Source organism: Patiria miniata, unplaced genomic scaffold (assembly GCF_015706575.1).
Source record: "Patiria miniata isolate m_02_andy unplaced genomic scaffold, ASM1570657v1 HiC_scaffold_20, whole genome shotgun sequence".
Classification (NCBI taxonomy): domain Eukaryota; kingdom Metazoa; phylum Echinodermata; class Asteroidea; order Valvatida; family Asterinidae; genus Patiria; species Patiria miniata.
Genome location: NW_024037059.1, coordinates 1,238,692 through 1,382,870, shown reverse-complemented (window position 1 = coordinate 1,382,870; position 144,179 = coordinate 1,238,692). Strand labels below are relative to the sequence as shown.

Genomic DNA, 144,179 nt, shown 5'->3' with positions numbered 1-144,179 from the left:
AATCGTGGAATGAATTCATTTTTTAAGAAAAAACAATTCGCAGCTTTCATTGTCACGACTACCGACCTCAAACTTTAAAGACCTTTTTTCTCAGTATTTTACTTTTTTAACGTGTCGATAAATGTGAACTTTAAACAGCCATATTGTTAACAGAAAGTCCAATTGGAGTGCAACAAACGTTGTCGGGAGTATTTTATTCTTTTTCCTAAAGCCTGCAGAGCCTCATTTCGACCTCTGCCTAGTTCCGTCTGATTTTGCCAAAACGCCTTGCTTTTTTTTTTCATGTTATTCCTGGCACTTAAAAAGGTGTGAACTCTTTAAGCCTTGTTCATACTTGGCGCGAAAGCAAACGCTTTTGACGTCGTGGTGAGTATTCGCGCTGGGAATTTGTAAAAGTTGAACATATTTCAATTCGGGGGACGACTTTCGCAGCAAACGTTTTGTGATGCCAAATTTGCTTCGCATTCGCATGAAGTATGAACTGGGCTTAAGATGGTTCATTGTTCAATTTTAATTACAGAATATCTTTGTGGAATACAATTTCAATCCTTTTTTAGCACTAGACATATATATATGATTGATATTTTCTGTGCACGTTTTTTATGTCCATACTTTTCATATTCCATTAAGTCTTTACAACTTGGTAAAAACTAATGTGAAAGCCATCCAGAATGTAAAAAAATTGAATCATGTAAATAAGTCATTCATTCAACAAATACCAGGAAACTTTTCTCCTTAATAGTCTTTATTTCTCATAACCACGGTACCAACACTTACTGCCATTTTCACCCTAAACCATTAACATATCATTACCCTAAACCATTAACATATCACTACCCTACGATATACATGTATAGCCTTAAATCTTTGTACAATTATACTGATGAGCATTAATTACCCAATTTACGTCTAATATTTCAGTGCCTGATATCAGCACCTGAACCTTAACATCTTTTTTTTTGCAAGGAAGCTGCTTAAGGCCTTTGTGCTTTTCAATAAATGCAATTTTTGTTATTCCCTAGCGAAATTTAACTTGTATGTTTCATTTTAATGAAATGACCATGTCTGCTAGTGCAGCCCTCTGAAAATACTAAACTTTATTCTGCTAGTAGACTGGTGTCAGAACCCCACATTATCCATTCTAAAAGGAGACGGAAACCAGTCTACCATGTAACAACTTGATTATGGACCCAATATTCATGAGGAAGCCATTTTTGTCTTGTTCCCGGAATGCATTTTACTGTGAACTGTTGAATGGGATGGTGCCAGACTGTTGTAGCCTCACTTTCATTTCTTTTTAAACTGTGGCTCAAAGTATTAGGGTATGTTTAATCAGAAATTTTAAATTATTCATCAGAGCAGACTGGTATTAACTTGTAACATACTTTATGTCATTGCTTTCATTTCTCTTCGCAAGTTCCAAAAATGAAGATTTAACCTCGCTTGTAATTCAATATGGCCGACTCGTGAATAAAGCCCATTGCCAGTCCTATAATTTGAAATTTTTGAGGTGCTGACTCCGTAACTGAACGGTGGCTGAAAAGTGAAGTTGTGCATTGCTAGGAAAAATAGCGATTCACAAATATAATCTATATTTTGGGGTAAAAGTTGAAAGCAGCACCGACTTGACGTCTTTAACAAGTGTACAAAACATAAAGACTAAGAATATATGGATAATATTACTAACTATAATTATGAGGTGGAAAATGATACTTTAAAATAATGAAGGTCGTCTATTACTGTCGTCAAATAAAGAAATGTAAACATCTTAGCTTTCTTTGCAAATTTGATTTCTGTTTTGCGAATATCCATTTTAACATATACATCCAGTTAACAATTTACATAAAAAGCAATTCATACAAGTGTACAATTATATAGAGTGTAGACTCATCTAATTCTAGATGTTTGAAAGTAAACAGTTTTAGGCTAACAGGAACTTTTAAGTTCATCTAGTTATAATTTTTTTTTAAACCGGGTATTTGTGTATTCACATTACCTCCTACATATATGATGCACCTTTTTAAGAAACTCTAGATTAATAATGCAGCGAAAAGCTAATGTCATTAAAATACCAAGTTTCAATATTTTTAAAAAACTTATCCCACATTTAGGAAAGAACCACTGAATATAATTTTCATATCTTTTTTAATAACATATAAGTAAATACAACAAATGAAGTATGACTATAGGTATATTGCAATGAACCTTTTGTGCACCACTCACCATTTTGCTCACTAACATTTACACGCTTAAACCATTCTGCATTTACAAATCCGCAGAGTTGTTGCAAATGTGACCTGAAACCTCCACCAGCATTTAGTCATTTCGACAGAGTAAAATAATCTGTATGTGATAATATAGCTGATATTTCTGTAATTGAAATATTTCTGATCTTATAATTATCTAAAAGATATGATGAAAGCAACAAAATTGATCAAAATCTGAGTGAACTAAACCTGTTTCAAGTTTCAGCTCAGCAGATGCTGTATTTTTATATATTTATTTTAGAAAACAGAGAAAATTTATATACATTTTTTCCCAGGGTTGATGATATACCTGTTCTATCTTTAATTTGAGCAGGATTTCTGTCTTGAAATTGGTTGGTACTTTTCAACATAATTACAAATGATCCTCTGTTGTGTTAACTCTATCATATCTTTGCTCCAAGTGATTTTATCCTTTTTTTTGTAACCAGTTAACATAGGAGGACAAGTTAACACTTTCTGGCAATGTATATTCACAGGGGCGGGCGACAGGTTAAATCTTCAAACTTTCCCTGATTCTGCAGTGGTGGAAGTCACACACACGTCAGTGGCTCCCTTTGTTTTTGTACACACAGTGTGTGTTGAACTTAGCCGTACAAGGCCTGTCGTCGTAGCAAATATTTTGCCCCAGGGCAGGACCTTGGAGTGTTGGAAAATATGAAGTTACGGTAAAAAAGTATTCCCAAGAGTCAGTATTTGGCCGATATATTTTGTCTTTTTCAACAAGTGATCCATGGATCGCACGTGTCACCTTTTTTTTGCGGTTGATCCCTATATGTTTTGTGTTCTTAAAAAAGAGGTCAAATTCCGTGCATTTTTAAACAATGACCTCAAATGACCCCTAGATGACCTTTGACTCCCGATTTTGGAAGAGTTGCCATGAACCCACACCCAAGGATCACTCAATCCAAGTGACATTGAAAATGCATCAAATTCTCTTGACAAAGGAACAATTGAAGCACATGTGAACAATGACCTCTAATGACCTCTACATGACCTTTGACCTCAGTAATCCGATGAAGAATTGTGTCTTCCCATCCAAGGGTCACTGCATCCAAGTTTCATCAAAATATATGAAAGCATGTAGAAGTAATCCATATTTTTCAAAAACTTAACCTAGCTAAACTGTACGTAACAATACAAACGGCCATCCCAGCAGACTGGAGTTCTGGGGTACTTGCATTGTTGTCCTTTTTATCCCTTTTCTTTAGAATTCACTTCTGGGGTACTATTTTTCAAAGGAAAAATAGTGGGGTACAATTCGGCACCCTTGTTCCCTTTGTGTGCAGTACCCCACAATTTAGCTCTGGTAAGTACGGTCATATGGGGATACAGAACATAGGACTGGTAAGAGGCCCCCAAAACTTTGTTAGGCGACATAAAAATGGTGTTTTACAATCCCGCAGTAAGAATTCCTATTGTTTTTAAACTGTTTTGTTCTTTGTTTGTATGTGTGGAGTAACTGGATATGAGACCCTTGAAATGTACATCAGTGTGCGGATCACAACATCAGAGGAACTACTCCGCCACGAGAGCGATCCAAAAACCCCGAGCAGTAACGCTAACACCACTGAAAAACTTGATCCAAATCTGGTTGCCGGAGGACTTGACGTCCTCTGGCAGAAAGGCATTATTCACGCTTATGATTGTCCCAACGTTAACAGTAGCCCCGTTACCGATGCGCAGATAGTCTGCTGACAAACCTTTGGTAGAGATCTCCAAGTCACGGAAACTGACGTGAATCTTGCTGGCAGTTGTGGTGACAATGTATAGGCAGTCGATGTTAATCACGTAGTGCGCTGGGTAGTATAATGATGTCAGGTGGTACGTGCTGCCTGGACCATCAAGACTAATCGCGAGACTGCCACAATCTGATGACAGACAAAATAAATCAAAATTAATCCAATCGGATTTAAAGGTTGACTATGCAACAAACTCAAGGCAAAATGCGTTTGTGCACTGCATTGTGCGAACCATGTGGGGAGTCCCCACCACGGTTGAAATTCATTGTGACAGTACAATGTATACAAATATTGAGTGGATCAGCATGGAATGGGAGGAATATTATCGCAAGGTAAAATCTTGACTTTTCCATTTCACGAGGCAAAGTCGAGTGAACTGGAAAAAGTCCAGATTTTACCGAGCGATAATATTCCTCCCATTTCACAATTTAAAGTCACTCAATATTTGTTTGATATAATTGACATATAGATCCTTGTCGTTTGATATATTTGAACTTTTATTTCAATACAAAATTGGTGAAAAAAATGTATTTCTCTCTTCCCAACCATCCCTTCACTAGCCCTGTAGCGCTGGCTCTTTGGAACAATACGCGCTACGTGCAACGCTGAACGCGTACACCAGCATGCATTTGCACACAAATACCGCGTCATGGAACAAGACTGATCCTAACTGTTCAATAGTATTTCCCATTCCCCATGGGCGGATAGTACTTTTTGAGCTCCGGGGTGAATGGCAGTAATAACGAATGACACATGATGTGAGTTCCACCAATCAAATGACAAGGATCTGTATGTCGGTTATATAATTATCAATACTAAAGCTGGACAACAAAATAGTGGGCCGGCCATGGCCTGCTAGTTGTGGGGGATGATGAAGAAAAATTCATGAAATAGTCTGGACATTTGAAAGAGGATTGAGACAGAAATTTTTATCCAAATTTGTCCCCCCCCCCCCCCCCCCCAGACAACATTGAAGACTGTGCAACATTGTACCTGCACTCTGGTCACATAAGTGCTCGTCGTTGCCAAATCTTGTACAGTCACGGTTGCCATTACATCTATCACCGCCGGCTACACAGGTGCCAGTGCCACACTGAACTCCATGCAAATCTAACTCGCAAGATGCAGGGAAATCGACCATAGCTGCAAAAAACAAAACAAAAACTAAACCTCTTAACAGACAAACCATCACTTTATGTTTCAAGAGCATGTGTGCTTAGGACATAAATATGTGCCTTGGCAAATTAGATACACTTGCTGGCTTTCCATATGCAAGATCATACAAGTGATTTTGGCGTCTCTTAACGGACTCAATTGACTTGGAAAGATTATCTAATATACCAGCAGAAGATATGTATTTTGGTAAAGTTATGAAGTGGACAGCGTATTCAACTAAACTTACCACTAGCACCGATACCTATGTGTCGCCACACTCGGATCCAAAAGCCACGCCCCACCTCACCCCCGCTTTTGAAAACCACAGCAAAGTTAGAGCCCCCGGTCACGTGCAAGCTGATTGGTGAGTCGATGTCGGGAGTCACCTGGTCCCCCGTATCCCGGTTGATAACGTACAGCCTGTCACCGGTGCCGATTTGAATATCCATGACAACAACGCGAAGGGACTGACGAGGCAAGCAAAATGCATTTTGGAAAGAAAAAAAAATGTACAAAAAGTAACTCACAAGGTCCTGCCTGAGATTCCGAGACAAAAAAATCCCGAAAAACCTGTCAAAGAATTTAAAAATGGCAGGCTGTCTAAACTGTCTGTGATATTCAAGAGAAATTTGACAACAGGATGGTTGTGGTAGCAGCACTTACCGCGACATCAGTAGAATCGATATTCCAGGTTGCATTACACGGCCGGTACTCCCCTGGGTAGTAATTAGAAACGATGTTAATATGGCTGACACCATTCAGCGTGAAGAAGACATCCTCTGATAACATTGAGTTGCAAGCTGGTTTGCATTTCAAGAGGGGAAAAAAAGTAGGAAACAAGTTGAGAGTGTTTCATTGATTTATAGATCAACCACAACCTCATCTGGCTTCACAGGAACTTATGTACTCCTAGGTGGGGGGAAGCAATGAGCGTCAAGTGTAATGTAGTTGTGGGCGGGGACCACACACCTGATGAACGATAGCTATTTCGAAGACCAAAGATGCTGTTAGTCCGAGTGTCACCCGTTATCCACGGAGCCAAGTCCCCTGTATAACATCTGATATGTCCAAGCATTCAGATTTATGCGATCTCGCGCCTCCGCCAATCAGAGTCGACTTTACTCAATCGTGATGTCATTTCATTCCCAAATCAGGACTAAACATTTGATTGGTCAATTCAAATGCAGTGTTTTGTAATACAAAAACAGCCGGGCACGTACGACAGCCTTTGTTGCTGTGTCTTGGGTATTTTTTTTTATCCATGTCTATGACACGACAACGGTGAATGACCGAAGACCCGATATAGAAATGATTGGTCAAAATCTAGAGGTCAAGATGCCGTTGTCTTGCATAATTTATCAGTGAATCTGCTCAAATTATTAATCATCTGTTATATAGACCATGGCTTTCACCATGGTCTATTACATAGACTATGATGCTGTAGGAACAGTAGAAAGTCCCCCATCTCGATCCTAATTTCCCTTATAATAAAATACCTCCCCACAAAGTGGTAACCGCTAACCCAATGTTGAAAGAGTTGTGTATTAAATTTATGAAAAATCCGTGTGCGTTTACGCCATTAAAGAATGATTCAGGCAGCCCAATGACGACTACTTTTACATAATTTGGAATTTCTCAGCAACCCAAAGTGCTATTTTCATGAATTTTTTTTCAGTATTTGAAAGAAAAAGCTCTCAGCTTTAATTTGATACCCAAAACATAAAAATCCACCGATTCCTTTTTTATAAAAGGCAAACATTTTAGGGTTTCCCATCCTACCTTGTGGGCAGTCAGTTTCATCTTCATTGTTGGAGCAATCGTTGTTGTTGCCGTCACATCGCTGGGAGATGTCTATACACGACCCATTCAGACAGGGGAAACCGCCAAAGTCCGCACAGAATGAATAGGAGTCCGGATACAAGTCACCTAGTACAACCAAGCACAGAAACAAACTCAAAGGAAGGATCACAATCACAGTATTTCAAACTGAAGTCACATTCTCAAGGAATACGCTTTTCCCACTAGTTCCCAATCATCGGCTATGTAGTTTTCTGTGCCTTATTGCCTTGAGCGTATCCTTGTTGTTTAAAGGTAGGGTAGATCATGAGTCATTTGTCAAGTGCTCAAAATCGGGTGCTTAACAACTAACCTGATGAGGTTTTAGCAGTGTTGTAGTACTCGTACTCGGTACTCGTACTCGAGTACTACGTTGCATCAACACATGCGCACACCCATTCACGAATTCACCAAATAACAAACCAATTAGTAATGAACATTTCCAAAAATGTGTCACTTGACATATGTTTGGAAATGGCCCTCTTTTATTTTGTTTATTCAAAATGACACCATGTCAGAAAGACTCCACAGGGAGTTTGTTGCCATCCCCATCTATAAACCAAGCAACCTTTTCAACAGTAATTCCGTCCATTACTTTTGGATAGCTGACTACGATCTACTCTATCTTTAAGGGACAGGAATGGACTCAAATTTGTGCCCATGCAATTCCCATAGATTGAGTGTTATGAACATTTTTAGCTTATTAGTTTTCATACACATTAGAAAGAGCACACTCAGTACCTAAATGTACAGTCCATCATTTGCAGCTATCGAAAACGTAACCGAAGTAATTATTGTTGGAAAGCTTACTTGGTTTAAAGATAGCAGTGGGACTAAACTCCCTGTGAAATTATTCTTTCTGGCATGCTGTCATTTTGAAGAAATCAATGAAAGAAGGCCTTTCCAACGATGCGTCTAAAGATGCATCATTGGAAATTTCCGTTAGTAGTTGGTTTTTTTTTATTTGGCGAAGCACGTGCGGTTGCTATAATTTGTCGGTTCAGTGCACGACCGTCGCGTAGCTGCAATCGGCTCAGTGAGAATTCAGGCCCAATTCAAAACATGACTTGATTTGACATCGAGATCCTAGAAAATTGTTTTCTCAGAATAGACAGCATTCACTGACGAGCTGAAACTCCATCAGGTTAGTTGCTTTTTGTTGCTTCACAGGAACATAATGCAGAAAGTAGAAATGATGGATGCTACCTTTAATTTTGATACTATTATCTCAATTCAAAATAATTGATAGATTTTGGCTGTACAAGATTTGTTATAGGCTTGTGACTGAAGCTTTGGTGACTTCAGCCTCATTTAGTTGGGTTGAGTCAAGTACAGTGAAACGCCGCTATAATGAACATATAATGAATGACCACCCAGGGGTGGATCCACAGGAGAGGTTTTGGGAGTCGAACCCCCCCCCCCCATTCACGAAAACCAAAAACAATTATAACAATATTATAGCAATGATAATAATTACCAATATGTATGCCTGTCTGCACCAATCGGACATAAAACAATCTGACGGGCCTGAAATGCCCCCCCCCCCTGCAAACATTCCTGGATCCGCCCTTGCCACAATAAGGAACATTTCTTATTGACCCTGACGTATTTGTTATAGTGGCATTCTACTGTACATGAAACATGCCCAAGTTTTTTGGGTTTTTTTTACTTTTTTGGGGGGGGGGGTTAAATAGGCAATTGTTCTGAGAAAGTGGTCCCCTTTTAATAAATAGAAGGAGGGATAAAGTGGAGTAAAAGAGGGACAATACTACATAGAAGGGTTCGTCAGGTGATGACACTTTCATTTTATCAGCAACAACAAAAAGGCAAAATTAATGTCATGGGCGGGGGGGGGGGGGGGGGGGGAGGGGTGGATGGAAACCAATGGTTTGGTCAGGTTTAGGATTATGCATACGTGGATTGTCGATGAAATCCAATTGCAGTAAAAAGCCAGTCAACATCGAGTCAAAGGTGTCATCCGACTCAAAACGTAGCCAGATGGAGTCTCCATAGACACGATCCTTAATGTGAATCGAGCCATCGTCCAGCCGTGGTATACTTTCACCAGAAAATGAGGCCAGAGTGGTGTTCTCAGCTGTGTCGTCTAGGCCACTCCCAACCGTTAAGATGTCTCTCTCGGATTCGGTCTCAAATGTAGAGAAGCTCATGCGTATGTGGCTGCCAGCTGGGGCCGACACGCGCACGACACAATTGCTCATGGGCGGGTAGGGATCACCCTTGTCGTAGGCGGGGGACATGACATGGTACACAGCTCCTGTTCCTATCAACTCTCCTAAATCCAGATCGACAGATGAGCTGCACATGACATTATACAATCCTGCAATTGAGAAAAACCACCACAAAAAAGTTGCAGACAATTTAATGATCGCATTTATTTCAAAGTCCCAATTTTCTATAGAAGGTGCACAAGCATGGGCATCATGGGGGGGGGGGGCAAGCACAACCAAAAAAAAAAAAGAGGGGGGAAAAAGAAAGAAAAAAAAAGGAGACGAGGTGCAAAGTCATATTGCTGTTAATTCAATGCACATTTTAATAACAACATGGGCGTTCGCAGGGGTGTCAACGGGGTCAGGGTGGGCAAATGTCCCCTGACCACCCTCGAAAAATGATAAATTGAGAATATGCTAGAGAAAGTATAAGGATTTTGAGAAATAATGTGCTCTGCACCCCTCTCGAAAAATAATCCTGGCAAAGCCCATGTGCACAAGCCTATACATTGTTTTTGCACAGGGAATACAATTGAGCGCTTATCCTCTTAATTTCATCACTGTGATGTTTAAGTATACCCGAAGAGAACACGTGCAAACAAAGAAATAAACAAACTTTATTTACCGATGACTCTGACTGGGAAGGAGCATTGTGCGGTGTTATTGTACGTATCCACTGCCGTGTGAGTGACGGTGACGTTCCCGACAAAGAGTGTTCCCGATTCACGAGTTGTGCTGTTTCTCACCAGTGGCAATTTGGAGTTGTCGCTCACGTTGACAGTCCACGTGGCCACCCCTGCAATGACAATGGATGGCGATTCCTTCAGTACGACTTCAACACTTTGAACAAAGTCAGGACATTGCTGATCTTATCAGTGGAATTCGCTCTTTCAGGAAGTAGCGTTCTTTATTTGCCAGCATTATAAAAAAGTAAGTCTGTCACGAGTCAATGTGGCCCATCAGGCCGGCGTTTATCTCCGGTTTCAGTAGCATGAAACGACTGAGAATATTTCTATTCCCCCTGAATGAGGATGCTAGTCCATCACAGGTTACTCCCCAGCTAATGCCGGTACCCATTTATACTCCTGGGTGGAGAGAGGCAAGTGGGGGTGAAGTGGCATGCCCAAGGACACAACATATGACCAGCAGCTGGATTGGAACCCCTGACCCTCTGATCATGGGTCACGAACCCCAACCACTAAGCCACACTCCCCCACCAGCAGTATGCCTGTGTGTTATTGGTTCCCTCCACTGGTTTTTATGCAGCAGTGGTTAAGCTTTCAGATTCAAAAGAACAAAAATAGAGGCTTACCTGAAAATGCCAGCGGTATGGTGAGATTGTTGGAGTACACTATGACTTCGGAGGGGCATTCTAAGACGGGTGGTTCAGTATCTGTGAATTGGTAAGCAAGAAGGAACAATAATGTTGCTGTCAGCGACAGGTCGGTGCTGACATGTTTGTGTGAGATGAATGCACCACTGAGCCAAGTTTCATTGAGTTTTGAGATACCACCTTACCTTTAACAGTGATTGTGAATGTACACGTGTTGTTATTTCCAGCGCCATCTCGCGCCGTCAGAGTGACGACGGATTGCCCTACGTAGAAGGTGTTGTTTGGAGCATCGGATGTCAGGGTGGGCATGTTGCCATCGTTGTCTGTCAGGGTCTGGGGTTCAAATGTCACCGTAGCAAAGGCCTTGCCTGGATCCGTGGCTGTGATGTTTTCTGATGGGCATACAAGTTCTGGTGGTTCCAAATCTGCAAAAAAAAAAAAAAATGCTTTAATCGATAAATATCCTCAGATGCGATGCTTTCTCAAGTCTTGAAGGGTGTAAAAAACAAATTTGTAAACTGTGTCCACATACAACTGGGCCCATACAATGTAATTTGTTTAAGGCAATCCTTGAAAATGCACCTTTGTGTCCCATTTAACCTTATTTTCAATTATCGTTTTGTCACTTTGAAAGTTATTTAGGTGCCTTTTGGGTTTTTATGCTAATGCAAGTTACCATATTCATAAGCAAAAGTACGATGTCATTTCAGGCACTAACTTCAGTGTTACAGCTATTTCAGCACTGAAAGTTGCTAGAAATTTGCATATTTTGCTGTCCTAAAATTTCTTTTCTGCAGGTGATTCTTCAATGTGTCAGTACATGACAGTAGGCTGGTGAGTTAACTTTTCAAACAAGTGTTTTCAATGAGCTAGTTTTTGGTTCACTATTGAACAGAAAAACCCTTCAACTGAAAAGTGTCTTCCTGAAATGACATCACAGCAACAATGCCCTCAGTTGTCCGGAAAAGCATGGAAAATTGTTTAATGTTTGTAAGAAGTACACTTTTTAATAAAATTAACCAAAAAGGGATGTCAAATAGTTTTCATACATTTAAGAGATGTAAAAAGTTGCCCAAGATGTGTTCGTAATTGGAGTGGCAAGGCTGAGCGGTTAAGATCACTCTGGTGTTTCTGATCAGCAGAGTGTGAGTTCAAGTCCCGGTCTTGACACTTGTGTCCTTAAGCAAGACACTTTACCATTATTGCTTCATCCTTCGGATGGGACCTAAAGTCGTAGGTCCCATGCATTGTGTAATGCATGTCAAAGAACCCAGTAACATTTATCGCTAAGAGAAGGAATTTGCCCCGGTTTTTCTGGCAGTGCGATTATCCTCATCGACATGAAGACTGCACTTGCAAGGAAGAAGAATTATTCTTTCATGACCCATTTAAAATAGGTCCCAGATACTTACCTACAACAGTGACGTTAATACCAAACATGACCGAATTTCCGGACGGATCCGTTGCAGTGTACGTGACTTCAGTGGTTCCTATGTCCAGCCTACTGTTATTGGCCGGTGACGTGGTGATAGTAACCTCTTCCCCAGAATTGTCCATCACGTCAGACGGCAATGGAAGGCTGACAATGGCGTAGGCTTTCCCTGGGTCGGTCGGTACAACAAAGTCTGACGGGGGCATCAGTGTTGGATCCTCCATATCTGTTTGTGTCAAAAATGGCGACGAAAAATGCATTTTACCAGCAGAACTAACATGACCTATGATCAAACTTTATGCAAGTTGGGAATTTTCACTGCTTAAGTTTCTGACATTTAGCTAGCCAAATGCTGTCGTAAGTTGGAGTTGTGGAGAGTGTTAGAGGGACATTATCCAAATGCTACTAGCCACTGGGTTTCAATACTGATCTAACACTGCTATCCTGTGTCGGATATATTAATGAGTGTATGTCCACCTTAAGTATAAAATAGCTTTTGCCAATATCATGTTGTAGTCATCGTTTATAATGAACTCATGCAAATGTTATCATATGACAAGCACATGTAACTTGTTCCTCGTGTACTCAGTACTGCAAATGTATTTTTTTTTCTTATTCAATTTCTCCGTTGATGTATACATTGTTGAATTGTAACTGAGAAACAAATGGATTGCTTGTCTTTGCAACTAATGCAATTTTGCAAACACAGTTTTCCTGAAACATGTTTCTTGGCAATTCTCCTGTGTAAATTTAAAACTTCAAGTTTACCAACGATACATTGTCGTGAGTAGACGTCAATCACAGCATGTGGTTGTCACTTGACACATGCGAGTTTCTATCATAAACAGCGCCATCTAGTGTCAGAATGGAGAGTTGGACTGACCTATGATCTCAATGGTCACGTTGCACGTCTCCGTGTTGCCACTAGCATCCGTGGCGGTATAGGTGACAGTGTGACTGCCGATCTCGAGGCTGACGGACCCTGACGGATCAGAGACGGCCGTGACGGGTGTCAAGGAGTTGTCACTGGCCGTGGCAGCGGGGATAAGGACCGTGGCGTTCGGTTGCCCACTGTCGGTGCTCTGATTGAAGTTGGCCGGGCACATGATGAGTGGATCCTCATCATCTGAACAACATGAAAAACAAGAATGTCATCAAATTCGTCTCATTTCAATTTGTCACATTTGTAACAAACAAAGAAAAACAGTGCAGAATTACATGTTGTTAGTTTAGTGCTTAGAGGTTAGTTGTCAATGGGGTAAGGGATGCACTTGTTTTTATCAGGAAAATTGTATCGGGGAGCCCTTAACGGCGGCCACGCCTGCCAGTGGATTGACACAAACTTAAAATAAATCAAACACGAGACTAGAAACTTTGGTCTCAGGAAAATATCAACTATAATTGATTCTCTGGGCAGTCTCAATTTGATTTCACAAGCCCCAAATAAATTCCGCCACAAAATATAGTCGCATTAATGCGACTATTATTTAACCAATGCCAAGGGCCAGCCCATAGTAAAATGCAAAGTCAGCTCGGCCAGGAGCCCAGGTTGCTATTAAATAAATAAATACCAAGAAAAATGCACTTGCATAAAATGTTGATGAACTCAACGCAATTCAAGCATTGAGTACTGACAACAGTCCACAGATCCTTTGATTAGATACAAAACTAAAGGCACTCCAAAACCTGGGTGGGGTAGCAAGGCTGGCCATAGAAGATTAAATAATGAAATGGATTCCACATTATAAATAAGAAAAATACTTAAAATTCGATAAAGTGGCTACTGACAAAAAGAAGAAACCTAGCTAATTTGTTACAATTACTCTCCCCAGTGGAAAGGCACATCCCGTGCCTAATTGTTACATGCAAATGTTATTAATATTGACAAAAGGTAGTTTCCATGCCGCTGTATTCAGAAACGTCACTTGATCAATTTTTCGAAAAGTACAGGGATACAAAATTATATGCGATAATTGACTGTCAGTGATACAGCAGGTGATGAGTTAATATAAGCTATATTCAGCGAAATGCAATTTCTTGAAAGTGTCCACACTGGTCTGCAGCCCAATGGCACAGTCACAGATTGACGTGGCCATCGCCGTTTTTAATGAACACAGTTCAAGGCACACAGTTCCCAGTCCGCATCCAGGCAGGAGCTCTATGCTAAGGACGTGGACGATGTGTCCGGCCGGTCCAATCATCCACGTTGCCCAGTTGTTGCTCCTCTCTGTCAATGTGACAAATCCCTGTAGGTTCACCTTCTCCCTGCACCATGACTTCTGAGTGGAAGAACATTCCACTCCCTTCACTTGGGTCTTGGCCTTCTGGCGTGTAACTCACGTCGGCCTATCATCGTCCTATCAAATGCACCATGTGGAATCCTGTCTCCTCTGGAAAGTCAAAGTGTCCAGATGCAGTTGTTCTGTTGCTGTTGTCCGGTGTGGCTGTCTATCAAAATGAGTCTATCAAAATGAACTACAATTCGATCATTTATTTTTTACATTTTTGATTCTAAACATCCCTAGAAAAGAAAGTCCACACTCATTGGAGGCGTCATGATTTTGAAACTGATTGTCTTGTGATGACGTCACGTTACCTAGGGTGAATTTTGTCAGCTACATTTTGATACCCTGTTTGCTACCAAAGACTGTATATTGTCCAAGATTGACAACGGTTCGTGAAAAATGATGCAGTTTGCAAAGTTGCAAATTTAAAGAGTATGCGAGTCGAGTAGAAATTGCTGCGGGACAATGTGACACTGCCCGATAACACAGCACTTGCACGCATGAAAGCACATGAAATGTAACCCCCGCTGTGTATGGGCGCTGTGCAGTCATTATGGGGACAATTACGGGCACTTATGGTTAAACTGGGAAATTTCTCCTCGCGTATCTCCTAAATTGCAACTTTTTCCCCTAGCTTTAACTCCAGCTGATCCCAAAGTTACCAGTAACCCAATGTTGTCTCTTGGCTGTGACCTGCGATCGAACTGCCAGGGGGCCTAGGCAGAGCTATCTTTCCACGAGATGATCTAAGCCAATGCATCGTCCTTCTGCTGAGCCTCCCGCAGTTCAACCAGGGCCCAATGTCAAAGGACACTCAGGATAAAATCGTTGAAGTGATGATACCTGATGTTACGCGGACGCCCATTGGGCTTATAATTAACACGCGAGCGTCGTGCACCCGTCTCCCTGCATGAGCGTTCATGCTCCTTTGATGAGTGTCGATTATCCCGAATGACCCGTCGGACCCAAATCATTGCGCATGCACAGCTGAAATACCGAACTAGCTTATTTCTTGGCTTGGCTTACCATTAGCAAGAAATCCCTGCTTACTATAGCAGAAAATGCTTACAGTGAGAGTATTTCATGGATTAGTGAAGAATTTTGGCACAATTTTTGACAATTTTGTCAAAACATCACTGATCAGCCGAGACGAGTGTTCCTCAAAGAATCGAGCGGAAAATCAAAATGTCATGAAGGTGTACTAAACAGACGGTACCTGTGATGGTGACGGTGATGTTACACGATGCAGAATTCCCGCTTTGATCGGTGACTGTGTACATGACGCTGTGGCTTCCGATTCCCAAGGTCGGCGAGCCAGAGGGATTCGTCATATTTACCAGAGGGGCCTGCGAGTTGTCTGTTGCCATAGCATCTGGAAGCATGACTGTGGCATCCGCACGTCCCATATCGGTGCTCTGACTGAAGTTGGCAGGGCACGTGATGACGGGATCCTCATTATCTGCAGAGACAGAGTTTATTAACCCATGAATTTCTGTACTACATAGTATTACATTGTATTTGTTGAATCTATAAAATAAAATAAAACCCTAGAGTGCTATGGTAGACTGTGATTGTACAGGGAGTAACAAGCAGAGCCGATTTCACGAAACCTTACGCAATGGCACAACTCCGCACCACAGCTTATTGCGAAAGCTGCGCAACATTTCACTTATGACACCTTTCACGAAAGTCTGATATTGCGTCCAAGACTTGCGCAATGAATTATGGCGTAACTTGCCCAATCATTTTAGGTGGTGTAAGTTGTGGCGTAGCATCTAAAAATGACCTATTTTACCAGCAAATCGTGACCGTCGTGGACCCTGTTATTGCGCAACTTATCAAGGTTCATACAAGACACTCAAAGCTGCTTGCTTGAAGTAAATGAATTTCTATTTTACTCGTGACTGAATTTTTAGAGTTGCCGCTCGACTCTGAAAAAAGTCGGGCAACATAATTTTCAAAATGGCGGGCTGAGGTGATCTAAAGACTGTTTCGTGAACGAACAAATTCGCACACAAACAGCCGTCGTCAATGCTATTATTATCCTCGTCCAAGATGTTGAAATTATTCAAAACGTTGCGCAGCTACACCAAGTTATGTGAAATCGATCGTAAGTTATTGCGCAGCTGCAAAACAAATTTGTTGCGTAAGTCTTACGCATGGCGCAAGCTACGCACTTTTTCGTGAAATCAGCTGCAGGGCAGTTTGGGAATATTTGGGTTTGCTCATATACTCAAGTGCCCTATCCAAATGGCCTCAATGACATCTAATTTCTATCACTGAGTTCTGAACCATCACAACTTTTTTACATGTTGACTGCCGACCATACTGCCCCCCCCCCCTGCCAGTTATGTGATGCACGCATGCGCGCATATTCATTCTCAAACTGCCAGCAGCTACCTGATGAAAGCCTTCAATTTGCTACAAGTATAGTGGCAAAATTTGATACAAAACAATCATTTGATAATCTGAACGTAACAATTCGCTAGACCTCTGTTCTCAAACGGCCAGCTAATTTCTTGCGTTTTCGGCGATGCCGGCACATTCAGTTTACACGACAAAAGCGTTTACTTAACTCATAGTGGCAAAATCCGGTACGCCTGTCACTATGGCAATCTCCTTAGTCAATGTTTAAATACTATACTCACCTATGACTGTGACGTTTAAACTGAACATGGCCCAATTTCCGGACGGATCCGTTGCAGTGTACGTGACTTCAGTGGTTCCTATGTCCAGCCTACTGTTATTGGCCGGTGACGTGGTGATAGTAACCTCTTCCCCGGAATTGTCCATCACGTCGGTTGGCAACGGAAGACTGACTATGGCAAAAGGCTCCCCGGGGTCGGTGGGTACCTCAAAGCTTGATGGAGGGGTCCAAGTTGGAGGCTCCATATCTAGCCAAATCAAAAATGATGAAATTATGAGGGGAAAAAAATCTGGACTTTTGTGCGTTGCTAAGCATATTTTTCATAACTACAATAAACAAAACCATCCATTTTCCAATCACTTTTCTGCTGCAGTTCAATGACGTGCTGGGCAGTGGTATTTCCTCACATTCTTCCTCTGTACCCAGCTTTGAATTCAGCCCAGGTTAAAATATGGATTTTTTTTTTTCAGTGTTGTAGTCGAGTACTTTTTTTCCGAGTACCGAGTACTGCCGAGTACTTAGGTTACCGAGTACACGTACTTGTACTTCCGAGTACAAGAACAGGTCTCCAAGTATGAGTACTCGTACTTCTGAGTACTTCTGAGTACTAGTACTAGTACTAGTACGAGTACTAGTACTCATATTCGGAGTACAAGTATGTGTACTTCTATTTCGGAATACGGTCATACGGCAAATGGTTCATTGTGCGTAATTGGCCCAGGCCCAGTCAGACCGATATACAGACCCACTCACTGCTAGCTGTTAAATGTGTTTGTCAGGACGTGCACTAGGAAACTCAGGAAACTTTGTTTTCTTTGAGGCCTGGTAAGTCAAACCAGACCAAATTTGTTTTGACTCTGTACTGCTATTCAAGTACGAATACTTTGATGATCGAGTGACAATTTTGATATGTCGAGTACGAGTACTTTGCTGCCCGAGTACGAGTACTTTGAAATTCGAGTACAAGTACAAGTACTACAACTCTGGGTTTTTTTTTCAGTCCCTTCCTGAAAAAAAATTGTGCGAGGTTTTCGATGTCTACTGACTGACCTTTGATTGTGATCGTCACGTTGCACGTCCCTGTGTTGCCACTGGCATCCGTGGCGGTATACGTGACAGTGTGACTGCCGATCTCGAGGCTGACGGACCCTGACGGATCAGAGACGGCCGTGACGGGTGTCAAGGAGTTGTCGCTGGTCGTGGCAGCGGGGATAAGGACCGTGGCGTTCGGTTGCCCGTCGTCGGTGCTCTGATTGAAGTTGGCCGGGCACATGATGAGTGGATCCTCAGTGTCTGCATGAAATCATATCCAAATTGTCAAAATGACCTCAGTAAATCTCTGATGCGATCCAAAAAGTTCCGAGTTTGGCGAACATTGTAAATGTCAGCTGGCTTTCTTTATAGTGGTGGTACAAAGGTTCGCTCGTAGTTAGCTCCGTGTTATATGACTTATGGTGCCCTGAAATTCACAGGGCATGCCTAGTGTTATCTTCGTACCGATACAATCAACTGACCCACTGTCACCTGTGAACCGGGCAGTGCAATTGTATAGGATTACCTGTTACACTTATGGATGGGCTGAATCCGGCGCATTGTGTAGACCAGATTCAAGAAAAGATGCAAGTGAATACAAATCAAAAATTCAAATTCAAACTGACTTTATTATCCCTATCAGGAAATTTCGTTGGATACGTTGAACAAATGAATAAAAACATAAAAAAATTATGAAATGCATGATTACACATAGAAACACAATACTTCACCAAAAAGAAAAATATAACAATTATGTCATTAAAATTCATTAATAAATGCCTTAGAGAGTTGATAGCTTCTGATTGGTCGAGACTTGATCAAGTGGGAGTGTATTAATGGTGATTTAAAGACCAGCTTCGAGAACGAGCAATAAAAAATGGCCCCTGTACCAGCTATGGCCAAGTTCGGGCAAGGACCATTAGTCGACTAGTGGTTGATTTGTGACGTACCTTACGCCTGTGCACTGATAGCAACGTGCGAACGTCTCTAGTCAAACGCTGGTCAAAATGTCATCGCAAAACGTCTGGATCCTGGCTCTCTGCTTGCGTTATGAATGCGCGCGGCTATTGGTTAACAGCGAAGCAACCAACCCCAGTAGGCTGGTTCCAAATAGTTGACTAGCGTAGTCAACCACCGTCGACTTGACAGAGTTCGGGCTAACGTTAGTTAACCATTGGTCAACTATAGTCCTTGCGCGAACTTGGCCATTGATCCAGCATCATGTAAGCCAAATGATTGGCCAAATTTACAACAGTCCTACGGTAGCTTGTAACAATACAGCAGTACACATGCGCTCAACCACCATCGTGCTAGATTTACATGTGCATACGCGAGCGAGGCCGGAAATATGAGTGTGCTGCCCGAGGGTGATGGCTTCAACCCGCCTGGCTTGAGGTCGAGTTAAAAGTAATCCTGCGCCTCATTCCATTCTTTTCAAAATAATCCCGGTGTGAACTGGTTAAAAAACAAATACAAAGGCGATGAAAAATTTGTGGGTCTTTCATCAAGTTTGACAAGTCTTCCCCACCTTGAACGGTAATGACAAATGAACACATGTCCTCGTTTTCAGCAACATCTTGCGCCGTCAGAGTGACGACGGTGGATCCTATGTTGAAGGTGTTGCCTGAAGCGTTGGACATCAGGGTGGGTCTGTTGCCGTCGTTATCAGTCAGGGTCCGGGGTGTGATTGTCACCGTAGCAAAGGCCTCTCCTGGATCCGTGGATGTGATATTGTCAGCCGGGCATTCCAGGTCTGGTGGCTCCATATCTGCAAGCAACAGTTGTGTTTAGTACTTACTCATGCATGTTTAAGGTACAGTCCATCATTTGCAGCTATCCAAAAAGGAATTGACATAATTATTGTTGAAAAGCATACTTGGTTTAAACTCCCTGCAACGTAATTCTTTCTGTCAAGTTGTCATTTTGGCAAAGCGCGCAGGCGTTGACACGATGCACACGCGTGTGATTGCTCTATATTATGTCAGTTCAGTGCGCGACATGGCATAGCTGCTATCAGCTCAGACAGAACGTGTCTTGGACGTTAAATTCAGGCCAAATTCACAACATGACTCAAAAACTTTTGATTTGACATCGAGATCCTAGAATATTGTTTTCTTAGAATATACAGCATTCACTGAGCTGAAACTTCATCAGGTTTTAGTTGTTCAGCATCCTTCTTTAAACACTTTTGTTGCTTCAAACGAACATAATGCACAAATTGCAAATGATGGACGCTACCTTTTAAGGGCACATGTAATGCAATTATTTTAATGCAGTCCTTGAAAATGCACTGGGGGGGTGGATTCCAGCCCCCCCCCCCCCAAGATCTCGGCCATCGAGTGACAAACAATTTTGAAACTATGTAATGCATAGAGCAACTCATAATGGACATACCCAAGAAATTTCATGACTATAGGTTAAAGGGTTTTGGAATTATGGCTAATTATTTATTCAACTGTACGAATGGTAATTCTGCCCTATGTACACGAGGTATATGGGAAAATTCAGTTTTCACTGCGCATAGCGCCGGAAAATTATCCGTGGTCAGATTTTTATATTTCTGGTATCAAAAGATGTGCAAGGCTTGAGGCTAAAAAGTCATAACAGCTTGGGTTGCAAAAAAATATTATTTCAAGGCCAATCGCTGAAAAAGTCGGGGGGGGGGGGCGATTCCCCCCCCCCCAGCCCTTTTAGGGTTGAGTAATAGATTTAATCCTAAGGGTTCTCCTTTACTCACCTACTACTGTGACAGTAATCGTTGCCATGAAGACGTTTCCTGATGGGTCTGTTGCGTTGTATGTAACTTGCTTAGGACCTATGGCCAGCATACTGTTATTGGCCGGTGACGTGGTAATAGTCACCTCTCCCCCAGAATTGTCCATCACGTTGGACGGCAACGGAAGGCTGACGGTGGCGTAAGGCTTCCCTGGATCAGTCCGTACTTCAAAATTTGACGGTGGGGTAAAACTTGGAGGTTCCATATCTGATCCAATCAAAAATGAGAATTTCCCGCATGAGACATTTTAAATTCTAAAATTCTTAAAGCTTTACAAAGAGCCCTGTTGTCCACTACTCAAAGTGCTCCAAACTGTCCTTGCTTTTCAAGACCCTTTTTTTGAGACAGAGGGTGTCTTAAAAAAAGAACCTCTGAGCTCCCTCTTTTTCACAGTTTTATAAGAAATACATCACAAATATTGATACATATTTGGAGGGTATAGTTCATTAGCTATTCAACATTGAAAAAATAATTCCAATTGGGTAAATATTCATTGAGTTATGGCCAATTAAAAATAAGTGCCGTTTTTTAAAATCTGTTCACGGTCTCAATTGCCATTTGTAAGGAATGTAATTGATTTGGGGCGAGGGTAGTTTTGTTTTCTTTAATGTTTCAATCTTTCTTTATTTGGTTCTTTTTTAATTCTTATTTTTTTGCCACAATGGTCATTTGTCCTTTTGGAAGTAATGGTAGTCCAGAAAAGGACTGTTTGGTTAATGTCTTACAGGTTTACTGTGCTGCTCTGTCTCTGCCCTCGACTTCCCTTTTCATGAATGCAAGTTTCGGCATTGTTTTTATTGCCACAGTCCAAATATCAGTTGCGGTGGACAAAATGAAAAAACGGCGCTCGTTTTCAACTGCCCATAACTCCATAAATATTAAGTCGAGTTTTTCGTTGTTCAAAAGCTAATGAATTACTCTCTTTACATATGTATAGATATTTGCAATGTATTTTTTTATAAAGCTGTGAAAAAGAGAGGGCTTTAAGGGTTCGGTTTTTTTAGACACCCTGTATAACAGTTTCACACAATAAATCAGGGAAAAGATACAAACATGTCAGTCACAAGAGAGGTCACATGGCAACACAAGAGGCAGGAACAATGACAAAGGAATGTTGACTTGAGAAAAAAAAGACTTGTTTAAAAATGACTTGCGATGCCTTTTCAACTCTTGTAAATTGATCAAATGTTCATATACTGTACCATAAATTGAGACCATGACGACACATGACGCAGCGTTCCCGCTGTCATCGGTGACCGTGTACGTGACCATGTGATTAGTGCCGATACCGAGGGTGGGTGACCCAGATGGATTGGTCGTCACCGTCATAGTCATAGAGTTGTCACTCGTTGTAGCCATGGGCAAAGTGACAGTGGCATTAGGTCGTCCGTGGTCGGTATTTTGACTGAAGTGGTCCGGGCACACAATGGTAGGATCTTCTTCATCTGAAAGACAAAATGTAGAATAATGGCTCTGAATATGAAAGTCTTAACAGGAATATAGGATCAGTTGCATTTGTCGTAATTTTATAAAATGGACCAATTTTAATAAGGGCTACGCATTTATAACAGACATCCCAAAGCAGGCATTTTTGGTCGGTTAAATGTCTTTCCAAAGTCAGATTCCGACCAACTCCGACGTTGTTTTTTTGGTTGCCGCCATGGTTGAGAGTGTTTTTAGAAGTTGAAAACCTGACAAAATCTAAATTCGGTATATGGTCAAATTATGACGTCAGTCTGACCATGATCTGTCCGGTTAAATGGACGTCGACACGACGTCAGATTCTTGGTTGAATTTAGGTCAGTATATGGTTGAAAGTGTAAGTTATTTAGACGTCGAAAAATGACCAAATTATAATGTCTGTTTGAGGTCAAAACTTGACGTCTATCTGACTGGTTGCAATAATGTCCTTTCGATGTTCGGGTTTTATGGTTGAAGTTAGGTCAGTATATTGTGTAAGTTCTGTAGACGTTGAGGTTTTCTAACATTAGTTAATGGTCAAAATAGTGACGTCAGTCTGACAACAAAAAAGTCAAAAAAAGAAAACCCAAATGTCAGGACCACTTTTTTAATGAAGTTCTGCATGTAGCACTATCAAAATCTAGGATATGAAAGCCCAATAAATAAGCTTTCTTTTAGTGCAAGAATCATTCAAATCACTCATGTACTTTGCAAATTACGGAATTTTAAACACAACCACCGTTTTAAAGTTCTGTCCACGGATCACAAAAAAGTAAGTGTTCTTTCAGCAAAATGAACACAATTCACATATGAATTGTTTTCGTTGTGCTGAAAGAACACACACCTTTTTTGTGATCCGTGGACAGAACTTTAAAACGGTGGTTGTGCTTAAAATTATTATAAATTATTGAGTTAAGTTGAGTTTTTCTTAGGCAGAGACTTAACAAATTTTGAACATGGTAACTGACCTAGATACATGTAGCTCTACATATTCTAGTCTAGGGGCTAGACATTGTTATGGTTTGATACGCGATAACCCACCGCCGCGAGAGGGCATTATCACGACCAACCAATATCACCCAAAAACCTGTTGCGCGCACATGTTTGCCCTAATATATGCAGCGCGCATTCAAAACATTTCAATGTAGCTCCGGACCAAACCATTACATTTCTTCCAGTAGTATAAAAGAGGCAGCAAGACTTTTGTGCAACTTCACTGGTCAGCTGTTTTGTGGTGTGTGGTGTGCGTGGGACTGAAAATGAACCGTAATTGCCAGCACAAGAAGCGCATGCGTACTTAAGTTTCCCCCTGTCGTTGTTCCTGACCAGTTGTAGGTCACTTAATTGCTCTTCTTCGAGAACATGACAATGAAGCAAGGTGTCTTCAACAGTGGGCAAAAGCAACAAACATTTTAAGTTTTCATTTCACATTTTAAGTTTTCATTTGGACATTTTGCTAGGAAATTTGGCATACAATAAACTGCCAAGCCTAAAGAAGTTGTGGATTGAATTTCAAGCAGCTGATGGTAAATACGTCGAGTTTATCAGATTTTGATTCACTGATGTTGCAAACATTCGAGGACAATGCCAGGTCACGGTTGGAACTGTTTTGCCAGATATATCCAAGCAAATATGTCACCCCTTACATGCATATTTTGGCAAATCATGTTGCCCACAGTCAGTTGTTTTTAGTCAACAAAGTCTTGAAAATAACTAAAAGATCATATTACTGGTTATTTTTTCCGAGGTACAAATCACAAGAACTTAGTTGCTTAATTTCAGACAGGTAATGGAAAAAACAAAATTGCGTAGAAGACTTGGAGCTGGAATGTAGGCGGAATCTCAAATTCAGTGTAACTTATGTGGTATCCTATTCCTATAGCAAGGGCACAATAGAAGAACATGTTCTAAGTAAAGGTGTACATTCGGGTCCATTGTAAAACCAAACAACTTCAAGTTAATTAATGTACACACAGAGTGCAAACATTAAAGAACAAAACTACCAGAATGAGCAATGAAATGAAATAAAATGAAACAAAACGAAACGAAACGAAACGAAACGAAACGAAACGAAACGAAACGAAACGAAACGAAACGAAACGAAACGAAACGAAACGAAACGAAACGAAACGAAACGAAACGAAACGAAATGAAACAAAATGAAAAAATAATGGTTTTTAACCAGCTATTGTCCCCCGCGGTATGTTGTCCCTGCTTGCGTGAGCTTTAAACCCCCACGCGCAAGTGGTATCACCCACTCACGCCATGCACGTGGGTTTACAGATAGAGATATAGCAAGCAAGAAATGGCTTAAACATTTCCATATGGTGAGCTACCATCCGACTGGCGTAAGGCTCGTGTTGTAGGTATCTATGAGAAGGTCAACAAGGGTGAACCAGCAAATTACCGCCCTGTCTCCTTGACCTGTTTATGCTGTAAAATGTGTTTAATGGCACACTGCGGTATTTTTGTAGGCCCCGTAAAATCAATTTATTGTGGCATGGGTGGCTTGTGCGTAAAGCACTCGCCTCTCACCAAGGTGACCATGGTTCGAATCCTGGCCGCGGATCGCATGTGAGTAGAGTTGTGCGTTGGTTCTCTCCTGTGCCACAACGGTTTTTCTCTGGGCCCTCTGGTTTTCCTCCCTCCGGAAAAATCAAACACTTTCGATCTCAGGCTGTGCTCCGTGATCATATGTGGGTCGATGTGGCCGGCAGCCATAGGCGCCTTTACGTGCCAGCGGCCCGACCACGTTGTAGCCGCGTCCTTCGCAATTCAGCATACCAGCTGCGAGTAAGGATGATTAGCCTCCCAAATTATTATTATTGTTATTATTATTATAATTGCTTGCCAAGGGGTGTCGGCCCCACCAGGCTCCCCCTTTGCGATGGCGCCGCTGCCACCACCATGCCACCTCCACCACCCATGCAGAAACCAACAGCAGACGGCAGGCACAAACTGAGCATATGAAACCCAACCTCTTCAAGATATAGCAGCAATACTTTTAGGAGAGTATCAGATACAAGATGCCATGTAGTAGGGCTTAGGTAGTGTGTTTCTTCTCCATCAGATGAACAAAGCAGAGAGCTGGAAAAGGAAACGAATGAAATTGTCAATTTTCTTAAATACGAACATATTTTTCAAATAATGGGGACTTGTAAACTCGTCAATCAACATAGTGTAGGAAATTTGTCTCATGTTGAGATGTGCGGTAAATTGACAGCATTTGTTTTTTACATTTAGGCCTAAGTAAACCTTGGACAAGATGATGGAAAGCGGGAAGAACATGCAGGACAGCTGATTAGCTTGGATTGTCTACTTCGTCAAATGTTTAATAAAGGGCACTGTTAGTGTAAACTTCGAATTTGAAATAAGAATTGACAATAGCACTTACATTAACAACTTTCTAGAATGAAATTAGGCCTAAAGTATTTTCCAATGAATTTTAATGTTAGAACTGTAGGGAACCTATATTCTACACATATATTTCAAGACTGCCGTCCCTGCCCTCAAAGAAATTGCAAATCCCTCCATGATAACTCAGAAACATCATTTGAAACTTACCATTTTCAGACAGGTACATTGCAAATGCCGATCATAATGTGCGATCTTGATGATAGCGGTTCAATCGAAAACTTGTGCTTGTCCCACACATCTTGATGTCGTATCTTGACTTGAAGTTAAGATCAGGTGGGATCTCCAATGTTAATCGCAGAGCACAATCATGACAACAATTAAGTGGCATTGGCCAACATTACATGATGTAGGACGATAGTATTGTTGAAGGCGCACAAAACTTGCTCATTTTCGATTTCGGCCACCATGTCTTTTCTGTTGCAGCAGTGCAGTTCGCTTGGCATGCAGTGTCACACACAGGGCATAGTATGCTTACGTGGGATACGTTTGGACTACAATTTTTACCATTTGGCGCGCAAGGCAGGAACTTTGGCTTGAGGCCAAGACAATTGGCGCTGCAACTACGTGGGAAAATCATCAAAACGGACGTTAAAATTTGGTTGAAACAATGACCGGACATCAGTATTATAATCCTCAGCTAGCCGACCACAATTCAACTTCTTTTTTTGGATTTGTTCAAGTTGAAAAGACGTCCGATAACGGACAAACTATTTTGGTTAGAAATATATGACATAATTACGACGTTGCACATGCATTTGTCAACGTAAATCAAAAAGTGTGGGATTTTTTTGGGGGGGGGGCTGTTCAAATTCAACGATCATGCACACGTCGCACAATAGTGTGCAAATACCAGTGCTGCGGACAAGCGAACATAAATAAGTAATATTATACTATAATTGTCAATTTTTTTGCTAGTGTTTCAGAGGGGGGGGGGGGGGGGCCTCTGGATCCGCACCTGTACACAATTTCCTCTTCTTCTTTTTTGTTTCGTAACATTATGTACTTACAATCAAGTGGGCTATTTCTTAATATTTTGGCAGGTTTGTTTTTGTGTGTTTGTGTTAATCATCATCGGCACCACGAATTGACACTCACACGCAAGTGGGTGTCAGTTTGTGAAAACCACGTTATCAACAATTTTGGTTTCACGAACTACAATTTTTCTTTAAACCATGTGTAGTAAACATATTAAAGATTACAAATATGAAAAAAAATCTAAAATCAAACAAATATAAATCACTCCCCATTTGTTTTTTTTTCAATTTTCTCTATAGAGTGACTAAATAAAACGAAACCCAAATGTTAGGACCAATTTGTAAATGAAGTTTTACCAATAGCACTTTCAAAATGTAGGATATGAAAGCCCAGTCATTAAGCTATCTTTTAGTACAAGAGTCATTCAAATCACTTATGTACTTTCCAAGTTATGGAATTTTGAACACAAACACTGTTTTAAAGTTCTGTCCAAGGATCATAAAGAAAGGTAAGTGTTCTTTCAGCGAAACGAAAAACAATTCTCATAGAGATGCACGTGAACTGTTTTCGTTTTGCAAAAGAACACTTACTTTTTTGTGATCCGTGGACATAACTTAAAAACGGTGTTCGTGTTCTAAATTCCATAACTTGAAGAGTACATGAGTGATTTGAATGATTCGTGTACTAAACGAAAGCTCATTGATTGGGCTTTCATTTCCTAGATTTTAAAAGTGCCACAGGCAAAACTTCATTCAAAAATTGGTCCTGCCATTTGGGTTTCCTTTTTTTTTACTCACTCTGTGCTACAGCCTGTGCTGAGTTCTGTCTCATTTTGCCAGAATGCCTCACAAATTCGACTGAGCATATCCACGGTCAGAAATAAACAAATGTCTGACCGTAATTCTGCCCAGTGGATGCGAAATCATACCTCGGACTGTGATGGTGAAATTGCAGGTGACGGTGTTGCCTGAGTCGTCCGTTGCAGTGAACGTCACCACCGTCATACCGATGGAGAATGGACTGCCCGTGGGAATGTCTGACGTCGCTGTGATGACGCCCGAGTTATCGATGACCGTTGCTGCGAAGGTAACGCTAGTCGTGGCCATTCCCGAGGGCGTGGTGGTGTTGACATCGGCCGGACAGGCCAAGTCCGGCGTTTCAAAATCTGAGAAATTGAAACAAACAGGTTGGAATACGTGGCAATTTTTATTGACTGCATATTCCACAAAAAAAACCTCATAGTTGATTGACACCTTGAGAAGTATGGTGACGTTCAAAATATCTGACCAATGGTCTTCTGATTCCATGGCTCGATGCTGTAACTGTCCCGGGATAGTTAGCTCATACACATGGGTGGGAAGCAAATTGGGATAAAGTGTCTTGCCCAAGGACACACGTACCACAACCCCACAGGCTAGATTTGGACCAACGCGCAGCTGAATTCTCCACAAGATCTTGAGTTTAATACACAGACCATGAGGCGACAGATCATCTGCAGTTCAGCACTTTTTGGGGGGGGGGGGGGTTAGGGGGTAGGAGGAGAGAGTAGGGGGTAGGGGGAGGGGGTAAGGGGTAGGGGGAGGGGGGAGGGGGTAGGGGAGCACAGGGAAGGGAATGGTGCAACTCACCAACAATGTTGACAGTAAGATTACACATTGCACTGTTCCCTGAAGGATCAGTTGCAGTGTAAAGGACCTGGTGCGTCCCAATCACCAGCCTGGTGTTGCTAGCCGGTGATGTGGTGACATCAACAATTCCCCCGGAATTGTCCGACATTGCGGCGGGCGGCGAGAAACTGATGTTGCCGTAGGACTGCCCTTCCACAGCACGCACCGTGATGAGGGATTGACACGTTATCGAGGGTGGCTCCTTATCTGAAACAATAACATCCAAATCTTTTTATAGAACAATCTGTAAGCAGGCCCGGATTATCCAACAGGCACAGTAGGCACTGTGCCTCAGGCCTTCGAAACATTCGGGGGCCTAGGAAAATACCGCAGTGTGCCATTAAACACATAAACACACACGTATCTTTATTAATACTTGTGGACCCTTAATCCTCATTCCTTTTCGCAGACCACATCACTCTACAAAACGTGAGTAAAGCCATCAAGTAAAAAAAAAAAAAGTGTCTAGGAAAATCTTGAGAACTGAATAATATTGTTTTAGTTGTGAAAACAAACAAACATACCCTCGATAGTGACCGTGATATTACACGACGCAGTATTCCCACCCTCGTCCGTGACTGTATACGTGACCCTGTTATCGCCTATACCGAGGGTTGGTGGATTAGGCGGTTCATGGCTGACCGTCAAGGCCATCATAGAGTTGTCACTCGTTGTAGCGGCTGGTAGGCTGACTCCTGCATCGGCCCTCCCCATATCGGTGTCCTGCCTGAAACTGGCCGGGCACATGATGGTTGGATCTTGGATATCTGAATAGAAACGATACGATGCAGAGAAGGTTATCGAGTATCAACGGTGAATCCAGGGGCCATATATGGGCTAAAATCTTTTTTGGATTCTAGATGCACTGTGGTGCAATCTGAAACCATTTCTGACCACTTTAACTAATTCTTTTTGCAAACAATCATCATTTAGACATCATTTTTGAATTTGGAGTCATTGAACCATCTATTCTGATATAAAGAATCATATGTAGGCTACAACTTTTATTCGGGGATGAAAAAAGTGGGGGGGGGGGACAAATGATATGATATCCCCCACTTTAAAAAGTGGGGGGGGGGGGACTTGCCCCCGTCCCCAACCGATTGATGCCCATGACTGGGGCGGGCCTCAATTAAGGGATCGTTTACTCATAATGAGGAGCGTCAGAGCTGAGAGCATTTTAAAAACAAGACTTCATGCTGATGAGTGCACAAAAGAAGTTAATGTTTTAAAAAATGACTCTGAGGAAACCTCGTGTTTATTGTAACATCCAAAAAAATGTTAACCACCAAAACAAAATTAGTGTGTTTTTTTTACTTACCAACTACTTCTACATCGAACATACACGTGGCAATATTCCCATCTGCGTCAGTGGCTGTGTATGTTACCTAGTTTAGTGAAAAGGAAAAGAACATTTCGATCAAATGTTATTGAATGTTATACTTGTACACATTCCCCCCCCCCCCAAAAAAAAACACCCTAATACCCTCACATATTAATAAGGGAATAAATATGTGCCTGGCCAGTATTAAACACTCTGTTTAAGACCGGTGCGTTTGGTTAAAAAAAAATTGGTATAAAAATCACACTTTTTGGTCCAAAAATCAAAACAAGTCAAAAAATATAAATTTCTAACAATTTTTTTTCAACAATTGTACTTCATGTTTTTCAAAATACCCCTGTAGCTACACACAACCAAAAGTTTCTTTTTGGGTTTTTGTGTATTATAGTAGTTTCCATGTCTTAAACAACCCCTTATTAGGAGATATATGCACACGTCAGGCGTAAGGCGCGATGTCGCGCAGAACGCAGCTGTGCCGATGAAATACTGACTCACTGGTAGTATTGCACAAGCCTTCGTGTACATTGTGAGCATTCAACCAATGAAACGGTAACAAAAAGGCACTGGATTCAAAGAAATCAAAATTGCAAGAGGCACTGGAAAAGTGTTTCAGACCAGCCAGCCATGTCTTTATCAACCGCGACGGGCTCTCGACCAGTAGGAATGGGTTAACTGTCTTAGATATTTTTCAATTATGTATTTGTGTCAATTTTCCAAAGAACATTCATATTGTTTTATTGACCAAAGTTCCAAAAATGAACTTACTCATTGTTTCCTAACAGGCTTGATATGATTAGTGGTGACTTTTGCAGAATCCTGGGTTTTATAAACCCCCCCCCAAGAAAAGAAAGGAACGAATGTTGCATCCTGACCCCACTTTTTTTCATCATATACTATCTCAATGAAGGTCATTGCCAAAAAAAATGTTAAAAAGACATGAATCTGGGAGTGAGAAACATTTCCAACTTTGTTAGAAAATACTTTGAAAATGCACTCAACTCTCCATCGACTTTGTATAGGATACTACATTCTTCAACAAAATTTTCAAAAAAATTCACTCACCCGGTGTGTGCCAATTGGTAAGAATGTATTGGGATTTGTGTCGGTGGTAACTGTAGGTGACATTTGTGAGTTGTCCGTGGCTGTCGGTACGACCCAAGTGACCGTAGCACCATTGGAGTCTACAGTGGCATTCACACTGAAGTCAGCTGGACAATTCATAAAGGTTGGGATCTCCGTATCTGTTCAAGCAAAACAGGGAGCCACTTTTAATGCAGTTCCTGACAAATTTTGTTAGTACAGAAATTGTTTCCCTACAAAAAAAAGAGTTAGCTGTCAAAACTGTAATCATATATTGGAATTTCAACAAATTTACACAATTTTGAAATTCTCTGAACCACTTCGCGCCGGATTTATTTTTGCCCAAAAATTTCAAAAGGCAAAATTTTCCAGCCAACTTCTGATATACAGCCAAACGCCACAAATACTGATTCATGAGAGTGATTTCAACAGTATTTGTACAATATTTCTTGCCGAAACCTCATATCTTTCTATACTCCAGGGTGTGGCGCATGCACTGGAGCGTAAATTGTACAACAGTAGGCCGTGCACAACGGCCCACACAATGCTAAGCACACGGTGCGCCTCCACAGACTACACCTCCAACAGACTGTACTTTACACCGTCCTTAACCTCAAAACTAATTCTATTATCACTTGATATGTAGTCATGTATAAACGACTGCAATTGCCAACAAAAAAAAGTTGGCCTTTTTGTCCACTGCCGGAATCCAATGAACCGTACATCCATTTCTTGTAAGCTGTGCTGCCTCACTAGTTTTATGCGGCTTTTTGCCCATGGTCTGTGAACACGTATGCCATTAACAAGTTTTCACACTGTACAAACTACACATCTGATATTTTATTCAAAGTAGATTTAAGGGGAAAATGATGTATTTCAAAAACAAAAATAATTACTGTTAAAGGTGAAAAATGCTTAACTATTTTTTTGCAAAGTATGCTTTTTGGGTCTTTTAGGGAAGGAAAATGTTACGTAAAGAAGAGGTGACACAAGAGGTGACACAATGACAAAGGAACGGCCCGGTTAATTTGAATAGTTTTTAAAGGGAATTTACAACATTTGCAAACATCAAAAAACAAAACTACCAAATTATCACGAAAAGCCTTACTGGACTGTCAAGTGAATGACAGTCTAAAGCATCTTGTACTATCATGGCACCTGGTGTGCTGACACTTTCAAGAAAAGTGGTATTTTTGTGTCAATTTCCAACGCTGGTCGGCCGACCAGCATTGGAAAAAAATGGCTTTTTTCAAATACTGCTCCCAATTTATCATATTTAGGTAGTCAGCATTTTCTTTGCAATCGATCACACACCTGTGAACGGGTACGAGCCAGCTAGACTGATTCTCTGACCTTACAATTCCCCGACGTCTGTAAATTGCTCTGTTTCATCTTAAGTGGGGTCAGGGAACCAGACTACAAGGACATGATTGTTTTTCTTGGTTTTCCCAGCATCTGCAAACCCAAAACATCAAACAATTTAGTGTAGCTACAAAATACTACCCCCCCCCCCCCCAAACCATCCATTTCTTAAAATTACAGCAAAGGCAAAATGTTGTATATATGCCTTTATTTGACCTGGGACTGGATGCTTTTTTTGTCTAGCAATTATACACTCGTGATGGACTTTTTTTGTGTCTCACCGTTAAAGCGGATTTCCACCTGAAACACGCAGCTTCCCTGGTTCCCGGCATTGTCTGTGGCTGTACAGTTTACACTGCTCATCCCATAGGGGAATGACGATCCGCTCGCCGGCGTGCACGTAACCTGGGGTGTGGCCAAGACATTGTCAATCACTGAGGGATCGGGCCAAGTTGCCGGGGCGCCACCATTGGGGTCGTTGGTATTCGCTCGCAAATTATTGGGGCAAGTGATACGTGGGTCTTCTCTATCTGTTGATACACAAAAAGCAGTGTTGCAAACATTAACATGTATGTCATTATGTGTAATAGTCATCTAATACAATAAAGCATGTCACGATGTACTAATATGTGATGTACACGTGTGCCATGTACCAAAATAAAAACACATAAAAGATATCATTTGCAGCTATCCAAAAAGAAACTAACAAAATTATTGTTGAAAAGCTTAATGGTGTTTAAGATAGTAATGGCTCTAAACTCCCTGTGAAATTATTCTTTCTGGCATTCTGTCATTTTGAAGAAAACAATGAAAGAAGGTCATTTCCAAAGACGCGTCTAAAGACGCGAAGCTGTGAATGATGGGTGCACGCAAGCGTTGACAGGACGCACACACAGCTGCTATTATTCATCAGTTCAGTGCGTGACATCGCGTAGCTGCAATCGACTGAATGAGAACATTGATTCGAGATGCTGATTTCAGGTGCAATTCAAAACATGACTCAACAATTTTTAGAATTGTAATCCAGATCCTTAAATATTGGTTTCTTGGAATATACAGCATTCACTGAGCTAAAAGTTCATCAGGTTAGTTGTTGAGTATCCTTCTTTAGATTTTGAGTACTTTTGCTGCTTCAAATGAAAACTTTATGACAATTACTGCATTTAAAACCGTGGAAGCATTTAAAACCCCAAGTCCAACTACATGGATCTACTTGGCAGAAACCATTGCTCAGAATATTTCTCCTCGCTCAGCAAAAATAATTAGCTAGGAGACAGTGATGCACAAATGTTTCTGGAAACATTGTTGCTGGGTCCTGTTGTTCAGCAAAACTTTACGGAACTATCCCCCAACTTACCTTCCACGGTAATGGTGAAGGAGCACCGGTTCTCGTTGCCCGCCTCATCGGTGACGACAATGGTGACCGTGTGTGTGCCAACGATAAACTGGTCCCCCGGATCATCGGTCATCAGCCGCGTCACAGCACCGTTGGTGTTTTCAGTGACGGTGGCCAGGGGAAAGTTCACACTTGCAGACTGTGACAGCTGGTCCGTGGGTACGGTGATAGGCGCCGGGCACTGGATGGCAGGGGGTTCATCATCTTTAGGGGAAACGAAAGCGATTTTACAATATTTATTTGAATAAATTATTTTTTTTACTTTTGTGACGATGCAGACTTGCTTGATTCACAGCAAATAACCGCTAGCCCTGTCCAGCTGTGCACTGCGTCTCTGGAATTCCTTGCCAGACGAGTTAAGGGACACAAGTGATACGTCATCATTCAAACGCCATCTTAAGACTCATCTTTTCAATCTATCATTTAAACCACAGTGATTTGCTAGTGACTGGCGCCTTTGAATGGTTCGCCAGATACTGTGGGCCTTATAAATTATCTGTTATTATTATTAGCCCTCTTGTCTATTTGCCAATATAGGATCAGGAGTCGAACTGGGATATTCACTACTTTTTGTGGTATAAACAGATACCACAAAAATAATATCTGTTTAAAAACTATTACTATACCTCATACATATTCATGATCGAGAGCCAAATTCTCACTGGTCCATTCACAATCACGTGACAGCCGCTAGTTTTGCTGTTTACCAAACGCGCACGCGAGTATTCATGCACACGTTAAATACGCATGCGTAGTAGACTATGGCACGGGTTACCCGTTTGATGATCCACCACGCATGCGCTTTACAAAGCAATCGTGGAACTCTCGCACGGGTGTAGTACGCACACGCGAACATCGCCCTAGCTACACATGAAAAGATGGCAGCACACGTAAATATTAATCAGCGTTTTTCCTGAGCCTGATGATGCCAAACTTGAGAATATTTTGGACAATAAAAATGCATCCTCTACTAAACAAAAAGTTGTCCACAAAGCGGTAGAAACTCTTCTCTTAGGAGTTAATGTATTGCAAAAGAACTGAACTTTTCTGGGGTTGAGCAATATTCTTCTGGTTTGCTGGACATTTTATGCGACAAATTGTAATGGTAGCTGAATATGAATGAGGTCTAATAAAACAAATGTAACATGGTTTATTTTGGGTGGATAGTCGATATTAGCTCCCCTCAGTATTGGAAGTTTACAAGCTAGTTCCCAAAGCAAATTTTGTCAACTTCCAATACCTCGGGGAGTGAATATCGACTGTCCACCCTCAAAACCATGTTATATTTGTATGATAACTTATGTTGCTATCACGACTTAAGGTGTGATCCCTGGACGCATGGCCTATTGCCCTATGGGTTTATGGCTTCTGACTAGCATCCTAGAACAAAGACGTTGATGAACTGGGGAACCACCCCCTTATAGGGCTGGATAGCTCAGTTGGTAGAGCATTGGTGCAGCATTCCTGAGGACTCAGGTTCAAACCCCGCTCCAGTCAATTTCTGTGTTCAACTCAACCATTATTTGAATTGTACCAAGTCAGTTTCCTGAGGTGGTTAATTTGATGAAGAAATAAAAAAGGTAAAACACATTTGACGTTACCGACAATCGTGATCCAAAAGAAGCAGGTTCCCCTGTTGTTTGCAGCATCAGTCACGACGTAATCAACCTTAAGTCTGCCGATGGCGAAGGCTTGGTTTGGCTGGACAGTTGGCGTCATTGTCACTGGACCCACTGTCTGGCTGAGGACATTCGGTGCATTCCAGTTGACAACAGCAGTGGGCAGTCCCGTGTCCGTGCCCCTCGAGATGTCGTTGGGACATTGCACTAGTAGGGTTCTTACAGGCGGAGCAACTGAATGTAAACGGATGGAACGGGATGAATCAATACAATATCTTGTAAGATAGATTTTTGCATTGCGGACTTGGCATTTTCTCAGCAACCCAATGTGCTGTTTTGATGACTATTTGAAAGAATAAGCTCTAAGCTTCCATCTGATATCCAAAACATACCAATTCACGGATCACATTTTTGAAAAAAGACAAATGTGCTAAATGCAGGAAGATCCTTAAAAATACTACGTACCTGTATTAGGACCGCCCCCTGGTTGTGTTGGCACTACTGGAGGTACTACTGGTGGTACTGTTGATGGAACTGCTGATGGAACATTCAGGAAAAAAGGGGCAAATGAACAAAAAGAATATAGACATTTACAGTAATTCAGAAATCAACTGCAATTAAGTTAAAGCTGGTATATACGTGCTTTTCCGAACGAATCTTAAAAAGTGGTTTTAAATAGTGTGCTCCAGTTCATACCACAGATCCTACGTTCTATCAGATTCTCTGCTGCTTTTGCCTCTTTTCGTCTCAGAGGGTTGCAAAACCCGTGGTGGTTTTTCAAGTCTTGTTTTACGTGGTTGCACTATATACCATATACACATACATGTACATGTTCATATGCACATTATGTACATGTGCAGTTAGTCTGTTGTAAATAAACTTTTAATACATAAAATGACCAAAACTTGAGCATTTATAAATCATTTGCCATTTGTTTTTGTTAAAAGAAATAAATTCATCAGTTACAGGAGGAACCTTTTAAAACATTATTCAATTTTGAAAAAAAAAATGAACGAAGTAATACCTGGAGTTACAGTATCTGTCGTTGCATCTGTAAATCGATCAAGAAAGAAAACACTTATTTCAATAAGGTAGCATGAAAGCAAACATCTAGACAAATGATTTGAAAAAAAAGGAGAAAAGTAATACTACAACATCTTGAATTTTTTTTAAAATTTATATTAACTACTTGAATCTTCTTAAATTAAAACATATTGAAATGTGAAAATTTGTTGAATCAAATTGAACACATTTTGTCTCTATGAAATTAATTACTTGGCAGGACGACTCCAAAAATGACGGCAAGCGGAATGCCGACGACTAGTACGACGACAATGGTAACTGCAGTGATGGCTGCCACGACCAGCGGCCCGGAGGCACCAGCAGGTGCTGCAGCTGCCCCAACGAGAGGGCTGCCGCTGTCATAGAATGGCTTGGGGCGACCATGGAAATTCCTGGGCACAAAAGTAATAACAAAGATGGTGAATATTTACATCAAAATTGTGAGTGATTTGTGAGTGTCATGGTCTTTTAACATGGGTGCAATCAGTGGGGGAGGGGGGGGGGGGGACCAAGTCCCCTCCACTGTTTAAAGTGGGGGGGGGAGAGATATTTTTTGTCCCTGAATAAAAAAAAATGTTGCCTATATAATGATTGTATAGCTCAAAATAGATATCAATGACTCCAAACTTCGAAAATGATGTTTAAAAGATAATTGTTTTACTAAAAAAAAAATTGGTTTAAGTGGTCATGCATAAATTGTCTCAGATCGCACCATACAGTATCTAGAATCCAAAATTTTTCGGGGCCCTTAAATGGGTCCTTGACCCCACGTTGTTAGGGATTAATGCTGATCAAGGTAGGTCCCCCCCCCCCCAACTTTTGAGAAGTGATTGACGCCCTTGGACTTTTACAATCAATTGTAATAACAATTTCGATTTCATATCAAAGAACTTAACAGATTAATGTTGCTCCTGCACTGCTCTTCAACAAGTAGTTTTGAACTCCTGAAATTGTTATTTTCCTTGTTTCTTTCTTAATAAAATTTAAAAAATATTTGCAACCCTTGGAAAAGGATTTTAAATTTGGATTGCTTTTGCGCCTCTAACACGCAAAAAGATCAGCCTAAATTATTGTTGAGCCACAAATAATTTGAAATTGTAAAGTAAGTACATATACTCAACAACTATAAAATACAGCCATTTGGAATATTCCACAACTATAAAATACATTCATTTAGAGTCTTAAACCTTAAGAAAAATCTTAAATTCGTTCTCTCTCTGACAAGCTGGTCTCGGCTTCTAAACGGGAAAGAAGCATCATGAAAAAATTTCAAAATGTACTTGAAAATGAATAAGGCTGTCCTGAATATACTAAATATTAAAATATTCGATCAACAACTGAATATTCCAGTAGCTTTTTGCTGCTTTGAATATTTGAAAACAAAAAAAATCACACACATACATGTACACACACGACTGTTATGAAACTTTATCACTGTGGCGTTTTATTGTCAGGTACCACTTTTGTTGGTAGACAATAACGTTTTTGTCGACGGCGGTTCAATGTTTCTATCCTTTTAGCAGGTTAAAGCCCCTGACAGCTATAAAACATAGGCCCCCTATTCGATCAAACTCAGTTTTGAGTAATCGAATACTAAAATTATTCGAAAAATGGACAGCCCTGAAAATGACACTCTGACAGAAATTAAGGTTGAAATGTAAAATGTTTCGGGTATTTCACACATGTGCGAATTTTAAAAACCTATCTTTTCAAGTTTGGAGGAAATTGTTTGGGAGTCTATAGCTTGGTATGTACATGTAAATAAGATTTAAGGCTTTGCTTGGTGGAGTATCGGTATCATTTCGGTTTGTGGTAACACCATGTTGTAATAACTACTGCCCAAAAAGATTTTGTCCTGTTTATTATCAACTTTTGCTAAGTAGTTTTAGTTCTGATAAGAACAGTCTTGCTTTAAGTTCTAAAAGAACTGGTCTTTGGTTTCAACATTTCAACCAACCAAAACGATACAACACAGGCGAGGTTAGGTCAAAAAATGAACGCTGGGCGTGTTCAACTTCACAGTCACCCGGATGTTCTTCACAATGTGCAAAGTTAGTGTTGTTTACGGGAACCAGTAATGCACCAGTGGTCATGTCCCCTGCAGTTATGCACCATGCACGGTATTTCTATACAGTTTACTACTGTTCAATATTTCAATGGGTAGGATGGAAAAAAAACTTTCATTCTAGAAATTCAAAACAAACTTTTCAATTCTATCGGGGCAAAGGTGGGAGTTGTTATTTTCACACTTCACTTCATGTTTGCTATACGTACATATACAACGACTCCGTGTTTCATTTGGTTGGACTGTACATGTACAAGTTCACTTAAATGAACATAGCCTGGGCCTCAATGCAATTTTTATGATAATGGCAGAGTGACTCTGAATTTGTTGCGCAATGAGGAAATTTGTAATGCAATGACCTCAATGCTTTATGCAGTTTTTTCCTTCAAAGTTGTGGTTTCAGAGTAATTGTCACAAATCAAATCACAAGTTTTGTGTTCTGTTTTGTAAGATAAAGACAGTGAATTTGTCGCTTAATGAAGACAAGCATTAAACGCAATGATCTCTGTAGCTTCATGCGCTTTGCTTCAAAGTTGTTGCTGTTTCAGAGTTGTTAAAACTATTGAACTATATAATTTTGTTGCGGTGCCCGCTGCTGGATCACTAACCAGCCAGCCGATTCGTCATGCTCGGCTGTAGCCGCTTCAATAGGCACATGTGTAATTTCAAGCCGTAGGGCGGTAATTTTGACATGGTCTGAGTGTTCAGTCTCAACACCTTATACAGGGTGAGTAAAAAAACAATGAAACCCAAATGTTGGGACCATTGTTTTAGGGAAGTTCTGCATGTAGCATTTTTAAAATCTAGGATATGAAAGCCCAATTCATAAGCTTTCTTTTAGTACAGGAATCATTCAAATCACTCATGTACTTTTCAAGTTACGGTATTTTAAACACAACCACCGTTTTAAGGTTGTGTCCAAGGATCACATAAAAGTTCAGTGTTCTTTCAGCAAAACGAAAAGAAATCACACAGAGATGTGTGTGAATTGTTTTCGTTTTGCTGAAAGAACGCACACCTTTTTTTGTGATCTGTGGATAGAACCTTAAAACGGTGGCTGTGTTTAAAATTCCTTAACTTGAAAAGTACATGAGTGATTTGACTGATTCTTGTACTAAAAGAAAGCTTATGAATTGGGCTTTTATTTCCTAGATTTTGAAAGTGCTACATGCAGAACTTCAATAAAACAATAGTCCCGATATTTTTTTTACTCACCCTGTACAGTAGGCTTGTGCGGCACTCGATTTCAAGAGTTCACAGTATATACTGCATGAAATATTGTGGCATTTGGTATTATTGATATGAAGTTGTATGCCTTTTTATGTGCAGTACCAATTTGGAAACACTAGAAAAGTAACCCAATGGGAAAAAAGGTCAAAAAAACACATGTACCAATTCAGGCAATTCACAATGCAGTGCGCTACCAAGAGTTTGCCTCAGAATTCTTTTTATTTTCAGTGCATTGTGGGAGATGGTCGACAAATTCGCAGCACCGGACATTTGAAAACTTTTTTGTTCGTTTTTTTTTTCCTGGTCAGTAGTATGGTAAGCTTATGATTTGAGTATCTGTTTGCCCTTTCCTTTTGTTTTTATCAATATGGTGGTTTTTTTTGTAAGGCGGCAGAACGCTATGCCCCAATCTATAACAAATTAGCTCAAGTTGTCTAATGACACTCGTTCAAATGGGTCATGCTTTGTCGACCGTAAACTTAAAAAATGGACTCTCCATGGCAAACTCTCGGTGGCGCACTGCATTGTGAATTAACCAACAATGTTTAAACTAAAACGCAATGCTGAAATATGTAATAGCGCATACCTCACTCCCTCGCGGCCTCCCGGATCCCGATATTGATATATCGAGTCGCCGAAGTTCACATTGAAATCATTCTGATGATCAAATTTATAAAACAAAATACAAAAATACAATTAGATGGTTTGTTAAATTCTCAACATATATTACAGCCCTTTTGTTTGGAGAAATTGTTAAGAAAATGTTCTAATGTCACTGCTGTCAAAGGCTGCATTAAAACATTATGCAAATATAAAAAAAAAATCATTATTATGTCAACTAAACAAGGGAAAATTAAGCATACCAACTGAAAGTTTGAAATGTAGCATTAAAGTTTACAGATTGTTTTACATCCAACAATTCAACTTATTTTAATTTTACAATATATATGAAGAGTTTGTTACCAAAATGCAATAAACGTTATTTTGTTCCCTTAAAATAAAGAATCCTGTCCTCTCCTGGTTTTTGTAATTTTTTAAAATAATTTGTTTATGCAAATCTCCCATCATAAGGCCAAAGGCCACTCGAGGTGTGGGTTACAGGGGAAAGTGTGGAAGAACCAGCCCCTCACACTGAAACAAGACAAGATAATCTAATCTCTTCACAGTATGAATAGGGTTGGGTTGGGTAACTAGTCCACTGCAAGGCATTAATAATGCCTCTACCATATCAGGCATAGAAGTGTCATAGCCCAGTCTGGGCTTGAACCCACAACCTGCAGAATTACCCGCAGACCACGAATTCAACGCCCCAGACCACTAGCCCATACCCAAAAGTCAGTTTCTACAGCTGTTATAGAGTTAGAAACTATTTAAGAATCAAGTAGGTTTAAAGACATTTAGAAACAGCAGTTATTTTAGGTTTTTATCTATTTATTTATTCTTTAAAAGTTGCTAACTTCTTCCAAAAAAAAACTAGTCGAAAGATCAGACCTTCACCTATGCAGAGCCAAGGTGGAACGTTTGATATATCCCAATTAACATTCAAAGTTTGTGCGACCCCGTGTGCAAGCCAATCGAGTCGACTTTAGAAACTGTTACGACATTCATGGGCGTCACCAGGATTTTTTTCTACAGGGGGGCAAGGCACATTATATCCAAAAAGCCTTGTACATTTTCTAGCATTATTTTCAATTTATTATTTTTTTTAGGTTGAGCGGGGGACATTTGCCCACCCTATCCCCACTGACACCCCTGTGGACGCCCATGTTGTTAAATGTGCATTCAATTAACAGCAATATGACTTTTGGGGCGGTTTTTCTGGGGGGGAGGGGGATGGACCCCTTGCCCCATCCTGGCGACGCCCATGAGGTCATTTCTATCAAAAATGTGGACTAAGCTGTTGATTGGCAAATTTGGATGCCATAGGTTTTTGTAATACAACAACGGGTTACGGGAGTCCCGATACAGAAGGTGCCCGCTGTATGGTCCGAATCTCGAGGTCAAGACGCAGTCTTATTTTGCATAATTAATCGCCGAATCTGCTCGCATCGCATATCATAGAACTTGCTATGCAAGGGGATATTCCATAGACTACCAATATACCTGGTTGAGAAACACACCCAGAATGCTGTGCCACTTCAATCTGCGTCATATTTCACACAAACACACACCCTTACTTTCGTTTCGCATCACTGTCACTGAACTGTAGGCATGCAAATTACGTATACGAATGAAAAGGATTTTACATTGACATTTGACCGCAATTTTTATTTCCGCCTGCACTGTGCAGTGTAGGGCCTATACCTTTTATTCTTTTTTTTTATAACAACAGCCAAACAATGCATATGTTTGAAAAGTTTCTGTTCCTTCAAGGCACACGTTAAATATAACATGTAGTTGGTGGATGTAATTGTTAATGGGCCATAGGAAACACACCAAACCATCTATTTCATTTTCCCCTTATTGATTTAGAAATACATTCTGAAGCCTGACGATTTAGGGAGGGTTTCTCGACAAAAGTAGGGTTCAAATTTGAAACTTCTTTTTCTCAAACAAACATTTTAGTACAGCAGAGATTGTGCCTGTGATGATAGAAACGTGGAATTGGGCACACAGTCAGAGTATGTCATGAGAAAGATATTTGGCTATAGGGCCATCGCAGATTGGTCCTTTGAAAACTTTTAGGTAGAAAAAAAAGTAATTTTCAAGATTTTCGAAATGGCTGCCTTTGTTTGTTATTCTACCTGTGTTTTTTCAAAGGACAAATCTGCGATGGCCCTATAGCCAGATATCTTTCTCATGACATACTCTGACTGTGCGCCAAATGCTGTGCTCGTATCATCAAAGGCGCAATTACCTCACATATTTCCCCTATCTGCCCCACTATTAATATATAAACTCGTTCTTTAAAAAATTAAAAAATAATAGAAATTTATTGTGCAATACATTCTGCACCCAATAAAAATACATAGTCATAAAAAAACTGTTCCCACATTGTAAAAAAAATATATTTTCTAAAATGTGAGGCAAAACGTGATGGAACTGCATGGGAACAGGTTGTGGAGAAAAATGCCAAAAAATGAATGAGGTGATTTCTGTTTATTATTTTCAGATTTTTTTGATATTTGTCATCTTTGATATGTCTGCTACACATAATGTTAAAGAAACAGTTTAAAAATCGCAGAATAAAAGTTCTTTAAGGAAAAACAATTAGCATCTTTCATTTTCACGAATGCAAGACTCTAAACTTTAAAGACCTTTTTCTAAGCATTTTACTTCTTTGATATGTTGATGAATACGAACTTTTAACAGCCATAACTTGTCAACGGAATGTCTGATTGAAGTGCAACAAACAGTATTGTAAGGAGAATATTATTCTCTTTCCTAATACCTGCAAACGCTCAATTCGACCTCTGCCCAGTTCTGTCTCATTTTGCCAGAATGCCTCACAAATATCAAATTTCAGAAAATCAATCTTATCAACTTTCCCATTTATGACTAATTGAGAGGGGAAAGACACCGCTTTTGTGAACAAGGTGATTAAAAAAAAAAAAGGAAACCCAAATGTCATGATCATTTTTTTAAGTGAAGTTCTGCATGTAGCACTTGTAAAATCTAGGATATGAAAGCCCAATTAATAAGTTTTTTTTAGTACAAAAATCATTCTAATCACTTATGTACTTTTCAAGTGATGGAATTTTAAACACAAACAATGTTTTAAAGTTCTGTCCACAGATCACAAATAAATGTTAGTGTTCTTTCAGCCAAACGCAAACAATTCACATAGGGATGTATGTGAAATGGTTTCATTTTGCTGAAAGAACACTTACAGTTTTTTGTGATCCGTGGACAGAACTTTAAAACTTGAAAAGTACTTGAGTGATTTGGATGATTCTTGTACTAAAAGAAAGCTTATAAATTTTGAAAAGTGCCGTATGCAGAACTTCATTACAAAATGGTCCTGACATTTGGGTTTCCTTTTTTTGTTACTCACCCTGTAGTCCATTCAACAGGATTCCTCAACAAGGAGAAAGTAAAGTAACTTATAGTTCTGTACCTTAGCCAGTCAACACTAACTCTTCATGTTCTATAAACTCTTCAATTTTGATGAAAAATGAGGAACAGCAGGAAATTGGATGTGTGCTAAGAAATTCTCGCTAAAAATCCTACCAAAAGGCATTTCAAAGATAGGCCCATACTTGTTAACATTGTGACTTATATTTTCCCAATGATTATAACTCAAGTTTTCAACTTCAAACTTTTAAAACATACTTCCGGCTTGATAAATCATCAGAAATAGTGTAAAATGCTACTAACTCCTCAGAAAATATCTTCACACACAGTGCACTTTTAAAAATGTGTAAACAAATATTTGGGGACAAGAAGGCCAGCCCCAAACCTTTTGAAAATAAGACTGCTACCATGCCACCTCCCATTTTTTTACCCCTTGCTACAGAAATGTTACTGTGATCTTCAAAAAACTTTAATTTGTCAGCAGTCCTGCCTGTCCAAATTAACCTTGAAACAATTGAGTTAAAAAGGGCATCCACATTGCTCATGCCAAGTGTAAAGATTTTAATCTTCACATTACTCAATGAAATGTGGTATATAAAATAGTTACCGGGCATCCAAATGATGCCCAAGAGACATACAATTGTGGCCTCACTACTTCTAGAAATATTGCGCCACCATTCCTACGAATCTTGGATTCATATTAAACATGCTTGGCATGTGATTCACAAATGAAAGCAACTTTCTTTGAAACCAGGAACTATTAAACAGAAACAAAAATATGTGTTTCCGTCACTCAAAACCTACAAACTCTTACCCTCGTGCCCATCGTGTCCGTGATGCGAGTCTACGAGACTTTCAAACCGTCTCCACTTTTTTTCTCAGAGAGTTTACAGCAGCTCAAAGAGGTGTGCCACTTTTTTGGCAACAGCACCAAATTCCACAACATACACCCTTAACTCGGCTGTGTCATTGTCATACCGCTCAGAGCTATAGCAATACTGAAAGCTGTGAATTCAGGCCCGCGGGGGCAATAAGAATTTTACATGGGTTGTAAGTCATGCATGAACGTCGTTCTCGCCCAAAAACCTGCTGAGCCAGAACACTAAGGTCTGGTCAGGGCAAACAAGCCCCTGCCCTCAACAATGGGAGAAAAAGTGTGCGCGCTCAAATTCAAGGTGGCCCCTTTGTGTTGCATGAACGTGTACAAGTGTACAGAATTGGGCTGTTGAATAGTGGTAAGATGACAATTCCCCTAAAAAAAACAACTGGGCTTACAATGCATAACACTGTACTGTGGGCCTACTACCATGGAAAAAGCAAACAAAAAAACTTTAAAAAGAAAAAAAAGAGGTGTATTAATCAAAAACCACTAGGTGACAACAAAGACTTCCTTCCAGAAAAAAAAAATGTATACAGACAAAAACTCTTCATACACCAAAAACCTTCCCAGAAATTCAGGACAAACACAAAATCAGAGAAACTTGGGGAAAGTAATGACAAGACTAATGTTCTGAAAAGGCGAGTTTGAGTGAATGACAACATAATTCTTGTGATGGCCACTCTCAGTCTCCTGTTTGTAAAACCTTTATAAAATAAAATAGGCGTACTACAATAAAATAAAGAAAAGAAATTAATGTGATGAGGGATACAAAATTGTTGAAAACTGTCTTGGTGAAAATTGACACTCAAGTAGTAAAATTCACATTCTAGAAATAAGTGTAGAACGTAAAAATTTCTTTGTGAACACTTTTTTTTGTGAACACTTTTTTTTATTAGACACAAAAACTGTTCTCACAAAATAAATGAGCACAATCAATTTTAAGCTGTTACATTGAGTTAATCTACTGGCATTGTGGCATTTATGCATATCTGAACAGACTCCAGCTTGTCCATCCATAGAGTTATATTTTCGCCAACAGAGTTTTTAGTTGGGGACTTTCCGCTTCACTTTCTTTTCAGAAATTCTATCTGACATGGCCCTGAGGTTCAACCCAAAAGCTCATACACTGTGTTCATCCAAGCGGCAAGCGCAATTTTGACAACAATTTGTAACAATCGGATATCGGTACTAGTAGTCAAACAACTTTCAACAAAGCCAATAAAGAGGCTTATATTTTTGAATGAAAGGGGTCAGATTGATAGGGTGGATTTTGGCAATTTAAGGCGGCAAGGGCATAAACCTGGGGGGGGGGGGGGAAGGACCATTCTAATATTTTTGAATGAAAGGGGTCAGATTGACAGGGTGGATTTTGACAATTTAAGGTGGGCAAGGGCATATATCCTGGGGGGGGGGGGAGGGAGGACCATTCTAATATTTGTGAATGAAAGGGGTCAGATTGACAGGGTGGATTTTGGCAATTTAAGGTGAGCAAGGGCGTAAATCCTGGGGGTCGGGGGGGGGGGGGAGGACCATTCTAATATATCTGAATGAAAGGGGTCAGATTGACAGGGTACTGGATTTTGGCAATTTAAGGCGGCAAGGGCGTAAATCCTGGGGGTCGGGGGGGGGGGGGGGAAGGACCATTCTAATATTTTTGAATGAAAGGGGTCAGATTGACAGGGTGGATTTTGGCAATTTAAGGTGGCAAGGGCGTAAATCCTGAGGGGGGGGGAGGACCATTCTAATATTTTTGAAGGAAAGGGGTCAGATTGACAGGGTGGATTTTGGCAATTTAAGGCGGCAAGGGCGTAAATCCTGGGGGTCGAGGGGGGGGGGGGAAGGACCATTCTAATATTTTTGAATGAAAGGGGTCAGATTGACAGGGTGGATTTTGGCAATTTAAGGTGGGCAAGGGTGTAAATCCTGGGGAGGGGGGGCGGACCATTCTAATAATTTAGAATGAAAGAGGACAGGGTGGATTTTGGCAATTTAAGTGTACAGTCCATCATTTGCAGCTATCCAAAGTAACTGACGTAATTATTGTAGGCAAACATACTTGGTTGGAAGATAGTAAGGGAACTAAACTCCCTGTGAAGTTATTCTTTCTGGCATGCTGTCATGAAAAAATCAACAAAAGAAGGCCTTTCCAACGATGCGTCTAAAGACGCATCGTCTAAAGACGCATCGTTGTAAGTTTCCGTTATTAGTTCGTTTTTTTTTATTGGCAAAGCGTTCGAAAGCGATGACACGACGCACATGCGCGCGGTTGCTATAATTCTTCAGATCAGTGCGCGACATTGCGTAGCTGCAATCAGCTCAGTGAGAACGTGTCTCGGACGCTGAATTCAGGCCCAATTCAAAACATGATTCAGCAACTTTTGATTTGAAAGGGAGATCCTAGAATGTTGTTTTTCTCATAATATACAGCTGAACCTGAGCTGATCAGGTAAGTTGTTCAGCACCCTTCTTTCAATTTTGAGCTGTTTGTTGCTTCAAACAAGTGATGGCAAATTTTGTATGTTTTCCTTTGCAAGTTCTTGTTCATTCACGGAGGTGGGAAACCGTCCATGTTTCATTGTATTTAATGAGTATTTATCAGTTCGTAGACCGATAAATGATCAGTGGTGAGCCGAGTCTTGTGATCTTTTCATTGAAATAGACATCACTTGGGAATAGAGCACCGGAGTACAGGGTCTGAGAAGTGATATGAAATATGATGAAGAAAGTGGTGTCATGTCAGGAGGCAACATTATTTCCCTGATGACTGCTAACAACGATTCCAAACATTAAATGGAATGTATCATTAAGTTAACATCGGATCGATAAATTACTGTAATTACTTACTTGTTTGGAAGATTTTTTTAGCAGTGAACGTGTCGAACTGTCCTTCGAGCACGTGTCTTGTGTTTACAAACAAAGCATCACACGTGATGCATCAGCAGACTGGCAATAGCGCCCTCACTTGTCAGCTGACGCTGCACGTGGTGGTCGTAGTCGCTGCTCATTTTAGGCGGTAAATTTTAAAATTGTTTGACAGGAATCACCCGACAAGTTGCAGTCTTAAATGCAATGATGAATGTTCGTCCAAGGACTGGAGCCAGCTGACACAAAGACATGAATGGTTGGTAAGTACGAAATGTTCTTTTCTATGCAAGGACTGTCGAGTGTCGGTCAATTTTTTCTTTTGACGATTGAAGCTGAAGTATTGCTAGCCTTAGTTTGGCGAGTCGTGGTTACGGTCACAGTTCACAGCAAAATTCACTTCTAATTTATTTGACTTAGCAAACTTGTTGGCGACATTAAGAACATGTAGGTATGTCTTAGATAGAGGACAGGGTTTTGTTTTTTTACGGGAAATTGGGGTAAAATGACGATGACGGCGACAAAACGCCATTTTTGAATGATAAAAAGCACCTTTGACTTAATCTGATCGAAAAAGCGGGGCGCGGCACGTGACTGCATGATCTCTCCTAATTTATACAATATAAATACACAGGCGGACATTTCCACCCGTAATGAATGCATTTCACTCCTCATTATTTGATTTACTAATACATGTAAGTTTATTTTGGGGTTAATTTACAATTTCCGAAGGCTTAGTTGATGCCTTTGACGCTTGTAACTTTATCTCTACGTGATTGGCTGGCGCTAGCTTCGATCACTTTGCTTATATACCGCCCTCTTGCGACGTACGTAGTAATAATTATTTAATTATGCAACAACAACTTTTTAACTTAAAAAAGAATGCCGCGTGTAAATGTATGTGTGTGATCGGCTTATAAGGAAGCATATTAGAAAATCGTATCGGCGCATACAAATTAAATTTGTATTTGAAACCTTTCATTTTTAGTGGTCACTGTCTTTAAATTCCCCTTGGCTTGATTAAATCGTAGTCGATTAATCATGATCCAGGACAAGGAACAAAACACGGAAATGCAAACATAAAATGTTGGGTTTTTATTCTTCCGACGACTTCTCTTTTTTGGGGGGGGGGATATTGGGAAGCATGCCAACACAGCATGAGGTATAGTTTCCCGGAAATCCAACTTAATTGCATCATTCTGAAATAAAATGGAGGATATATAACACGTTTTATTACTCTCACGACGATCTTTTTCTGTTTTCGGAAGAAGATTTTTATCAGTTGAGGAAAAGCCTGGCCAACTCTTGGAAACTATTCAAACTAACTCGTCAAAGGTTCCTCCTTTGTGAGAAAAGTTACCATATTGCTTCCGCACCACGTGCAGTTGAGCACTCGTTCGATCTCCCAGCGGTGGCATAACCTGTGGATTGGTATGGTACTAATCGGATCATGCTCACATTTGCCGGAAAAAGCTATAAAATTGAAATCCTTGAACCACTTCCGTAGGAAAATGTCAGTTCACAAATAAATGTACACAAATATAAAACGAATGGAACTTGTCAATTTATTAACCGGCATGGATAAAAAAAATATCTCCGTGTATAGTAATCATCGAGCCAGGTCGACCAGATTTAAAAGTTCTTTGAAATTTAATTTATTCCTGTAGATTTTTTTTAAGGATATTGAGCTTCTTTTTGTTGTTGCTTGACACGTATAGGCACGAAAGCCAGTGGTTCTACCACGGAGCTATAAAAAAAGTCTCCATGTGGTTCTACCAAACTTCCACATAAAAATATGCCAGCCGTGTTTTTCTTGGCTAAAAATCAAGCGGCAAAACCCGCCGTACTTTGGCGAGACTGTCACTGCTCGAGCTCGCAAGGTGCAACCTTTCGAACAAAATAAAATAAGTTCATTAATACCTTCCTCCAAGTACAAGTAGCGGGTCTATGGTTGATTAAAGTGCTCATGCAATGTACATTTCTCACAAATGTTTTCAGTGAACAAAATCATTTTTTGGTTCACAATTTGAAGGGAAAACACAAAAAAATTAACAATGTCTTCCTGGAATGACATCACAGCAACAGCAACTCAGTTGTCCGGAAAAGTATGGAACATTTTCAATGTTTAAGGAAATATTCATTTCATAAACTCCTTTTCACGCAAGTCTCGAGCTTTACCACTGACAGTGAAAGTTATAGGGTAGCCTGAGAATAGGGGCTAGGGTAAATTTGGGACTAGTAGTTGGTGGGCTGTCTGTACGTCTGACCTCATGCGACCTCGTCTCCTTCGATGTGGAACCACCGTACTTGTCACGCCTTGCGACACGTGTGGAAACACACCATGAAGGGGGACATTATGGCACGACAATGGCCGGCCTTGATATGATGCCGGGATAAAAACTCTCGAAAAGTTTACTTTGGGATTATTATAATCGGCTCCAAGCTGCAGACAACAACTTGTCGCCGGCTGAGCCGGGCAACAACTAGAGAGTGCAAGACCAGAAGTTACTCAACAAACGTCTGCGTGGATACCAACGTCAGAGCATTAGGAACATGAGGAGTCAAATTCTGCCCTAAAACTATAAACTTCGCCCGTGGCAGTCAAACATGAGAGGAAGTGTAAGGAAGTAGGCCCGTGGAATGCTTATTGATGTTGGGGATTTAAAAGCAACAGCGCCTTCAAGCGACGACAGGATTGGAATGTTTACGTCCGTGACGAAACCCCCTAGCTGCTAATAAAAAAGTGGTCACCGGTCCAGCTCGTTCACTGTTTTGCAAATTTGACACATTTTCTTCCGTCAATAAACAGTATAAAAACGGCCGAGTTGCCGACGACAAGAACATTTCGAGGAGAAATAAGTTTAATGTGACACTTGTCGGAACTTTTCAGGCGCGTAAACAACTTCTGGTCGTAAGCGACGACAGAGGAGAGTTCAAGCATGAAGGATTTTATGAAGAAGCTAAGGCAGCTTTCCTATACATTGCGCGGCTCGCAGTGTTATCATGCCGACTACCAACTGCGGAACGTCAACCACGTTAACGACGGTGGATTTCCCCTTCGTAGGTAAGCTTTCGCCAACCAATTTTGCCCCTAACTTTCTGCATTACTAGTTTATGTAAAGTGTTGTTTGAATGTGTATGGTGTTGTCAATTATACAGTGTTGTTAGCTTAAAATTATTGTTTAAAAATCGTATTGATGTTGAGTGACATTCGTTCGCCATTTTGTTCATAAGTGTCACTCACATCACAGGTTCACAGTGTCTTCACGTATTATTTTGTTTCCACTACATATATTATTAACTAACCGTATAGTCGGACTCCCTATTATAGCGGCATCCCTATTATCGCGGCATGGGAAATTTCTCTTTTTACAGTGTCAAAACTCCTTCAAGTGGCGATTTTCATCCAGTTCACCAGTCATCAAGGATTTTCTACCGAGTTTTATAAAAAGGACGATTAAAAATGTTGTGTCTTTCGGGACTTTTAACGATTTTAATAAATATTAACGTTTTCCAAAACTTGCAAAATTGTCCCTCACCGTGTCTGCTAAAAGGTACCGTTTATATTTTAACATAAATCTTTGATTGCGCTCTGTCCATGAAAGTTCCATTGTCTGGTTCCCATTCTTCAGCTGCAAATGTAAAATGAAGTCGAACGACGATATTTGCAGCGCGAAATCGTAACAACTTTTACGGGATCAAAATAAGCACCGCGCGTTAGCGAAAATAAAACGGCACACCGTGTAAAGTGAATGGCGCCCTCAATCGCCGTTCAGTAGACTTGCCTCAGGGATTTGTGTTCTCCTTTCGGGGAAGGGCAGGGTCTTAAGAAATCATCCTGCAGACATTTTGTCTTTAATCAACTTGAACGTTACAGGGAAAATATCAGACTTTATTCAGGGGGTGTTTTGGTCAAACATAAACTATGAACAAAAAAGTTGAGATCATTATAAAAACCACTTCCCGCATACCGCGATAATAGGGAGTCCACCTCTGTTCGCACACTCCGAGCATGTCTATTTTCACAGGCATCGTACACGGAATAAACCACACCACTCGTCAGTTTTTTTTATATTAATTTAAAAAGGAAGAGTTATACTACTCATAAGACAGGACAATTCTGGAAGGTTAGTGGGCAATCTCTATTCCGAACGAGAAACGTGATAAGTACCGCGATAATACGGCGTTCCATCCTACTCCCTAGTGATGGTCATTCATTGCAAATATGTGGAGAAAAAGGTGTAATAAAACTAGTTTTATTGAGAAGCAATCCCTATTTTTATTGAAAATCCACACACGTACAAATTAATTTTAATGAAAATAATAAGCTACTCTCTTTTGAGTTACTTCTGCACATGTGCACATCAAGTTTTAACGATTTACTTTTGTGGATAAACAGTTTGCTATACACGTGCAAAATCATAGTGGGGTACCAACGAAATCAAAGAAAAGATCGGTAATCCTTACTTTTAGGACCCCTTTCCTATATTATAAGGTTAAAAGACTCACCAAAACGGCTGACTAAATGACACTCAAAAGTGACATTCTGATATTTATTGACACATTTGAACATTTGGCAATGACACCTCTTGAATATCAGCAGGTTTGATTTTGTAGAAAGAGGGCAGGGTTTTGATTTATGAGGGGTTAAAGACGACGATGAAAAACAGAAAATAAATTTAAAAAGCAAGATGGCCAACTGCAAAAAAAGGTAGGAAAGTCACATTTTCTTTGAAAGTGCTTTCAAAATTATAACTAACATGAGTTTGTCTGAAGAAAAAAGACTTCTTTAGCCTGCAAAAGTCACTTTGGTACTGGACAGTCATCTGCAAAAGTCAGTTTTGAACAGAACTCGTACAAAATAGAGGTGTCCTAAAAGTAAGGATTACCAAAAGATCTTGTTTTGAAGTAAATGTAAACTTTCAAGTTTTGGCACCATGGTTTTAGTTGTTTTGTATGCTCCAACTTTTGTGCGAACAAAAGTTTCCATAGATTTTCTTTTTGATTCGATGAAAATTGCAAAATGTGGATTTGGTTACCACAGTAGTAACTCTGAAGTGGTTTATTATTATTATTAATAATCATACCACCCATTTAGTTTTTGTACACAGAGGCTAGAGAATTATTTTTTTTTTAAATCAAGACAATACAGAGCCATACATCATTACAATATAGCACTAACACGATTTTCATTTTCTGTTGTTGCGGGTTACGGCATTGCAGTGAAACAACATCACAAATTTATATTTATTTTATAGCTGCCCTGGCTATACCAACCAGATTGCTCGATCAGTTAAATGTTTGACTACCATGCCAAAGATCTTTTGCTCCAAAAAAATGTGTTTAGTGGTCAGAAATTGCCACAAAATGCACCACAGAGTGTCTAGAAACCAAAAATGTTTGCGCTTGCATTAGTTCTGATGGAAAGATTTCCATACGAAGTTCACTCAACTTCCCTCAACACCCTGTGTACAAACCCTATAAGATTGGACTGAAAAAATTCTAAGTGTTTTCTAAGAAAATGCTTGTATTTTCTCACTGCTCAAATTGACTTTGATGACATGAAATTGCTATCTGGGGGCTTGTTAGTCAATACAGAGGAAAATTAGTGAACTTCGTATATGGAAATCTTTCCATTCTGATCAAGCTCCTTGCCAAATTCTCACTTTCAAGTTGGCATTGTCCATTGTAGTTCTACATGCATGACATGTTCAAATGTATTGTATACTTTTTTGTAGTTTTTGATAAACTTTATTTTTGGGTAAACAATGGAGTGGTTAGTGTTGTAAATCAACATTATTAGCTCATCAGCCTCATTACACTTCCAAGTGATGTGTTAACCATGCTCCTGAGCTTGGAAGGAAGTGGTAAAGGCTCATCATTTGTGAACCTAAACTAAAGCAGGAAGCGTTAAGAAAATAAAAGCACACACAGGAACATGAGGGTCACATCAGGACAAAATTTAATGAGTAACAGGAAATGGTTATCACCCCTTGCTTGCATCCTAACACCCCCACTGCTTACACCTGATTAGTACTGTTTCCAGTGAAACCCAACACCTTATTTCTCCTGATTGGTGCTAATCAATGAATTCTGTAGTGGGAATTGGAAACCTTTTTTTTTTTAGTCTGGTGTCAATCAATCAGTCCGACGTCAAGCTGTGCGCCTGTGTTTATTTGACTGGGTGAGTCTGGGTCACACACCAGCTGGCGTCTGCTCCTGTTTTGTCAAGTAGCAGGCGACTTGTTGGAATTTGCACAGCTGCGATTCTTAATTCTACCACCATGATCATAACAAATTCACAACAAGTGATTTGGACTGTTTGCTTATTATTAGACTCATTACTGCAAGAATTTCCACCTTGTACATGAATTGTATGCTAAGTGTAAAACACAATGTGCTACTTTTGATCCTAAATTACTCTGTTGTTTACCAGTGGAATTAAACAAAACTTTCACATCATGTAAACAAGGCATGACATATTTTATGGAGTGAGTTGCATCAGCTTTGTGGAAGAGGGTGACATTTAAATGCCATACAAAGAAAATACTCACTTTGAATCAAACATTATTGTTTTCATGTGAAGTGGTTTAATAGGCCTACTTTTCAGAAAATGAGTGAAATCCTTCAATTGTTTGAGTTCCAAACAAGAACTAGACACGAGCATGCCTGATGCATGGTGTGTGAAAAGTATTTGTACTTTTAGTTCAGAATGTGAGTCGCATTTATAAATAAACTCGGTACGTTCATTTGCCGTGAACCAAAAAGTGCATTGCCAGTATCTGCCTTGTAATTTTTCATAATTACTCTTGGAGTCGAGGGTGAAGTTATTTTTGTACAACTACAAGGACGTTGAATCGCAAGTCTCATTGTTATGCAAATGACAGTGCGGGTCATTGAATCTGGGTCGCAAAGCACAGTAACATGCGTCGCATGTGTTCAATTGCCATTTAAAGTATTTTTTTAAAGTATCATTTATTCTGTTTCTATAATAAAAATTGAAAGGAATTCAAGCAGAACAACAGCCATCACCCGTTTCTCTGAATTGTGTGAACGGGAAATATGATACATTTACTCTCTAGTCATGCATGATACATGTACTCTCTAGTGGGCAAATGTCCCCTGCCCACCCCCGAAAAAATGATAAATTGAGAATGTTCCTGAGAAAGTACATGTACCAGGATTTCGAGAGCTTTGCCCCCCTCTAGACAGTCCTGGCGACACCATGCATAGCCTAAACTACTGTACAGGTCATGTGACATCACTTATAAAAATGTACACCATGTCTTAATCCTAGGGAGTAGAAATTATTATGCCAAAAAGAGCAATGTGCCAAAATACGATGATATATTCATCCAAGTTTGGATTCAGAAACAATGTGTAAGTGTGTATGATTGCTTAGTCATCGCTGTAAAAATTAACGAGCCAAATCAGATGGGAGGCCAGTTGCATTAGTTTATGAAAGTGATATCAAGGAACACCGCTTTTTTTTTCTTTCTGTAGTGTTGAAAACAATGGCGTAAATATAAAATACAGATATATAAAGGATAAAAATGTACATGTATGCCTAGTATACGGTACATGTACTGGTACTGCAGGAGTTTCAACTGGACAGTTTAACATTGTCCCCGTAAATTCCTTTTGCATGAAATTATCAAGTCTTTTGCATGAAATTATCAAGATGAATTGTACATGCAAGAAAAGGTAAGTTATCATTTCTGAGCTACCGGTACCGCTATGATTGTTGTGTGATTACTGGTACTATGTAATATGTTGTAGCAGTGTGGAAACAAACTTGATGTTCGGGGTTTATCAGAAATATGATCCCAAATGTGTTTGTTTTGGGGTTTTCTGGCAGGAGATTCTATACATGTCACTTGGTGGTCAGTCGGTCAATCTAGGTGTACCAAGAAAATTGACCAAAACGAAGCTCCCCCGTTCTACCAGTACCACATTTTAATTTTGAAAAAAAAAAAAAAGTAAACAAAATAAATTAAATAGGTCTACTTTATTCTTTAAAGAAATTGTTTGTAACAATTCAGAAAGATGTTTTTGAAATATTTGTAAATGGAGGCAAAATGTATATGGTAGGCCCTATTAATTACAAATTGCTATAAATCTGTCTGTTTTCTTTCTGACTGAAATGTTCTTTGATAGTTGATTGCAAAAAACCTTGTTTCCATACACCATGAGCTTTTAAGGTTTTATGAATTTTCATGTATCCCGGTACATGTGTACTGTACATTGTAACTTTATGTACATGTACCGTACACGTATACTACATGTACAATGTACATGTATGCATACTACATGTACATTGTATGTATACATAACTTTTACCCACTCAATTTGTGCCAAAAAGTTGCTTTCAGACAGGGACAATGATAGCACATTAGGGTGTGTTCCTCACAATGCAAACACCCAAACAATGTACCGATATGCTACGCATACTTCTTTGTGTTCACCCAATGCCAAAAAATGCAAACCCTGCACACATGTACTTTAGAGAATGATCCAGCTTAAAGCATGAGCTCCCACATGATTTCTCATTGCCAGATTACAGAGCGCCCTCATTGGTGTGGTATTAAGAGCCAGTAGCAGTCACTGACTGAGTTTCTTTGACACGTGTACACGTACAAAATTTTGTACATTGTAGCAGTACACATGATTAATTACATAGCTGAAGTCCTAACGGGGGCCATGGCCCCTCCCCCCCCCCCCCCCAAAAAGAACCCCTTGTTTGTTTTTTTTGAGTGATGTCGCGATAAAGGCATGCACTGCGTAGTACACCACCATCGTTTCCTCAAAAAAATATCAAAGTGGTCAGAAATTTCCTCAGATCGCACCACAGAGCATCGAAATCTCAAAATATTTTGGGGCCCTTAGTTAAGCAGGCCCCGTAATTTTTTGGACCCACTTTTTGGGGTCCCACCAAAAAAACTTTGCCCCCCCCCAAAAAGAAAATGTGTTCAGGATCCGCCCTTGTCGTAACCCTGCTCAATCCAACAGGATCCTACTGTTTTTCCGTTGGATCCTGTTGGATTGAGCAGTAAGCACCTTGTGTGTTCAAATCTGTTGAATTCAGCAGGCAACTGAAAACAGTCAGAGTCGAATTCCGTTAAATATGCCAAGTTGGACTCTGTTGGATCCAGCAGGAAACAGAAAAATAAGGCATACATGTAGTTGGATTCTGTTGGATTGAGCATGCCAGTCATTTTAATATTTTCAGGTACCCAACACCTTGGCAAGTTGGGTTGTGTGGGACTGTGTTGGATTGAGCAGGAAACTCATATGAGTAACCGTTGGACTCTGTTGGATTTAGCGAGGTATAGTCCCGGGGCACTAGGTTTGTTAATGAAGTTATAACCCTAATTTAGATCACTTAATAATGAAATGCTGTAATGACGAATCTTGGATAAAATAAAATCCATAATAAAAGCCTCTTTAATATTCAACCCATAGCTTGACACTGGTGTAACCCTGACACTCGGACAGTTGGCACGCAACTCAAAGCAGGAATTTCCTGTGTTAAGTTAGTTTAACGATCATGAAAAGAGTTCAGCCAATGTCTTTTTTTTATGAAATTAATATTTCTTATCTTAGCCTTCCCTTTCAGGAAGGAAGGAAATTTGGTTTAGGACTTTAGTTTCAAAGTAAATTCTATTGTGTCTTTTATTCAGTGGGCTTTGTAGCTTTGTTGTTGTAGTATTATAAAAAGCTTCAATTGACGATTGAAAATTGTTTTCATGAGGGTTCTGTCGATTGGTTAATCACGGCAACTTCTTCATGAGCGGCCAGAATTTGATGATCATCGCAGTGGAATCTGTGGATTAACCTACCCTACGGATACCTTGAGTTATGACTTTGAAGTTCTGTCTTCGCTTTTCATTGGACAGTCTGACTTGAGAGAATGAACACATCACATTTTTTCAAAAGTGTTTTTCTTGCGCTTTCTGTAGTTTTTTTTTCTTGCAACTATTTGAGTGAGTTTGCCAAGTTCTCTGGAATGACTTTCAGCCTAATTCCAGGTTTTTGTGCATGATAAATGCATGGTATATAATTTGGCCTATTTTGCGCAACAACATTTGAGTTTGTGTTGGCAGTGCATTGAGGAAATTGACTTCATACTCCATACATGTAGCCATCAAGGAGTGAATGGAAATGGCAGAGTATCAAATGTGTGGCTAACAAGCCAACTATCATCATCATCCAGTCCTTATCCTATCTGAGAAGTTGTTTTAGCATCTCGCATGTTTCCTTATGGCTTATCCGCTGTTATTTCAAGCTGCAGTTATCAGATGGAATGGTCAACTGCACATAGCTTTGTTAAGACTTCTAGGTCCACAAAAATGACTTGAATGCGGGTGCACTATCTACTTTGTGTATGGTCATGCTCAAGTCAAGGTTTTCTGCAACTTGCCTCAGGTAGTGAGATAATACACCCCTGTTTACATAAGGGGTCCCATAGAGAGGAGCTTTTTTCAGTCAAAGATGCACTTACCCTGGTATCCCATCCAAAATTAATTTGAAAGCCCTGCCCTTGCCCATGGTAAGAGATACTTTAGTTGTGAAATCTACCACTTAGGGTTTTTTAACTTGAGTTTTTTTTTAACTTGAGTTCCGGGGAGGTCCAGAGCAATTTGATATGGGCACTTGCTGCTAGCACTTACAGATAAACTAGAGGTTTCCTCCTGTTAAAACTGGACATCCTGTGTCATGTGTTAAGCCTTTGTGGTCTGTTCGAGTTTATTCAACGGGCCATTTGTGTGGATATGGTGAGGTGTTGAACTTGTGTACTCTGGTAGTTGAATCGTTCATCGTTTTTGATTCGGGATTGGAGATTGAAGAGCCTGCTTCTCGTGAAGAATCCAAAGGCAGCTTTGTATGTGCTCAAGCTTCTTCCAAGTTTCATCAGCAACTGCCTGAAACTCAGTGAAATCCACACCCTCTGGTCAAAAACCTGCAGGCATTCTGCTCATCTCACCGAAGCTCAGTGACAACAAAGCAATCCTGCTGATGTGTACAACTGTGAATGGACTCCAAGCTTTCTCTGTTTATCCTCTGGATTTAGAAGCAGGATTAGGTCCCTCTTGCATGAATATTTATTTTTATCAGATGTCCAGTGGTCAGTGGATGATATCTCCCCTGCCTGCTTGACTGACACTACTGGTATCTCTTCGCTCCAGTGAACATCGCACTACTGTTTACAGATAAACAGTTGGCCACAAAAAGTCAATACACAATGATGTGTGCAGTTCCTCCTCCTTTGATGAGCCATCCGTGGGATTGACAAGAATCAACTGAAGGAGGGTTGAACAAGCAGTGAACCAAAGAGGACCTGGATTCATTGAAGGCATTGCTTGCTCAAACACTCCTGGAATCGGATGATAGCCAGATTAAAACTCCCAAGACCCACACCTAGATGTGTTACACAGAGTGCTCTGCAATCAGTGCATAGTAGGATACTGCAAACTTATGACACCAACAGTTTGACATTGCAAGACGGTTATAAATAAATACAGAAATCTTCCTTCTGCATTTTTTTAAGCTTGAATACCTAATTTTTCTGTCCTGGCTGATTTCCAGCAACCCAAATCAACCCCACCAATTCTTGTCAAACTCACTCTCTGCCAAATGCTGAGATTCTCATGACTGTGGGCAAAAGACTGTCAACTCCAGTTTCTATCCAACTTCTGTCAGCAGTCGCCACCATGCCTGCTGTACGGTGTCGCTCTTCAGGGCGAAGGTAAGTTATTTTTCCTTCGTTTGATATTTTTCCATTTTTGTTTTTAGGCTTGACTAGTTCAGATCTCTCGGGACTTCAGTTTGATATGCAGTTATTTTACGCTGTAAAATACACAGAAAATTGGCAGGGAACAGAAGTAGCATCAGTGTAAGCATTTATCAAAAATGAAAATATCAAGAGGGAAAAGAAAGAATTTATGCGTTCTCATGATGCAGGTTTTCTAGAAATTAATTTAGCAACATATGTCTGTAACATGAAGACTTGGAGAAAAGAATGGTCTACATTTTTATACGGAGGATAGACTTGACCAATATTCCTTCCTCCATGCTTCACCCAGGTAACATTTCTGTGGTCTTATAATCTGCAGAAATCAGACTTTGCATTGCATGGCTCATGGACCATCTCCAAGGAGAAGTTAACTTACTATACGTGTACATGTACAGTGTATGTTTGTATTTAACCATAGCATGAGGGTGGGGGAGGGGAGGTTTTTTTTGGGGGGGGGGTTGTGGATGGGATGGCTGCTCAGTGTTCATGTGTTTACCAAAAAAAATTTCTCAAAACATGCTGTCTCTCAATGTCTGTGGAAAGTATACGATGTGATTAATTCTTAAACCTTCAAATTTCTCTGGGTTGGGACATTTCAAAGAATTTTGGCTATTTTACAAAATTTTTAAGTGCCCTCTCAAAAGCCAGAGGCCAACGAATGTGCCATTGGGAAGATTCCTGAGTACAACATCCCTGGGGAGTATTACAGGCTAATCTCCTAGAATTGATATTCCAATCATGGAGTTCTAATTCTACCTCCATGTTCCAATCAAGAAGGCTTGAAGTTTAAGTCAGCAACTCATCAGATGACTTACTTTTATGATCCTTCATCTCAATAATACTGGTACCTTGTTTGTGGCTGCACACTCTGAATTTGCATCTCCATTATGGGCTCCGTGCATAAATATCTTTTGCTACCTTTTTTGGTCTAGTTTAATTTTCTGCTAAACCATCTTTTGGGGAAGCATGGGGTGGAGGAAGGTTCTCTGTTTTTCTAGCAACTCAGTCAAGATATTATTTTTGATCAGGAACTTACTTGAAAAGTTCATGTGTTATTTAAAAATTTAAAGTTTATTAAACATATATTTTTTAAAAATAATTTTTAAAATAATTTAAGCACCCTTTCCCCTTACATAAATGCAACACTCTTGATAGCTGGTCATTAAACCGGTTGAACAAGAACAAAAAAATTGCTGAACTTTTATTTTTGTACAGTTCAACTTTCGTCCCACTTTTTAAAACTGCCTGTATCGGGTTGGACTTCACATAAATGAGGGCAAGGACATGTACGTGGAGGTATGGAGTAATGGACCCTTAACTTTGTTGATTTTCCTTTTTTTTGGTGCATTTTTTGTGGGGGGTGGGGTTTACAGTCACTGGGAAATTGATCCAAACTGTTTCCAGACACCCATGGGTACCGGCGTACATGTGCACATGGTCCCTTGGGACGGTCAGGATGAAATTATGTGGGACCTCATTAAGTACGGTTCAACTCCAGTGATAAGTAGAATCAAATTGACTTGTTTTATTCGTGTCTGTGTCTCAGCGTTTGCTGACGTATTAATTTTTTTTCTGTCTTTTTTTAGGTTTAATTTTGTTGGCCTTGGTTTTTGGCTGACATTTTTATGAGCAGTGTCTGCCTTTTGAGGTACCGCCAGAAGTTGAAGCTCAATCCAGGTTATCAAACTCTGAAAATGCCGGCAGAATTTTTGTCTTAGATTTTAAATTATAAAACACAAAGGTTTTGCTAAACTCCCTTTGCTTACTAGAAGTTTAATTCAAATATATGCCCTGGCCAGTCCTGGCATAGAGCTAATAATGAAAACTTTTTAGGGAAACAAAGTGCTTGGGTTTTCTTAGTCAAAATGGCAGTGGCACCGATCAGGTTCTTTGTATAGAGCCGATTGAAATATGCTTTGTCGTCAAAGCATCCTTTGTGGCATTATTATGAACACATTTCTGACTGTCCAGAGATTTCTGACTGTCCAGAGATTTACAGACTCACTTCTCATTTGAAACGAGCTCTATCGGAAATATCTCAGAAGCTGCGGGTCAACAAATTCGTGTTCATGCATGAGTCACTAATTGTGACATGTAATATCTGGAAGGAGTAGTGTTTTGAGTTTCAATCAAAATTTTGACCCCAGTGACCCCATGATGACCTTTGACCCCAGTTTGGTCTTGTGACATGTTGGGGCTGGGCTACTGACACTTTTGACAAAGTTTAGCTGAAGTCGGTCAAACTATGGAGGACCAATAGACAATGTCAATGTTTGTTACTAACTAACTAACTAATGGAGAGATGATGAATTGTTGAGCTGCTATCCCGCAGCTAAAAGTTGAGATAGGAAAGATTGAAGTTAAGGTACTTTCTTACAGCAGCAGCCTCAAAACTGGGGACGTGCAAGTTTTGGATATTAAGTTTGTTCACCCCAGGCCGAACTTGGACTGAAACATTCAAAACCGCATTCCATTATGATCCAGGGTCTTATAAGAGCTGACTGGCACTATACCGCTGCTACCGGTACCATGGCAACCAGCCAACAAAAGTCACGAGTTAGCTCGTGAACTTCTCACCAGCTTGTCAGAATGCATACAGTGCTTATATATGTAGCATTAAACTGTACAAAGCAATTTAATTTCATGCTTAGTAAATGTCTAATAAGCTTAGCGACTTTGTGAAATGGACCCCGGCATATTTTCACACGGTCGCAAGAGACATTTGCGTCCAGCCATCATCCCAAACTTTGAATGGCCCCAATATGGCTAATCCTCAAGAATGTAGGCATTTCCTTACGACCCACCCCATATCAGAAACACACTTGTCCAGTCATTTCATGATTTTAAACCCCACGTCAACATCGAGGTCATGTTTGTAAACATTTAATTTCCGTGAATTTACCCCACAAAACTAAAGTGCTCACACCTTTAACAAGGACCTTTGCGATGCACTTTTGAGTGATGATTCTTTAACAACTTGCCTTTCCCTGTCGAGGTTATTATCGGTTTTATAATCATGTATTTATAACGTACCTGTATGCAAAACAATACAAATTGAAATCATTGATCTGGTTGATTGCATTTTATGCACTTTCACATGTACAGGTACATTGGTACATTATGTATTATATTCTATGCAGAGTTTGAACTTTACTTGGGTGTAAAAATCACGTTCGCAAAAAAGGACAATAAACTTTGCTATCAATTGTAAAATGTAGGATTGTCATCTGTGTAACAGTGTTTGCCATGCAGTGGATATATAAATTTATAAACTTTCAGATTTTTATCAATTTTTGGGGGTTTGGGAAAGGGACATGAGATGATTAATGGGCGTCAACCGGTGGGGGGGGGGGGGGGGGGGGGGGGGTGACCATGTCCCCCCCCCCCACTTTTTAAAGTGGTGGATATCATATCGTTTGTCCCCCCCCCCCACTTTTTTCGTCACCGAATAAATATTGTAGCCTATTATATTTGATTTAAAAGCTCAGAATAGCTGATTCAAACTCGAAAATGATCCATAATGTCGATTGGTTCTCAAAATGGTGTTTAAATAATGATTTTTTGCTCATAAAAAATTGGTTAAAGTGCTCAGGAATTGCCTCAGATCGCATCACAGAGCATCTAGAATCCAACATTTTTTGGGCCCTTAAATTGGGCCCTGGACCCCACATCGTATTGCTTTTCACTTGTCACTCGCATTAGTTCCGATCAAGGTATTGCACCCCCCCCCCCCCACTTTTTAGGACCAATTTACGCCCTTGGATGCATTTGGGCAACACAAACAATCAGAGAATGGAATTTACACAAAAATGTTTGTCAAAAATGAACGATCATGGTCAATTTCAGCTGTCATAGCGGAGTGTCAAGAAAAGAATGCAAGATACAGTGCAAACTGCAAATTTGATTGAGCATACTCTTTTAGTTTGGACGGATATGGTAAACACTTGGTAGAAAGTCTGATGTCTGACCATAAATTCGTCCTCTGTGATGGTTGTGCGGCGGTGTATGTACATGCCAGATGGACAAATGGGATTTCATTAAGCATTTACCTAGCTTTTAACATTGAGAAGCTGGTTTGATGTATGGTGTATTAGAATGAATAAATTGTGTAAAATAGACGACATATGGTCAGCGACACGTTCCATTTGTTCGCTGTTACCTTGCTGCTACCATGCCGTCAACCTTAATTCCTTGATTGGACTAGACGTAAGTGGATCGGTGGAAAATTAATCAGTCGAATCGGTGGTGCCAAAGTGGTAGGCTGAGTGGTAAACAAAATTAAATTTAAAGAAAAAAAATGTAAAAATGTCCGTTGCTTTTATCACACGCAAAGCCAATAAAACCACATTTTCTGAACGCGCTGTTGACTAGTGAAAATCTGTCAGAGTATTTACATTTAACTTACCGTCAATACTTGAAAGAGGACATCAACTACATTATAAAAACACCTTTGTGAAAAAAAGAAAGGAATCCTTTATTCGTAACAAAATATCCCAAATTGCCAACATCCGTAGTTCCACCCATCGTAGCATTTTACAATGATGATGATATTTCAACATGCAGCCAAATGAACAAAGATCTGGTTATGAAATACATAATTTACTACATCAGTGTGTAGTTACTGTGTACACATAATAAATACCGCATGTGTACCAGTACATGTGTAAAGGATATTAAGAAGTCAAAGTGACATCAAAACCAATTATTTGGATGGTAATGCAATTTTCCATATCAATCATCCAAGTCCGAAACCCCATGCAATTAACTATGAAGTTCTTTGTTTATAAATTGTAGGTAGTATTTCGATACAATTGTATACAATTGTATACACATGTGTGGAAGGGGAGGGTGTACTTTTGAACAAGTTGGCAATTTCATTTTCAATATCTCTTTTCTTTCTTGTGTTCATTTGGGGGAGTGGTTAAGAAGGGAATAAAGCCACAAAAACACAAAGCAACAATTAACAGGTAGGGCCTATGCAAAAAAATTTCCAAATTCCTCAAAACTGGTTTTGACTTGCGTGCTGTTAGTAACGAACCCGTGGGCCTCGGGCACTACTTTTCATTGCGCAACAAATCAAACTTTTTTGTCTGCATGTTTATTGATACCTCTCTACAATAGAGATTTCTGTGTCTACATGTACATATGTGTATAGATGTCCCATTGTGTTTTCGCTCGATTTCCGTCCGGCCTAACCCACCGTGAATTTAGAGAAATTGGCATTCAATATTTTTGTGAATTACGCCGCCTCCATTGAAACAGATGTCTTCATCAGGAGAGCACCGAGCCAGGTTTTTGATTGCTGTCCCTGCTAAACAGTACTCTCAGGAAGTCAGAATTAGGATATTTTCCAGCGTACAGCGAGCACACATGTTTAATCTGTTTCCTGCATTTTGGATCCGAGCAGATTGGCGTTACAGATGACATGTACATGCAGCTTCCCTGCTGTTTTTTTTTATAGCGTGTGAAACACTACCCTCTGATGTGTTTGCTTGGTTCGAGTCAGTGATCATCTTGTCGGCGGCACGCATGATTGACTTCAATAATTTTCTCGTGGTTGACGAACAGGCCAGTTCATTGCCGGTACACGAACTAATTTTGCCTTGGACTTTCAGAGACCGTCCATTGTCTGGTCGGCACATCAGTGATTGGGCCAAACTGGCTGTGTGCCGGTCACTCTATCCTGTATCTGTCGGTCACTAGTGGTCACTAGTGGTCAGTCAACTAGCAGATCTGTCAGTTGGAGTCAGTTACTGTGCCCAGTTAAGTGGACTCTTTGTAAACATGTGTGAACAATGATGATGTGATGCTGGTATTGGAGGTATTGGAATTGTGGATGTCGTCAGCACTGAAAAATGAGGTAAAGGCATTTACTTTTGTTGTGTACACGTACATGTACATACAACAAACAGTTGGCGAGGCGGAGATCACGCTTTTGAACTTTTTTACTTTGTCCGGAAGGCCTTCAGATTGCTTGACTTAGTCTAAAGTAACTATACAATATACCGGTACAAGTTGTTTTTAATTGCTAGTCACTAGAGCCATTGGCGTCGATCGGTTCGCTGTCCACGCAAACATGGCGCGCTTTTGGGTGCAACTTTTGACTCGGGGCGCCGCACACAGTTGCAGCTGGTTCGTGTAAACTTGATCGGTGTGTTTCAAATGGTATTGGATAAAAGAGTATAGTATTGGATAGAAGAGTATCATACCATCTTTTACCATGGACATTTAATATTTAAGGATTCATCTACTGAAAACCACTTTTTTTTCTGTTGTGGGGGAGGGGGGGCACTTGGCAAGCCCCGCCCTTCCAGTGGATGGCTGGATAGTATCCTTCTCCCCTGTGGTGCTAGGAGGATGTGGTATCGTTCCATGTGGATACAGGACACTGATACTTTGCTTTTTGAAAGGAAATGACATTATTCATTTCTTTTTATTTCTTTGTAATCCTGCATGACTATGAAAGTACATGTAGGTGACGTGTATGTACAATGTACATACATGTAGCACTTTCGCTATAAAGGAAGTACATGTATCAGCATCAAGCTGGAATGAGATTTTGTTTACATGTTCATTTACACCGTAAACATTCTTTGTGCAAACTTGATCTTTATTTGCGCAGCATACTGTACAGTTTATATTTCACATACATGTACTTAAAAGTATATTTCATATATTTTCGCTTCATAAAATTTGCACTCTTGAAGGCAAATAATGCACTGGTGATTGAAAGGGTCATCCAAGCATATTTGTTTTTTGGGGTCATTTGGTTTTTATTGATACAGGTCGGTTGTTGTACTGTACAGGTATATGTAAGAATACGTTTTTTTTATTGTGGAAAAATACTTGTAACAACAGTTAAGTTTGAAAGTCTAAAGGAAGGGAAAGGTTAAGGTTTGGATTTGTTTTCCTTTGTTGTTGTTGTTTTTGATGTGTACCAAAAGCTGGGGCAGAAATATGCAATCATTGAAAAATTGGAAAGTGTTGTGAGGCTTGAAACTTCCCCGTTCCCTGTTGCATGCATGATAAATTTCAGATAAACTGAATTTTTCATCCCAAACCGTCCTGGTGCATTTAAGCCTACCTATTCATCGTTTCTTTTCAACTTGTTGCATTCCAATCCCAACGGTGCAGATCCGACTCTTTTTGATAACCAGTTAATTCTCTTCTTTTTTGTGTGTGTGGAAATATTCACAGGCCCAACTCAACAATCATCATTGAGATTTCGGGCACAACCACCACGATCAACAACAACGCCCCAGAGAAGTGCGCCGCCGTCACCAAAATGGGGGACAAGATCCCGGAGTTTCAAGAACCCATCACCTCCCTGACCTTTGAGTGTCACACTCACTGGCAGGACTCGTTTCACGTCCTCCGGGATTTGTACGAGCGTCGGGCGCTCTGCGACGTCACGCTGGCCGTGGGTTCGGCCCGGCTGCAGTGCCACCGCTTGGTCCTCGCCTGCTGCAGTCCTTACTTCCAAGCCATGCTGACCTCCGAGATGCGGGAGAGCAGGGAGGACGTCGTCCCGATCCACGACATCGACGAGGCGTCCATGGAAGCCCTCGTCAGCTTCATGTACACCTCCAAGGTGCTGCTGACGGTCGACAACGTCCAGAAACTCTTGCGTGCTTCCTCACTGCTTCAAATTGAGATGGTTGCCAAGGCCTGCTGCGATTTCATGACCTCTCACCTGCACCCGACCAACTGCCTTGGGGTGAGGAGCTTCGCTGAACTCCACGGGCAGAACGAGCTGCTCCGTGCCGCCGATTCATTCACCTGCGACCGTTTCCCGGAGGTCCTGGCTAGCGAGGAGTTCCCCACCATCACAGCGTCCCATTTCTATGACATCATCGCATCCTCGGACATTCGGATTCTGAGCGAGACGCAGGTTTACAACGCTGTCCTTAAGTGGGTGCGGTACGACCTCCCGAAAAGAGAAGCCGATCTGCCCAAGCTGATATCAGCGGTAAGTTAGAAAAAGTCTAATAGCCAAGGTTTAAACCACGGTTAACGCAAAGGAAGATTTTGTGAACGTAGACCTCTCTTTTTTGTAATCAGGGTTTCTTTTTTAACTTTTTGGAAAATTTGTAAAGAGATTCAGAATTTTTTTGGTTTAACTGTTTTAATGCTAGACAACCGTTTTTGGGGTCTTTTCTCAGGAATAGTGTGACGTTAGGTTGGTTTTCTTTTAACCAGTCCTACGGTAGTACAATCTTAAACATAAAAATGTTGGCGATTTCAGTACGACATGCCCCTTTAAAGCAAAAAAGTAAATGATGTCAGAAATAAGTGTAATCTTTTCCCTTTTTAAGACAAAGAAAGCATTGCTTGCTGAGCCATGAAAGACGTGATCAACAATGCGTAGATCCCTCACCATCGCCCGTCTCAAAACCCCTCAAGCGTCTCGAGTCTCATGTCAAGACTTTTCCTTGATTAAATTGACTAATTGGTAGGAGCAGACCGAGTCTAATTCGCCACATATTGTGTGCAGCGTCAGTCTTGCACACACCATCAGGAGTGCATGACGACTAGTATGCTCAGAATGCATTAGATATCTCGTCATGACCGTGAAATTTCATACATGTACACGATCATCAGGAGCCAATTTCCGTCTTGACAATTGTTTGCACATTTTGTGTGCTTAATGAGAATACAAGATGCCTTGCAGGCGAGAAATACATGCTTCAATGCTTCATATACTACTCATGCACTCAACCAAAAAGAAAGTCCCCCGTTAATACTTTTTTGTCTAACTCAAAAACTACTGGGCACATCTTGCTCAAATTACGACTGATCAGTACAGAAATTCCTTAGCAATCCAGCCATACTCTTTGTTTGGCCCAAAACAGTGATAATGTGTACAAAATTATGCAATTTATGACAAATTGTACCGGGAAAAAATGCACTTTTGTACACGTGCAAAGTGAGTGTGAACCACAACTAGCACGTATGAAAAGTGCAACTGTTTTCGGTATCATTTGTCATAAATTGTGTAAATTCGTTTTGGGCCAAATAAAGAGTATGGCTGGATTGCTAAGGATCGAATTTCTGTACTGATTAGTTGTTATTTGAGCGAGAGGTACTCAGTAGTTTTTGAGTTTATAGACAAAAAAAAGTATTGGAATGGGGGGGACTTTCTTTTTTGGTTGAGTGTGTACATTCGTCCATTTGCTTATCATAATATATAGGTTTAGAACAGACAAGGCATGCTCCCTAAAAGGGGGTGGGGCTTGCAGTGGCAAGATGGGGAGTAGCGACAAACCTCCCATATTTGTCATGTGCCATTTGTCAAGCCCCAGTTCCGTCTCCATCAATAACAGGCACAGTGCAGTTTGGGCATGAAGCTGGAGCTAAAGACTTAGTTTGAAAAATGGCCAGATGTAGCACTAGCAGGATGGGAACTAACCTAAGCCTTCACAAGGCTCCAAAATCCTCTTGCAAAATGCAGGATTTTGCAGGATTGAGGCTACATACGGCAAAATTGTGTGGCTGATTTTGGAGGATGCACTGTGTCAAGGTCTTGGGCCGGACCTTGTGTTGTTTCTGCTCAGCCGTGCATAAATTTAGTCATAGATTAAACTTGAAATCAGCCGCACTGCTCCAGGATGTCACTGGCTCTGCCTCAATATTGACAGTGATTGCTGGAGGATCATTGCAGGATTGAGGCAGTGGTCATCCCTCCAAGGACCACATTCAAGGAATGACGGAGGATTTTGGAGGATTGAGGCTTTTGACAGGAGGCAGTTGAAGGATTTTGCAGGATTGAGTTTGCATCGTAGCAAAAATGCAGAGGGAGTTAGGGTTAAAACAAAATAGCTTTTAACTGTTAAAAGTTTTGAAATTGGGGCATGGAACTAGACTTAACATATCGACATATTAACCATAGACGTACGTCCTTTGTCCGCCTGCTTTCAATTTACCAACTCTTAAAATGTATCCCGTGAACAGATGTATTGACTGAACATTGACGTGGCTTTCTCTGAAATTGAGTCTCTTGTTGCCAGGTCTGTTTTCATTTAACTGGCCTCCAAAGAAGATGAAACTATTATTGCATTACTACCGGTACATGTGGTTGGTAGGAAAACCACACAAAAGTGTCACGGCGTGATTCCTTTTATACCTGTTTCATTTATTGCATAATGTGCAGGTTCCATGTATTGATTTGTGAAGTCATATTGGTTATCGTTTAATCATGTTTCTTTTTCACAGAGCTTGGCCAAGTGAGATTAGCTGCTTGACATTTCCTTTTTCTCTGTGTGAGGAAAAGGATGTGGGTTTGGCAGAAATTCAGTTTGCTATTCAACATGTAGTTCACTTGGCCTAGTTTGGTGTGGGTTCAGTGTTTGCATGAAGTTCATGCCCTTTTGGATACACTTGCAGGTGCACCCTCATGGCATTAACGATTGAAAAACAACAATTCTTAACTTTTGAGAATGATAAACATTTAGCATGCACCTTATTCATTTGTCACTGTGTGTGTGTGTGAGGTACATATTTGAGGTTGGCCCTTAGCTACCGGCCGGTAGTATAAACCTTTGATGAGGGTTGAGGCAATTTCACTGTGAGGTTGTTTGAACATGTAATTCAAATGTATCTTTCATATTTTGTGTGCGGAAATCGCACACAGTTGCTACTTTGTAGAGGGGTTGAAATCAACATCTCCAGTGTTTAAAAGGATAGCAATGAGACACATGTTATACAGGTACTTTTTACTCATCAGGAGGTATCCATTATGATTATTGTAATGTATTCATGCCTCATGTTAATGAGTCTAGAGTTGGACATGCGCAGTTCATACCTTGTAATAAAACACCCCTTGATACTGGCAACTATAGCGTGTGACTGCTATGAGTTATTTGTTGGCCGAAACATTACAATTATCATGTGGTTATTCTTTGTATTGTTTGAGGTATGGTGTGACCATGGAGCACGTACACATGCACTGATTTCCAAGAATCATAGTGTGAGGAACAGCTGCCAAAAACTATCCAAATACCGGTATTTACTATGTGTACAATATTTGAAAAAAAAAATGATGTATGTGGTGACCCATCTAAATCAGAAGTCACATTTGACATCATGATCTTTACATTCTGACGGCATACTATGGGATTTAGTCAAAAGTCACAGGATTAACACTAAGCCCAAGAGATTATTATTCTCCAGTTTGGTTCCAAGTTGGCTTGTCAAGAGTTGTGGGAGATGCATTGTGGCAGTTCCAAAACATACATACTGTTGCAGGGCTGTTTGAACTTTATCCTAGCAAAAACACTAGTCCCCCCCCCCAAAAAAGGATAAGGCTACATAACTTCTCAATTAATTGTACGTAGATACATGTAGCATTTAATGTAGCTATATGTTGAGCTCTACATTCACAGCACTCAGTAAAGCCTACAGACAGTTCAGGCGTGACAAATTGACCAAGTTTGAACGACTTTTGGTGCAATTATTCAGTTCCTACCGGTATATGCCTATCAGATATTTGACTCATTATGAAACAGATTAAAGGGTGAAATTCAGTTCAGACAGTCTGGAAAGGAGGGGGGGGGGGTGTAAACTAGGGCAGAGTCACGAACAGGTGTATTATGCACTGCTGTGAAAGGTTTTTGTGAACAATAATGAGCATTGAAAATCAACCCCTGAAAGTATCTTGTTTTGAATTGGAAACCATTTTTAAAGGGGCAATACCTGTATGCATTTGCAAATAACTGGAGTAAATTTAACCAATCAGGTTTTACTGCTTTGTGAGGCCATGATGAGGCCAACTTTGACATGAATGTGTCTTTAACCCTCGCTCCCTAGGCAGTTTTGTTAGGATGCAACCTCAATCCTGCAGAATCCTCCAACTACCTCTATATGTAACAATTGCAGCCTCAATCCTGCACAAGCCTTCATTATGTGGTGAATGTGGTCCTTGGATGGGTGACCATTGCCTCAATCCTGCAAAATTCTCCAGCAATCACTGTCAGTTTGTTGAGGCAGAGCGGCCAGTGACATCCTGGAGCAGTGCGGAGGATTTCAAGTATAATCTAGGCCTAAATTTATGCACGGCTGAGCATTAACAACACAGGGTCCGGCCCAAGACCTTGACACAGTGCATCCTCCAAAATCAGCCACACATTTTCACCATATTAGCCTCAATCCTGCAAAATCCTCCATTTTGGTAAGAAAATTTGGGAGAATTTGGGAAGGTTAGGGTTAAACTTGTGGATGAACTGATTCTCTTTGTTAACCAACAGTATCATCTAGTCTTACAAGTCGTCTTTTTTTCTTCTTCCTTCATTCACCAGGTCCGTCTTCCCTTGGTTCCCCTGGGCTTCCTGATGGAGGTTGTAGAGTCCGAGGAGCTTATTAAGAAGTGCCACAGATGCAGGGACCTGCTGGATGAGGCCAAGAACTACCACCTGTCTGTCAACAAAGTGGCGCCTCTCAGCCCAAAGAGTGTCTCACAGTCCCAGCGCTTTCAGCCCAGGAAGAGCACGGCAGGTAAAGAGAGGGAGTGTAGACAGCGGTGTAGTTTTTTTAGGGAGTGCATTAATTTCTGTGGAATTTGGGTAGAAGTGTTCCCCACTTCCACAGGTTGCCTCCTTATCCCTTCGACCCCCCCCCCCTTCCCATATCTCATCACTGCCCCCCCCCCTATCTCATCAAACCCCCCCCCCCCCCACCCCCACCCCACAGACACATCTTTGTAAACACCGGCAATCGTGGACCCCCTATTGTCCCTAATCCTCATTCCTTTGTTTTTACTCTAACTTTTTAGCAACAGCTCTCATTGGTTTGTACGCGAATTTCAATCGTGGACGTTCGGTCAATCGTGGATGTGTTGTTTTATTACGGCACCCTGCCAGAGCGCAGAGGTGTTTCAATAGTTTTGAGCATGCTCAAAAACTTTGGAGCTCATCGGAGACCATAAAGACCCTCCGGCGCCCATCAGGCGACCTATGTAGTTGTCGCTGCGATCTAGTAGTTGCTGTTGCGCCCCAGCCATTTTTCAAGGACGCAGTGAGAACGCATATATGATCGCAGACAGTGTGACAGGGCCTTTAGTATAAAGGTACAAAGAATGCGCCATCAGAAAATCAAATCCTGACCAGGAGTTGACTTTTGAGGATGACTGGTCATTGCAAAAATATGCCCAGGAGTTAGGGAGCTAAATTTGACCCTCGTGGGCACAGCTTGCACCCACGTGCACGTACACGTGGACCCCAGTGGTTGCCGCAACATTTGCACATGTTTTGAGTCACAAAGGCCCTCAAAAAGTCAAAACTAAAGTGACCATGGGCAAAACACCTCGATCTAAAAGGGCAACGAGGTCAGAAAAAAAAGGACCATAGAAACTGGCTTTTCAGAGTGTGTGATACTGCTGGTAGTTTGGGTACTGCATCTCAAGGACTGCATAATATAAAGACAAGTTTGATAAAAGCTTTATGGCTTGTACGTGTGTGAAATAAGTGAGTGTGTAAAGTTGTCCACTAAGTTGTCTAACGAAGGACACTACCGCAATTTTGGGTTGCAAGGAAGATGATTCGATCATTAGATGCCTTTTTACCTTTTTAGTGCGCCAAATAGGTTGATCACTTAGCTTTCTTTTGTGTTCTCCTTGCACCTCTACTCCATAATGTTTGCTCCCATGGATTTATAGGGATTTAACAACATTTGCTTTTGCTGTAATTGTCACTGGAAATGGATAGATTTTGGGGGTTAGTATTTTATTGTAAATATTGTTACAATGACTTGTTTGAAGAAACCAAGAAAAACGATCATGTTCCTGTAGTCTGATTCCCTGACCCAAGTTAAGATGAAACGGAGCAATTTATAGACGCCGGGAATTGTAAGGTCAGGGAACCAGTCTAGCTGGCTTGTACCCACTCATAGGTGTGTAATCGATGCAAACAAAATGCGGACTAACTAAATATGGTAAATTGGGGGCAGTGTTTGCAGTTTTTTTCCCAATGCTGGTCAGCCGACCAGCATTGGAAATTGATGCAAAAATAACATTTTTCTTGAAAATGACAGCACACCAGGTGCCATGATTTCACAAGATGCTTTAGACTGTCATTCACTTACAGTCCAGTGAGGTGTTTCATAATGATTCGGTAGTTTTGTTTCTGTTGTTTGAAAATGTTGTATATGCCTACAAGTATTCCCTTTAATGGGTACAGGCAAAAATACAGTGACATTTCTGAAGCAAGTGCTGTGAAGGTATTGAAAGCTTCCTCTTGCAGGTTGAATTATTTTGTTGTGTTACAAATTATTATTGGGTTATTTGCAGATTGAGGAGAGCTCATTATCTACTGTATTTCGTGTATATGTGTAATTTAACCCCCCCCCCCAAAAAAAATGGCCTTTTTTCCTCTGAGGTCAGCCCTTCATGCAAGTTTAAAAGCGAGATTTTAACCGACCAGATACTGATTGAATATAAGGGCTCCATCATCAAATAAGGGCACTTTCAACAAAATCCAACAGCGTTTTTGTCCATTTGTCAACTGATATTGTTGCAGTTTGCTTGGTCATAGCATTACAGCCCCTATTTTTCCCCCAAACCAGATTGCAATCGCAAAAGAGTGACCTCTTTTAAAAACTTAGGACTCTTATCAATTTTTTTTTATATAACAATAAATGGGGACAAAAAGAGGCCCATTCTGTGCCAGGGGCTCAGGATAATGGAGTCAGTGATGTAGGGTGAGGGCAAACGAGGGGCAGGAAAAGTTCAAGGGAACTAACGTAATTGAATCTTTTGTGTTTCCTTGAGGCTGCTTCTCCTAAAAATTTGCAGTTTAATCCTTGCTGGTTATTGTGTGCACACTGAAACTTGTCAGCACTATTACTGTCTGTCTGGAGTTAAAATTTTAGGAGATTGTGCATTTAGTATTGGCCCAATCCATCACTTTAATCCATGCATCCAAGTTTTTTTTTTTTAACCCTAGCAAATGTTATGAAACCACTATTCTATTTTTATAGTTTAAAGGTAATATGCATCATCTGCAAACATCAAAAAAAAAAAAAAAAACTACCAAATTATTATGAAATACCTTAGTTGACTGTGAGTGAATAATAGTCTCAAGCATCCTGTGAAATCATGGCACCTGGTGTGCCGTCATTTTCAAGAAAACTTGAATTTTTGTATCAATTTCCAACGATGGTCGGCTGACCATCGTTGGAAAAAAAGTGATTTTTTTTTTCTTCAAATACTGCCCCCAATTTACCAAATTTAGTTATTTCACATTTTGTTTGCAATTGGTCACACATCCGTGAATGGGTGCATGCCGGTTAGTCTGGTTTCCTGACCTGACATTAGTGACAATTTCTTGACATAAATTCCTCCTTTTCGTCTGAAGTAGGGTCAGGGAACCAGACTACAAGAACAACATTTTTATCTTGGTTTTTCCAGCATCTATGAACATAAAACTTCAAAAACAGGTCAGTGTAACAATAGAGCCTGTTTGCTAGAAAATACTAACCCCGAAAAGGCGAAATCCATTCATTTTTCGGGAAAAAAGCAAAAGCAAATGTTGTTTATTACCTTAAATGACAAGTGTAAATCTTACACCTGCTTTTACTGTGCGAATATTGCTTCAGATGAGATTCAACCAGTATTCTTGTTCACAAAGTCTGCAAGTTTCAAATAGTGGATCGAAGGTTTACATGTAACTTGTGTTTAAACTGGTAGGACAGCAGTGCACATCACACATTGCCTAGCCCTAATAACCAACATCTGTGGTGTCCCTACTTGACTCTGACTACATGTAAGGTCATTGAACTGGCACCTCCCAGGGTGACCACTCAACACCTACAGATTGTTTCCCTCCTAAAACCTAACAGCTTGCAGGGCCACTTGAGAGGTTAATGCAAACTGACTGGGGGTACATGTACACTGGCCTGTCCATAGGTAAAGGCAATGGGTTCTCTTCTTTGACTTTCTAATAAGATTGGCAAGATATCACATGTACGGTAATTCCAGTCCAACCACACACACGTGTCTGCTTTAAAAAAACAAAAAACATAATATGTTCAACTTTACACAGTAGTACAGGTATCCGATAAAAGCTATTCTTCACTTTGTGAAAGTTAGCATTTTCTGGGCACTCAAAAAGAAAATAGAATCAATTTTACTGCACAAATTGATTTTTAAAAATGTGATCAACGTTCGGTACAGACATGTCATAGCGAATCAACCTCCAACGTTTTGTCAAAAAGAAGAAGATGATAATCCATGTTTCATTTTGAACTTTGAACACTGTAGAATCGCACATGATCTGTGACAATACTGATGATACAATGTACATAGTTAAATGTATTCATGCAGTTCCCAGTACGATATCGGGGAAGCCTGTTTGAATTTTCCTGGAAACTTGTTACTCCACGTACCATGATGGGACGCGACAAGCTGACCTGTTGACCGAATCACACAGGGAGGCGGTCCTGAAGGATCTGTGGTCTCATCCCCTGCAAGTAGACTAAAATTAACCCAGCCCCCTAGGCGGCGGATTATAAACAGATACATGTACAACCTACAGTGGCTGAGGTTTATTTTAAGTTGGAGTGCCGCAGGAGGTCTGTCGTGTTGAGAGAAGGCTAGCGGGCGGGGGAACAAGTTGGGATTCTCTGAAAGAGGCGGGTATTGACGTTGGCTCTGTGTGAAATGATACAGATTCTGGAATATGGAGGAACATGTTGAAATTTTGATAAGTTTGATGCAAGAATACGATTTCGTGAAAGTTGGAAAATGGATGGAAAGATGTTTTGAGAGGATAGGTTTGGATGTTGTAGTAGACTGGAGTCAAGTCTGAATCTGTTATTGGACCATGTCCATCAGGCCACTGGAAATCGAATCAGACTTGAATTGAATTTGTTCGGACCCTTTTCTCCGTATGTCCTCTGGAATCATGGGCGTCAATTGGTGCCCCCCCCCCCCCCCACTTTTTAAAGTGGGGGGATATCATATTGTTTGTCCCCCCCCCCCCCATTGTAGCCTGTATTTTATTCTGTAGTTCAGAATAGCTGATTCAATGACTCCAAACTTGAAAAATGATGTTTAAATGATGATCTTTTGCTAACAAAAATTGGTAAAAGTGGTCAGAAATTGCCTCAGATCGCACCACAGAGCATCTCACTCTGATCAAAGTATGGTCCCCCCCCCCACTTTTCAGAAGCGATTGACGCCCTTGTCTGGAATGCACCTGTAAAGCACCTGTAAATTCCAGCCCCTTAACTTCCTCAAAATAAGTCCAGAAGGACAAGCATACCACCTTTCAGCACTTACTGCAACCGCAAGGCTGTCTACGGCTTTCCGAGCTAGAAGGTCTTTTAATGTAAACTGAAATTACTGGTTATTGTTTTTACCTACTGATGTTATGTGTTGGTTGACCCCCTATGATCAAAGGCCATCACCAGAATGCCACCCTCCCCTTTTTCCAACTTTCCTTCCTTTGTTTTGGATCCCTGCCATTGATGACAACTTGCAATGCAGAATTCATGTTGACGTAGTCATAAATTGTGAAACTGTTAACTGTCGCAATTTTGTTTTTCCTTTTTGAACATTTACTGACACTGTTAGGAAAACTGACAAAGAAGTGTTATCAAAAAAATAAATATATCACACTCAAAGAAAATAAACTGAAGCAAAACAGTTGTTTAAGGTTAGGCTAATTGGCATGAGCTTGTAAACGGAATCAGATTTTTGTTTTTATATTTCACTTTCTGTTTTCCCCAGAATAAATCTTGATTTTTTTTTTGTAACCATTGTTTGAAAGGCAGAACAAACACTCATTGCAACAAGTGTCAAAAGCAAAAACATGACAAATTTCAGTGACAGAAATACATAATTTTTTATAATAGCCCTGTCAGATTTAAAAAAAAAACCAAACAATTGAACAGCCTAAATTGAAATGTCCCGCCTTGTTTGAAGAATAAAAAAAATGGTTGAAAGAGAATGGAAATGACATCTGGAGATTTAGTTACCACTTCAGGATTTTTGCGACCATTGTTTTTTAAGGTGAGTGCAAAGGCAAACGTCAAAATATACCTGTGAACAAAATCACTGAGGAATTGTTTTCTAAATTTAACCACCAAAGCTGAAAACTTTCCAAGCATTGGGGAGTCGAGTTGCCCTAAGCTGTGAGACCCCTACCTTGAGAACTTGAGGAGAATTGACTTCTGATGTCTTGTAGCCTGGAGCGCCATCCAACCCTTGTCATTGTTTTTAGGGGGGTCGTCAGTTGACCGGTGCATCATAGTCTCCGAGGGACGCAAACTTTCCATCAAACTCATGTTTTTTAGAGTTCTGTGATTTTTTTCTTCTGTCAGGGACAATGCCAAATGTAACCGCCTCAGGCTAAAGGCTCGATAATTTGATTATTTCTTAGTTTAATAGCATTTCTGACCTTTCCTCTAAAACAAAAAGAAGATTAAAAACATTTCACTTGAGGGGGCCCAGAGTGACATTTTTGGCAATTGTTCAAGAGAGACTCAGTTTTTATTAAACCAGGGGAAAGTTTTAAAATGCTATGTACAAGACATTTGTTTGTATGCAAACCAGCTGTCGTTCAAGGGTTGTTTTGTGTTTTAGGGGTTTGGAGTTTTTTTTCGTCAAGATATGGTGTTTCTTGTGAGGCAAAGGAATGCCTTGCCTCGATCTATCCAAAAATATGTCCTCAAGTTGTCGACTGATGTTCATTCAAAATCGGGGCAAGTCGGCCATGTTTTGTCGACCGTAAACTTGAAAAGTGGACTCTCTGTGGCAACTTGTTGGTGGCTAACTGTATAAGGAATCGTCCATCTTAAATGCATTTCTCACTCTATAAAGTACATGTGGGGAGTGTGGCCTAGTGGTTATGGTTCGTGACTCATGATCGGAGGCTCAGGGGTTCGAATCCAGCTGCTGGCCAGATGTTGTGTCCTTGGGCAAGCCACTTCATCCCCATTTGCCCCTCTCTTCCCAGGAGTATAGTAACCTGCGATGGACTAGCATCCCATCCAGGGGGAAAAGAAATAGTCTCTGTTGTTTCATGCCACTGAAACCGGAGATAAACGCCGGCCTGATGGGCCACATTGGCTCGTGACAGACTTTCTTTTTTTTTACTTTATAGAATGTAAAAATTCTTCACTGGCTCTTTCACAAAAATGAAAGACTGAAACATATTTATGACTTTTGGGTGAGGAACACATGTTTTTATTCTGTAACTGCAAAGTCCTATCATCTATACCATACGGCCAGACCCACAGAGAATAACAGACAGACACGCTGCATTGTCAAGTTGTTCAGGACAGCTATATAATGTGTATCACGGTGGGCACACATTTACTCATTTATTGAATTATATGACCAGACACACAAGGGAGGCTGGTCTTGTACAAGATTTGATTTATAACACGTTCATTGAGGCCTTTCAGCTACTGGTGGTATGGACCCAGGAAGTTGAATGTCAAGTGACTCTCTCGTATTCCATACCTGCATGTGTCCTACTAGTAGGAGATAAGGAGTGTTTAGTGAATTTGCGTACTAACATGACCCATACACTAAAAAATCTAGTATTTAATCTTGAGACAATACCATCCACCTCATGGATGAAAAAAAATCAAATTAAGATGGGCAGTTTGCCAGATAGAAAGTTTAAAATGTCTAGCAGATTCTGGGGCTCGAAATTACAAAAATGAAACTACCTATTATTCCTTGCATTGTCTGGATTTTATGAAATACCGGTACTTTGCTATGATTGTATTAATGTTGAAAAAAAATCCCACATTTTGCTAAAAAATATCCATTATTGTTTGACCAAGTTCATTTTCAGACTAACTTCCAGCCCCCCTCCCCCCCCCCCCCTCCAACGTGCTTGTTTCCCCTTTTGCTTTTCAATTTTGTAAGCCTTGGTAGGACCATGGAGGCCTGGACAAGCACTTTTGCAATCCAAGATGAAGTCCTTCTTCATTCACAAAACGTTTGGCCTCCCCCTTGCAAGGTCACACATGTTCTTCTCATTAAGGCTCCAGACATGATGGTCTTAACCATTACTTATTAATTACAGTGAATTAGAAATGTTGTAAAATAATCCCAACTGCCCCATGGGGGTGTCCTGCTAAGGGGAGGTTGTTGGCATTGGGGGAGGTCACAGGTTACCAGCCATGAGGACAAGGGCAGTTCCTAGACTAGGCTATGTTTGAATTACCTATACACATGTACTTGGCTTAAGCAACTACCCCAAGGTGCCTACCGGTACTTGTATAATTGCCAGCGGTAGCTAAGTAATGTGGCCAGAGGCTGGAGACATGACCTTAAAGGCAGTGCCCATGGGCTTTGATTCTTCGGTCCCGGTAGTCTCTAGTGCTTGAGGATGTTGGATGTATAGAAAGTTAAATTACTAGACCAAACATCAAGTGGTCAAATAATTATGTGCTCTCGGACAATCTGCAAGATTGAGGTAGCGACTCCATGTCTACACAATTTGGGGATCGGAGATCTTTGGCTGTTCAGCTGAACTTCTGTTCAAAATTAATACAATCTGTCCAGTACAGTGGAATGCCGCTATTATGAACATCGCAGGATCCACAGAAATTGTTTGTAATAGCGATCAATCGGTATAGCGATTTTAAGCTGCTGGTGCTCCGGTACTCACTTTTTAATACAAAAACGCCCTTCAGAACTTCACCCTGCACACCCTGGTAGTTACTGGAAGTTAATGGGTGGCTTTCCCCTTCTATTCCTTGGGGCAAATAAAAGCCACTTGTCGCTCTTCTGTTGACATTTTTCAACAACAATGTTCAGTGCATTTTGTACACAAAAATCGGGAGCCAAGGACGATGTTTGGTATAACGGTGTTCGGTATAGCATTCCACTGTTTCTGTAAAATCGTGGGGCAAAAATCTTGTATACATGTTGTCTTCTTGCATCCAGGCATGATTTTTTTTTCCAAGTTGGTTTTATAGTTTCATCTGTACCTAGGCACTTAAAAACCAGCTAGGTCAGTGCGTGGGCTGCGGCTGGCTTGACCCCACCATGCACCCCTTGGTTCAAGGTTCTGGGCCACTGCAGCCTCGCCCAAGGGGGAGGCGAATATAACCCCAGTCCTAGCCTTAAGAAGCGTCTAGTTTGATGATGATGATTTAAAGCTATCCTTGAGACTTTATGGGCTACTATATCTGCAAGAAATACAGAGAAGATTGGATTAAACAGAACTAATTGGGAGAAAATTGTCGGTCTCATTTTTTTGAAAGGTTAAAGCCAAATCAGCAGTTTTCTAAAATAAACTGTTTGTTTAGTTTTATTGTTAGATACAATCAATCACGTCCGCTAAGTAGTCTTGGCAAGGGCTTGTAACAATATTTGCTATAAAATACTTACCCCCAAATCCCTTCTCTTCTGAAAATTACAGCAAAAGCAAATGGTGTATATTCCCTTTAAACTTTTTCTTTGTCAGCCTGTGCATTCCATCATTTTTGAGCTTGCCAACCCCCTATGAATTGATAATAATGGCCCATGCCACGCACTTCTGTCATTCTGTAGCTTTCTATTCATGTCAGTTTTGAGGCGTGCTGCTAATGGGGTCAGACAGTTAGTCGGCAGTTTACATAGACTTGTGGCTCTCATGAGTGCCCTTTCGTTCGGTGAATGCAAATCTAACTGGGCAACAGATTTCTTATTCAACTCAGATGTTTGGTGTTTTTCCCCCTAAGTTGAGAGCAACAACAATGGCACCAATTCCCTTTTCAAACTGTGACAGCTAGGAGCTGATCTACATGTCACCTGGTGGTCAGTCGGTCTGTCTGTCTGTCCCCGAAAATTGACCAAAAGTATGGTGTTCCCTATGTGCCGTCGGCGTCGCATTTTTCGGCGTCGCATTTTTCAGCTCTAGCTGGCAGGGATAATTTTGATCGAATTCATGCTCGACTTTCATGCTCGACTTTCATGCAAGACTTCTTGCAACACGACCAGAGCTTGTTGTGCACATGCACTTGTTTTTTAATAATTAGGTAGGCGTTTCTTATTGGCCTAACCCTCACTCTTAAATTATTAATGAAATTTGCAATCAAATGATGAATATATAGATCTGCATTGATAACACTGCCATAAAAAAAATGCAACAAAGAACTAACAATTAAAAGAACAAACACTTTCAACCTTGCCACTTTGACAAGTCACATTATTCATTGTAAACAGAGACACACACACATACTGAAATTTGTATCCTTGTGGAGACATTTCTTTGTTCCCGTGTAGTAAAGTTTTCGAGTTTGAAAGTGTAGTTTCAAGTGCTCTTATTTCAACCAGAATTAATTTCCTTGGCTGAAATTCGGACTTAATATCCCTTTTCTAAAACTCTACCATTTGCGACGGATCAACATACCATGGAAATTGCTGGTTTTTGAGTAAAATCCATATATCTATTTCGTGAAAACCTTGTGGAGACGTATTCATCTATATAGAAATTGCCCTGTGGAGACGTATACAATCTTTTGTTCCCTATTGTGTGCATGTCTCCAGAGGGCACGGTGTATCAGATCATGAAGTCACATTCCCAGAATAACATTATTCCCAATGTTGTCTGCAAGAAAAAAAAGTTTCACCTACATATATAGCCTACTTGTGAACTCAGTGCGGTAGATTTGAACCAGTCCCTCTATCTCTCTCTTTTCTTGTCCTACACCAGGTGTGCTGTTTGTGGTTGGCGGTCGTGGTGCATCGGGGGACCCGTTCAAGTCTATCGAGTGCTACGACCTGCGCAATAATCGCTGGTTCCATGTGGCTGAGCTGAACTACAAGAGAAGGCATGTGGGCGTGCTGTCTGCTGGAGGTAACATTTATAACATTGTTGATGGTTTGTTTGCTTGTTCGTTTGTTTGATTGATTGTTCATTTCCAAAGTTATGTCTTAGAGTTGTGATTGTTCTGCTGCATTGACGGCTCAGTTGACAGAATTGGTGTGTTCAAATGTCAGTGTCCCAAATTCTCACTGAAATTCTAAAAAAAGAACTGGAAATATTGCGAGAAAACATCCACAATCCTCCAAAATCCTCTAAAATGTTGCACCTATGTTCAAATGAAGGATACCCAGCGCCTCAATTCTTCAAAATCGTCAGACAGTCCTGCCTCTCAAAATGCATTCATCCTCAATCCTCCAAAACCACCAGTAGGATTTGGAGGATTGAGGTTAGGGTTTTGAATTTTAAAGACGAGACACATTCACACTGAAGAATAAGAAAGTGGTCTTGATGCACGGACAGAGAATGTAAATTTTTTTATGCAAGATGAAAACTCACTTGTATGGTCCAGACAAAGGGCGCCCTCTCTTGATTACTTTTATTAAGATACATTTTCATATTGTGTGACTGTGTGGGCGTTGTGGAATTTTTCTTCATAGCTTAATTTGTAACCTTTTTTTGCGTACAGGCAAGGTGTATGCTGCAGGGGGACACGACGGCAAAGACCATCTCAACAGCATGGAGGTTTTCGAGCCCAAAACAAATAAATGGACGCTGGTATCACCGATGAAAACAAAAAGGTTACTTGTCTCTTCCATTGCAGATTGATCATCTTTGTATTGTGTGCTTTGCAACATTTACTTGTGCTGTAATTTTCAGAAATGGATGAATTCTGAGGTTTTGTATTTTATAGCGAATATTGTTGCACCGGTATTGTTGCAGCCAACTCCATAGGCGTGTGTAATTTCCAGCCGTAGATAAGTCATTCGGACATAGCCTTCCTCAACATTATAGGTACCACAGTCTAGATACCAGCTGTCATTTTTCATTGGTTTTCCCTTCAGGCGAGGTTTGGCCGTTACCCAGCTCGGCGGCCCACTCTACGCCATCGGGGGTCTAGATGACAACACTTGCTTCAGTGAGGTGGAGCGGTACGACATAGCCAGCGATAGCTGGAGCTATGCTGCCCCCATGATTATGGCTAGGGGGGGCGTGGCAGTGGAGACGCTGAACGACCACATCTATGCAGGTTAGTCAAAATGAGGCGGGGAGAGGACTGTATGGCCCAATGGAGCATTCTAGACCATTCATACTCCTGGATGGAGAGAGGCAATTGTAGTTCAGTGTCTTGCCCAAGGGCACAAATGCCGTGTTCCTGGTATTAGCTCAGCATTCTGAGTTAAGCAGAGATGTGTTTCAAAACATCAAAGCTTCTCAATTCATTTGTTCACCTTTTTATTGACTTTCCATCATTTGACAGCAGATACCTTTGTCAAACCCCCAACACCAACTGTTTGTCAAAGTATCATTTTCTATCAAGTTTACTAACGTGTATTTTCAACTCCTAACACATTTATAAAATCTTGGTCTTCTCAACAGTCGGTGGCAACGATGGCTCCACCACTCTGAACACCTGCGAGCGATACGACCCTCACCTCAACAAGTGGACCATGATTGCCGCAATGCAGACCAGACGAGCAGGAGGGGGTGTGCTGGCCCTCAACGGCTACCTCTATGTCATAGGTCAGTACCTTTGACCTCTCTGGTCAGTGTCTGGGCAGGGTCACAAGCCAGCACAACCTTGGTCCATAACATGATAGCGCAATTATAAACCGTACTCTTGTTCCCTTCCCCAGGTGGGTTTGACGACAGCTCCCCACTGAACTCCGTGGAGCGGTACGACCCTCGGACCAAAGCCTGGACCAGCATCAAGCCAATGTCCATGTGTCGCGGCGGCGTTGGGGTCTCTGTCATCAGCGGGAAGATCTACGCCATAGGAGGCCACAATGGATCCTCATATCTCATGTCCGGAGAGTGCTACGACCCAGTCACAGAAAAGTAGGTGCAACTGTTTGAACTTTAAACTCAGTCACTTTGATGTACCTTATCTCTCTGCTAGAATCATTCCTGAGTCCTCCAAAAGTTGTGCAGGAATTAGTCTTGGCCCGAGACGCTAGTGATCAATAATGGATCGTGCATATCTAACGGCCTGATTAGACCAGCGCGCCTGCTCGCACCAACGTCTCCGGAAATCTGCAGTAGCCTTTTAAGTTGTTCATCATTTTTTCCCTGGGTTTTCCTAAGGAACCAATCAACGATTGTGAAATGGTTTATAGTCAGTCGCGTGCGCTCCCGCGACGGTTGGAAACAAACGCACTACGTGCGGTGATCAAGCATTGCTAATTAGATATGCAACGCAGTGATAGCCCCACAATGCACTGCGAAAAAGGAACTCTCCATTGCAACCTCTTGGTGGCGCACTGTATTGAGATTCGCCCATCATGGATAAAGCTGCTAAGCTCATAAAATGAATTGCTAAACACAAACTCTTAATTTGTTATGTGTTTCCCCGTTCACTCCCAGGTGGACGCCAATCAAGGACATCAGTACGTGCCGGGCCGGGGCCGGGGTAGTGACGTGCCACTGTCCAGTCCAATTGCTCAAAGACGTCGGCAAGACCAGCAGAGTCCATAGCTGCGTATGACGGATAGACAGGAATACCAAGAACACAAAATCAATCCAATTCCCTTCCCAAACATACCTCGATGAAGGCAAGAGAAAAAAAAAACCCGGGCCATCAGTATTTTACATTCTTTGACCAATGCTGCAATTTAGATTGACTAATCATGTGGATTGCACTCAGGAACATTACCTCATCATCACATAAGACTGTGCAGTCAGATATTCACCAAACTGAACCATGTTCCATGGTGATTATGCAGATATTCTTTGTGTTTCACTTCTGCGACATATATTCCATCTTATGTTCATAGTTCATATGACAATGGATGTAGGATTGTTTGCTGTGTAGATTTGTAATGATGGTTACTACAGGTGGTGCAAAAAGAAGGAAACCCACTTTTGACAGCAATTTTCACCTACTTGTTGAGCATATTTCAAAAATTTAACTTAATGGTATTAACATATTGATCTTTTAACATAACTGACAAAAAAATTATTACAAATGCATATATTGTCTCTGAGATATGGTAGTTTAATAATTTTATGTGCCAAACTTGTTTGTCCACGGACGGCTTTATTCCATCCACTTGACTGAGCTCCGGAGCTTGATTTGAAGACAAAAAAACACTACACTAGACTTACACGTGACCAACAGTGATTTAGGTGATGTATTCAAATTAGCATAACAACACTATTCTTGCGATATTTTTACAGATTTTTTTGATCACATTTGGTTGAAGAGCTATACTTCACTACATTATAACAAAATCGTTCAAATATGTTAACTAAGTATGTTAAAATCCTGGTCAAAAGTGGGTTTCCTTCTTTTTGCACCACCCTGTAAAGTAATGTTAGAAAAAAATCAACATTTTTATCACCTTCAGTACACATCTTTCATTAAGTTCTCTGGTTGGAAAAAGTTTTCTCTCTCAGAAAGATTCATTTAAAGGGACATTACGTTCTGGATTAGGCCCAGTTGAAACACATTTGAAACGAAATGATGTTAATTGGAAAGAGCATTTTAAAGGTAGGGTATAAACGTCCACACAACCATCCTTTAAAAACTGGCAGTTTTTGTGCTCAAAAATCGAGCTGTTGGGTGCTTGTCGTGAATCCTGCTGCACATGTTCCACCAGTGCCCCGCATTCTGTGATGTCCCTCTCATTTGTTGCTTCTTTGCCTGTTTTTTTTGGCTCAGAAATAATCCAGTGACAGAGGCAACGTTTTGAAATGCTGCCCTCTAGTGGGGAAATTAGGCCTCCAAACTTGAGAATGATTATTTCACTAGGGGCCTCTCAGACCATACGGCTCCACAAATTCCCTAGCTGTATTAAATAATGCATGGTTGCAATTTTCCACCAAGCTGGGGTATCTTTTATATCCTTGTATGTCTTCCGAAGTAATTTGCCTCAAAAAAAGTCGTTATCACTTTCACAACTTGATATCAAATCGTACAGGGTGGTGCAAAAAGAAGGAAACCCACTTTTGGCAGCACTTTTCACCTACTTGTGGAGCATATTTCAAAAATTCAATTTGTTTGTAGAAAATATTGAGCTTAAACATCAGTGACGAAAAAAACTATCGCCAAAGCATATTTTGTCTCTGAGATATGGTAGTTTAAAAATTACATGTGCCAAACCTGTTTGTCCACGGACGGCTTTATTCCATCCGCTTGACTGAGCTCCAGAGCTTGATTTGAAGACAAAAAAACACTACACTAGACTTACACGTGGACGACAGATATTTTGGTGACCTGTATTCAAATTAGCATAATAACATTATGGCGATTTTTCGAAGATTTTTTCACCATGCATGGTTGAAGAGCACATTATGAAAAAAAAAAACCAGTTCAAATAAGTTAAGTAAGTAGGTTAAAATTCCTGTCAAAATTGGGTTTCCTTCTTTTTGCAAATTATGTTTTCTTGTCTTCAAAAGTGTGATATTTGCTCATAGATGCTTTGCTCATTTCACTTGCTTTTTGTTTTATTTATATTTAGTGATGTGGTCTCTGCATTCCCACGAACATTGAGACTTTATATTGATAGACCTTAGATGAAATGCCTTTACACATTGAGAGCTATATGAAAGCATGATGTGTATTATTAACAAATTTATTATGTCTCAAAGCTACTAAACAATTAAAAAGCCTACATTTGTATTTCTGTATTTTTTTGTAAATACACATTTTGATTGCCCTGCTTGTCCATGTAAAAAGTAAACCTGTACATATTTGTACATGTCTTATAAAAAATTGTATTTAAGCAGATAATGAACAATCTTTGGGGTTTTTTAGCTTTCAAGTTTTCTTGTTCGCCTGTTAAGATTACACATTTTCTGTATGATTATTCCATTAATGTTTTTTGTTTGTTTCGCTTTTTGTAATTGGCTGTTTCTGCATGCTAATTTAGAAGTCAGGTTTTGTGTGTACACGTGTTGCTCTTAACTTATGTGTGTAACCATCATGGGTTTACAAAAGGGATTAGAAAATAAGAACTGTATACAAACTGCTCCTTCAAAAAGAGGCATAAGTCACATCTCATCAGCGAATGAAGACATCAATGGCCTCCCAGGTTCCGATATTTCATTGGCTGCTGTGAGCTATGATTTTTTCTTCCCTTTAGCCTGATTGGATGAACTTAGAAGTGATACCATGATATGAATATTTATAAAATTGTATGACTCCGTGTCAGAGGTCATCATGACAAGAGAGTGGCCTGACCCCTTATCTGTTTTCTGACTCCATTTCCGAAATTGAGTGTCTTATAGTGTTCAGATGAACAAAATCTGTACATGTACTTTTCACATACTGCATAATGGCAAGTGAAGTAGTAAATGTCGTCCTTTATTCAGGGGCGTGGCCTACTCAGCCCCGCCCCTTTCCATCTACAGTGTACAAAAACTGTAAATGTACTTGTCTTGTGCTTATTATGCTTTCATATCGAGTGAAATGCTTAGCCTTCTTAGCCTCTCATAAATTATTCAGATATCCATTAAAAAAAGTCTTCCATTATATTTGTAACAACTCTTTTCTCACTAACAGATGCATTTTTTATACCAAGCAGAATTTTAAACTTTTGATTCAACTTTTTCCAATGAAATTTTATAAACTGTAAAGACCAGTAATTCAGAGACAATGAAATATGCACAGTTATTAAATTTGAAAAGTTACTATTTGTTTGTATGTTGTTCTACTGTATATTGAAAGCAATAATTTTTCGATGAATATTTAATTACTAAATAAAGCAGCTTTTCCAATGCATACAAGAATTGTTTCGTTTTTATATCATTCTATGAATTTGCAAAAATTCTATACAAATGAAAAATTACCCCTCCCCCTCAACCCCCCCCCCCCCCCACAATCAACTGTTACCCGATAGTTCAAATAACTTTTCATAAGAGAAGAGTGATGATTTGTTTTGTAGTCCAACCTTCAATCTTCGCACCTACTCTACAATGTTCCAGCTGTCTTGTCACCGTGGGTTTCCGTCTCTCGACCGGTCACCCGGCAACCAAGCACACCGGTCGTTTCCTCTTCTGGTCCCCGGGAGCCTTCGGCGGGCGGCACTCGCTGGCAGGTGGCCGTAACACCACCGACGCATCTTCAAGTGGAACCGGTGGCTTTGTGTCCTCGGTGCCGTGCATTTTTCTTCACACATGGACATCGGGCACTTAATGTATTTTTCTTTCATTCTCACAAAAGTTGCTAAAGTTGAATGTTACAAGGTGTCTCTACATTGCACGTTAGAGATCCTTGTTAATTTGAATCTGGTTTGAGCCAGTTGAATGTGCATTTTGTTGTTTGGTACAATCAAAAATCAGTTCGATAAAGAAGGAAAAAAGACATAGAAAGTACCTCTGCACAAAATAGACCGATCCATTGGGCCCCGCCCATTGGTGAACGTGCATTGTAGCATTGAAGATGCCCACGTGCTTCACCACGTGGGCAGAGGGCAGGGCTTTAATGATCAGTCTGTTATTTGATTCGTTTAGTGTGACGTCACTTCCGTTTAAACCACGCCCACTGCCATTAAGGAGCGTTGGAACCATTGGAACCGGAAATTAACGTATCTTGAGTGTTTAGCCAATGGGCGCTTGTAAGTTGTAGTCAGTGGTGCCTGCGCGTGTATGACGATGTCATATTACGAACCGGATACGACATAGGATGACATGAAGGTTTCAATTCACCGACTTCATAATTATTTTGGGGTTCTTAAAATTCAATAAACCTTAAAAACGAGAAGCCGGAATGCGATACCACCGCAAATTAACGTTTTGACACCGCTTTTAAACTTTTCACCATACCGTATATCGCGTATACTCGATAACATCAAATTGTCGAACGCAGTGGGTATTACTTTTGGGCCGTGCAAAGAAAAATAATTATACCCATTTACAGATAGTAGTCTTAATTTATTTAAAAGTCTACAACTAAAACTTCGGACTAAAACTTTGGAGGATTCTGCGTTTTGATGATGCAACAAACTTCACAGATTGACGAGCTTTTTTAACGAGAGCAGGTGTTTTAGCAGACTCTGCGATCCACCGTCGGAAACGCGGTCTCTCCCGTGCGCACATCCTCCTTAAGCCACTCCCCTGCCTCCCATTGTTGCTGTCATGGTCGCATCCCGTGGTCTCAATCACAGCCGGGAAAAACCTCTGTCTCTTCAACGATCTCATCATCCGTCATAGTAGGCATAGCCCGCGGTGCCTTCACCGTCAGAATTTTGATAGTTCTCTCATCTGCAAACCAGAATTTATACAATTGTTTCTATATTTTTTTGCCCGGGAGGAGTTCCGACGAGGGGCCGCATTACCGTGGGATGGAGGAAGGGATGAACGGGGCAAAAGCCCCGGGGCATCCCAGCGCTGTCTCCGGTGGTCTCATCGCAGTATGTGAGTACTTTCTCTTGAGCTGATCATTTCATTACATATCTATGGTTGGTAGACACTGAATGTAGTCCTGCTTTTTTCCCCCAGAACAGAGCCTGGAGTTCTAGTTCTCATTCTTGATTTAGAAAATCTCTTCCATGAGAGAAACTTTTTCTATCAGATGTTGAAATTTGGCACTTCATAAATTAATTTTGGACGTGGGTACTGGGAACACGCATCGTAAATTGGATTAACTACAATACGGGAGGCCAATGTTGCCAAATTAGGGCTGTTCAACTTCGCTTCAGAAAATTGTCTCCAAGTGAAATGGATTCCTAGTTAAAAGTAATTAGTTCTGTGTTCCATTGGTTCGTTTCACAGATCAACAAATGGAAAGGCGCAAATGGTCTATCTTATTCTCGCTGTGTCTACTGCTAGCATGCTTCGGGGATAAAGCTGGTAAGTAAACCAATTTATTTGAGACTTTTATTTAATTTGGAAAAAGGTTGATAAATTAATAGCAAACAGAGTAAACAATTTCCTTCTGGAATCAAGACTAAACTTTCCGCTGCCCAACTTTTAATTAGCAGACGGCTATTTGAAGACAGCGTCGAAACTTTCCATCGTATAATCGTAGGCCTACTGGTAGAAAAAAATACAATTTACAAAGTAACCAACACCAAATGGCCGTTACGAAATAACGACAAAGCGATAATATTGACAAAAGTTTCACACCGTTTAGTCCCAACTTGCATAGAAATTATGCCACTGGAACTCATCTTTATGGTGTAGTTTTTCGTGAAGGAAAGGATGAGGTTAGTTCCGTTGTGATAAAGGCGAAGTAGGGGCCATTTTTCTCTTCTTAGAACTTAAATTACACCAAATATGTGCAAATATGAGCAAATTGCATATCGTCAGACCAAGGCTATTTGCTACGCGCTCCTATTTCTGCGCGCTCGCCTTTAACTTTAACTTTAACTTTAAGTTATATTTTGCAAGGCGTGCATCCTAAAAAATGACATACTTTCATTGGGATCATAATACTTTGATGCACGAACTTTAACCAGCAGCGGAAAAAATGTGGAAATTCAAGGCTTTACTGGGAATTCAGGCAAAAAATGAAGGAAAAAAAATCGGCTTTTTACAGTTAATTACTAAGTTACTAACTACAAACATGACAAATGCAGGCAGATGCTTCCGGACCTGCAGAAGTCGAAAATATGACTGAAAAAGGGTGAATTTTCTTGGTCTCCCACTGTCGTCAGTATTATAGTTAAGATGTCATAGATAAGATTTTGCAGTTTCTACAACGGTGTGAAACTTACGGTGCAACCAAAAAGACACATTTCTTATATTATTATTTTGGATTTTCTTTTGTCATACATTTTAAAATCCGACATCTTGAAAACATCTGTTGATTGGGATGATCATAATAATAACATCACAGGGATGTACATTCCATAGGTAAATATGTTTAAAATGCATTTATGTAAATATGTAAATGTAGGCCTTTGTATAAATAACCAAAATTAGGGTAATCCTTACCTTTAGGACCCCAAAATGCCGATGCCCATGACGATCTGTAGGAAGTGACGTCAAAAGAGACCTATAAACACCTCTGGTATAAATTATGATCATTATCATAACTTGCTTTGTGATTAACATTTCCTCTGTCGACAGTCGCTCAGAATACCTGCCCAGGACAAGATGGCCTCCTGACATCCTGGACAAGCTACGTACGCTCGGCCAACTTTGGCAGCGCCAGCTACACCAACAACCAGCGGTGCTTTTGGCACATCAGCGTTGCGCAGGGGAACCGTGTCCAAATCCGGCGGGATGACTTTCAGTTGGAGGGACGGACCACTAAGTGTTGGGACTTTCTCAAGGTAAGTGCAAAAAAAAATAGACCCAAGACTCTTCCCAGCATATTGAACCCCCCCCCCCCCCAAAAAAAATGCAACCTAAAATATTTGCCAAAGTAAAAAAAAAGACTCTCTGAATTTGATGGAAATACCTTTTATTTTGCACCTGAACAGGTATCTTATCTTTTCTAGTCCAATTTTAAACCCTTTCATCATGACAATTATGTCAAAATACTAAATAAATTGCACCTTAATTGCACAGTAGGCCTACAGTGAAATGTTTCACTGTTTGAAGTACTTGTGTACAGGATGAAAAATGACTACTTTTACATAATTGGCATTTTCTCGGCAACCCAATGTGCTGTTTTCATAATTTTTTTTTCTCAGTATTTGAAAGAAAAAGCTCTCAGTTTTAATCTGACAACCAAAGCATAAAAATCCACTGATCCTTTTTGTTAAAGGTAAATATTTTAGGGTTTCATTTGTTCTGGGTCGCCCTGTATATTCTCAGTTTGAACCAGCAGTTGCCCAAATAAGAGATTTTAAGCAATTCTTAAAATGCTGTGTAAACTCAGTGGTTGATGTGAAAGATTCATCCACAGTACGTTCTTCAACTTTTTGTTCCTTTCTTGGCCTGAATAATTTCCAGGTGTATGATGGTTCCGATGCAAACGCTCCCCTGATCGGCGAATACTGTGGCACCGAGTTCCCGGAAGAAATCACCTCCACTGGAAGTTCTGTTTACCTGCATTTCGAAACGGATAGTGTTGAGGGCTTCCGAGGTTTCCAGCTCCACTATACAGGTATGGGCAAGAGTTCAAATCTGGAATTGTAGACTAGTTATGTAAATCACAAGTCCACCTCAAATCCAGTCACAAGTCAATCACAACTCAATCATAAGTGCAGTCATAAGTCAATCACTATTCAATCATAAGTGCAGTCATAAGACAATCATAGGTGCAGTCATAAGTCAATCACAACCCAATCATAAGTGTGGTCATAAGTCAATTATAAGTCATATGCTGTCATTTTGAAGAAAAGAATAAAAGTGACGCATTTGTTTAAATTTCCGTAAGTAGTTGGTTTGTAATTGGGCGAATCCGTGAATGGGTGCGTACAAGCATTGACACGACGCATACGCGTGCGCAGTTGCTTTTTTTTCCCGTCGGTTGAGAGCATGAAATCGCATAGCTGCAATCGTTGAATGAGAATGTAATGCTGATTTCAGGCGCAATTCAAAATATGACTCGCCACTTTTGAATTGAAATCGAGATCCTAGAATTGTGTTTTCTCGGAATACACAGCATTCACAGAGCAAAAACGTCACCAGGTTAGTTGTTCGGCACCCGTCTTGAGATTATGAGTACTTTCGTTGCTTCAAACAAAAAAAGAAAAGAAAAAAAGACAAATGATCTACCTACCTTTAAAAAGCTGGCCAAAATTATTTCAATACAGATTTAGATTAAGAGTTGCCCAACATTTTTCATTGTAAATATCTTGAAGGTGTTTGCAGTGGTATAACCATCGACGTTCCAACTGATGGTACAGGGGCACTGGAGACACCCCTCCATCCCGGCACCTACCCAGCCTCCATTGCCTGTGATTGGACCCTCCAGACCCAGTCAGGCTATCGCATCGACATGGACTTTGAAGTCTTCGACCTCAGCTCTGTCAGCGATTGCACAGCATCCAATGTTCTGGTAAATGAGTTGTTTCCTCAACATATGCCAGTTTGATAGTTGGTACAAATTTCTGGATGTTTAAGGGGTCCATGCCATGTAATTTTTATCCCCTGGTTTTTAAGCCAAGAAAGGGGGATCTTTTGGCTTTTTTGTTGATTTTGGTCAAGTACAAGGTGAGTAAACAAAAACGAAACCCAAATGTCAGGACTATTATTTTAGTGAAGTTCTTCATGTAGCACTTTGAAAATCTAGGATATGAAAGCCCAATTCATAAGCTTTCTTTTAGTACAAGAATCATTCAAATCACACTTGTACTTTTCAAGTTACGGAATTTTAAACACAACCACCGTTTTAAAGTTCTGTCCACGGATCACAAAAAAAGGTGTGCGTTCTTTCAGCAAAACGAAAACAATTCACACACATCCCTATGTGATTTGTTTTCTTCGTTAATACAGTCTGTTCATTCATTGTATTTGTTTAAAAATTCTATTCTTGACCTTTTTGACCATGAAGCCATTAATAGATTGAGGAGAATTATTTGAAAACATTGAAAAGATTTTCTCTGCTTTTGTGGCTGTTGTTAACATCTGTATCAGTGTCGAAGACAATATTTTTGTTGCTTAACATTGTGAAAATTGTAATGAGTGATCAAGAATAATGGTCCCGCCAGTGAAAAAAACAAAGTTGAAGTTTTTCTCCAAGTACAAGGAACGAAACTTTGATTTCCGAAGAGCTTCTCCGCCCTCTTTTTTCATTCCTCGGATCCGCCCCCGGATTCACGACCAAGGCCGGTTGATGACACTGCATACGTGACGGAAAACATTAGGGCGATACATCACACACCTACTCGGGCTAAGCTAGCCTTGCTTTCCAGCTGCTCTATTGTTCATCAAGTGCTAAAACTCATTTCCTTTTCAGTAACAGCGGTTTGTCTTTCGTTTTTGTGAGCAGATCTCCGCTGTGTCTGTTGCACCTGTTGTCTCTTCCCATCAATTAAATCACTCGCTTCTTTTGCATCCTCATATAATAATTAAATCTTTCTTTGAACGAGGTAATTTCAGCCTAAACTTTGGTTTGGTATTTTGATATTTTTACCAAGTATGTTTTTACGTGCTTATTATTTTGAAAATGTAGGGAATTATTTTCTGTTTCTATCTTATTGGGCTTTGTATATTTAGAAGTACATTTTAAAACCATTAATTCTAGTTCAAAAGTACAACTGCCAGTCTAGAGGCATACGCTAAAAAGTCCGAATTTTATATTTGGAGTGATAATGAAATGGAACAGGGGCATTTTATTTGCGTAAGGAGGAGCACTATTATTTTTAAAGGCCAGTTTTCCATGAGAGGGGCACAATTTTAATGTTGTGAGCGGGGCACGAATAAAATTGTGCTTTCAAGGTGCAGTTTTACATCTCGAGAAGTTATCGCGAGGGGAGCACTATTGGTTTTAATGTCCCGATTTTCTACCTCGCGAGGGGCACAATTTTATTATTGCGAGAGGGGTGTTTGTGCTTTCGAGGGGTAGTTTTTCATCTCTAAATTGTGCACAATATTGTTAATTTGAGAGGGGCACTTGTGTTTTTGAGTGGCAGTTTCATAACAAGAGTCGGACTCGAGTCGAGTCATTGACTCGTCATTACTGAGGCACTATTGCTGTTTTATTGACTATTGCTGTTTTATTTTCTCCGTGAAATTTCACTAACCACAGGTCTATGATGGAACAAGTGCTCAGTCCGACAGACTTGCGGCACAGTTTTGCGGGACAGAGGTTCAGCGTGTGTCGCCCCTTCACGATGTCAGCTCCTCCACCAATGAGGCGTTCTTGACCTTCCAAGGTGCCGCAGAGCCTGGGCAGGGATTCCGACTGGTCTACTCCACAGGTAACCACTAGTATCGGGGTTCGACCTTAGCGGTCGCCTGCTAGCCAAATGCGAGTCAAAACAGCGGCGGGCTAGTCAAAATTATTGAGATAAGGTGTACAACTTTTCCACGTAGCCACGTAGAAAAAAGTAAGCTGACACTGACGGGCATTCGGCTGTTTTCATGCCGTTGCCCAGCCGATTATTGCACCGAAATTGCTATCGTATAAATAAATAGAAAATAAAAATAGCAAAGAAATGCAAAACATTCTATTGCAGACTAGTGAAAAGGCCCGCGGGGTAGTTAAAGTCTGGTTTCTAGTTCGGCTGGCTAGTGAAGAAAAATGTTATGGGTGAACCCTGCTAGTATAGATATAAACTGACTTTAAAAAGATGAGAGAAATTACTAGTTGCCATGGCGACTGAAGTCGAAAGGTTTCTTCACTTAGTGAGGACTTTTGTTTACTTGCATTGGTGATAATATAATTTCAATTTTAAATGTTACATTTCCAATTTTTTAATAAAAACTCAATTAGTTTAAATTAAGAAAAAAAAAACAATCCCGACTTTCCTCCCCTGCTGCTAATGAAGAGGTGCTGGGCTGTACCTCCGCTCCTTGCCAGAACAGGGGCAATTGCACCAACGTAGACCTTGATTTTTCTTGCGATTGCACCCCGGGATGGGAGGGCAAGGCGTGCGGCCAGAACATTGACGAGTGCAATCCCTGGCCTTGCGGGGAATTCGGAACCCACTGTCAGGATCTCCATAATGGGTTCGACTGTGCCTGCGCTACGGGTTTTGAAGGACCAACGTGCAACATAGGTACGTTGAGATGGCTTCTGGTAACGTCGGTCGTCACCACGCATGCTCACTGCACCGTCACCGAGTTTGCGACAGGCCATTTGTGACAGCACGAAGCATGCATGCACTTATTACCACAATGTCTTTGCACGTCTAGCCAACAACTTAAATTAACATCACCCAATCCTAGTTGTGCGAGGACTCTGCATACAATGGACCTTGCACAGTTGTCAGTTAACAAACTGCAGACGTCTCCACAATTTCACTTTGCATGTTCCAGCTGCCCCACAGTTGCGGCTACTAACTGGTCAAATGGGATTAAAGGATCAGCCTGTTACACCCTTCCTACCCCACCTATCAATCCCCCCCCCCCCACCAACCTCCCCCCCCACCAATCTTTCCCACCAACCAATCACCCCCCCCCCCCATGTGCTACTTATTGAAAAGTGAGTACTAGAGCGCCAGCAGCTTAAAAGCGCTATACTGAACAACCGTTATTACAAACATTTTCTGTGGATCCCGCGATGTTCGTTATAGCGGCGTTCCACTGTATATGTATACCGTGCTGCGTATGCGTAAACGGGTGCATGCACACGCCGTGGCCCTCACTCATGGTTCTCGTGAGTAGTCAACACTGCACCGTCTACCGTACGTTCCTGCACAAAGTCTATAGTTATAGGAGGCAATTAGTCCAACACACTACACACCAACCACCTATCCTACCCCACCCACACACCAAAACTGACCCAATGACAGATCTCAGTAACCCTGCACCATGCAGTGCCAGTCCAACCTAAATCCTGGTGTAGCACCACAATACATAAATTGTATTTGGTTCATGAACAGTAGTGTAACAGTTTAACCAGTTTGCGCCGGGATTATTTTGACAATGACCGGACCCAGGCGCGGGATTGTTTTTAACGAACCTAGATGCCAGATACACGCAAAATCTTTGCGGGTATACACGTCATCCAACGTGAACTGGTTAACAGAAAACAAAATGTCAAAATGTATTCTTTTTCCAAGTAAAATGTTGTAAATCTATCTGTAAAGTGTAAACCGTGCATAGATTGAGCAAATACGTTGAATAGAATACTTTTTTTTATTAAATCCACAAAGTAGTGGACTATTTTATTTTATTTCATTTTTTTATTTCATTTATTTTTTGACCGGAATCCCGCCTTTTTATCCCACTGGCTGTAAACCGGAGAGGGATATTACGATAGCGTATTCCTTCTGTGTGTCTGTGCGGGTTTGTTTATGGTGTAATCGAGGACACACATGTGCAACATCATCGGTGAATCGAGGACAGGAACCAAATCGAGGACGACCTCGATTTGAAAACGTGTACAAAACCAATGAGAGCTGTTGCAAAAAAGTATAAACAGGGAAGAGGAACAAAAGAAAATCCTCGATTTTACACCAGAAACAAATGTGCTAGTGTGTGTGTCTGTATGTATGTTTTTAGGTTAACTCTTGTCAGCACGATTACTTGAGAAATACTTTACTGAGGAACTTGAAATTTGGTTTGTGGATTGTTCTTGATAGTCTTGCTAAAACAATAGAAATCTTTCATTTTGGTTAGGGACACTGACTTTATAAAAACTACCAGCATGCCAGGGGGATTGCGCAAGTCTCACTTGCAGTATTTCTTAGAGAAGTTTTCAACTTGTGCAGATTGTTTTCTTGACGTCTACATTATATTTCCTGTGTCTAGATATTGACGAGTGTATGAACCACCTGTGTCAGAATGGTGCGACCTGCGTCGACGGTATTAATGAATATTCATGTAATTGCGACTCAGGCTTCAAGGGGACTCTCTGCGCGGAAGGTAACACCCCAGCCGATAGGAATTGTCATTTTTTGGTTGGTCAAAAGTCCAGATTAAAACTTTTGAAAAGAAATTGAATCAATTGCAGATTCTGTGTTATAAAACCTCAGAACAAGTTTTCAACATTGAGTTTTGCCTATTACTGACTTGATTTACAAACGCTGCACAAGCTAACTTGGGCAGGACTTGAACCCACGACCTTCTGGTTTTTAGTGATGATATCTTACCAAGTGACCACGGATTTTTTTAAGAGCAAGCCAAAACAAGTTTGCATTAGCTGAGAAATATTAGCGGAAGTTGAACCTTAGACCAATAGACTAGCGTTCAAGATCTATCCACTACGTTATATAGCAGGCCCACATCGGCATCTTCCTAACCAGTCTTTTTGCTTGAAAAAAAGTCTTGAATGTTAAAACACTGGACGATCAAAGACTATAGTCGACGCAATTTTCTTTTGTTTTTTTGCAAACTAGTGCACTACTGTTTTAGTGCCCCTTGTCGAAACGGCGGCAATTGCGAAGACGGCACCGGGACGTTCATGTGCACATGTATGGCCGGCTATGAAGGACTACAGTGTGAAATAGGTAAGATGCATTTGGTTCTTCCAGTTGACCCTCCTCACAAGTCTACTCATCTCACCACGCCATCTTGATCCAGGATTAGCTTGATCGAGGATTAGCTTGATCCAGGGTAAGGGTTAGCTTTAGCAGATGATGAGCCAAGTAGCTCAAAGTTGTGCCCACTAGTGGCTAGCCAGTGTATCAGCCTAGGCCCATTCTAGATGCCGTGCTACTGCCGGCATCTAGAAAACTCAGTTCATTTGACTTTCTAAAATTCGGCACAGGGATGGCACGGTGTTTAGAACCATTCGCCCCGGCATCTTGAGTTCCGGCATTGGCACCATCCTTTGGATGACAGGGCTGTCGTCATTCCAAACGTCAGTGGCACAGCACTGTTCTTAACGCCCGTGCCATGGGCCTTAGAATGGACCTTAGATGTCTTAGGGGATTAGCTTGGATGAGATTCGGCATATCTGTTGCTTGGGTGACAAGGTTTCTTACTACTCACAACTTTTTATTGTCATCCCCAGATACTGACGAGTGCAGCAGTTCCCCGTGCCAGAATGGTGGAGCCTGTTCCGATGCGGTCGATGGATACACTTGCCATTGTCCGGGATACGAAGGCGCACAGTGTCAAACAGGTGCAGAATTGTCTCAGTTCTTTTACAAGAGGGAAAACCTCTTAACCAGTTTGTGATGAAGGCCGTGATGACTCGCACTGGCTGGTTATTTTTTTTTGCCTTTTGAAAATTTTGCCTTTTGAAAATTTCGAAATTTTTGAAAAAAAATTAAACCTGGCGTGAAGTGGTTAAGACAAGTATTTACTGAATACTTGCAACTTGTTTATTTAGCTGGCAACATTTTTAATTTTTTATTTTTTAAATTGTCCACACTTTTATTTTAAATTTCTTCAAAAAAATTCTCCAAATGTTTCAGTTTTGTTTGTTTTCACATCCAAGAAACTTTTCCCACGTTTTTCCAGGAGTTTCTACAAATGTTCATAGAAACAAAATGTGACAATTGTGTCCTTCGAATTATTCACTTCAAATCATTCACTTCACGAATATGTTTGTTAGCTCAGAAATATTTTTGCTATAGGCGAAGAGTTTGATAAGCTTTCCTTTCGGAGATAAGTAAATATCCGTGTTGCATATAAGAGCAATTCGTTGTGTGCCAAGGATAAGGACGTAAGCAGCCCAGGCAGGCAAAAAACACTTTTGCAGATAATCGAGTTCAAAGGTTTTGCGCTCCCCTTTCTAAATGAAAAATCACATCCAGCTGAAATTTGGGCTCGTGAAAGTTGTTGATAATTGAATTTATAATGTGCATTTTTATTTCAAAATATTACTTAATTTTGAAGTTATTTAATGTTTTCTGCTTACGACCTTTAACCAGGAACTCCATCTGCCTTAAACGTGAACTCGCCTTGCATTAAACGTGCACTTAAGCGGCATGTTAAATCCTAACGTCTTTTTGCCGGGAACAAAGTTGGCTTTGCGTACCCATTTAAATGGGACGTTAGGGTGCTTGGAACATTTTTTGTTATATTATTATTACACGCTTACGACCTTTTGCCTCCGTCCTTTGTTTACTGTAAATTACGTCAGAATGACGTAGCCCCTTGAGACAATATGTGTATCAAATGAAAGATATTTCCAAGCTTTATCAATAACCCCAAAAAACCCGAATTGTGACATTTTGCGTCCTTACGAATTTCTTCCAGGCACCGGACAAATTCATTTAATCTGTTGCTACTGTTCTTGTGTTTTACTATTTATGGATCGCAGAGATTGACGAGTGTGCTAGCAATCCATGCAGCCAGTACGGCAACTGTGACAACCTTGTTGATGCGTACGCCTGCCACTGCCTGCCAGGGTACGTGGGCGTCCACTGCGAGACCGGTAAGCAGTAGTTAGACATCTTTGCTCAATAGTTTGTTCATTTCTTTTTGAAATTAAACACCCTCTCTCGGGTTATAAATTATGGCAAGTCTGATCGAGACCTGTTGGTTGATGCCGTGGTTTATAGAAGTGTGAATATGAATTCTAGTCAATTTATGATCAAACATTTTTAAACAACTTAAAGGTAGAGTAGATCATTTGTAGCTATCCAAAATGTAACTTGTAGTGATTGGACCGATAGCATGTTGAATATTCATGTTGAATAATAAGCCAGCCAAGCAGTGTGAAACCATGAAGTTGTGTCCCTCTCTGATGTGTGGCTGACTCCGCGCTGCCTCACGACTCCGCGCTGCTAGAGCTCAAGACTCCCAAAGTACTGCTGTACTACAAACTGACCAAATTCTTGTTGAAAAGCATACTTGGTTTAAAGATGGTAATGGCACTAAACCCCCTGTGAAATTATTCCTTCTGGCATGCTGTCTTTTTGAAGAGCTAAAACTTCAGGTTAGTTGTTCAGCACCTGTCTTTAGATTATGAGCACTTTTGTTGCTTCAAACGGAACAAATGCACAAATGACAATGATCTACTCTACCTAACGGTCCTAGCTGACAGATATGCAGAATTGATAAACAGTGATTAAAAAACAACCTAGTTGTGAATGGTCATGCCCTGCCCTAACTTCTAGTGAACCGTTTCCTTCGGTTTGTTGGCAATTCCTGATATTGATCGACATACAGCTTGATCTTATGACACCCTTCATTTATTTATACAACAATTTGCCTAGAAACAAAAATAATCATGTCCCAAAGTGTAAAAATGATCATATGAATATTTTGTTTGTATCCTTGATCAGACTTTGATGAATGTGCTAGTGGTCCCTGCCAGTATGGCTCAACCTGTGTTGATATGGTGAATGGGTACCAGTGTGTATGCATAGCAGGCTACGACGGAATCCAATGCGAAACTGGTAAGCATGTTTGCCATTTTAAACATTTTTTCCCTGAATTTTCTCCCAACTTTTTTGTTTTTAATTAGAAAACTTCTTTCGAAGATTTTTGACTTCATAATCTGATGTTTTCCGTTTCCAATCCTAGATATTGACGAGTGTTCCAGTCATCCGTGTCTCAATGGCGGAACGTGTCAAAATGACATTAATGAATTCAGCTGCGCCTGTGTCGCAGGCTTCGAAGGCACCAACTGCGAAACAGGTAGCTGTCCTGCAAGCCCAGAGAAATGAAGCCTTAGAAAAAAATGACTGTTACTTTGGTTGAAAGAGACAGAAACTAACTTTCTGTTTACAGGTTGTCCCACAAAAAAACCCTTATTGAATTCGCATGTTTTCAGAAAAGTGGGAGTGGTATTCAAAATCGTGTCTAATGTATGGCTGAGTAGAATAATTGGTCTTCCAAATGCTTTTGAGTTGGTTTCATTAGAATGTTTTTGTTCAAAAGATACAGTAATCACAATATGGGACTTGAAAACCACTTGGTCCCCTTTTTTTTTATCAAGTTTACAAATCGAAGCCGGTAGAATAAGTCACATGTTACTCTTGAACAAAGGAAATAAATCCTCTGTGTGTTTCTCTCACTGCGCTTTCTCACTTTCAAGGAAAGTGACCCAAGACGATTTTCAACCCTTGAGTTCGATGAAGCATAGCGTTTGTTTTAATGCATCAAGTTTGTATGGTAGATTGGTTATCTGACTTTAAGAGGTAATTTGAAAATATTCCAAAACTCACATGCTACATACCTTTATTAATTGGTTTTCGACTGTTAGGTTTTTGTATGGGATAACCTGTATAACAAACTGTTGACGTGCGCCAGAGATAGGACCTATTTACTGTTGAAATCTTAACTTTTCTTGGCCTTTCGTTTTGTTTTATTAACAGATATTGACGAATGCTTCAGCGGTCCGTGCCAGAACGATGCGATCTGTGTGGATGCTGTTAATGGCTATTCCTGCAACTGCTCGCTGGGTTATAGAGGAGTACACTGCGAAGAAAGTACGTGAAAAACAAAAACAAAACTTGACGAAACAAAGTAGAAAATTGCAGATGTAGATATGTTCTATAAGTTGGACTTAGACATTAGTTTCACTTTTGAAAACTTTACCAATAGAAAGAGGAGTCTTATTTTTTGTGAAATTGAGCCTGTACAAGAGCGCTGACTCCTCATTCTTACGCGCGGAGATACTTTGAAGCCGTCCTGTGCGCAGACATTTTGAATTCATGTGCGTGTTTCTAGAACATAATAAAATGACTTGGAGTGAATTTTGAAAGTGTACTCTAAATGCAACGTGGAAGAACAACATACGCAAACATACAGTTATGCATATTGTTAAAAAAACGTTACGGAAAAAATTATCTGCAGGGGATACACGCACACATTTATGTGTTTGTGCAGAGCAAAATGAAATGCTCATTATCAATTGTGCATTTCAGTTTTGAGCGTATCGGCTTCAATATCGCACCTGTATAGCATACAAACGCAGATATGCAAATAGCCGTACAACAGAGTTTTCCATAGGTTTGTGCACATGGATGCGCCCAGCAGGCATCACTTTGTACTTTGTATCAAGTCAGCACTCTAGTGATGTAATATATAGCTCTACGACTAAAAACTGTCAGTTTTTAATTTGTTTCTGTAGAGTGGTAAGAATTTTTTCTTTTTCGAGATCTGTTTTAAACTTCACTGAAGCAGGAATCAGTAATAAGTAATTTGCAACAAAAGCCTGCTTTCAAGAAATTTTTTTTGGGGGGGGGGAATGTTTGCAAAAATATATGAAAAGTTTGAAGAAGTTTCGCGTGAGAGGTGGTAAACATTTGCAATATTTTTTTGTTTTGTCATTGGGGACGGAATGGCAAAAAGTCCCCCTCCCATATATCAAAAACTGAATTTGCACCAAAAATAACAATTTTTGTTCTCTCTAGCTTAACAACGGATAAAGTTGACAGTAATTTTCGGACTTTTCCTTTGTCTCAGACATAGATGAGTGTGCTGGTAGTCCGTGCCAGCATGGTGCCACATGCATAGATGAAGTCAACCAGTACCAGTGTGTCTGTTTAACAGGCTATGATGGAGTCCGTTGTCAAAATGGTAACTTTATCTTTTTCCCTTTTTTTTTAAATTCAATTTTCTTTTTCTTGAGCTGGATATACTCATCTTCATCTTCAACATTCATGCACTAAAAAAAGTAATCTAGAAGAATGTTTCCTGTTTTACAGGGTGAGTCAAAAAGAAAGTGACCAAATTATGACAATATTTTTAACAATATGTGGTTCGCTCAATTTCGTAAAAATTCTATAGAGATAAAGAACATGTTACTGACTAGTAAGTATGAAAATTTCATCAGACCTAAAAGTAAAATGTGATGTTTTTATGATTTTTTTTTTTACAGACATTAATGAGTGTTCCAGTGATCCATGCAAAAATGGTGGGAAGTGCGTAGATAAAGTGAATGCATACAACTGTGACTGCAAAGCGGGCTACGTCGGTGTAAACTGCCAAACCGGTATACCAATAATTATTTCAGTTAGAACGATAATAATGGGTGTTATAATTACGGGAAATATTTCTGGAGACAGATTTGAAGCCAAACCGAAGACAGGGCCAAGGTTTAAAATTTCAAACTTGCGAATAAAGTCCTCAAATTTCGCTAAACAAAATCCTAAACTTGCAAAAGTTATAAACAGATGACGGCAATTTCCTTTCTGATTATCACAGATGTCGATGAATGTTCCAGTGATCCCTGTCTGAACGGAGGAACCTGTGATAATCTCGTCAACAGATTCCAATGCCGCTGTGTAGAGGGCTTCATTGGGGATCGTTGTGAAGCAGGTGAGATATACAGGGAGATATTTTGGGGATTTTCACTGCATATGCAAGTGTTAGTTCAAGAGAGCCATTCAGTTGTTAATTCGTCAATCTGTACGGAGTGATTTGTATGTGTTTCCAACTTGTTCTTTCTCATCGACCTATGTGTGTTATATTTTTTTGAACTCGGTAGAACGGGGGTACTTTTACTCTATAAAGTCGTAGCAAATTTTATGGCATTTTATTTGCAGAGGACAGAAAGGCTATATGTGCAGGTGGTCCAGACGGGATTGAGGGAAGTGGCTTGGTGTGGGATGACACCGAACCTGGGCATACTAGCTTGAAATCTTGCCCAGAGGGGGCTAACGGTAAGACCCACATTTACTGGCCTTATATCTCTTGAATCTGAAGGGGAGTATGGCCTAGTGGTTAGGGTTCCTGACTCGTGATCAAGGGGTCAGGGGCTCAAATCCAGCTGTTGGTCATATGTTGTGTCCTTGAGCAAGCCACTTCACCCTGACTTGCCTCTCTCCACCAAGGAGTATAAATGGGTACCGGCATTAGCTGGGGAGTAACCTGGGATGGACCGGCAACCCATGAAATCACAGTGTGTCATTTGCAGATTTCTTCATTTGTTCATTTTGCGAATTGCTATAATGTTGCTACCTTTCATGTGATTTTGTGTTTTCCCGCTAACATTCAGGCAATGCCTCGCGCTTGTGCGATTTGACTGCCACGTGGAGCAACCCAGACCTATCGCAGTGTGTCAGTCCAGCGTTTGCTGAAATCAACGGAAAGGTATGTCCAAAATCATATTCCGCAAAGGTCTGAAAATCTCCAAAGAAAAGAGACACCATCACTGAACCGATGAATTATAGCAACCGCGCGCACGCGTGCGTCGCATCAACGCTTGCACACACCGATTCCCGGCTTTGCCGAATTGTTAACGAACTACTAAAGGAAATTTCCAAAAATGCGTCTTTAGATGCGTCTTTGAAAATGACCTTCTTTCATTGTTTTATTCAAAATGACAGCATACCAGAAAGAATAATTTCACAGGGAGTTTAGTGCCATTACCATCTTTAAACCAAGTATGCTTTTCAACAATAATTTAGTCAATTACTTTTTGGATAGCTGCGTATGATATACTCTGCCTTTAAACAGTTGCGCATGGTTTTGTGAAAGTGACTGCAAGATAGTTTTAGCATGTTTGGATGTTTTAATTGAATGGAACAGAAAAATACTTTATGTAAAAAATGAAGAAAATTGCACGGTTTCCTCCCAGGCGGAGCTCCTGAAGTCGGGCAACGCAAGTGCCGGGGACGTCCTTGACCTAGCTAACACTCTACAGAACATCACCAAGATCCCCGGGGCGGGGGCGGGGGCAGAGGGAGGGGGAGGGAAGGCCAAGCAGATCTACCCAGGGGACATGGAGGTGGCTACCAACAGTCTTAGCGTCATCTCAGAGGTGGTGGGCTCTGTGAAGAATCTCGACGTGGGAACGGCCAAAGATCTGACCAAGGTACGAGTCTGTCACGAGCAGAAATATTCGGACGGGGAATAACTCAACAAACGATTGGATTTTTGTGGCGAGGAATCGGAGATGTGATTTTTATGTTGGGTTATGCCTTTCAATGATGTAACTTTTGTAAGCTGTGTGTGCTTTCTGAGAACCAAAATTTCACAACTTTGCTTGGGTTGGAATCGAACCCACAACCTGCTTGTTACTCGTCAAGACTTTTACACTAGTGAGCAGAGATCTTGGGTTGAAGTTCCAACTGAAGAAGCTTGATCATTATTGTCTTCGCGTGAGATCACTGGTTATTTCTTCTGAACCATTTCACTTTTAGAAATAGTCACATTTCCACAAACACTTCTAAAATTGTTCACCTCATTGTTTTAAATTTTGGCCACATGCATCCTTAATCCAGTTTCCAATGTTTTCTCTGTTGTATAGGCATGTGCAGGAACTATCAACAATGTGGTGGACGAATCTCAGATCCATGCCTGGAAGAACACAAACAACCCTGTAAGCATGCTTGCAAATTTCATTTTAAAGTCAAAAAAATAATGCCGAAATCAGCTCGTGGGAAAGAGGATTTGTGTCTCATGCTCGGCTTGGCACAACTTTGGGACCATTTTAGGGCACTTATGGAAAAGTTATACTAACTGTTCGGAAAAATGTTGCTGTCTTTTGTCGTCCATAAACTGGATTTTTGTTGATTTTTTTTTAAAATTAGACTCGTAGGTTTGCATGGTGGACATGATCAATGAATGGGATGTTTGCGGTAACACCATGTGAATGATATCTCTCTGTGAGTTGTGCGGTTCTGAGAAGAACCAGTTGGTTTAACTTGACATTTCAAACTAATCCCCCTGGTGCTGAGCCGCCTTTACTTAAACAACTACACCAGTTAGAGTCTGGCAGTCTGGCAGTCGACAGAGCACACTGTTTAATTAATACGATTGGTAAGCACACAACACGTTATTTATGGTTTGTTGATTATTTTTTGAAGGAAAAAGTAGCATCTAGCGTGACCACCATGATCACCTCAGCAGAGGCCATGGCCAACGTGGTGAGCAGACAGCAGGCCCAGCAGCTGGGCACCAACCCAGACGACACCAGCTTGATGATCAAGGACAAAAACATAGGTACGTGACTTTCAGATGAATTCTTGTAAGACAGCTACGGTTGTCAAGCTCTGTTAATGTTTATTTGGGGAGGTAAGCATCTGATTTCATTAAACTCATCTGAAATTTAGTTGCATTGCAGAGCTGTGACACGTTGTATCCCTACGATGCATCGCAGCTGCGACACGTCCTGCGATTCATTTCACAAAACATGTCGTAAGTGCGACGGGTCATAGTTGTATTATAGCACAACTCGGTGTCTGTTATATGTACTTATTCAGCGTACAGTATTTTAAATAGTCGTCTGATATTCAACAAAGAGTCATCGGATCTTCTCTCAAAAAGTTTTGAAATTGTAACACAAAATGGCGGACGTGTGATGCAATTTGAAAGGAAAACAAGCTCTCAGTGGACTGTAAAGCTACTTTGAAATTGCAACTGCAATATTCCAGGCTAATTCATAATTACTTCATTTCATTTTCCATTTAAAACTTCACACACATTGTCTCGGTATTATAGTCTCCTTTGTGTAATTTTATGGCATTAAACTGGCTAAAAAAAGGACGCTTCTTATACTAGACATGTCGTAACTTGCGACGTGTTTTAAGCCGTTGTCAAGGAACTTATGGCGCATTCAACACATCGCAAGTTTCGTGAAATGGATCGTACGGTGCGTCTTGAGCTGTAACATGGTACATGTCGTAGCTCGAGTTGTGACGCGTCGCAGCGCTTCGTGAAATCGGGTGCAGGTCTGTTTTCCTTTCATTTCTCCTCAGTTCAAATACCATGCCCTATATTACAAACCGATTTTCAAATCCATAAAAAAAACTTTATTATTGTGGTTCTGGCAGAGCTCCAGATCTCGGTATTTCGAAGCAATGACACGGATCAGCAAGACAGTTTCTTGGGTGGGGCTGCTGGTGAGATGGGCGCAGATGGCCTTCCACTCAGTAGTATCGTCCTACCAGAGGACTTGCTGGATGCAGCTGACGGCAATGGCACTGGTAATAAATTCATTCATAAAAGACTGTTTATTCTTCAATATTTGTAGTTAAAACATTACTTTTAGCATAACATTTACAAGATTTTTTCCTGGGAATTACTACGGGCGCATCTCAGTTCATATGTGGGAAAAGCTCCGGACAAGTTGCGGACAGTGTATCGGGTATAAGTTGCAGGATTCTCAACAACTTCCCGCAATCTCCCGCAATGAAGTTATCAGTATTGAGTATTGTTCAGAACTCGTCCCAGATATGACGGGCCCTAAAGTTTTAGATAGCAGGGTGCTATTTGGACCTATTTTGATAAAGATCAGTGCTTTGCGAAAATCTTGCTTAGCCAATTCATGTGCTAAAGTTGTCTATTTCTTTGCGGTAGGCTATGTGGGTGTCATGAAAGGAAGGTTTTCCTCTGTTGGTGAGCTGTTTAGTCTGGGTAACGACAAGGGTGAAAACCAAGACAGGTAGGACGTAAAATTTTGCTTACTTGTGCTAAAACTATATCACTTTACCATAAAGCTTGCCCGAGTCAGCTGTGTTTTTTAAAAATTTATTTGTGTTAGATTTAAAGTTAGATTGCTCTCTTTTTCTTCTTTGTTCATGCTCCCAGGAAGGACTATGTCAACACTGATGTGCTATCTCTCCGGGTCCTGGGCTTACCAGAGAGTGATTTCCAGAATCTTGAGACACCCATCAGGCTTGTCTTCAGACATAAACAGGTCCGATCCAGTTCTGGAGGGTTAATAAATGCATCAATATATGTTGGTTTTTATGATGATGATGAGCGCAGTTTATGACGTGTTTAGCTCTTTGGTTGTTTCAAAAACATGCTGAGTCCTCTCTTCTTAAATAGAGTCCAAAAAATATAAATAATCACGTGGATTCAGGGCAAATGAAATTTAGTTGAGTTCAAATTGATGTTCAATTTTGTTTTGTTTTGGGGAAAGTTAACCAAAATGAGTTTCGTAATTGAGTTTACATGACAATGTGATTCGACTCGGTATGGGTATTGTTTTGTTTAAAATAATTATTTTAAATTGAAGATATAAAACACATCGATTTAACTTAGTGTAAATGATTTGAGATAATCTTTTTGTTGTTGACTGATCTACATTCCAGGTTGTAGATGCTGACAACACAAGCTGTGTCTTCCTCAACACATCAGCAGAGTAAGCCCATTATTCCCTAAAATCCTTTTCACACTGAAGCCTCTCAACCTGGGTTCAACTCGACCCGGGTTGAACTCAACCCTAGGCAAACCCAACGCTGCCCCAGGTTTTTATTTTCTACTCCGGGCTCAACTCAACATCGTTTCAAAAGCCGTCCTAAATGCTGTATTATCCTCGTCCAAGATGTTTAGATTATTTTACACATTGCGCGGCTAAGCCAAGTTTCGTGAAATTGATCGTTTTTTTGAAATTGATGAAAGTTTTTTGCGCAGCTGTGCAATAAATTTGTTGCGTAAGTCCCACGCATGGCGTAAGTTACGCACTGTTTCATGAAATCGGCTGCAGAGCTATTAACAAATCAAGTGACTACCTTTTGTACTTCTCAGAGCCACACTTTTAAGATGTTTTTTGTTTTGTTTTTTGAGTTAGTCACATATGGCATATCTGCAGATCTCCATCTTTACAATCTCTTGTCGGTTGCCTCTTTCCCACATCTAGGAATCTTGACGACCGCTGGAATGATGCGGGATGTGAGGTGGAATCCAGCAACGACACACACACCGTCTGCGTCTGCTCTCATCTGACCAACTTTGCCATCCTCATGGACGTCCACGGCAGCCAGGTACAATGTCTGTTCTGATCTCAAAATGCTTCACAATTAATCCCCTTGTTCATCAGGCGTTAACTGAAGCAGCCTGAGATAAGCTTGCACTTGTACTCTTTGAAGTGAACAGGCAATTGTTGTAAAGTGTCTTGCCCAAGAACACAAACACCATCTTCCACATCAGGGTTTGACCCCACATCCATCACTCATGAGTGGGAAACTATAAGTATTGGAAAGATGAAGATACATGTACGTTAGGTTAAACTCCAAATGCAGTGAGGAATAATATTTTAAGGTAGAGTACATTATTTGCAGCTATCCAAAAAGTAACTGAGAAATAATTGTTGAGAGGCTTACTTGGTTTAAATATAGCAATGGCACTAAACTCCCTGTGAAATTATTCTTTCTGGCATGCTGTCATTTTGAAGAAAACATTAAGCGAAGGTCATTTCCAAAGATGCGTCTAAAGATGCATTTTTGGAAATTTCCGTCAGTAGTTCGTTATTAATTTGGTGAAGCCGTGAATTGGTGCGCGCACAAGCATTGACACAACGCACACGCACTCATGGGTGCTATTATTCGTTGGTTCAGAGCGTGACATCGCGTAGCTGCAATCGGCTGATTGAGAACGTGTCCCGGATGCTGATTTCGGGCGCAATTCAAAACACGACTCGGCAACTTTTGAATTGAAATCGAGATCCTAGAATATTGTTTTCTTGGAGTACACAGCATTCATTGAGCTAAAAACTTCATCAAGTTAGTTGTTAAGCACCCGTCTTTAGATTTTGAGCACTTTCGTTGCGTCAAACGAAAAAAATGCACAACTGACAAATGATCTACTTTAATAGGGGATGTTACAATTGGTGCCCCGTCAGCTGAAATTCTCCCTTCTCCTTGAGTTCTCTGTCCATTCTTATGATCATTTTCATCTTTATTTTGTTTTATTTTCAGAGTAAGTTACCTGAGGCTCACAATACTGCCCTCTCTGTCCTGTCCTACATCGGTGGCACCCTGTCTATCTTGGGCTGTTTCTTCTCCATCGCTATCTACCAGTTCTTCAGGTCAGTAGATTAATACTGTCACCTCTCCAGTTGGTCAATATACATATATTTTACAGGTGAATAGTTGATACTACTGACACTGCAGCCTAACTGTGTTTGGCTGCTTAGATCCGATTTTTGACTGGTAGCCATTATTTTTTATTAAAAAACCTAATTTTCGGAAAGTCCAAAGTCTAAAGACCGGCGATGACATTTTAGTCTGTAAATGCTGTATATTCTGAGAAAACAATATTCTAGGATCTTGATTTCAATTCAGAAGTTGCCGAGTCATATTTGGTATTGCGCCAAAATCAGCATCTGGGACACGTTCTCGTTCAGCCGATTGCAGCCAAGCGATGTAACGCACTGAACCAATGATTTATTGCAAGTGTGTGTGTGCATCGTGTTAACGCTTGCACAGACTCATTCGCAGATTTGCCCAATTACAAACCAACTACTAACGGAAATTCCCAAAAATGCGTCACTTGACTCATCTTTGGAAATGACCTTCTTCTGTTGCTTTCTTCAAAATGACCGCATGCCAGAAGGAATCATTTCACAGGGAGTTTAGTGCCATTACCATCTTTAAACCAAGTAAGCTTTTCAACAATAATTTGGTCGGGTAGTTTTTGGATAGACGCAAATGATCTACTCTACCTTTAAGCATTTGTTGCAGAAATAATAAAGTCATCTGAAAAAAAAGGCAAAACTTTTGAGGTGCAAGATACTACTACACCTTTTTGCATCAGATCAGTGTTCATTTAAGGTGCGGAAACACAAGCATTTAGGTGCGAAGTCATGGAGCAAAAAAATATAAAAACAAAAGTGTTCCAAAAATACAGTTTTTGTTTCTGTATCACCTGTAACAATTGTTTTTCCTGTGGTACAGACTGAAATCAGACCGTATCCGGGTCCATATGCATCTGGCCGCAGCTATCGCCATCGCACAACTCATCTTCCTCGTCGGCATCGAACGGAATGAAATTGCGGTAAGTTCTGAACAATAATGCCAGTGTTTCTGCTCTCTGGTAAGTTACTTTTACCATGAGATAATTGTTTCTGCCTGCGGCTGATTTCACGAAACAGTGCGTAATGTACGCCATACGTAGGACTTACGCAACAAATGAATTGCGCAGCTGCGCAATAAACTTATGATCGATTTAACGAAACTTGTTGTAGCTACGCAACATTTTATATAATCTAAACATCTTGGACGCGGATTACAACAGCATTTACGATGGCATTTTGAAAAAGTTTTGTCCGACTTTCTTCGGAATCATGTAGCAACTCTAAAACTCATTCATGAGTAAATAGCAACTTATTTACTTCAAACACAAAGCTGTGAGTGTCTTGTATCAACCTTGATAAGTTGTGCAATAACAATAACAGGCTGCACGACGATCACAATTTGCTACAAAAATAAGGTCATTTTCAGTCGTTATACGCCACAACTTACGCCATCTAAAATTATTGCGCAAGTTATACCATAGGCCCTAACTTGTTGCACAAATCGCTGACTTACACACTGTGAAAGTTTTGTGAAGTTGTCATAACTGAAATGTTGCGCAGCGTGGAATGTTGCGCAACTTACGCAATAAATTGTGGCGCATGGTGACTTTATATGCCATTGCATAAAGTTTTTTGAAATCGGGTGCTGATGGGTACAAGGCATAAAAGTAAGCATTAATTTGCCTCTCACCACAGATCTGATGCTGTCCCTAATAATCAAACTCTGGAACATCTTTAGTACTTTTCTGTTGTTGTTTTTTTGCAGTGGGTGTGTAAAGTCATTGCCGTGGTGCTTCACTACTCCTTGACTGCCATGTTCTGTTGGATGCTAGTGGAAGGCATTCAGCTGTACTTAGCTCTGGTTCACGTCTTTGGATCCTCAAGCCATATCAAGAAGTACCTCCTCATTGGCTGGGGTGGGTAACAGGGAGAGAATTATTGGTGTTTTGAGAGTACTTGCGAATTCTCTTTTAGGAGACAGTTGGATCAACACACGTCCGCCTGCACAGACTTCTCGGACTTTGTGTGTGTGTGTACAAAAAAAATGGGGGATTAGCGTGTTCAGACCTCATCCGGAGGCAAGTGGCGACAATGTTTGATGTCTTGACCCATCAGCCGTCTTATTCCGTCAGCAGTGCCTGTGTATAAAAACAGCCAGATCGTGTTAACACGTCCGACGTGAACTGGTTGAGAAAGAAGTCCAAGAATAATCTCTTCCTTTTGGTGTTTAAAATTGCCCCTCCGGCCTAAATATTCTAAAGCTTAATTGAGTTGAGCAGAAAACGACATATGTGGTTCATAAAATAGTCTCATAAAATGTGACTCAAAGTTGGAGAATTATGTGGTTGGTTGCTTTTTTTTATATTTCTTTGGTAAGAAAGTTGAAATTTTTGGTCTATTTCAGGTGCTCCAGTGATCATTGTTGGTATATCCTTCGGTGTTTTCTTCAAGGACTATGGATCCGGAACTGTGTAAGTGATGACTCTCCTGGAAATGGTTTACTGTCAAAGTTTATTTGCCGGTTTCGGAAGTAAAGCGTGGATTTCACAGAATTAATAAGGATACAACATAGTTTATTTGGTTATAAGTTTCTCAAATTGAAACAACCAATTCGTTGTATTTGTATTATAGTGGTGTTCCCTAACATGGCGCACTTCAACGTTTTCTCTTGACTTTCCTCATGCAGTGTTGCCAAATCTCTTTATTGACAAAATTCAAATTCATTCAGATAAATATTGGTGCTATAACCTTAAAAATGCTTGCTGTTGAACCTTTGTGAACAATTTCAATGTCATGAAATTTAGTCCGAAAATTCAGAAACAGTGGCGTCCGGAAGTTGGGCACAAATTCGGCCACGTACGTGTTCCCTGAAGTGGCGCACTTGAACAAATCTAAAAAAAAAACATGTTAACATTGAAGAATTTCTCAAAGTTGATAAATTCTGATAAACCATTATTAAATCTACTCACATACCCAACAAGAAGTTTGTCAGAAAATTATTGTCTTATTTTTGGGCGCATTTTAAAATGGGATCCATTGTGCACTTCCAAAAAAAAATCAGAAAATCACCCAACAATACAATTTCTCTGGAACTTTGTAGCGGGTACGTCAGCTCAAGACTGATGAACGAGAACGTTTAGAGCTTGAAGAAATTTCATTTACTGTGAAATTTGAGGTAGAGATTTAGCTTTAGCAAGGCTAAGGGCCATACCACATTAGGGTACACTACACTAGTCTGCAAGGGAGTTTGCAGTAAATTTATCATTGCTTGCCTGGCGTAACGGTACAAAAGATCATAAAGTGAAGCATTCAAATTGAGTCATGAATATTCATTCACTTCAGCCAATTGTGTTCTTCCTATTTGCAGGTGTTGGCTGACCCAGCAGATGCTTCTCATCATCTTTGTGCCAACTGTGGGCATCCTGATCATTGTAAGCAAACTAATTATTTGGAAAAAAAATTATCTGAACTAATGTTGTATGAAACTGAAACCGACCCGAAACTGACTTCGGGTCAGGTCTGGTTGGTGTGTCTATCATTTCAGTCAGGTTGGGTCGGTTTCGATTTTGCGTTTGCGATTTTCGGGTCGGGTCGGTTAAGCCATTTTGAAAAACCCAGAAATATACTGAAATAAAAAACCTGAAACAGTTCGGAAATTCACACGTGCAATATTTATTGAAGAGTCACTGTGTCCGGTACGACCAAATGTGATTTGCAGTCTATTACGCACAGTGAGTACCATACGGTATGATTGAGTTTATACTGAGAGCGAAGATTTTCACGCAACGCGGGTAAATTCAGGCACAAAAAGTGGACACAATTGCCCAAGCCAGATATTCAGGGTTTTTTCGGGTCTGTTCGGTTTTGGGTCGGTTCGGGTCAGTTTTCCTTAAATTGTTGTCGGGTCGAGTCGGGTCGGGTCAGGTCAGTTCGGTTTTAGAGAGTTTAGATCGGTTTTGGTTCGGATTCGGTTTATATCTATAATATTTCTGGTCGGTTTGGTCTGGTGAACCCGACCCAATGCGCAACATTACTCATCCTTTAATAAAAATATTAGATTGACCAAAGAAACTGACTGACAGTGGACAAATTCAAATCCTGCTCCAATCTTGTTGTTTGATATTGATTTCTGTGGTTTGGTCACCAACTTTTTTCATTTAAAGAAATTGTGCATTGGTCCACACAGACATGGAAATACTGCTAAAAATTCTTCTTCTGGACAATTTCCAAGTAAGACTATTTTTTTGTCGTTTCCGACAGCTGAACACTGCTGTTCTGATCATCGTACTGAAGGTGATGATGACATCAATGACTGCCAGGGAGAAGAGCAAAGACAACGATACTTCACAAATCAAGTAAGAGACCCCTCAATTCTTGGCACAGAAATATGTCGCTTTTCTACGTTGATTTAGGGAGAGTGTGGCCTTGTGGTGAGGGTTTGTGACTCATGATCAGAGGGTTGTGTCCTTGGGCAAGCCACTTCACCCCACTTGCCTCTCTCCACCCAGGAGTATAAATGGGTACCGATATTAGCTGGGGAGTAACCTGCGATGGACTGGCATCCCATCCAGGAGGAGTACAAATATCCTTGGTCGTTTCATGCCTAGGAAATTAAATTTGGAGTTAAACGCCCGCTGATGAGATATTGGCCTGTAACAGACTTTACTTTCTTACTTTTTAAAGTTGATAGGAACGTGAGTAAGCACAGGCGGGCAGAGCTAACATGTTGACTAACATGCATATGATAAAAGTCAGTGAAATTAATTTCAATAATTGATGAAATGTCATCTTTGTTTGCGTTTATTTCTGTGGCCCATCCATGTCTCTGTCTTTACCAGGACTGGTCTGAAGGCTGCCCTCGTTCTTCTCCCTCTGCTTGGACTGACCTGGGTCTTTGGTTTCCTGTCCGTCAATGAGTACACACTGGTCTTCACTTATCTCTTTGCCATCTGCAACTCACTGCAGGTATTCCAACACCCCCCTCCTCTCTTCCCTTGACCCCACCCCCAAAAAGGAAAGAAAATTACTTTTTTTTCAAAATTTCAGCTCTTATTCATGGACATATTGGCTGTTTTCATGAGTTTCCATGGTTTATTTTTTGTGTACAGTAATTAAAGTTGCAGTAGATCATTTGCAGCTATCTGAAAAGTAACTGACCAAATTATTGTCGAAAAAGCTTTTAAAGATAGTAATGATAATAACTCCCTGTGAAATTATTCCTTCTGGCATGTTGTCATTTTGAAGAAACAATAAAAGTAAAAAAAAAAAGGTGACGCATTTTCGGAAATTTCCTTTGCTTTGTAATTTGGTGAATCTGTGAGCGGGTGTGCCCAAGTGTTGACGTGTCGCACACGCACACACGGTTGCTATTATTTGTCAGTTCAGTGCGTGACATCGCGTAGCTGCAATCAGCTGAATGAGAACATGTCAGGGATGCTGATTTCGGGTGCAATTCAAAACATGACTCTGCAACTTTTGAATTGAAATCAAACTTCAAGAATGTTATTTATTTTTTTGGAATACACATGCATTCATAGAGCTAAAACTTCATCCGATTAGTTGTTAAGCACCCGTCTTTAGATTTGAGCATTTTTGTTGCTTTAAAAAAAAAAGATAAAATAATCTACCCTACCTGTAAGAGCAATATGATGGTTTTGGCATCATATTCAATTTCAAAACTTCAATTTGTATTGTCAATTCTATTAAACTTCCACAAGCACAATTTTGTACTAGAGGACACTGCTAATTAGTTTCACAATGGCACTAGTGTAATTTTTCTGAAATAAATCACTTTATTTTTGTTTATTCTCCTTTATTTACAGGGTTTGTTCTTCTTCATTGCCCACTGCGTGATGAACATTGAGGTATTAAAAAAAAGAATTTGAAATTGTTTTGAATATTTTTTTGTGCAGATGAGATGTATCCCTTTCGTTTATATGGATGACCTTCCCTCATTTTATGTGTTGTTTTCTTAAAAACACCGTTAAAAAAAAGTCCACTGTCATTGGAGGGTCATAACTTTGAATCTGATCGTAATTATGATAACGTCATATCTATAAACCTTTGGGGAATGTTGTTAGCTACATTTTGATACCCCGTTTGCTACCGAAGACTGTAAATCGTCCAACACTGACAACGGTTTATGAAAAAAAATGCAGTTTGAAAAGTTGACAATTTAAAAGATTAAGTGAGGTGAAATTGCTGAGTGTAACCACCCCTGCCCTTCATTTGCACCTATCGATTGCACATTTCCCAAACACAGCGCTGGTCATTCAAACAGCCCCATGCATGCATGCATGCAAGCACTGTTTGATCAAAATTTTCTGGCGTTTTTTTTGGGGGGGGGGGGCATTGTAACATTGTCACGCCGCAATTTCAACTTGCGTAATCTTCTGTTACTTGTGATTTTAGGTGAAGAGGGCCTACGAGCGTCGCTATGGTCGCAAGAAGGGACTGCACTCCATGACAACCAGCTCCACAGCTCCCATGTCTAGTCGCACCCAGTCATCCATGCACAAATCCAGCGACGTCTCCACTACCGAACTGATCAAACGCAACTCTACTGTCAACACGGTCTCTGTAAGTATTCCACAGTATGGACAGGATGCACATGTACAAGTTTAACTTAATCATCGTGTAAAAGTGGCAAATAGTATTCTTTCCCTTTGCTGGACGTGATCGCTGCATTGTTACTATATCGAAGTACTTGTTCCCCACCCCACCCCCATCCATTAGGGAGGCTATGACAACCCCAGCATGAAGGACACAACCCTGAGCAAAGACCCAGCCAAACCCAAGGACAACTCCATGAACAACACCGCCGAACTGACCACAGACACCAAGAAAGCGGTAAGTCAGCAAAAAGACCGATGCTATTTGGACAGTAGCCTAGTGGTCCGTTTCTTCAAAATCAAGATCTTTTGTAACTTAGAACTTTGTTGCTTAAAAGTAGTGTCGATCATAATTTGCAGCTAACCAAAGAAAACTGGCGAAATTATTGTTGAACAGCTAGCTTACTTGATTTAAAGATAGTAATGGGACTAAACTCCCTGTGAAATTATTCTTTCTGGCATGCTGTCATCTTGAAGAAAACAATAAAAGAAGGCCATTTCCAAAGATGCGTCAAGTGACTCATTTTGGGGAATTTCAGTTAGTAGTTGGTTTGTAATTCAGCAAATGTGTGAATGGGTGTGTGCGCAAGCATTGACACGACGCACATGTGATTTTTGTGACAATTCAAAACAAGACTCTGCAACTTTTGAATTGAAATCGAGATCTTAGAATATGTTGTTTTCAGCTTAAAAAATGTACAAAGGACAAATGATATATAATATGATTATGTGGTTTGATGACACAAATCTTGCTTGTATTTTTCTAGGCCAGTGATCCTGTGAAGGTGAATGACATTCAGTGCCTCGTCAAAAATAGGCAAGTATTGCAGAACAAAAGCATATACTTCTTTCATTCCAACAACTGTTTTATAATTGATATTTTTTTAATGTTTTCACAATGAAATGTGATGTGTGGTTTGCGGAACAATGTGAACTTTTGTGCTTTGTTGTGCAAGTCGTTTTTTTTTTTCCCCTTCATTCTGCGTACTTTTGCAAAATTTATGATGAAATTTGATTTGGACATGATTTTAATTTTTTTGCAGCGAGAAGGTGAATGACGAGGAAAAAGGGCTGGTAGAGGGCGCCAAGGTTGCCATGGAAACCATCGTGTCCAAGGACAGCAATCTGAAGATGGACGGTACCAACATAGCTTAAGGGTGAGTTGTCAAACAGTCACTGACCAAAGCGGGGTTCGAACCCATGCCTCGGAGTAAAAAACATTGGCAAATTGGAAGACTGACAATGATGGGACTGGATAGCTAAGTTATTTTTATTCAATTTTCGGGGACAGGCAGACAGACAGACAGACAGACAGACTGACAGACCGACCACCAAGTGACATGAGCTTGAAAAAATATATGGTTTGTGTTCTTGTTTATAATAAATTGTTGATAATTGTTGTTTTTCTTGTTTTGTTTCAGGCCAAATGCAAAGCTCTCAACAGAATAAAACAACTGATGTTAACTTTCCGGGAGTCATAGTGGAGGGGTAGGATAGTTTTAAAAGAGGTGTCAGCTGAAGGAATAAAAACTGAATTACTTACTTTGATTTTCTTTTGATTTTAACTTTGACAGGAAAAAAGTTGTCTTTGTAGGACTCACTTAAATAAGTAAATTTAATATGTAAATATATGTTCATATAGTAAGCCTACATTGTGAATCAGTTGGAAATAAGTTACATTAGTCATGATGAAAATAGTGATTGCATGAATTACTTATGTTTAAAAAAATAACCATGTATGTGAAATCATACGTATTTAGAAGAATGTGTAAAGTAAAAGTATATTAAATATAAATATCATGGTAATATATGTATTATATTTATTGGATATTTATTATAATATTGAAAGCGGATATATAAAATCACTCTCTCAAAAAGAGGAGTACAATGTGTAATGTAAGCAATACGGATAACCTAATGGTAGCTGTAAATATAGTGTTATATAATAAACATAAAGCACTGAGAATAGACTTAGAACAAAACGGGTGTCGTAATTTGTCCTCGGAGTGCTTTGGCAGTGAACTGCAATGTGCCTTGATCTAATTTAGCCTAGTAATTGTTTTCAAAGTGCCTATTTTTTCTAGTTTTAATTTTGCAAACGCAGATAGTTTTTTCTTTAACACATTACCTTAAAATTTTAATCCGTGCCATTAGTTATTAAGCAATAACCAAAATTCCATTTCTCGACCCTTATAAATTCCGTCCATAACAGGGGTAGCTATATCCTCTTAAAAAATACTACTTGCATTATATTAGTCTATTAATAAGATTCAAAAGATATTAGTCTGTTTCATATATTAGGCTAGTCTATTTCATGTGACTCTAGCTATTTTCCCAAAAAATATTTAGCTGTATATTAATTAAAAGAATCGATAATTAATGTTGGGTTGTAGAATTTCTCGTAGTTGAGTTGTATTTTAATTGATGTGCCTAATTGTGCCTCTATCTCAATAGTTTCCTTGTTGAGATTGTACTGTGAGTGTTTTTAAGGCTAGAATATGTTGTCTGGCAATGATTAAATTAATCTGATTCCCTTAAATGTTGGTTACATGTAGTTAAAAATTACTTAAAATCATTCCAAATATTGCTTAGTTTTGTGTGAAGTTTCAGCGTAATTTTTTTGGCTGCTGTTTTGGGCCCTGCAAAGATGTGATTAAAGGCTATCATTAAACCTGAAAATAAGTCTGGATGGATTCCATTTTCAGAGGTTGAACTTTGGGGGGGGGGGGGGGGGAGGGAGTCTCAAAATTTCCGGAATAAAAGTGGGTTAGATATGCAGAGTTTGTATCCAAAATGCAATACATGTACATGTAAAAATGCATTTAAAAAATGTGAAAATTTTGCACATTTATCAAATTTTAACCTTGCACATTTTCAAATTTTAACCCTCCAATGCAAACATACGAAGTTGTCCTTTCAGTCAAAGTGAGTCAGGTGACTGTTTGTAAAAGTTAAGAACTCCTAGCCTACATACAAGGGCGAATCAGAGGGGTGGCAACGGGGGCCATGCCCCCCCCCCCCAAAGAAAACGAACCCAATTTTTGTTTTAAGTGACGTCGCACTAAAGGCAGGCACTGCCTCCACAACCATATTTTCCTCAAAAATAAATTGGTTAAAGTGGTCAGAAATTGCCTCAGATCGCACCACAGAGATTCTAGAATCCAACCCATTTCTAGGCCCTCCCCAAAAATTGTGTTCTGGATCCGCCCTTGCTTACATAAAGCAGGATTGACTGGTTGTGACTGTTCATGTAACTTGATACAGCTCTCCTTTGACTGTAGGTGATTGATAAGCCAGCTGTGCCTACCAGTTGCCTGCTTTTGTCTGTTGACTGAATTTGATTAGTCACAGTGCTTTTTTGAAATATGTTGTGACTGTTGGTGACTAGCCTGTAAAAGGCATGGTGGGGAAGAGGAATTTTTTTGACTGTCTATGACTGTTCAGACAGCAGGAGGGTTAAAGAATAAAAACAAAACAGTTGTTTGTAAAGTCCATTTTTCGCTTCAGTGTCTTCTGAAATTGTGTTTACTGTAGAAACTGACTTCGGTCAGCCAGGAGAGATCGGTATTCTAAAAGATACAAAAACCCACATTTATTGCCTTTTGAAAAAGAACTCTTTAATTAATATTTCATTTACGTAAAAGATTGTATATGAGAGAAAATAAATGTTAAATCCACCAAGAATTAACAAGTGAACAGTGCACCGTCTTTTATTTCTTGCCATGGCATTTATTTTATAGGTTGACTTTTTTTCAAAGCCATGTTCTCAGTCTTGAGATCAAAGGTGTTTTTATCTAACTCTCCCCGATTGTCTCCAACAATTTTTGTAACAATTAATTAATTAAATTAATAAAGGGCATGCATCCGCCCCACTTTTTGGTAGAAGTCCCCGCCCTGCTGCATGCCCCCGGCCCCAACGATGTGTCACTCAGTGGAGGAATGAAATAAACCGTGTTTGCTTTATGCGGGCTATTACTGCTCGAACTATCAAACGTGCCAAGAAATCACGTCTGCACGTGGCGCCATTTTTTAAAGCCGAAATTTTCTGCGTGATTTGGCAGAATTTATCAAAGCCGGAGCGTTCTTCCACCAACCTTACACATGTAAGTAATATTTAGTACTCCAAGATAAATGTGTACTTGTTCTTATTAAAGTAAGTGTTGTTTAGGTCTTTTCCCAACTAATTTTCATTTTCAAATTATGTTGCCCATTTTCCGGACAAAAATTCAAGCACGTGCAACTCACTGCAAGAACCATGAGAACTAACGAGCGGAGCACGGTCAGCCGTAGCCCGACTGCGTCTGGCCGTATACAGTACTATCGCAAGCTCTGTAGTACGGCCAGACGCTGAATGCTTCCAAAAAGACTGAATTTTTTTGGCCGCTGATGACAGTAGCGATTTTGCTACATCTTTTGATCGAGATTATATTTTCATCCAGGACAAAAATTTCCACAGTTAAGGTTCTTAGTCGTAGAGCAACTCATACCTTTTCGAAAAAAACTTTCTTTGGTCTCAATATTTTCATCCATCTGGCCAAAAGACGACTTTCCGTCATCATCTTCCACAAATATCGTCCCGAAAATGCTCCCCCATGCGATTTCAAAATGGCGGCCGCGCTGTAACTCATGAATATGCATGAAAAGTCTGTGACGTATGACCTCGTGTTTTTGGACGTGCGTGCGGCGGCGCCGTACGTACATATGTACATGTACATTACTTGTAGACAACAGCCCAGTACGTGCATGCACACCGCCGCGCGGACGTACGTGTGCATGCACGTACTGGGCTGTTGTCTACAAGTAAGTAATGAACATGTACATATGTACGTACGGCGCCGCCGCACGCACGTCCAAAAACACGAGGTCATACGTCACAGACTTCATGCATATTCATGATTACAGCGCGGCCGCCATTTTGAAATCGCATGGGGAAGCATTTTCGGGACGATATTTGTGGAAGATGATGACTGAAAGTCGTCTTTTGGCCAGATGGATGAAAATATTGAGACCAAAGAAAGTTTTTTCGAAAAGGTATGAGTTGCTCTACGACTAAGAACCTTAACTGTGGAAATTTTTGTCCTGGATGAAAAGATAATCTCGATCAAAAGATGTAGCAAAATCGCTACATCAGCGGCCCAAAAAATTCAGTCTTTTTGGAAGCATTCAGCGTCTGGCCGTACTACAGAGCTTGCGATAGTACTGTACGGCCAGACGCAGTCGGGCTAGGTCAGCCGTAGCCCATGTGGCCAATTTACTGGACTTCCTCTGCAAATAAAGTCCACACTTGGAACATGTATCCGAAAATGTAGAACTTTGTACAGTTTTTATTTTTACATTTAGACCTTGTTTGTAATTATGCTTAATAAACATGATAAAAGAAGAACACTCGCCGTCTTTAAAAACGATAGTAAATTAATCCCCCCTTTTTCAGACGTCTATATTTAGAGTAATTTCCGGGGTCATTTTGCATACGTTAGCGTATCTAAATTCCAACACAAAATTACACGAAAATAGACGTCTGTAAAAAGGGGGGACTCAGTGTTCTCCAACTTTGAAAATTAAAGGTTGGTGCTGGGGTGCGGGGACTCCTGCGAGCGCCGAGCGCGAAACCCTTACGGCGTGGGGTCCGGGGCCCGCTTAAGGGCCCCGGGAAAATTTTGGATTCTAGATGCTCTGTGGTGCAATCTGAGGCGATTCCAGGCCAGTGACCCTCAGTGACCCTGATTTTTTTAGCAGAAGTTTTAAAGATTTTAAGGAGAATTCCATTTCATTGGTTTACTATTGCTCTTATAAAGTTTATTATTTTCTCAAAGTTAACAACCACGGTATGGGGGTGCTATTTATTACTGGACATAATAGTTTTAGCCTGAACTATTCCCATTGCACTACGAAAGCTATACACAAAATGGCCACAAAAAGTGAATAAAACCTACCTTAATTATTGTCAATATATTTACGTTCGATAATTCTTAAAAAATAATGGAAAATTCAGGTTGTTCGTATCATATGCACAACGCTAGTCAAGACGGGAAGCTGGCCAAAACTCCGAAGTGTGTGATGCACTGTGCATGTGTGGCACACGGCCAACAGACCCCGTTTAACGGTCGAAAATTTCGGGTAACACGCTGCATTGTTTCACTCCAATTACGAGTAGTGCGATCTCAAAATGAAGTCTTGAACATGGAAAATACATACACAGACAACCTAGATCAATTCTGTGAATTAATTTGCAAAAATGTTCTTTCTCCATCGGTGTTTTCTTGGCATTTTTACGATGTCGGATCCGACCAGTTGACAGTGCACATACTTGCAATGCAGAGCCATGCTAGCGCTATCGATCGCGTAGCCGTGCACAGACTAGTTACCGCATTTTCATCATGTCTTCTAAATTGGCGCGGCGGGAACCAGTCATCGCCGCATTAAGCTGGGTTATACGCACATGATTATAGTCACCGTGACATCAAATTGCGAAGTAGTTATATCACAAAGCGAATTTGTAAAAATAACGGAAGTTTCTTTTGAAAAAATAGGCCTCATAATCTACAACTGAAGTTCATGGAATACAACATGCAATAAAAGTTAGCCTTGGCCCCGAAGTCTATGTTTAATTAAAACTATTAAAGATGATGCATGCCAATGCCTGCTGCAAATTCCGCAAATGTATACGCACGTCGCATGCTCAGGCTAGGCCTGCAGTCCAGTAGCAGTACACGTGTTTACGTATACGTACAGTACGTAGGTCATGCAGCATTATGTGCATGGAAAAAGGGTGCATCTGGTTACCAGACGATCCCCCGAATAATATGATGATAGAAGAGAACAGAATAGTCAGAACCAGACTTAACTGCATCGATCATAGAAATAAAGTGAGTTTATATCCGTGCGCATCGCAAACTTGGCCGAGACTAGGGTTCAGCAGGAAGCCATTCAATTTTTTTCGAAAAAGAAGTGGTCATTCTTGTTTCTAAATTCTTTTAGTTGTAAATGAACACTGTAGAGTCAAAAAAATTAAACCTGGCAGCTGGATTTTAAAGCTTGGTGGTGACTTCTAAAACATGGCGGGCGCCGCAGAAAACATGGCGGGGCGCCAGGTTTGTTTTACATGTTGGAGAACACTGGGGACTAATTTTCACAAATATGTTCACCATGCTTAGTCCAGTTTTTGTCCTGCAGTACAGCAAAAATGTGTTTCTTGACAAAACAGCTTAATTCAGGTACATTGCGCCATATGTTAACACTGAAAAATATAAAAACTTGCAACTTCAAAGTTAATATTTGTTTTAATCATAAAACAACTTTATATTTTCAAGGTTCCAAGGTTCAAAGACCAGAATCCAAAACCTCTTTTACATTTAAGTTATCTTGGCCTCTTCAGATTAAATCGGAAGACAAAAATATTTTGAAAACCGCATGGTGAACTTAACCTACAAGTTTGATGATCCACAGGTAAATTTTCCTGAGGCTGTAGAGTCTGAACATAAGGTCAAAATCTTGCACCAGTGGACTATCTATGGAGAGTCAAGAATATTTTCTAAGTATTTCGAAACAAAGTTGGAAATGTTCCTTAGTCCCAGACTTATCAACATTAAGAGCAAAATGTCTTAACAACATTTCTGCAATTACTGACCTTTATTGAGATGATACATTATATGAAGAAAAAAGTGGCGTCAGGTTGCAACATTCTTTCTGCTTAATGGATTAGTCTATTCATCCAGGCTGCATGTGAGGTGTCATATTGAAATGGTTCAAAGAGATCTATTTAAACAGCTACACATTTCTTTATTTACCAATAGATCACTAACCCAGACATAGATGTCAGATGTACTTGCTGTCACCAAACCTTCTTCAACTGTCATGATCATGCCAGGCACAAGAACCATATACAGAAGGTTAGTAATGTTTTGATGTATGTGACCAGGACATTGGATTGAAAAGAACTCTTGAATTGGGTCAATCAACCTTTGTACCTACATTGCCGAAGACTTTTGGGCCGTAGATCTTGTGTGTTCGTCTTGCCAAAAGTGAAATAACTACATTTTTAAACCTTAAATGATAAGTTCAAATTTTATCCTTTTTATGACATTGTCACAGATCAGATTTCCATCCCTGGTTGAAATTTATTGAACAAAGTTGCAGTGTTTCATACCTGCTTACTTTCCCTTTTTAAATGGGAATCATCCCTATTTTGAAGTTTTCAGATTGAAAAAAATCAATATGTTCTGATTTCTATCAAATATGGGGAAAAGTTTTCACCAATTTGATATTCACCGTAGATAACGAGGAAAAATAGTGGCTCGCAGTATCCGACCGCTGATGTTAGGAACCGGTTCAAGATTATGGGATCTGGTATCCGTACCTTACTTTACAAACTACTTAATAACTTCTCAGACGATCAAAAAAGAAAGGCCTTTGTCATTTGTGGGGAATTTTCAAAATGAAAACCAGGCTACATGTACGTGGAAAACCTAAACACATTTCACGTTTTTGGACATTTTAAAATTACAAATCCTTGGACCGCCATCCAGCAGTCACGTATGTTGGCAGGTATGGTGTTCCACTAAATCATTACAAACCAATTGCATATCCTTCTATTGTTTGTTTGTCTGATTTGACACACAGATTCTGTGACTCAGCACCACTCATGCAAACCAGCAGTGGTCGACTCCCCATCAGCCCATCCGTAAACTTTGAGGGCGCTCTTCTCTCAGTCAAGAGAAATCCTACTTCTTCACACGCTGCCGGACGTCACTGCAGCAGGCTGCTCACTGAACTGCAAACTATTCAACAGTTGATCTGATGAGCTACATGGACACAGTCTGCGACGAACAGGAGATATGTCTCGTTTGGATGTCGTGGGATGCATTCATCACATGTTCCCTTCTACTAGTACATTGGATCTGTGCAGAATTCTGTACAGAATTCAGCAGCTACACCGTTGCCAGCAAGACCTGAACTCACTCGAATTGACTTCCTCTAAATATCAGTTGCCTTTAGACTCTCAATCTCACAGTGCCATGAGTTGCGGTTTCTCATTTTTTGCCGGACAAGTGAAAGGTCCGCAGGCACTGCTTGAAGAGCTGCATTTTTCTCCAACTGGACAAAGAGTGACTCCAAGGATGCCCAACTCTTGAGCTGCATCCCTTCGCCAGTCACACCAAGGGCTTCCAAGACTGTTGAGAAATGATATGGGAATGATACGTGTCGTACAGAGTTTTTTTTGCCAGACTCAAAAACACTGGATGATTCACATTGATTGATTGCAATCTGGCAGAAAGTTTTGAAGACCTTTTTGGAAATGGAAGCCTCTTTTGAAAGGGAACTCTCGTGAAATGGAACTCTTGTGGAATGGAACTCTCTTGAGCTTGAACTATATTGGCATGGAACTTTTTTGAAATGGAACTCTTTTAACAAGAAACTCTTTAGAAATGGAACTTTATTGAATCAGAACTCTTTTGAGATGGAACTCTTTTAAATGGAACTCTTTTGACACGGAACGCTGTTGAAACGGAACTCTTTTGACACGGAACTCTTTTGACATGGAACTCTTTTGACATGGAACTCTTTTGCAATGGAACTCTTTTGGAATGGAAGTATTTTGACACAGAACTCTTTTGAAACGGAACTCTTTTGAAACGGAAGTTCTTATATTTAAGAAGTAGAGGTCTCTCTTTCCTTTAGTTCACTAGAGGTCTTCAGAAATCACCTCTGTGGCCTCTATGCAAAATGGGTTGCCTCGGGTAACCACAGTTTGAAAGATGTCAAGAATATTGAAAAGCTGATGCAAAATTTGTCGTTCACAACATTTGATGATGAATTAGCACAAAAGTCATCATGTAAAAAAAAATTGGACATGATCCTCTAAAATATTGTCTGCAAAGAAAATTGTTGCACAAAAGCCCTCAAACCATAATATTCTTTTGGTGAACCTATGATTAATGGCACTCATAGCTGAGATCAAATCAAACCACAGTTCATGAAGATGGAGGAGAGGCCTCTACAAATGCCACGTAACCAGCCTCTCACAGCAGTCAGTTGTGCAGGCGCAGTTCATAAAAGCCATTAGGCACTGGTTTCATTGACCATATTCAGTTCTATTCATTAGCTTGAAACGGTCACTTATTGCAAAAAGGACAGTTTAAGCGCTGCATTTCAATTTTGTAAAGTTGCATTCTTTTTTCGTGCATTCTTGAAAGAATCAAACAATTTCTTGGACAAGATTCGCTAAAACCAAGGACTGCTCAAAATGCAGAAAGTCCTCTCGTAGAGAAATGTTTATGATACAATGTTTATAACAGAGAGAGCTGGTTACGTTTAATTGATATTTTAATCTGAAACATTTCTTTATGGCATTGCCTGATTGGTAATAGCTGGGTGCAAGATTGGTTTCTCTCCAACAAAATTCGTTGAAAACAAACTATGTTTACACACAATTTGAACCCACTTCTTTGAACCAAACTTTTGATATTTGCTGTATTGAACCCAAAATTTCTCATTTAGACTAAAATTTGGTTCAAATTTAAATCAAAAACTGTTTTAGATTCTCAAAAGTCCAAATTTCCTTGCATTAAAACTATGAGCTGGAAATACTCTGTCAAAAATCCAATGTTGCCAACAAATATACAAACTTAACTTTTTGTTTCTATATCTCCAAATTTGTCTTCAGAAATGAGTTTTCAAAATCCTTGGTGCATTTTCCAGTACATCATAACTTAGCTACCACTATCAGCAGCCATGCCAATCTTGTACCCAGCTTTTGTTTATCAAGTATAGCCAGCACTGGTCAAATGTATTAAGATAAATTTTGGCTGTGAATGCAAAATATTGGCGTTAATCACACATTTTCCAAAAAGTTGCAAACTGTGTATTTTCAATTTCAAAGTGAAAACACTCAGAAAATCACAAAAATAACAGTTACTTGACAATTTCCTTTTCACGAAGCTGTTTTTGCATAAGCGCGCATGTTGACAACCTCAAGAAAGCAGTTTTTACTTGTTCATTTGTCAAGCAATACAAAAACAAATGCTTCATTACTTACTGAGTGCCAATGATCAAAACTTTATCCTCGCTCTAAAAAACAAACAGAAAAAAAATGATGCTTCCAGTGCTGGCTGTACATACATGTACATTTCATAGTCTTTTATGATAATTTGTTGAGTAACCAACCAATATACTTGACGTTTAACCAACAGGCAATGTTCTGATACACTTGAGCCCAACGCATGCAAGTCCCCCCGGGGCGTGCACGTGTGGTGTTCCCCGCCCGCAGATGCCGGCTTGTCTGGTGGGTCGTCCCTATCTGCATTGGCGAGTGGTCAGTTGTTCAAGGTGTGTGCTAACTTCCTGAGCTTGTGGTCTGGATAATCGTGGATGACTTGGTCGACTTCAACATGGTAAGGATCCTTTTGAACTTTGACAATTAGTTTGCCTTTCTGCAAAGGAGATGTCTTTTTGGCTATTTCTTTACCGAGTGTTGCTGTGGAAATTATGTACCATCTATCAATCTGGAGATTGCAAATCTAGAGATCAATCGAGCATCTACTCTTGATGTCCTGCTTGCATTTCAATAGTTCCATGGCATCATGTTGATCCAAATGATCTGCTAACAAATGGGTACTGTTGCTGGTATATCTGATGTTCTTCAATGCGGTTTGATTTTCGGACAGGTGTTTCAGCCGCTATTTATGTGAATAACTTTCGTGGTATAACTCTGAAATCTCATTGCCTTTTATTGTGTCATCATGTACAATCAGTTCTCTCATAGAGTGTGTTCAAATCTTAGACATGCACGGATAAAAATAAGGAAATATCAAAAAGGAAATCCGTTAAAATTAACTGAATCATATCTGCTCTAAATTCAGCATCTGATGTATCACTTTAAAAAATAAGTTTGCAAATAATACTTGTGTTTTTGGCAGCATACGAATCTTAACTTGATAAACATAAGCAAGTGATATACAAAATTCCCAAATTGAAAAAAAGGCAGCTTCCCTGCCTCAAATTTTCAAAATGCTAAATTATGGTGTCGTAAAAAAAAGAGAAAAAATGAAAAAGAAAAAAATCTAGATCTCAAAGCAACTTTAAAGAGACTTTTAAAACTTCAAATGCTCCTATAAAAACCCAAAGGAAACAAATTCTCATTATAAAATTCGAAAAGCAAAGAATGGGCTATTGCCATCATATTTATCCTCAGAACTGCACTACCAAAAAAAAAAAAAAACAATGGAGAGAAAATTTTAAAAAAAAATTGAGAAAAAAGGAGAGAAGGCCAAACTCTTCCAATTGTAGGGGAGAAGTCCTGGTGTGCAGAGGGGGAGAACCATGCTGCTTCCTGGCCAGATGGAAGATGTGGTGGACAAAAAAAGCCCCCTGCATCCTAACAAATAGAAGCTGTGGTGTCAGACACAGGGAGCCAGTCCTGCCAGATGGATCCATGGTAAGTTTAATTGAAGTTTGTAGAATGAATTCATGCACTGTGTACATCCTCATTGCTTGCTAAACCCAACAGTAAAATGTGTATCTCATGGCTAGGAGTAAACGCTATCTGTCTGCATTACAGGAAAACAGTATTGTGCATTATAGTCTTCAGTCTGTGGCAATACCAATTAGCCTCAATCTGGCGCTTGAAAAAATAAAGTAAGAGAAACAAAATGTTAGCTTTTTGTCATCTGTAGTCAAAGTTGGACGAAGGCTTTGACATGACAATTCTAGGAACTGATCAGTCCTCATAAACTTTTGATATTGCCGAAGAGATGTCAATACTCTCCTTATGAGTGTCCATTGAGTCCTACAATCATACAGAGATGCAACCAGTGTATTGGTGTGCAATCATCTCAACCAATCTCAGCAAACTTTCTGGACTCGACACTCACTGCAAGCACTCAAAGTGCTGCTAATCAACTCATGGTCAAATGTTGTGACCTCTGCACTCCAATCCTATGATTGGATAAAACCTTGGGCTTGAGCAATCACTGCAGCCTCCCGTAGATTCATCACCCACCTGATAGGTGGTTGCATGGGGAAATCCCCTGCCAGGTCTGTTTAAGAGGACCTTTTTGTGATCACGACTTTGTGATCTGAGCTGCTCACTTGTCTGCGGTGATCGAGAGCCATATCAAAGTGTGCTCTTGAGCAATTGGAAATTAACGTACACTTTCAAAAAAGCCTTGGAAATCTAGGCTTGCAATAAAAGCAGTTCCATCTTCGCGAGTGACACAGATTCAGCTGAAAAGCCTTGAAGCAAAAGCTCTTTTCAGTTGCACAACCCCTTTCAGTGCAAAACTGAAATTGTTTTATTCTCATTCTCTGTCAGAATGCATTTTTTAAGTGAGATACTAGACGTTAAAACAAAGGCCGTGCCATTGTGTCCACCTGTTAGTATTCGTTATTCAATTGATTTTAAAAACTAAGAAGAAGACATTTAACTTTGAATGTCTTTGAGAGTCCTGGAAGATCTTCACCTTAGCTTTGACTTTAGATCAAAACTTTGAAATACTCAGTTGTATTTTGTCTTATTGGCCAGTTTGCACCTTTGCACGCTACCTCAGAAAAGAAAATTCAGTGTTGTACACTTCCATTCAGAAGAAAGTTATCAATACTCTAAGTGTATCCGTACTAGAACATGTACTTGAAAAACTATCCGTGTAAGTTGTTTGTGTTCAACATCTCATCAGAGAGCAGCAATTGAATACAAGTCTGATATCTGACAATTGTAAATCTTCCTGCAAAGAAGTCAAACATTGAGTAGATTTTACAGAACCTACCATGAAGTTGGTCTGCTCCGAGTTAGACCAAATTGGTGCCACTCGCCAAGAAACAAACACTCAAAATTGTGAAACTTTGAAAAGGTTGCTGAAACCAATCTGACATTGAAATTAATTTATCTTGTCTCACTAGCAGAGGACTTAAATTTATTTCTCACTATCTCATTACTTTGCCAAAATAAAAGTGCAAAGTGATATCGCACTTTGCATCAAACTGACACACTTGAATCTAATTTTAACTTGACCAAAACTAAAATGCTAGAAATATAGTCTTTGGGGCGTAACGGTAGGGCGCCATTTGTCAAATAAGGTGAAGATCTTTCAGGACACATGTTGGTATTGCCACAGACTGAAGACTAGCTATGCTCCATGCTTTAACCCTTTAGTGACCACACCTCTATTGTGTACAACGCTACTTCTCCAAGTGCATTTTCCAGACTGAAGAAGACTAGGCTGGTATTATGAATTGGGACTTATTCGAATACTAAACCAACTAAAATCCTGTTGAAAATGCAGTTCTTACTCAAGGCAAATATTGTGAAATGTGATTTTTTTTTTTCGAATACTAAAATAGCTAATCAGCGATTAAAAAAATCAGAAAATGCTGGTCATTCTTTGTCACAGGCAATTCAGTTCTCTTGTGGCCAAGGTCACTAAAGGGTTAAAAAGAAAAGTCAAAGGTTTTTCAAGTCATTGTTCAGGTCAAGTTTAGATTTCGTTTAGTACTAAGAGGGCTGCACGAGCATACAAATGTAGGGCAGGTTTCTAAGCAAATATGCAATCTCTTCAGTTTCTTCAGTCTCTTTAGAATTGATCAAACTACTCTTAGTATTATCATTTGTTATTATCAAAAAGCTAAAAGGTCATATTAACAATTCTGTTAAAGGCAAACTTCAGCAAACCTCTTTAATTCAATATTGCAGCAAATAAATACGTCACAGAGTTAGAATGAATTATTTTTAAAATTGAGCAGAGCGTGTAGCATCATATTTTCCCTGTCATATGTAATAATTCATTGCATTTCATGTAAATATAGCTAAAGACCATCTCTGAGAAGATTAATGCAGTGAACAGTGAATTAAACATGATGTGATAAATAAATTATACAAATTTGTACGTAGGGTCAAAATCTGGAAAATAAAATAAATTGAACCAAATTACAAATGCAGGTACATAAACCTAATTACTAAAAAATAAAAACGTTGAACACTTCACATAATGTTCAGTAGACGCCTTTGAAATGACTGAATTAAGGAGTAAATATACTCTTAAACAGACAACTCAGGACAGCTCAGTATAATAAAATAAAAAAACTTAGCCATTTTCTTAGCCAGAAAATAACATTAAGGTTCAAGTCAGTTGAATAATTTATAGAAATATAGTCAGCCCACTAGGAAAAAACAAGCTGTTTTTTTTGTCTCGGTAGGGTTTGTTCTATAAACTACATGTACAAGTGAGTCAAACTAATTTAACTTGATAGCCAACTGGGACAGGAATATTTCCTTTTTCCCATGGAATATTTTTGCAAGCATGCATTTTTACAGTGTTCCTAAATTTATACCCATTAACCTTTACTGGGGTATACTCAGAGAGATCTAAAATAACTAGGACTTATTAATTGTGTTGACGTCAATTGGGTTGAATTTCAGTTTATGTACATGTAGGTACACAGGGTTCTATGCAACTGCAAGAGGGATACATTTTATAGCATTGTCCCAAGAAAGATAGGTTTAGCCTGTCAAATTAGTACTTTTTTGTCATTCCTCTTTTAAGTGTTTCTAAAGTGAAAGGTCGGTCTTGTCTTATAGGTTGTAAGGGGCGGGTCCCAGGATAAATCTTAAAGTGAATGGCAGTTTTGCTGATTGAATGATTTCTGACAAAATGCATACTTTGAAAGAGCCTTATTCTGCTCTTTCATTTGACTAACTTAAACTTGCAATTCACTGAGCCAAAAACAACTGTGTCAATCCTTCTGATACGCAGTCATCTTGATTCTAAATTATGGCAGTGTTCCATTTTCAAATCCTGCAGGAGCACTCAATTTTGTTTGCGAGACAAAATGGTTGGTCTAGTTCAATTGCTACACAAAGTGCAGATAAAGTGAGTGTAATTTTCAATCCAATCCGTTTTGGTCAGTCGAGAAACCAAGGAAATCTTTTGCCCAGTTTTGCATGCTGCATGCCTAAACATCTCTGAAATTCCTTCTAAGTCAGTAGCAAGTGTCTTGTTGCAGAATCAATCTCAGAAACTGCCGTTAATTTGTCCTGGGGCCTGCCTAGGTTTGCATGTGAGCATAAATGTACAATATCTGTTGTAATGTGGACTTATAGCAGTACAGTGTGAGTCAAAAAGAAAGTGACCAAATAAGAAAAAATTAGATCGAAATGTTTGTAGTAATGTGTGGCTTGCTCCACTTCATAAAAATAACATCTAGGGATGAAGCACATGTCATTGACTAGTAACTGAAAATTTCACATAATTTGCATACTCTATTCCCAAGTTATGTCTATTTTGATACAAAGATCACCACCGCTGATCATTTATCATTCTACGAACTGATGACCCATAAAAACTTATAAATACGATGAAACATGGACATTTCCCCACTTCAGTGAATGAACGAAAAGTTGCAAAGGAAAACAGACAAAAATTGTCATCAATATTTCAGAGGACAAAAGAGTCAACTTGTTCCTCATATTCAGAAAACAAAATCTGACAGTAAAAATAATGTTTCAGTCTTGACACAAAATGATTAAAATCTCATTTGTATTTGAATGCCTGTGTGTAATCTGTAATTCTCACTCAGCTCATTAGCTTCCAATGGCATTCATGGTTCTTTTAGTAAAGCATGCATGACTTCTCGTAATTAAGACATACATGTACTTCATTATTGTATCAAATTTGATTGCTTTTTAAGAGGAAAAAAATCATTAATCCAGGTCACTTTCTCTTTGACTCGCCCTGTATGTTTACTCCGAATGCCATGATACACATGTGGGTTCAGCAAGCAAAAACAGATGAGGATGTATGTTGTCATTGTACAGTGCATGAATTAATGAAAACTTCAATTAAACTTGACCATGGATGGCCATGGCGGGACAAGGCTGTCCCTGTGTCATGATGATGCCACAGCTTCTGAGGATGCTGAGGGGCAGATTGCCACCACACCAACAGTGGCGTAGCTAGAATGAAGGAGGGGCCACAAGAAAACGGGAGGGGGCAAATTGAAGCCTTTGATACGTCCATGTGGGCCCTACATCAAATTTAAATTGATGGTTTAACTTTACCATTTGCCGCACAGGTTGGCGGCTACTTTTGATACATGTACATATATGGGCCCATCTGGGTTGGCCAAAATATGGGCCGAGCATGGGATTTTGATAGATCCCATTTCGTCCAATTGGACAGACAGCCCCCTCCACATGTTAGAAGGCCCCTCCCATCCCCATGAGCTACGCCACTGCACATTAACCAGGAAATAGCATGGTTCTTCAGAAGGGCACATCAGGTTGAAAATGGGGAGTAAAACAAAAACAGAAATACTCCTCGAAGAAAGAAAACCCCCAAAATGTTCTTTGACAAAAGTCTAATGTGTGACATTATAGGCTAGCAATCATTCAGTGCACAAAATGTGTGTAGATTTGGTTTGCCTAATGTCAGTTTGAAAAAAAAAACGATTCGTGAAGAGTTTGGCCAGATGTTCGTAGAAAAGAAAAGAGATCACTCAGTATTGAAATACTGTGTGTAATCAAGCGATATCCAAAAGAAAAACTGCGAATGTGTTTCAGTCCAACCAATTTCTCTCTCATTAAACTTCCAATCAAAATGTGTGGGTTGTTTTAGATTGTAACATGTACATCATGTACATCGAGTGCACAAATTGAATAATGTACATGTACATGTACATTGAGTGCAAAATGCAACAGAAGATATTTATGATGGCACGAAGAAAATATTGCGATCACTTTCCCGCACTGAACGAACCGTTTTGGTGTATTTGCCAATATATATCAAGACTATTTGAGACATGTCACATGTTGACTCTTTACTGTACAAAATGTACGTAAGTAAACTTTGTCCAAAAAAAGGAAAAATAAGCGCAACATTTACTAAAAGAATAACAACAATTCTATCTTTCTGAGTACAAGGTAGAAATACGAAAACAGTTGCTTTGAAATTGGACTTGTCCAACCAAAATGTTGGTTGAAGTTTTGGCAGAAAATCTCACTTCATAAAACCTGTAAATCCTACCAAGAAAACTTTGGTAAATTCGAATGTGCAAATTGAAATATTGCATTAAATTTAAGTCCAAATAATAGCCTAAATTTACTTGGCACAAGTATATTTTGTCTGCAAAATCTGACGTTCTTATAACTAGTAACGGTGCTGCCAGAAAACATAAACAAATTGACGCTTTTATGTGGTCGTATATATCTGATGGAATATGCAATGTACATGTACAGCATGTACATAGCATGTACATGTACATAGCATGTACATGTACATAGCATGTACATGTACATAGCATGTACATGTACAGCGTGTACATGTACTACCCAAGTACAAAGAAGCTCTCCAAAATTGGCAAGGCTTTTGAGCTTGAAGATCAAATTTGACGATAATACTGTTACCTTCTCTTACAAGGTTACGTCTGCCTCCTGTAAAACATTTGCTGAATTGGTTTTTTGGTCCTTGCCAATTCAAGTTAAACGTGCATGTCCGTCAAAACCAAAACTGTACTTACAATTACTTGTGAAAATCTTACGAATAATACGTATTTTGAAATGACACACTCATGAGATGAACTGATCACTGTACATGTTGATGTGATTAAATGGCAGGGAGATTTCAGAGTTATATTGTGGAAGTTATTTACGTAAATGGTAGCTGAGATAAATGTCCTAAAATATTATCGCATTGGAAATATCGGAGAAAGCTGGCAAATTGTAGCCTGTTTGTATTGCATTTCATTTAAACGGATCAGAAACATGATGCAACAGTGAACAACGGAAATGTTGAGTGAGACAATCATGAGTAGATGTGAGAGAGATCTCTACTTGGGCAATTTTTGGAGTGATAGTTGGTATATAATTTCCATGGCAATACTTAGTAATTGAAACGGTTAATAAGGCATCGACTTTGTCAGAAAAGTAAATTGATTGTTGAAGTTCATAAGGATCCTTATCATGTTGGAGTTAACCAAGTCATTTGCGATTATTTGGACTTGCAAGTTTGGGGAGTTAGTGCGCACTAAGATCAACTGATCATGAGTTGATGTAGATAGAGGGCGACTCGCTGGGCTTGTCGGTGTCTGTGGGCGGGGAACACCATGCGTGCACGCCTCGGGGGGACTTGCATGCGTTGGGCTTTTTTTTTGGTCAGGCCAAGTTCAAGTTCAAAGTCAAGTTCAAGGTCAAGTTCAAATAAATAACGAATACAAATTGCAATGTCTGTGTATTAGTTTATTCTCATAGCAATTAAAATGACAAGTTTTCATTAAAAATTATGACACAAGAGGGCGCCCCACACAGCATTTATTTTATGAAGTTAAAATTACACTTTACACAAGAGGGCGCCCTTAATTTTTTATATCAATTTAAAAAAACAAGTGGAGAATAAATGGCGCCCTCTTCTGCAAAATGCAATTTCAACTTTATACATTTAGTTGCAATGAAAGGTGCCCTCTTGTGTTAAGTTTATTTCAACTAAAAATGATAATTGTAAATGACGCCCTCTTGTGTCAAGTTCAATTTAACCTCAAAAATTGTTTAGTATTGGTTCTAAATTGTTTGTAAGATAAGGGGTCACAAGAGGGCGACATTCAGTTTTTAAAAGTGCATCTTTCAGCAAAATTGAGTTAGACCAAACACAAGAGGGCGCCATTCATTAGTTTTTAGTTAACTTCAGTTGGACCCCCCCCCCCCCGACTCATCTCACTAAAGTCCAAAGGACATATCTGCCGTCTACCCTAGACCAAATTTGCAGCAAGTCTTACATTACTTTTTTCCTTCTCACAATCATATGCAAAAATTATTCGAGTTTTAATAATAGACACACCAAATTGTTATTTTTCTCTAATAAAATACCTCCATCCAAACAGCGTAAAACTAAAACAGGTCAAATTGAACTATTCCGCAGAACATTTTCAAGTTAACCCAACTAGCATTTCGAATCATAGAATAAAATATGAATTTATCTAACAAGATATAGCAATGTTCTATGCTGCAAACATGTACAAGCAGACAGCAGATATGTCCAAAAGAAACACACCATCACACCAAAGAAAACCTCACTTTAATGTAAGGAACAAATGAATCTACAATGGCACATTATATAATATATTACCTTACATAAATAACCATGTCAAATAAATTCAATTTGTAACTAATGGCATAAAAAAATGTTATGTTCTTTTTACCTCAATAAAATTGGTATTTTTTTTCTCTCATTTATATACAGTCGAGTCTCGTTAATACAAACTCGTTCGGACCTAGCCAAATTGTTTGTCATATCAGAATTTTGTATTAAAAGGAACATCAGTCCTCCATCAGAGATTCGACTGTAAATTTTTTCTCTGAAATGTCTGGTCAGATTCTTGACAGTTAATGAAATCAACAAAATATTTAATGATTTCAAAGTAACCAATATTTTAACAAATGGTATCACTGCTATCCAAAATTATCAAAACTCCAGCAGTAAAAAGAGTAAAATGGCAGAGATCAAACAGAACATCATTATATCAACATTCAAATATTAATGTGTTATTAATATAATCTGTACTTTTATCTCTATTTACAATTTAACAGTTATAAACACTGCCATATTGATCAATTTAAGTTGATCAATCTTTATAATGTGCCATTGTAGATCTACACAATTGTAATATTGCTTTTATTGTCTGTCTAGTTAACTTTTTTTTAGTTAAAGACAACAGCCCAGGCACATGTCAACAAATTCGTCTGGGAGCATAGTTAACATTATCTAACTTTCAGTTACTTGTCTAAGTTTCTGAAGATCAAAGTGACTTTTAAGGGAGTTTGGTTTAACAAGTTTTAGACCTTCTTTGTGAGCTACAAACACTCTGAGTAAAACATGAAAAGTCTAGACAGCATCAGAGATAATGCATGTCTTATCCACGTCAAGACAAAAAAACTCCAAATAAGGTTTGTACTTTTTCACAAGTTCAAACTTGTCTTAACAAAAAACTTTAAACTGGGGGGGGGGGGGTTTGCAATGTGATTATGTTGTTGATTTGGAAAACATTTCAGACTTTTGTGACATGTGCCTGGACACCTAATTCAAACTCATCAATCATACTGGCAAATCCTTGGCAATGAAAGTACTGATCCACAAATGTAAATAATCTAGAGTTGGAAAAATATAAGATGAGATTTGAAGGATTGCATTGTGAAGAACCTCACAAACGAGTTTTGTTACATGGTTCTACTGCGAACATTTCTTATCGGAAAAGGGTGATTTATTCTTGTATGATTGGATTAGGACCTCTCATTGCCAAGGATTTGCTCAAAGTTTGCTCCAACAGCAGCCACTTGATCCAGTCCAGCCAAGTCCTGTCAGCAGTCTTCCAAATGAGACGCAAGGAAACCTCCACCAGGACTCAGTATCTCAGTCATGTGATCAGTCACCTGATGGGGAAAACAAATTATGAGCCATCAGAGTGTCCTGAACATTGAAATTAGATTTAGATCAAGTTACAATACTTGCACATCAAACGGCTGGTTTTAACACTGTCTAATCGTGCCAAAGATTTATTTTTATTTAATTGCACAAGAAGTACTGCAAATACATGCATGTCGGCAGGAAATTGTGAAGAAATTCACATCAAGTAGGCCTAGTCATGATGATATTAAGCTTGAGATCTACAGTTAAGGATGAAGTCAAGGGAATAATGACATTCATTTTGGGGTTTTAATTAAGAGCTACGATTATTCTTAGCACCACATCTGATTTTCTGTAATTTATTTGAAAAAATATTGGGTGTAAGATATATCCATTTCATGAATTTGAAATAAATTTTAGAAAGTTCATTGTATGAGAGAGATAATCATTTCAATCAAAAGGTCAAGGGTCAAAACCAGCCGTTTGAAGACGCCCTCTCTAATTTCACGAGCAATTTGACTAAAGACATTATAGACACAACAAGTACACACATAGCTCATTTTGGTTGCAATTCACCACATTACCGACTGTTATTTTCAAAGAGGGAAAATGAACCCAGGATTTAGAAATCAAAATTAAAATGAGAAGATTTTGTTTGTTAAGTAAAAAAAGACAAGTCACTTTACTGACAGAGTGATAAAAGTATGGTACTTTGAGAAGCCAAAATTCAATACTTTTCTATCGACTAGTTCATGAAACATTACTGATTTAGTCGTAGTGTGCCAGGCTTGGATCTCAGGAATAACTTGAGCAAGGGAAAAGGGGAGGGCAAGGGACAGGACATGATGGGTCTTCAATGATGGTAGGTACAATCAAGCAAGTCTTTAGACAGACACAGTTTCAGAACAATATGATATTCCTGATTTGGCAAAGAAGCCATGTGGATTTACCAGTACCGTTGAAGACTGATACTAGATGTACATCATTAAGTTGACTGAGTTAAAGACTGCATCAAAATTATATTCTAAGTGATGACTATCCATAAAAAAGTTACCCCCCCCCCCCACAAAAAAGCGCAATTAAAAAAAATATTCTTTTCACAAAATCTTACAGTTAAAGGGAATATACATCATTTGCTTTTGCTGTAATTTTCAGAAATGGATGGAATTGGGGGGTTGGAAATATAAAGCAAATATAGTTACACTGACTTTTTGGAGATTTTGGGTTCGAAAATGCTATAAAAACCAAGAAAAACGATCATTTTCCTGTAGTCTGGTTCCCTGACTCCATATAAGAAGAAACAGAGCAGTTTACATACATTGGGGAATTGTAAGGTCTGGGAACCAGTCTAGCTTGCTCGTACCCGTTCATAGGTTTGTAATCGATTGCAAACAAGTGCAATGGTCAATTGGGGCCAGTATTTGAAAAAAAGCCAGTTGTTTCCAACACTGATCGGCCGATCAGCGTTGGAAATTGATACAAAAATACCACTTTTCTTGAAAATGACAGTATACCAGGTGCCATAATTTTACAGGATGCTTTAGACTGTCATTTACCAACATCCTGTTAAGGTATTTCGCAAAAACTTGGTAGTTTTATTTTTCGATGTTTGCAAATGTTGTATATTCCCTTTAACCAGGCATGCAACTGGGAATTTGGGAGGAAAACGAGGAAATTCCAAACCACACAACCCTTTGTACAGTGTTTTTATATTTGTAATGGCATTCATGAGAAGTAAAAAAAAACAAGGAAATCAGTGGATCTGAGTATAAGCTGCATGCCTGGTTAATGATAATGCTTTATATTCTCTCAACTAACACTTTCAAAATCCAGACATCAATATTTATCACGCAAAATACAACTTTTGTATTAAAAACCTTAAGTACAGCCCAGTTATTTTTTCATATTCAGAAATTCCACGAGTAGTAATTCAAGTAGAAGATAAAGGGAATGTACAACATTTGCTTGTACCCCATAACAGGTGTGTAATCAACTGAAAAGAAAATGCGGAATAACTAAATGAAAAACAAGGAGCAGTTTTTGAAAAAAAAAGCCAATTTTCTCAAACGCTGGTCAGCCGACCAACGTTGGAAAAATGGAAGTTTTCTTGAAAATGTCAGCACACCAAGAGCCACGATTTTACGGATGCTTTAAGACTGTCATTCCCTAACAAAGTAACAGTGCAGTAGGGTATTTCGTGGTAATTTGATCATATTCTTTTTTGATGGTTGCAAATGTTGCACCTTCCCTTTAAGCCCAAGTTCCCCCACTGAACCTCAAGCACACTAAGCAAACAGTGCTAAGAATATGGAAAGAATAAATAAAGAGTTTATTACCAAAACACGACATATGTCCATTTGAGTGAAAAATTTGCAAGGTTATGAAACTAGATAAATATTATTAATGTAAGCTGTTCCCAAACTTCTTTTTTTTTCAAATTACTGTGTTATGAATTGTGTTTGACTATATAACGGCCTTGACAACTGACTTTGGGCTGCCAGGAGAGGGCAGCATTCCAAATGGGAACAAAATGGCGAATATCGCATTTTGGAAATAAACACTTCTAAGGCTGCATCCGAATCAACTGTCTAGAGCTAGGTCTAGGTCCACGCCCATTGAAAATACGTGAGAACGCGCTGACAATAGACCTAGCCGTAGCTCTGAAGCCCGTTTCGGACACGGCCAAATACAGTAAAGATAGTATAACAGATTGACAAATTCTCATGTCAAAATATAAAATGTTTTAGCTGATGGCAGGATGTTTTTACAAGACCCTGCCCCATCAATTCCAAACATGTACATGAAAACCTTAAGTACAATGCAAGCTGAATTAGTTAGCTTATCAACCTTTAGTTACAATAAAATACTTATTGGTAGACAATAATGTTTTACAACAACCTGAGAACTATCGGTATGTCTTGGTAGTATTTGTTGTTATGATTGTGTGAAAATTCAAAGTTTTGATAAAGTGTTAACAATTCAACTTCATCAAATTTTAATGATTGTTCACACACCCAATTAAACATAACATACATACATGTACCCTAGCATAAAAAAATACCGAATTTATGTTTAATCAAAGACCAGCGCATCTATAAGAGAAACAACTAGCTCCTAAAAAGTGTCAACTTCAGACTTTTTGACCACTCAAACCCCAAATTGTAATGTTACAATTATAGCAGCATTTTAATTTCAATACTGGCCCTATCACTATGCCAACTGAGCTCCCAAACCGCAGTATGGGGTTACGCCATCTCCAGTTACCAAGGTAATAATTACCTAGGCAACACCCTGATGTGAGGTTTTTCCAAGGATCAGGCGCCTCCTATAACGAAATACTCAGAACAACCAAGAACCAACCACAACAAGTATCATGAGCAGCTTCAGAAAAGTCTTCTTGAATATCTGTGCAGATTTTTCCTTTATGTTCTAATGGTAGATTTTGAGAAATGCAGGATTTTGAGAAATGCAGGATCAATGACACTGATGACATTCTCTCCTCAATGGTCGACACAGAGTACATATTGTACTTATCTGCTGCTTACGACCCCTCTGTTTCTAACAACTTCTGGAATCCAGAAAGTCAAATTCTCCTGAGATGAACCTTTCTCGTAACTGATCAGCTTTTACAATTCTGCAGCACCAGAAATCAATTGTATCTTCAATGACAAACTTTTCTGGTAATCATCCAGACCCGTAACAATGATTACAAACAGCAATCCACCTTCTCCACAATCAATACATTTTATCTGCTATTGGTCAGTCCACTGTTGACTTCTAGCTGTTGTGACATTCTGCTACTTTTCATCATTAGTAATGATTCAATACGAATGATCATTACTTTCATATTGTCGATGGTACAAACATGTTCAACATCAATATCTATGATCTGTGATGTTTCAAAATGATAAAGTATTTTTTCCCCCATTTTTTGGATGGATAATCTTCTCACTAAACCCTCCTTTTGTTGGCCAGTCACAGACGGTCAAAATTTGATTTTGTTCCCCTGCCATGCCTTTTACACAGGCTAGTCACCAACAGTCAGATCATTATTTGTTATAGGCACTGTGACAGTCAAATTCCATCAACAGACAAAATCAGGTAACTGAATTAGGCACAGCTGGCTGATCAATCTCCTGAGGTCAAAGCATAGCTGTATCAGATTTCATAACAATCACAGCCAGTCAATCTTGCTTTAGAGCAGGGAACACTCAACTGCTAAAACCAGTCACTTGATTTATTTTGACTGCTGGGCTGGCTTTGTTGTGATTGTCAGCAACAACTCATCAGATTCCTCGATACAAATATCTGCCACTACAAATGACAAACATCAACATTTTATCAAATATGATGTTTCAGACAGTGTTCTACTGCCATTTGGTACTGGCTTTCCTGACCAGTTAAGTTTCAAAACTGTGATTCCAAAGCAATGCTCTCTACAAACCATCACCCTCATCACTTGTCAATTTATGATCAGTTCATTTTAAATTCAGTGATCATCTGCTTTATCCGTTACCAAGCACTGTTTTTCCACAACTGATCAACTTCTAATCATTGCTCAACGATGATCTTAATCTGTAATTATCAAATACTTAATTTCAACTGCAAGTTTTGTATTAGTGACTGCTCTCTTAACTCACGAATCGCATATTAAATTAATGCAAAACTTCCGTCAGTGAAACAGTCTCAATAAGTGACAACAAGTTTATCCTTTCTCCGTAACTGACTGACATCAGCATCTACTTTGTCACAAATACTGACTAGCGTCCTCAAAATAGACTTCCAATAGTGGAAGCTTTATCTTACTTTACCAACATCAACTTGCACGATAACTATATTTTTAAAGAAAAATAATCTTTGACTCAAACACAATACCCTTCTCCATCAGTAGTCAACTGTGCAAAGCAGAGACCAACTTTTGTAATCAGTGATTAACTTATGTCGCTGGGGAATTGAGATAAATCAGTTTATAAACTCACTTATGTTTCAAAATAAGTTTTTAGTTTTGTCATCATCAACCTCATAAAACAGTAAGTGTCGCTATTGGTGGCAAAGTATAAACTCATTTATGTTTCAAAACAAGTTTTTATTTCATCCTTAACCTTATAAAACAGTAGGTGTTGCTATTAGTGACGAAATAAACACCATGGCACTTTCAAATCAAATGTAATTGAGCTGACAACAATTGTGTGTTTAAAGTAACACCCTAATAACTATCCAGGTAGGAAATAATTGTATTTCGTACCTTTTTTTTATACATTTTTCTGTCCGTCATTTATACTTAATATGTTTACTTTAAGAAGCCATTAAATGGTTTATCAACCAATAACATACAAAAAGACTCTAAAAGGAAAGACTTTTTTATGTTTAAATACGCCTTATTTTTTTGGGCAAAATGTGGAAATAAACAGTTTGAAGTTGGCAATTTGGCTGAAAAAAATTCATCTAAGTTGGGTTACAATAAACACACAATTATATTATTGGCCTGATAGGCCTAACCCATTGCACTTTCTGGTTTTATTTATGGGGTGTTTCTTTATGTTATTTTTAATTGTTTTTATCTAATTAAACCATCAGATGCATATTGAGGGGAATGATAAAGTCCAGTTCAAATAATGTTTGCATGTGTTCAAAAGTTCTTATAACCACTGAGGTTTGCCAAAAAAACCTTTAAATTGAAAGAAAATCTAATGTTCTTTCTACATATTCAAAGTGCATGTGTTTACAAATATTTGCATGCAAAAGTAGTGAAATTGTTAGTGACTATGCCACCAAATTAAGAATTTTTTTTGATACATATATATATAGGAGTTGGTATTTAAAGTTTCTATCATTACCTCTTAGCACAGTAAGTTTTAGAGACTAGAAAACTTACTTGGACTAATAATTGTCTAATTACACTAGGTTTTTGCTTAGTGATAATTGATGTCTGGAGATTGAGAACTTTTTTGGATCAAAATTTAAAGTTGCATTCCCTGTGCTCTTCAATAGATTCAATTTATTTCTTAATAAATGTTCATTTTGTATTTTTTATTCCATCCAACAAACTCCTTTTTTTGTGGGGCATCTGCAACCCTCAAAAAGGTTTAATAAGGGCCCAAAAAAACCCACAAAACCCCCCCCAAAAAAACCCAGAACGCGGTCCGAACATTATCAACACTGATCATGGGGCAGAAACCAGCCTACCCAACCAGAATGGAATTATATTGTACGGCCATAA

At 39.8% G+C, this 144,179-nt stretch overlaps 3 protein-coding genes and 1 long non-coding RNA gene across 8 annotated transcripts; 3 read left to right on the top strand and 1 right to left on the bottom strand.

Annotated features, from left to right (window-relative positions):
• Nucleotides 1-3,302: 3,302 nt before the first annotated feature.
• Nucleotides 3,303-44,512, bottom strand: LOC119728665 (hyalin-like). Of its 2 annotated transcripts, none has more exons than XM_038200972.1 (30): nt 44,235-44,512; nt 39,993-40,063; nt 36,325-36,503; nt 36,074-36,100; nt 35,515-35,586; nt 35,032-35,283; nt 33,392-33,634; nt 32,316-32,564; nt 30,655-30,833; nt 29,572-29,638; nt 28,775-29,017; nt 28,212-28,457; nt 27,512-27,748; nt 21,933-22,175; nt 20,692-20,937; nt 19,483-19,722; nt 17,973-18,215; nt 16,924-17,169; nt 15,492-15,734; nt 12,874-13,116; nt 11,971-12,216; nt 10,744-10,983; nt 10,538-10,618; nt 9,851-10,021; nt 8,913-9,335; nt 6,941-7,087; nt 5,825-5,961; nt 5,409-5,628; nt 5,000-5,149; nt 3,303-4,135 (listed from the first exon to the last, which is right to left on the bottom strand). In XM_038200972.1, the coding sequence occupies exons 1-30, from the start codon at nt 44,244-44,246 to the stop codon at nt 3,783-3,785; spliced, it is 5,949 nt and encodes a 1,982-aa protein (XP_038056900.1). In that variant the 5' UTR covers nt 44,247-44,512; the 3' UTR covers nt 3,303-3,782. The 2 variants fall into 2 exon arrangements, with proteins under 2 accessions (XP_038056900.1, XP_038056901.1); XM_038200973.1 differs by having other exon boundaries at nt 35,515-35,583.
• A 2,887-nt stretch (nt 44,513-47,399) lies between these two features.
• On the top strand, nt 47,400-85,955 carry LOC119728667 (kelch-like protein 8). Of its 4 annotated transcripts, none has more exons than XM_038200976.1 (9): nt 47,400-47,425; nt 66,154-66,925; nt 71,250-71,445; nt 81,606-81,749; nt 82,345-82,456; nt 82,721-82,905; nt 83,256-83,399; nt 83,513-83,714; nt 84,240-85,955. In XM_038200976.1, exons 1-9 carry the CDS (start codon nt 47,415-47,417, stop codon nt 84,358-84,360), a joined length of 1,887 nt encoding a protein of 628 aa, XP_038056904.1. In that variant the 5' UTR covers nt 47,400-47,414; the 3' UTR covers nt 84,361-85,955. The 4 variants fall into 4 exon arrangements, with proteins under 4 accessions (XP_038056904.1, XP_038056902.1, XP_038056903.1 ...); XM_038200974.1 differs by lacking the exon at nt 47,400-47,425 and adding an exon at nt 49,589-50,226; XM_038200975.1 differs by lacking the exon at nt 47,400-47,425 and adding an exon at nt 57,923-58,908.
• Nucleotides 85,956-88,775: 2,820 nt separating this feature from the next.
• LOC119729030 (adhesion G protein-coupled receptor E2-like) lies at nt 88,776-119,280 on the top strand. The gene is made up of 39 exons (XM_038201521.1): nt 88,776-89,231; nt 89,589-89,666; nt 90,888-91,093; nt 91,719-91,872; nt 92,573-92,769; nt 94,462-94,633; nt 97,131-97,244; nt 97,718-97,828; nt 98,335-98,445; nt 99,592-99,705; nt 100,559-100,672; nt 100,800-100,913; nt 101,594-101,707; nt 102,687-102,800; nt 103,102-103,215; nt 103,428-103,541; nt 103,769-103,885; nt 104,221-104,315; nt 104,803-105,039; nt 105,475-105,546; nt 106,034-106,169; nt 107,000-107,152; nt 107,526-107,610; nt 107,757-107,865; nt 108,266-108,315; nt 108,814-108,937; nt 109,871-109,980; nt 110,849-110,948; nt 111,734-111,884; nt 112,373-112,439; nt 113,336-113,399; nt 114,229-114,323; nt 114,807-114,933; nt 115,791-115,832; nt 116,380-116,547; nt 116,704-116,817; nt 117,347-117,396; nt 117,623-117,736; nt 118,001-119,280. The coding sequence occupies exons 1-38, from the start codon at nt 89,159-89,161 to the stop codon at nt 117,732-117,734; spliced, it is 4,392 nt and encodes a 1,463-aa protein (XP_038057449.1). The 5' UTR covers nt 88,776-89,158; the 3' UTR covers nt 117,735-117,736; nt 118,001-119,280.
• Nucleotides 119,281-120,528: 1,248 nt separating this feature from the next.
• LOC119728815 lies at nt 120,529-127,862 on the top strand. Its single transcript, XR_005271145.1, has 3 exons — nt 120,529-120,682; nt 124,373-124,468; nt 125,199-127,862. It is a non-coding gene; the product is annotated as an uncharacterized LOC119728815 (long non-coding RNA).
• Nucleotides 127,863-144,179: the final 16,317 nt, after the last annotated feature.

What these genes read in the sequence shown, in the direction of transcription:
- LOC119728667 (XM_038200974.1), top strand. Translation starts at nt 50,102, where the DNA reads ATGAAGGATTTTATGAAGAAGCTAAGGCAGCTTTCCTATACATTGCGC. An exon ending in TGCCCAAGCTGATATCAGCG is followed by an intron (nt 66,926 to 71,249) that starts GTAAGTTAGAAA and finishes TTCATTCACCAG; the next exon opens with GTCCGTCTTCCCTTGGTTCC. An exon ending in GGGCGTGCTGTCTGCTGGAG is followed by an intron (nt 81,750 to 82,344) that starts GTAACATTTATA and finishes TTTTGCGTACAG; the next exon opens with GCAAGGTGTATGCTGCAGGG.
- LOC119729030 (XM_038201521.1), top strand. Translation starts at nt 89,159, where the DNA reads ATGGAGGAAGGGATGAACGGGGCAAAAGCCCCGGGGCATCCCAGCGCT. An exon ending in TTTCCAGCTCCACTATACAG is followed by an intron (nt 91,873 to 92,572) that starts GTATGGGCAAGA and finishes AATATCTTGAAG; the next exon opens with GTGTTTGCAGTGGTATAACC. An exon ending in CCACAGACACCAAGAAAGCG is followed by an intron (nt 116,818 to 117,346) that starts GTAAGTCAGCAA and finishes GTATTTTTCTAG; the next exon opens with GCCAGTGATCCTGTGAAGGT.
- LOC119728665 (XM_038200972.1), bottom strand. An exon ending in TACCAATTGGCACACACCGG is followed by an intron (nt 29,639 to 30,654) that starts GTGAGTGAATTT and finishes TCACTAAACTAG; the next exon opens with GTAACATACACAGCCACTGA. An exon ending in ATTTGTCATTACCGTTCAAG is followed by an intron (nt 18,216 to 19,482) that starts GTGGGGAAGACT and finishes GATTTCATGCAG; the next exon opens with ACACTGAGGATCCACTCATC.